Genomic DNA, 144,179 nt, shown 5'->3' with positions numbered 1-144,179 from the left:
GGATCTTCAAGACCTGAAACCTTAGTTTCATCTTCGATCTTACCTTTGCACATGTGGACTGCCATTTGAGGAAGTTCAGACAAATACATACCAAAAGGTTTCCTTTAATCGTTACTTTCCTCTGACATTTAAAGATACTACCACAGATACATTTTTATATGTTGAAAAAGCAATAGTTAAATCCAATAGTTAGATTTCAATAAGTCTCTTCATTATCATTAGACAGACTCAAGAACATACAAAAACCATAATACACCATGAAGAGGAATGTGCTAATTAATCAGAGGTGCTTCAACTTCTTATAAATGCATTTTTCATTATTTATATAATGACTTATCGATTAAAACCAATGCTAGAAAAAACAGTAGTAATTCACAGGAGAATAAAAAATTCAGGAGCTTTCCTATAAAAATGCCATTTACAATATTTCTGTTTGCCCTTCAACAAATGATTCAAACTACTCATTTTCCTAAATCCTTCAGGATACAGTATAGAATATGAGGTTACCAAGAGATATACTGGTTAAGGAAGCAATGTGCCTCTCATACACTAAGAAGGGGGAAAAAAAAGCAAAGCTGTATTTGGTTTTCTCATTTCCTATCTGTCATGAACCATAACAAACATAACAGACACTAGTGACTTTTAAGAATGAGATGTCTCTGTTTAGATATGAAAGCTAGATTTTTAAGTAGCAGCTCCACAGAAACCATAGTTATTGGTTTATCTTCACTTAATGCATGATCCAATAAAACAGCCTGCACATGAAATTCAAATCGGGCTGGCAGAAACACACAGAAATCAGACAAATGTAGTAAGAGATACTAACAGTGCAAACTCTAAACTTAAATAAGAATGGAAATAATCAAGAATTGAAATAGAAAACAATTATCTATTCTCCCCCCCTCACAGGGCAAATATTATGACCAGAGAAGGATACTAAATGCTTATTTCATCACCACATATTTTCTGCACTGCTTATGACTTTGTTCTGTAGTTTTCCCTGTTGGATGAATAGTCTCAGAGCAGCCAGTCACGTCTGCAGGTGTTCTGTGTAAGGAGAACTATGAGTCAGCCAGCTACAAGGCAGAGCCAGGAGAAGTGTTTGTTTGTGAGGTCCTGGAAGGTCTGGCACTTGTCCTCTGGGCTCCTCTTAGTTTCAGGTTCTGAGTAAGCTGAAAGAGCTGAAAAAAAGTCACCTCCTTCTCTACCCCTCCTTTTCTAATCTCAAACATGCAAAATCCTGCAGTACCACAGTCCAATGACAGTCTGATGAGTGCAGAGAAAATTCACTTTGTACTGATGTTGCTGTTTTGTGCAATCAGCAGACCTTCTACAAGCAAAAAATTGATTTAGCTACTCAGGTCTAAATTACAGGATGTTGGGCAAAGAGGAACAGCTCACAGGAGACTGCAGCCAGGCTCTCAACATATATTCTCTCTAGCAATATTTAGTACAACACAACCTGATGGACTCTGACTCCTTTTTACTCCATCTATTTTCTCTGCTGATTATGGGTCTTGGTCAGACCCATTACAAAAGAAATTGCATTCATGACTTCCCCATGATGTTTCAAAACAAGAAATACTTTGAAACAGGTAATTTATTTCACTGCAGCATTAGGTGGAAAATATAACTTACCCGTGTTCCCAAGGTAAGATGCAGCTTTCTTTAGAAGTCCTAACATGCAACTCAGCAGTGACTTAAAGAACAAAGACTAAAAAACTGAAGTGAAAAAAGCAAAGGGAATAAAGAAAAGGCTTTCAGTGCTAAAATATTTATTATTTTAATTATATTCAGGGAGATAAATAATTGAACTAAGTCCTGAAATACAATAGAAACTCTTCAGGAGAAGACCCTTTTGTCCAGAAAGGGCTCTTGCAGGATGATGACTTGAAATGCTTCTTTTTTGTCATTATCTGTGTAATTTAGGGAAATTGAATGGATTTTATATAAATACATATTGTTTCAACTAAAAAAACAATGATTTTATTCTTCTTAATATATACTGACATTTCCACGGTGCAAAACATCATGACATATAATATCCACCCATACTGATATTGTCAGGTGGCAAGTCCATACACACCAAGATATTCTTGTTTAATTTTAGTACCCCAGTGAAAGTGACCAATAAACTCTTTAGGGAAAATATAGAACATTTTACTAGAAAAGACATATTAAGTTACAGAGCAGATCATCTCTTCTTCATTTTCATGTTTACCTCATTTTTACTTCCCTCTCTACTGGGCACAGATTTATACTATTTATATAGAAATCATCATTGCAATACAGCCTTAAAGACAGGATTGCTTTATTAAATTTCCAGGAAAAACATTTTAAAAACTATGTTTCATGCTTTTAGCAATTCCCAGTTCAAACAATTACATGGCAGGAAAGAGAGACAAGTACAGATGCAGGATCAGTGCCTTTCTTCATACAGAGCTAGGTGTGGGAGATGTGGGAAATAAAGAACAAGGAATAGCTACATTTTCAAAGATTCTGGAGTTAGGTATTCTTGCCCTACAACGTCTCTCACTAATCAGTCTAAAAGGGGGCAATTTTAGATATCACAGGAAGTGAACAAGCCATCTCCAGCCTTGAGGTACAGATTTCATTACATTTGACTGTAGTTGCACTATAGCTGGATGAAATATTTCAAGCCATTTCTGAACACACTCAGTCCATTTCTAAGCAGCATGATAAATTGAACTAGTAATGCTTAGTTCATTAATTCTTTATAAATACATAACAGATGTGATTTTAGGATATGAATGAAAAATTTCACAGAGGTTTCCTGTCCTATCAATCTTCTCATCAAAAAAACCTTCCATAAACCTCACAGCAAGAAAATAAGTTACAGAAGAAGTGCTTTTTTCACTTCAGTTTTTTAGTCTTTGTTCTTTAAGTTGCATTTAGTCTTTGTTCTTTAAGTTGCATTAGAAGAAATATTAGACATAAAATTCAAACTGTACTGACACAGCACATGATCATCTGTCTGTTTCAGCTATCCAACTGTCTTTTTTTCCTCTCAGATCTGCTAATATCAGTTAATTTACATACATTTTTGAAACATAAGTAATTACTTGCAGTGTTCGTTGTTATGTTGGGAACTAACTACCCAGACATTAAACATTTCACTTGTGGAATTTCCATATCATTCAATGGAAATACAAAGGCAACAATATCTACCTTCTACCTTTTTACACCACTAATATGAAGCTTAAATATATACATGACGAGGCAGACTTTGCCTTTCCCCTGGTATTTTCACTTTTTTTATACATTATGAGGATTCATGAAATGCATGTAATAACATAATCTGTATCTCTGAAATACCTGAAAGAGGAGTAATTTTCTGAGTGGAAATCTCTAATCTTTCTGACTGTCACAGTCCTAACACAAAAGAAGCTGCTTTTCCCCTCCCCCACTCAATTAAATGAATACAACGTCTTTAAAGAATGCACAAGTAGGTTTGGGAAAATTGTATTAGTTTTAACTTTTATGAACTTTAAATTCCTATTCTAGACAACACATTTTCAACCAAATAACTATTATTTTCAATCTTATTTTTAAAAAGTTCCTTTCAATTTTCCAGAGCTTGCAAAAGGAGAAGCAAAATTGAATGGTCAGAAGAGAGTCTACAGAAATTTTTCTTGAAGGAGGAAAAGAGCATCCAATGTCATAGAATTATAGAATGACCTGAGCTCAAAGAGACCTTAAAGATCATCTCGTTCCAAACCCCCTGCCATGGGCAGGTACACATTTCACCAGACCATGTTGCTCATAGCTCCATCCACCTGGCCTTAAACATTTCCAGGGGTAGGGCATTCACAATTTCTGTCCTTGGAACAGAGTTAATAATTTTAATTTTCTACTTTAAAAAAATAAATTCCAAAGCAGAAGTAATAAAGGAGCTGAACAGCAAACTGAACTGAAAGGTTTCAACACAAGTCTGCCTACATTAGTGAGGGGGTTCAGCTCACCTTTGGAAGCTCCACTTGCTACTTCCCCTGCTCCTTATAGACAAACACTAAGAACAAACTCATCCCTAAATGGATCAAAGGCAGTGGCATAATGCCATACCGAGGCTGACCCTGCCTATTCCATACAGCCAGCCAGGCTGGACTTCTCACCCCATGAACATTTTCCATTCCTTGAAGCCAGTGAGAAGCCAGGAACAGTTCAGCCACTGAAAAAGCTGTATTACTGAACCTGCAAGCCCCACATCACCCCAATATCATCTTCTGCAGTTCACCTCTCTTGCTGGCACTGGTGCCAGCCACAGCCCTTCCTCCTGCCACCACCACAGCCCATCACCTGATACAATTCCCCCACCTCAGAGGGGCCCAGCAGGGATGGTTACAGCAGAATCTCAAGATAATGGAAGAAGGATGGAGCTGCTTAGTGGGACTGGAGACAAGGAGAAAGAAAGATCAAAGAACAATTTTGAGAGTGTCAAAACCACTTCATTCTGGAAAGAAATGTACTAATAACACAAGAAAGTATTACAGATGTATTATTCCAGGTGTTCTGTTGTCAAATTAACTCCCTAGCTGACATACAATGCTTGTATAGCGCACCAAGTGAGAGCTGGGTTTTTTTTAAACCACCATGAAGTGAAAATCTAAGGTATACAAATCAAAGTGCAGCAACCATCTTAACCATTCGCATTTTCAAACACAAAGAATAGTTAAGGAGCTGTTTTCTTAAGCAGTGCTCTTGATTGATGGGCTACATGGAATAAGAGTCTATTCTCTGTCTCTGGAAATAGAAATGTTTATTTTGCAGTTACTATGATTTCTAGCCTTCACAGCTAAAGTCTACAAGAGAAGCTTGCCCAAAATGAAATGTTTCTATCCTTCTCCTGAAATCTCTCATCTCATGGGCCTGTGAAATATTATTCCCTCCTGTATTAAGAAAATACAATGACAAAATATTGATTATATATACATTTTTATATATATATATATATATATATATATCCAGCTAATAAGAAGCAGGACAAAGTGTAAACACAGGGACAAATCCAAATAATTTTTCCCTCTCTAAATCCTTTTTCTGCTACACTATAACATAGTCCACCACTCAGCAAAATATAAAATGCAATAAGCATTTTTAGTGAGTCAACATGCAATTTTACTTAGCGATCTAAACACACAGTCAGTAGTGACTTGAACTCTTCTAAGCTGCCACAAGTACATCTAGCTGCATAGAAGCCAAAACTTTCATATTCCTGGTCTTCAGCTATCCTATCCCAGCCAAAAAATTACACATATGATGTCGAATAAATATTCAGATAGAAATTTCCATTTTAGAAGGATAATTCTTTTTGGTAATTGATCCCGTGCAGAGCTATGGCTGACATACAAAATTCATTGCAAACCATTTACACACACTACCCCATTTTCATTTGGAAAAAAAAAATAGAAATATGGTGATAATGGACTATTTTAAGAAGCAGAATTGGGGGTAGGGAAGGAACACTTAGTTTAACTGGATTTAAAAAGCACTTTAAAGCTATATAACATGTAAAAACCAACCACTTTTTAATAATATCGGGTCTTTGATACAGGGTAAAGCATAAATAATATTTGTCAGAAAGATTCTCACTGCCTCCACTTTTTTCAAAATATTTTATTGTATCCGTGTTTTACAATTAACATTCCTGTGGTTGTGGGGGCACCTAGTGGCAAACTGAACACATTTATGTATAAAGTAGCTGATCATCAATTATCAGAAACCTGTTTTATTTTCAGGGAACTATTCTCTTACTTGAATAAAAAAAACACTCTTTGTGTAAGACCAACTTCAACACAAAGTGACATCAAGAAATAACAGCTGGACATAACACACTGGCAACTTCACTGACTCCCCCTCCCTTCCTTCTCCTGTCTGATATGTGTCTACAGGAGCTGAAAAATAGACTTTGAAAATAAAATCCCTTTTTATCCTGTATGCCCTGTCAGAATTCATTACTCTCTGAGCAGCTTCTTTTAGACATTTCACATGAGAAGGGCTTAATGTTTAATGCTAAACTTACTTATTTGAAGGTATTTCATGCTACACTGGATTTGGATTTAGCAGAGGGATCTGACAGAGCAGTAAAATCACAATACAAGCAGAACATAGCAATTCAACATACAGCAGGATCAAAATGCAAATATCATTTATATCACTGGTCCTTATATGGTTGTTATGATGGCACTGGGTATCCCAACACACCAGGAGGGAATATTTATATTGAATCCAGCTGAAGCCTATTTCTGTCTAAGCCCATTCTATTGCCTGTGAGTTTTTATATTCTATTAGCAACTTACACCCTTCCTCCATGCTAGTCAGGCTAGCTCAGGAAAACTCTCACATTCTCCATTAACTTGGGAAGAAAATAAAATAAAATATTCAATTACACAACCAGTTGATCCACTCAACAGGTACAGTCAGCTGATTTAAACCAAAGTTCACCCTCCAGTCCTCCTCATGCTGACCTAAAATCAACTTTCTCTGAAATAGCTGTGGTCACTCCTTGCTTTCTTCCCTGAGCTACGTGAGCCAATTGCCTGCACCCACCTCATCTGAGTAGTCTTCCACAGCAGCATGATTGTTGTTCAGTGATGCCACCATCTCTTTTTCCTTGCCTCCATTAGGAGGGGACCATGCAGGGGCAGATTGCCAATTATGTCAAAGCTGTGCTCAGATACCGTGAGGAGATCATCTGAAAAAACAGTTTTCTCTTTCATCCCAAAATGAAACATAATTTACGCAATAGGTACAAAGTTCAGGAGGAGTTTTTCATTTGCAGGAGTTTCCTAAAATTAAAAAAGAGAGATATTTAAAAATATTTCCTCATTTCAAAAATTTTATATGAACAGTGAATGCCTCTCTGGAGGTTTCAAGGTTTGTTTCATCATATTCAAATTCTACATGCAGCTTTCCAATAAGCTTCTTCAGTTGTCTTCCTTAAGGCTTTCTCCCTAATCAGTTGAGCAGATTCGTCTGTCAAATTATTTTTCCCTTCCTCGTTTCTGTCCAAAGCCCATATGAAAAAAAACCAGTCAAGTAGTCTGGCTAAGTCTTCATTCTACAGAGCAAAATCCCAGTGCTCCCAGAGATGCACCATACAAGCATGTTTTACTTGCGCCTCACAGAATCCTTAGCACTAAGTTTTGTCCTGCACTTTATTTGATGGCACATTCTGGATGCCAAAGACACTGACATTTTGATTATTAATATTTTACTACTCAGAAGCCTCATGCTCTAGCCTTATCATTACAGCACTAATTCACAAATGCCAGCTCTAACTACATTTTTTGGGTTGGTTTGGGGTTTTTTTGCTTGTTTTTTTTACCTAGATATATCCAGCAGGAAGAAACATCTTCACACCATCCCCACTGGGCTGTGCAGATCCTGAACAGAGTCTTCAAGGCTAGTAGTAGGCAGTGCAGCTCCTCTCTAGAGAATTGGAGAAACAAACAAAGAAAGCAGATTTTTCCATGGGACTACAGCACAGTTTTATGATGCTTAGGAACAGAAAAGACAAGGTAAATTTACAATCTAAATCCAAATAAAACTCTGTCTTTTGATCTTGTACTGGTGCCTCATGGGGTACACCTGCAGAAGTCAGATGCTTCCCTAGGAGTCAGTAATCACCTCCCAGCAGCCACAGAGCTCTGACCATTCAACCTGCTCCTCACAAGAAAGAAGAGACACTGATCCTACTACCCTCAATGACCTCATGTAGCTCAGTCACCAACATCATTTTGACTAACTCTTATCAGCTGGATCTCATTATCAGCTACAGAGAAAGTTCACTGAACTAATTATAGATAGCAGATAGGAATCACTTATTCATCTTTTTGTCAGGATACAGAAATGTTGTGCAACTCTGTTGCTGTAATGTAAGTTTCTCTCTCCACAGAACTGCACATTTTGACATATCTCACTTAAGCCGGCAAAATTTTTTTTATGTACGGAAATGGAATCTTTTGTTCAAATTATTCTATCAAAACTATCTCTCACCAATACAATGAAGCACTAGAAACTTTATCTAGGACTTTTCCAGAAAAACTGACTACACTCAAGTGCTAAAAATCACAAAGTCAGTCTTCTCCAGCCCACATTAGGAGACCATAAGTGAGTAAACTTATTAACATAAACAAACACAGGAAGAGATTAGTCAATTAGTCAACCTGATTTTCAGTGTTTATACAGCTGTAAGGCAGTAATTTCCATGCATGGATGAAATAACTAAGATATGCTCAGCCAGAGAGGGATGGCCATAAATGTACAAAATACAAATATTTGAGTGAAAATTTTGCTATAGTTTATATATATAAAGACACTGCATTACCTCATCTGTGGCAATTAAACTGTTTTTATTGTATCACTATTGCAGTGCTGAAAAGATAGCATTACTCTCAAAGTGACCTGAAAAATACCTGCTGTACAGTTAAAGTATTAGAATTAGCTCTTTCCCAGATTATTTGAATCAGAGGGATATCCTTTCACAATGGCAACAGAAAAGTGAAGTATTATTTTTACCTATTATGATGTACAAGTGCGGAAAACCACAGGAAATGAAAATTATAAAACAGATGAACAAACTTAGACAATTTACTGACATACCACAGAAATTTCAAATGTATCCACAGGGTCTCTATTCAGTATTACTAAAAAGTGTTTTGTCATTGTCATCTTTTCATCTTTATTTGTCCATATCTAGATCTATTTTCTCTGTTTAAGTGACGGATCTCTCTTATACCCTCTGCATTGTCCTCATGCTACAGTCTTATCATTTCAATACAGAAAGCATACAAGATAAAGTTGACTTTCATCATCCAAAACTAGGATACCATGATTTTTGAAGACCACAGATCAATAAGGCATTCTGGTAAGACTTATTTTCAGCACTGAGGAGTTATTCTGGAGCATTCATTCACACGTGGATCAGGTCATGTCCTAAAATGCCTTAAAAAAGGTTATAGAACTTCACTTTTCTCTCATGAACAGTCATCTGTATTTATTGTTACTCCAGAAAGTCCAGCTAAGTTCACCCATGTCAGAACATAATAAGTACTCTCCAGGTTCAGGGAATTTGTGCATCTAGCACAATATTCTGTCTCAGAAAACAACAACAGGAGATTTCAGGGGAGGAGACAAGCCTGAAAACTTTCTTGTGTCTGCTTCCCCTCTACTTTCCCACAACTTTCCTGCAACTACTATATTTATAATACTAGAAGGTGCACCCTTATCTAGTCTCTTATTTTCCATTAGAATAACTCTTTTCTATAAATCTGCCTAATTTTTTTTAACTCATACCTTCTGCTTCTACAGCCTTCTGTGGTAGCAACATTCAGAAACTTACTGCCTCATGTATAAAGAATTGCTTTCTTCTACCTGTTCAAATCAACCTTTTCTAGTTTAAGTGCCCTCTAATTCTTGTGTTGTGGGTCTTGAAGAATAACATCTCCAAATTCAACTTCCTCCTAAGCCTTCTCTAAACTGAGAGGTCCCTGTCTTTCCTCATTGCCTTTTTCTAAATGTTCTTGACCCCTTACAGAACTTCAACTCTGTCTTGATCTTCATGTCTTCCTTGATACTCAATATCTTGCTGACCATTTTGGTTGCTGCTGCATTTTAAGACAATGATTTCAGATAACTTTAAAAATTACTCTAAGATATTTGTTCTTAATTGTAAATCTCAATTCAAAATTTGATACTGTGTCAACCTGTATGCGTTCCTTATATTACTTACCTTAAAGTAGTTCAAAGTGAACCTCAGCTGCCACATTTTGTCCAATCTCTGTTTTGTAACATCTTACTCGAAGCCCTTGCCACTGACACAGCATTTGGCTGTCCAGCGAAGTATCTGCTGCACTTTGTACAATAAATCTAGCAGCCTTCATTCTGCTGGCAGGACTTTTAACTGCTTACTGAGCTAAAAATTTATTAGGTTTTGGAACTTCTTATAAATTTCATTTCTCTTTAGAAGTTATGCTTAGGATTGTTATGCTCTTAGCCAGCTCTACACTGACTGGGTTAGCTACTAATACATGGGACATATCTGATCATATCAAGACAACAAGGATAGGCTGATCTGAGTTGTTCTGGACCTTCACCAATACATGCTTCCAGTGCAAACTGCCCATTTTGTTGACCTTTGTTCTTACCTGGGCATGGTAAGGCTTCATCCCTTTATAAAGGTCTTTCTAAGTCTGTTCACACCCTTTTTGCACAGCCTTGAGAGGCAGGCACACAGAAAACCTTCAGATATTTGCCTCTAGCAAACCTGCCAACTGCTCTTCCAACTTGTAGCACTGTATATACTCCTTGAGTTCTCCTGTACTTCAAGGAGTTCTTCCTTCTGTCCCTGCTGAGCAAAGCTACTGTGCAGACTGCCTGGCTAGCTATGGTTTCATCATCACTCAGCTACTGCTTTTTATCATTGTCTGAACAATCTTAACATTTCCCCTTAGAGGGTTCCTTAACTCAGAGACAAGGGAGCCTAGCTGCAGCTATCACTCATCTTACCTAAACATCTGCCAAAAATCGGTCACAGCTTTGCCATTTAAATTAATTATCATTCAACAGTTAACATAATTAACAGAGATACAAGCAATCTACAGCCTGAAGATGAGCTGACATTTCAGCTTCTATACCTTCCTTCCTGGGCCGAGTTAAGCATTGCCCACAATCAGCCTGCCCCATTTTGAAATGTCTTTGAGACTAACATGGTTCACTCAGAAAGGTTTGTCTATGTGATCTTAAAATAAATGTTGACATTTTCTTCAGGATTTATGTCAACTGATGGCAAGCCATCAGTTTCCAGCTTCCCTCTCCCATTGATACAGACCTTTTCTAATCAGCAAATATCTGAAGTCCATCAGCCTACAAGTCTGTATGCCTGTGTGACACATTGTCTTCTTATAGCACCTTTTCCTTCTGGCACTGTACATGCATGGAAAAGGCCAGGATCTAAGATGCAGAAAGTGAATGTGCAAATATAAAGGAGTATTATTTCAGGGAAGAAGTAGTGAATGTGAACTAAGATCCCTTTGATTTAAGCACATTGTGGGAGAATAGGTGGAATCACAGAAAACTACTCTCAACCATGCAACCTGGGAGCAGAAAATGGAAACTCCTAGCAAAAGATGTTGTCTCAAGGAAGCTTTTGTAAATGCAGACAACTGACACAGACAGGTTTTACTAGAAGAGGATTAGAAATATCAGGTTGGCCAAAGCACATATTCATATCCAGAGGAGAAAAGTTTGCAGTCAGCCATTAAAGAGATGTGTATGTGTCAGACAGAGGAAGAACATGCTTCCAATTTCTTGCTTATAATCTGTTTCTGTCAAACACACAGATGGATCGTTACTGGGTTGCAACTGAAGACAAAAGGACAAGAGTTGCCTAAATTTGAAATCACCTGACATGTTCCTAGGGCACATTTTATAAAATTAATGTGACGTTTTCTGTTGACTAAATCCTCCAGCAAATTTTCTTGCCCCACTGAAAGGGAAATAATCTGCTACAAGAGAGTAAAGGTAAAATATTGATCCTTAGGTCCTCAACTTACTGACATTTAACTCCATCCCTATATGTTTTCCTAACTGTAGTACTGAGAGCTACCAAAAATGATAAACTTGTATGTGTGCAGGTAGTATTAGATTTTATGCCATTGTTTGAAACCTTTAAAGTCTAATTGAAATTATATTATTTGTAGATTTTAAAAGAGAACTACATAACCTTCATTTAAAACTGCCCTAGGAAAAAAGGTGTCATCTTAAGAACATATTTTTCACTAATTTAAGTAAAGAGGGAAGCAGGAAGTGAGGAAAAATAAGTGATTTTTTCCAGTAAACATTACATTTTCAAGGAAAAATAAACCAACCAGGTTTAAGTTTTTTAAAACATTAAAAAATAGATTAGTTCCTTTTGTTTTCAACTAATTTTGAAATTGATTTATTATCAAAGTCTTGTGGTTTATTTTGTTAAAATATATCATTTCATCATGAAACTTATTAACAAAGCCCTGAATCCTGCAAAGATTTATGTACATGCTTAGGGTTACAATATTTGGCTATTCTCATTGACTTTGATAAACCTTTTCAATATCCTCGATTTTCTGTGTCTACACACAATATATATTTCAGTTTGTGAATGTAAACTTTCTCTTCTTACATTTTTAAATTTTCTGCCTCTCTCCAGTGTTAATCTTTCCAATTCTGAAGCTGGATAAGTCTATGCATCACTTTTTTTCTCCCCTCTAGAACCTTCCCAGAAGAACTAATGTAAATCAGAGAAGGAGCAGACAAATAAAGGATAATTTCTCTAACACTGACAATGATCTAAGAATACTGACAGCAATACCTGTAGGATTAAACAATGCCTTTGTGAGTAAATTCAGCAGCCCAATCATTCTGTCTCAGACCTAAAGCTGCAGCCTCCTTAGTTATTTATAAAACAAACACAAAACCAAACACAAAGATTTTTGTCCTCAATTTTTGCAGTAAGATATGGATCTATGGAAGTTAAAAATACATATAATATATACCTTATATTTCAGATATATTATATCTTTCTTTAAAAATTGATTTCATGTAACTCACATGGTGTTTTTGAGTAACAAAATAACTACTGTACTATTTCCAGGGGAAAAAGTACTACTATCCCCATTTGTCCGCTTAAACAAGATTATTTCACTTGCCACCTTTTGGTAAGATTGCTTCACTCAGAAAAAAAAAAAAAAAGAGAGAGAGAAAGAGAAGATACAGTCAGGTTCATAACTTTTGCAGGGAAGTAGAGACACTGTATCTTAGTACAGTCTTCCTACATCTTTATATTACCTCTTTAGCCATTGCTGTTTTCAATTTCAGGTTTATGGTTTATACTGGTTTTATATGGTTTTTGAGGTGGTACAAATGAAAGACATACCACACATAAGTAAACAAAAGAACATGCCAACATTTGAAAAAAAGCTTCAAGTTGAGACTAAAAACATAAGATGAAATAAAATTAGTAGCTTTTAGTTCAATTTACGTCAAATCAATTAAGACTGGATTACAGGAAGATTGGATTTCCAGAAGTGTTTGAACAATGCTCTCAGGCACGTGGTGTGATTGTTGGGGTGTCCTGTGCAGGGCCAGGAGCTGGACTCGATGATCCTGATGGGTCCCTTCCATCTCAGAGTATTCTATGACTCTACATTTCTATTTTTTTCTAATTATTGGTCTGACATGCAAATTCCTTATTTTGTATGCATAGTACACAGAACTCCTCATGTGAAACAGAAAATGCAGACAAAAGATTCTCTCTTTAAATGTAGAAGATCAAAACTATAAAGGTTTAACAGCAAGAACATGAATTCTTTTTAAAGATTTCCTTAATGAAACTCTATTTAAAGACTTTTTACCATTTTTGTATTGAGAAGCCTGCTTTTGTCTAGTTTTTAAGTGGCCAACACAAAAAATACAAATATTTGAAAATAAAACCAGATTTTATAGTACAGTATCTCTTGTATTCTGTGCTATTCAAAGTATCATTCTGTAGCTTATCTTCTTAGCATTCAAACATCTTATACATAACAATAATAATGGCATCCTAAAAATCTACACAAACAGTTGGATTTGTCTTCTACTTGAAGACATTTTATTCTCTTTTTTTCATATTATATTTTATTTCATTCACACTGAGTGATTTCTGGCACACATCACCTTCTTTGAGACAGAAGGGATATCATGACTGAGTCATTTCTGCCAGTGAAAACTTTCTAAGAGAAGGTCTGTTCACTAGCCATTTGTTTTATTAACATTCTTTGTGGGTTACTTATAGATGAGGAAAGTCAGGCAGAATCGTGGATGTTATTGCAACAACCCTCAGCCACTGCAATGGATCTCATTACAGTATCAGTTAAACTAATTTTTAGGAATTTGCACAGCTGCAGTGAGTTTTGGGGGGCTACAACATAGTAACTAGATGTTTATTTCAATCACTAGCTTCACATCCACAATGTGGGACCTGAGCACAAAATTACAGCTGAGTAAGAACAGTTGAAAGTCACTCCAACGTGGTGAGCAGTCATAGTATCTGTAGTCACAGTCATATCAGTAGTTCTCCAGAGTCATGATTTATATATGTCTAATCATTTTCAGTAGATATTCAGGCCGAACGAAGTACAGCAAATTGAAATGAACTGACAGTTGTCTTGCTCTGTAAGTTGCCCTTTATATGCTTTGAACCTGGTCTCTGATGCCAATTAGAAAGTACTACTAATGCCTAAACAGGAAGACATCCAAAACAGTCAGTGTTATTTCTCAGTATCATAGTTTGGACACCTTGGACATAATGAAGAGACTTAACTGCTAAGAAATTACGATTACTACTAGCATCTCTAGGGAAGAGACAAGAGTCATAGATCTTCATTTGCTGGATGAAAAATTGAAATGGTGTAAACACTGCTAAAATAGTAAATTTTTGCTTCTCTTTTCTTTTTCAAATTGTATTGCAGTGACTTAGTGATATAAGAAATCATTCTGCTTCGGCATCCATATAACTGTCTATTTTATCTGGAGTATTGTATCTGCACAGAAACTGTAAGAGAATAAAAGAGTAATAAAGGGGTGGAGGAGGTTTGCTTTCTTTTTATTTACTTCAGTAGTATTTGACTATTCACTGGGCTGCTTTTTATGTACTAAACTTTGCAGACCATGTCAAGGCAGCTTGCAAACATCTCATTTTTTATTTAGGCAATGTATGCTTAATGACTTTTGTGTCTGAAGTTTCATCTGAATTAAATTGTGTGTAATGCCAGCCTTGGTTTCATTTCATTTGGAATCTGGCAGAAAAGAAGTCACAGAGGGGAAAACAACAACAGCTCACATTCTTGGTTTATGTCCTTTCTCCCAGCCACATTTGAGGCAGACTATGAATTAATTATGAGTCCATATGAAGCCAATAACTTTGTGACTGAGGTTTTTACATATTCTGATGTTTTATTACAGTATTATACTCTGTGATTGTATTTCCCTTGTTTTTGCTTACATTCAGAGTTGCAAAGATCTACGTGCTTGTGTTTCTCAGGGTTTTTTTTAAACAGATGAGTTATTTGAACGTAGTTAATTTTAGTGCTAAATATGTTCATTTGGTACACATTCAAGCAGTTGCTCTGAAAAAACAAAATTAATAATACCAAAGGGGAATTCTGAATAGCTTATTTAGATCTAAAAATTGCTATTCCCCTGCAGGTCCAAATGAGCTATGGGAATTAATACTTTCTTTATCTCTGGAAATAAATAAAGACCTGTGACATTAATTATGGATATCTTTATGGAAAGTATAGATCAAAAGAGAGTATATACAAATAATTATACAGCAAATATATTCAATACCATCCCAGAAACAAATGTTAATCACATTGTAACTTCACAAGACAGCAATAAAAAATTAGAAAGTTATTGTTAAAAAAGAACATGAATCATTGAATAAATTATCACAGTGTTACAATGTTTGTTACAATACAGAGAAATACTGGAGACCTGTGTCCAAAATCTCAGATGCAGGTTACGTGCTTAGTATACAAGTCTATTTACTCAGAAGGGTTTCAACCCTTAGAAGTAATTTTCTCACAGCCCACCAAAACATCTTCATCTAAAAGAGGTAGCAATATCATTATAAAATCTAACAGAAAGAATATTGAGTTTACGTGGGGTATCGCCGTGTCTCTGCAACATCAGGCCCTGCTCAGATTCTCTGCCTTGTCTCCCACAGTCAGCTCCTCCTCGGCGCACTCTGGTACCGTGACTCTCTGCGCAGGGCTTCAGCGAGAGAGCACAGCTTTGCGGCCAAGGCTTAAACCTGACAAGAATACTGTTGTTAAGATGAAAGAAAGTTAGTGAGCTGAAGTCACTTCATATAATAAAATTAAAAAAGGAGTGGACCTGTTGAGATAGTGAGTGGCTCAAGGATTCAGGAGGAAAAATACTCACATGAAAGGATATAAAGCTCCTTAGCTGTGTTTCTCCTGTTTTCATTGTGCATAGTAAAAGACCTCAAACAAAAGTGACTTAGTGAGCCGGATTACAGATAAGATCCTACCATAACCTGCGTAGGATTTCAAGACTTGGCAAGCATTTGAGTTTGACATAAGCTAAATATAACATTTGATATCCTGTCTTACTGAGGAGGTATGATTTAGACATCCTTTTTGAGCTTAGTTTCATAAATTTAAGTTCTGTCTCAAGGAAAGGATAGCTTTGATTTTTAAAGAGAAGCACTAATAACATTAGAATGCCACAATGCTAAAAACAGCATCTTGCCCAACCTGTCAAGGACCATATAGCAAAGGACAAAGAACAGCTTTGCAATAAGATGCCATGAAAACACAGGATTGTGCTTGAAGGTGGTATGGAAGAAAATTACACTGAAAAATGCCTTAACTGTCTGAAATAAAGAGGATTTTTTTATCCAAGTTTAAAATATGCCTGTATATTATTTTCCAAAAGCTGAAATAACATGCCAGAAGATTCAACTCACAACCATAACAGCCTAGACAATGTTTAGGTGGCCCCATATAGTAGGATCGAAGGGGGCAAAATATTTCATATTTTGGCCAAAAAACCCTTCCTGGTTGATGTATTTGATTTTGTCAAGAAGCTTTGAAAGTGCAAATGAGCCACTGAAAAATTCAAAATCTCAAACCTTTGAATTCAAAAAGTGACTTAGAAGTGAGCTAGAAAAAAGTTCTTATGAAGGAATTTTCAGAAGTGCAGAGATGGGCCAGCAAGGAACTCAGCGATTTATGAGGAAAATACTGAGATAAAAGGGTAAAATCTTCAAGGGGAAAAAAAATGAAAGCAGAGAATAAGACAGCAACTCAACAGCGTGAAGAATTAGCCTATGCAAAAGGGCCTCTACTTCCCCCACTTGAGAGGCAAGTGTTGGATTGGCAGACTTCTTCATTGGATGTGATGAGTATATTAATACTCAGCCTCCTAACCAATTAATCTTAGCTATCTAGCTCTCTGTCTTGCTGAACCACCAATAAGCAATTGCTGCACATCCTCTCTGTGACTGGTAAAAGATCCCAAAGTGACTCAAAGTGAGTGGAAAGAGAACTCTCAGCAGAGTGTGCTAGTGACCTGGCCAAAACTTATTTTCTCAGAAGTTATCTCTGCATTTAAAAAAATATGAGATAATAAAGCCATATTTTCCATATATATATTTTTTTGCAGCTGTTGGGAAATAATCTGAGAAAGCAGTAGCACACTGTCACTACGTTATCCTCCTACAGCAGTCAGGCTTTGAAAATTGATTGATTAGCTCTTATCAGTCCGTTCAGAGAGTGCTGAAAAATGTTAGTGGATTATTTTCCAGATAAGATTCTACTTTCTGAAATTTAAACAGAATCATGTCTTTTGCTGAAGAATGGTCTGACTTCAGCACTGAAACTCCATGGAGTAAACAGAGATTAGATGTATTTATTGTTTCCCACCAGCTCTAGATCTGGGCTCCAACTAAACTCGGAATTTTTAAATTTACTCTAAAATTCTTAAGTTCCAAGTCTCCCAACATATGGTATAAAGATACTCATCAGCCTTCATAATCTACCCCAAGACAATGCACCCTATAGTTTAGGAGTTTGAGTGTGTGAAGTTACTGACATGTGCAGATTGGCTTAATGGGGCCTTGAGGGGGAGCCATAGGAGGAGTGGCTGAGGTCACTTGGTCTGTTCAGCCTGGAGGAGAGGAGACTGAGGGGACACCTCACTACAGTCTACAGTTTCCTCATGAGGGGAAGAGCAGGGGCTGGCACTGATCTCTTCTCTGTGGTGACAGTGACAGGACCCAAGGGAATGGCCTGAAGTTGTGTCAGGGGAGGTTTAGGTTGGATATTAGAAAAAGGCTCTTTACCCAGAGGGTGGTTGGGCACTGGAACAGCCTTCCCAGGGAAGTGGTCACAGCATCAAGCCTGACAGAGTTCAAGAAGGGTTTGAACAATAGCCTTGGACACATGGTGTGAATCTCGGGGATGGTCCTGTGCAGGGTCAGGAGGTGGACTCAAGGATCCTTGTGGGTCCCTTCCGACCTGGCATATTCTGCAATTCTGTGATTCTTTCGAACACAGAACAACTGATAGGTTTTGCTAATTTCAAGGACAAGCTATCAACACAAATATATATGGTACGCATTAAAATACACATAGATAAAAATGTCTTCAGCAGTATTAAAAGTCTTCTTGCTTCAAATTACAAAATCATGAAGGTAAAATTAACAAACAAACAAAAAAAAATCCCCCGCAAACAAAAACAACAAGTCAACCCTCTTTATTTCATAGAAATCTTAAATATTTATTACAAATCAGTAGGATTGAATCACTTGGGGAATCAATAATTAATTAGTAGAAATATTTCAGATATCTTATAAATATCAAAGGCTTTTAATAATTACTTTACAAATTCAGATCAGCAGAAATCATGATGGCTTTAAACATAGTGGGAGGTGGAAACAAGCTAAGAAGTTGAGAACTATAAAAATTATCAAAAATGAAACAAATACTTTTTGATCTTATGCTGTAGTCTTGTTATGGTGGAGATTAATATTATAAGCATGATCCAGCATGGATCTTTTGATGCTCACTGCAATTAACAACAAAGCTTTTCCCAGCTTTAATGATCCAGAACCAGACCCATAGAAATGTCACAGTATCAATCATATACAATTCAAGTATCAATAAAGCACTTCAATGTGAGAGATTGGTTACGTGAAAAGGGACATATAGATTTGGGATATACAGATTCTTTGCAGCTTACTGATCTGAGAAGCTGGCTACGTGAGAACGGGCACATAGGCCCTTGCAGCTAGCTGAGCAAGGTCTCATAAGACAATGCACCACACATCCTGTGTAACAACTGAAGTTACAGAATATTACATGTATCTTGCTCAATAACTGAACCACCATTGAGCCTTACTGCTGAACTATGGGTTTATTTGCAGAGCCAGCAAGGTTAGGTTTTGGCAGTATAACAATAGACATCTGTGGTTAGAAGGCCAGGGAAAAAGGCAGAACTGCTGACCACGAAAGGGGGTCTAAGGAAGAGTTTAGAATCAGCTTAATAGACGTGAACCACTTAGAATGCGCCGTTACGAATATGCATAAAGCCTATTATTGTTAGTATATAAGGAGTTCTGGTACAATCAATAAATCGGATTCCTGCTGATCACTCATATTGAGCGTCTGGGTTTCCCCTCTATCACGACACTTCAAAGCAAGGAAGCCAGCAGTTGCCATAAGAAAGTAAACTTGCTTTTGAATCTTACAAGAAAACATATTAATGATTTCCAAAGCACCATTTTATGTGAGCAAATTAATAAAACTCTAGAGAACTAAGTTCAACTCTAAAAAACAAAACTCGCCCCACCCCATCCCAGGAGACAGAAAAAAAAAATCACAATAAGCCTCACCATGTATTCTTAAAGAAAAGGCCATTGTTTCAACTTTAGAGTCAATGTAGGCCCCTTGTAACTATGAAAAAAAAGCATTAAAAAGGCATTTAAATTAGACAATATTAATGATTCCCTAATTCTGACAGTTCTGCAAGTGCAGTGTTATCTACAAAGAGTTTAACTATATGCAAAAGTAGGAGTTTTCCTTTTAATTCGATTGCTGTATAAATGCCATGAAATTTTCTCTTACAGTTCTTGATACTGATGTTCCCATAATGAAAAATGCAAAAATCCTCAAACACTGGAGTAGAAAATCTTGTCCAAACTATAATCATTTTATTAAAAACTGAAACTTGATGATCCTTACGGTCCCCAACCCAAGCCATTCCTTGTTTCCCTGAAAAATAAGCATGTATAGTCCCATTATTCTCTCAGTGGCAGAAGACAGAGAACAAATTGCAAATAAACAGTTCATTGTCAAGTATGTGATTTCTTGTATAATATAGATATGAAAAAATTCCTGTGAAGCTGTAATGGCAGGAGTGGATAACACATTAATTTGCACCAGAACCAGAAGAAAAAAACAGATCCTGAAGAACCAAAGGCATTATCATCAACTATCCCTCAGAAGACATTAAAATCCTATGCTCCATCCCAAGTGAAACAAAACAAAAGGATAGAATTTTCCTGCATTTTTTTCAGACATCCAACAGCATAAGCTATGAGACTTCTGAAAACACAAGTATTCCTCAGATAAATCATACATGGTAGTAAGTTCAGCACTAAGTTCACCTTTGATCTGTACATACTTAGCAAACCTGAAACATCAGACATACTCAGCATGCAATAAAGAATCTCTCAGAAACTGTGTAGTATGTCTATCCCAGCCTATAAACACCTCCAGTCAGTACCACAGGCAGTAGTCAGAAGGATTAAAATAGCTGGGGGAAGAGAAAGGAGCTGGTAACAAGTGCATAATCCTGTAGTGAGGTGCAGAGAATACAGAAGTCTGGACATTTATTCTAACATGGAAAATTCAGTCTATTGTCACTTTATTCCATTGCCAAAAAACCTCTTTACTAGCAAAACATATCTTGCTACAAAAGCATGCAATTATATATTACTTCTTTGCTTGCAAGAGGAGAAGGCAAAAGCATTTTTCTCTACCACATGCCATTACACCCCAGTAGTTTCAATTTACACCTAATATTTGGAATTTATCTACATTTCTTCATGCAAAATTTGTAAGATCTTAATAAATTGACAAATAATTTAGACTGCATGCTGTAGTCTGCCATGTTTAGTTAAGAAGTGAATGCAATTAACTGTAGTATCTAGCATAGATTCATCCTGTATATTTATTAGAAAAAAGAAGAAGAGAAAATAGAGCTAAACTAAAGCAACTGTATAGAAAGAAAAATCAGTCCTGGTCATATTACAGCAGTAGTTCAGGATGGCTCTAACTTTGATTATTCAGGAAAGCCACAGTCTGTGGCCCACCCTTATTCATCATCGAAACTGATGGAGAAAAGAGCGCACTAAGATGCTCACTGCATCAATGCATTTAAGAGGCAGCATTTGACAGTAGAGTTCCTGCTGGAGTCCCCCCACAGCTACTGTTTCCTATTTCTTGGTGAGAAAACGTCACTCTGTTGTAGAGCTACGTCCTGGTTCACAGGAATATGTGGGTTGTCCCTACCTGGTATAGAGTGAACTGAATCTTTTGCCTCAACTGTCTCTGTTTCACCAAAGAGGCTGTATTGTGTTGATTACCTATTCACTAGATAGTTTTGATTTCCTTCACTCTGAACAATTTACACTTCTATTTTCTCTCCATCTGTATTTTGCAAATGATCGAACACAATCATCCTACTTTTTTCTTTCCCCATAATTCATCAATGCTAACACTTCTATTTCCAGCACATTCCTTTGCCCACTGTGGATACCATGCAATGAAAATTAGTCTTAATCTTCTTAAACTCTAAAGCTGACATTATATAACAGCATTCTGCTCATGAGTGATTCATTCATAGAGCAAAGGCTGGCTGGACAGAAAGAAATATAATTGCAATGATTGCCTGTGAGACCTCAAGAGGCAGAACCTTGCGAGACCTGAGATTTTAAACTCATGAAAGATACAGCTGAGTCTCACAGGAAAAGATCAGGCAAGGCCAGAGAGGATTGGCCACATAAGAAATCTCCTGATTGTTGTTGAACGGTTTTCTTTTGGCAAAATGAAGATTATTTCTCATTTATTAAGTTCTGATGTGATGGTGACAGCAGAAATTTGCCAAAAGTTGGGTACAATAATGCCTTCTCTACTTCAATACAGAGTATCAAGGGCAGAGGATAGTGAGAAGGAGTAAAACTTTGACCACTATTTAGCATCTCAAAGTAAGTGATTGTAATAGCAGGATTTGTTTGCATGCGATTACAAATTATAAATAAATAGTTATATTCTGTTTCATTTTATAGCTACTCTCTATGATTTGTTCTAGCTTTTAATCTTCTTTCAGAAAGAAACAGCTCCCAAAAGAAATGGACACATATAATTTTTTTGCTGCCATCTTGTGCAAAATAATGTTTTGACTGCCAAGAAACTTGTAGAACAAAGGAGGAACAAGAGTCTGAAAAAATACCAATAAATATAAATTTCCTATAAATACTAGGAAAAAGTAGGCAACCAACTACAAGGGAAAAAAGACCCAAACTCCTTTGTCTAATTCTGTGTCCTGTTCCTAAGTCACAGTAAGTATTTATTATCTTCAAAGAACCCACAGAGATCCTCAATCTCAGAATGCATTTCCAGGAAAAGCTCCTTAAAACCTCAAATTGATCAGAAAGTTGAATATAAAAGGTAATCCACAGTTCCAAAGAGAAGAATTACCAAGAAAGAGAAGATACTTCTAGCTTCTGTAATAGGTAAAGAAGCTCTGCTGCTTTCCTCACATTTCATGCCTAAGCAGATTCCCATCCAGCTGTTCCTGAGGACTTTCCCCAATATATTTTCACTGCACCTACATGACATCTCAGATGCCTATTCATGCTCGGGGTCTGTGTAAAGCAGAAATTGCCAAAGGGTCAGGTAGTACATAACTCAATACAATTTGAGTTATCCTGTGGATTTTTTCACCTAAGGTAAGTCTCCCTCAGCTATTTTGACTCCAGCACTTCCCAAATAACTTCTGTGCTTCATGCTTGGTCTCTACCTGGCCCACACCCAGCATTTTGGTTATCTTGTTTATACTTTGATTAACAGGACTATGTTGTGGTTTTGTTCCAGAAATGAGGTTGTATTTTCATGATTGCTAACTCCTCATAGTTTGTGGGAGGTTACACTGAGACCTCACTCCTTTCCCATCAGCCTGAGCAGTACTGTAGTGTACCTCCGCATCACCATCCTTGGATCATGCCTCGGAGAGTGACTGTAGGCTGCTGAAGCCTTTTTCCCTGCCCAGAGTTTTCTCTGTCTAATTTACAGCTCACACAGTAAAGAAAACTCTTAAGACCTGGATAAAATCCTCCCTGATGCCCCTGAGAGTGGTATAGCTGTTCTACAATGCTAAGGGAAATTCCTGGGGCCAGGTGAGAGAGGAGGAACCGGAGAGTAAAGTGTCACCTTACAGGGAAAGTACCATTTACCCTATCAGCTTCACATTTCTAAAGTTAAATTCCATTAGATACAGAAAACCATATGCAAAATAAGAAAGTCTTGTGCATTTCCCCCCAACACAGCAGAGAGGCTGAGCAGGATGCTGCCAGTTATCATGCTTCATTAACAAGTTTATTTTCTAAACTCTGCTAAGGTACACCTCAGCAAACCTGACTGTATGCCCTGGATTAGCCACAGTACTGCCAATAAATTAATCAGAAGAGCGGATTTTGCACAGGAGTAATAGAGAAGTTAATTTGATTCCTTCTCATTTTTGAATATTGATCATTCCTTGGGAAAGAAAAATAAAACCAAAAATTTTATATTTCTGGAGACCTGGCTGATATTTTAGTGCCAACAGCTCACAAGACAGGGGAGTGGGGATGGGGGGGAGGGCTGGGTTTGTTTTTTTAACGGGTTGACCATTTATATTACATTATTCAGAGGTAACAGTTATACTGTATTTACATCCTTTTGCAAGAGTAATCAGTAGGATGTGTAATCAGCAGGAAGAGTTTCTTGTGACACCTGCTTTTAATCATACTTATAGGGCATGACTGAGCAAGTTATGATGAGCAGGCTCTCTCCTGGACAGTACTCCTCCAGGAAGTAATTGAAAGTTAAATTGCAAATATAACTTGTGTTACTATTGAGTTATAAATGTATGCAAAGAATCATTCCTTCTTCAATGCTTTAGTAGCTGACAAATTTCTTTTATGAGCAAGCACTGGCAAGAAGTATTGAGCAGGGAACCTGACAGAAGACAGGTGCTTAATCTGCCAGAAAAAATGGATCTAGTTTAATCCTTGTTATTTGTTTTACAAGCAGCAAACTGTTACACTGCAAAAGCCCAAGAGGGTAAACTCATCTCTTAGCAGTTGCCTGCTAAAGGTAGAAAATCTTCATCCATGAAATCTAGATAATTTATCCATTTAAATATCTTTCCTTGCTGACTGTTCTAATATTAAAGTTTCTCTTCCTTTTGGTGGAAAACAAAAATTTAAAAATCTCCATGCTACCATATATTTTGCATTTTTTTTTCCCTGTGTGTTATTTGCCCTTTGTGTTGGCCTGCACCTGACAGTCTGTGTTGGTTGTTTGGTGTGCTCAACTCACAGGATATGTTGCAGACAGGAAAGCCAATTAAAAGCTCATGTTAAAGAATAACAAGATCCCAAAACACTGAGCATTTTGACAATAGCTGTGAGGCTAGATTCTCAGGAAGCCTTCAGTTCCCTTAAAAATAGACTATTTAGACAATTTTATTGGACTGAGATTAGCAACTTAAATTAAGGCAGTTATCTTACCAGTTCTCACCCTAAATCAGAGTGCTGACCTATTCAGAGTACAGCTATTTATCTGATGATTTTTAGGGTAATCTATGAAAAAAGTTCTTCATACATCATACAGTCTGCAGTAAAACCTAGGCATCTGAGGCACAATTCTTTGAGAGAACTAAGGACGTGTAACCTTCCCCTTAGTATTTTCTCCTCTGATAACCTGCAGCTGAAGTGAGTAACAGTGAGAGCAAGAAGGGGGTCACGCTGATGGTAAAGAGGACAGGTCTCTGTGGGGAAGACATTCTCTCCACACCTGTGCTGGACAGCGGCTGGTGCAGTGTGCTTGCAGAGTCCCAGACCAAATTTCAAACTCTGCTCCTTGGGGGGAAGCCTGATTGCAATACAACTGCCTGCCTGCCTTGCAGGGCTCAGAAAGAAAAGCTAATGATAGACATTGGGAAGAATAATCTGACCTACTAATGCACCTTAGAGGACTCTAAATTATCTGCAATTACAGAGGGGAAAAAAGGACTTGGATACTTCTGTGAACAAGTCAATAACAGTCTCTGCTCAATACATGGCATTGATCAAAAGAACAAATGTTAGGATGCAAATAGAGTGATGTTAAAAACAGTATTGAAAGTGAACACCATCATATAAATCAATGAGAGAGCTTCCTCTGAATCACTGTTCTGTGCTCACCACTTCATCAAAAAGGGATGGTGCAAACAGTTTACAAACAGACAACAAAGATGAAGAGATGCTTGGGTAAACATTGATTATGCGGAGAATTAAATGACTTACAGTTCAGCTTTGAGAGGTACTATTTCAGGTGCCATGAATAATACATTCACTAAATTGAACTTAGGGAGAGCTGGGAATTTTCTAACAGCCCAGTTCCAGTAGAAAATATGAATTTGTCAAAACAGAAGTATTCTGTCAGAATGTACCATTTCAAAAAATATTTCAAAGGAATAACAACCAAGGTTACTCCATGGACTTTTCTCCCTTTAGAAAACTGATTTGTTTCCTCCAAGTTGTCTCTGGGATCCCAACTTTCTGTGGCAGATGTGCATCACAGACCTCCTCAGACACAGAGCAAGTGATAATTTATCTTCAAAAGTCCAGGGCAAAGCCACTGCAGGAACAACCAAGAATGTCAAACTCAACATTTCCTGTGATCTGGGAGCTCTAGATCCAATAACACTGGGCTTGTAGAAAGGCAGAAAATCCTAAATCTCCTCAAGTTGAATTGTTCAGGATTTCACTAGTATGAGTTGATCACACAATAGCCTTCATTTTTAATTTAGCATGCTCCTCTTCATAAAGGAAATGAGACACAGAGACCTTAGACCATAATCCAAGGGGAACCAAAGTGTGCAAGCACTGGGCCACCATTCTGAACAGTTACTCCTGAAAAGCATCTCGGTTGAACAATGACAAAGTCATGGGGCTAGTTTTAGGCAGACTCCCACAGTGACATCTGTATTATTTGTTTGTCCCTTGATCCTTACCCAGAGTCTCTTAATTGTGCCACTGCCAACTGTGAGCTCCATAGATTCTATCCCTTCTATTACATACAAGGCCACCCCACACCTCTTCTGCCCTGCCTATCCCTCCTGAAGAGCCTTTAACCATCCAACAGGGCTCTTCAGTCACAGGACTTATCCCACCAGGTTTCAATTATGCCAATGATATCAAATCTCTGGGACTGGGCCAAAGCTTTGAGCTCATCCTGTTTTTTTTCTTCATGCCACCTGCATTATTGTATAAACATATCAGGTGTGCTACATTGTAGCCAACACCTCCTGAAGCAGATTGAGGCATCCCACTACAAGATGTTTCCTCAAGTTCTGACACACCATCTCATTGCTCATACCTGGAAAGAATGGCTTTCTCTTTCTCCCTTCCAAGATAGTTTAAATCTATCTCTATCAACAAATTTCAGTGGCTCCTGCATACACTTTAAAAAAATACATGCATACATATATATATATATATATACACACACCATCAGGAAGAAATATTTTCAGGATATTAGCTCTTTGCTACCACCTGCCGGAAGTTTACATAGGAAAGAGAGGGTTTTCTCAAGACCAGTTCTGTTGAGAGACACACCTCAAATTCTTCAGAGAAGAATGATATCATCTGGTAAGCAAAAACCTATTTCCACTATGTAATCTAATAAAAGTGGTTGATAGTCTATTAAAATAAATCTTAGGTACTGCTATTCCTTGGCTTTTAAATAGAGATAGTATGTACCATCCTAGGGACTTTAAGATAATGGCTTTAAAACAGCTTTTTCCAGCAAACCAAATGTTGGATCACTCATGATAGAATAAGGGAGGAGAGTCTGCTGTGAAGCCCGGAGGTGTGTCACTTTAAAATAGTGCAGTGCACTCTAGGGCAAATAAAACAATAGTAAATCAAAAGAGTTCATCTATTGTGGCTATTTATTCTACAGCAACTTCAGTTCAAGCCATGCTGGTAGTTTTTCTAGTGCCTTAAATCAAACAGCAGGTATCTGTGGCCTGAAGTTAAGAAATGCTAAACATCTGCCAGGTTCCAGACTTGAAACATATTTTACTGTTAGTGTACCAGGAACCTCAGTGCCACTGTCATGTGGCATTTTCACGATGAAATATATCATTGTCATTTCACAAAATGTTAAATAATTCCCTCTCCCAAGGATCCAGTTTTAAGTAATTTACAAAATATTTTGAGTATAATATTTTTCAATTCCTTATATTGCACACAAAAATACAGCTCCACACAATTCAGTTTTATTTTTTAACAGACCCAAGACTTCTCTTGACAGCTGGCAGTATCAGTGTGCAGTTCAGCAGTCCATTCATCCAAACTGTACTGGCACTATTCTTGCTGACATGTGTTTTGGCCTATGAGAAAGACCTACAAATGTAAACATAATGGAATAAAAATAATAATCCCTCAAAACAAGTATTTAATTTCTGAATGTTAATGGTCTGGTACTTATGAGCACAAACTATTTAAGACTTCCCTCTTCCTTCATCATCAGGTGCTCCCAATGCCAAACAGAACAAAGGTTTTGATTGGCACCGGACAACTGAAAGAGCTGGTGCAAACAATGCTTTATATAACTTTCAACTGATTGTTGCATTTCCATAATTTATTTTTCCTCCTACAATTCTCTACTATATTTGTCCAGTTTGCAAATTTTGCTTCCAAAGTTAGTCTTGAAGCATTTCACGTCCTCATCCATCTCCAAGAGCAATATCAATTTGGCAGGCTGCAACGCATATTGCAGTGAAAAGCTTGGAAGCCACTCTGTTGTGATCAATCAAAATACACTTGAATTTAAGAATATCAGTAATTGTGTGGAAGTCATAAGGATTACTGTGGGTCATGTTAGGTAATGTTGTGCTTGGTGCAGAGTGAGGCACTATAATCTTCAAAAGCTGCCCTGAAGATCATCCTGGGGCGCAGAATGAGTTGTGAAGAAGTAAGAAGCACATTCTATCCTTAGATCAGAAATTCATTAATAAAACTTGGACTCAATGATCTTGGTGGTCTTTTACAACCTTCATGATTCTACGATCATGGATGAACAGCAACAACAAGGATACCAATCTTTGAAGACATTACTTTTACCCAGGGCAAGCAAAATGTGCCAGAAAACCCCCAAATGTGTCTTTTTGTGTATGTTCTTAAACCAACTAAGGAGTCTTGGATGTTCACCTTACCTTCTCAGATGGCCCTGTCAATTTAATATTTAGTCTTACCAATAGCCTTTTCCTTAGGAAAAAAAAAAAAGAAAGAGGGAGCAGGATTTTAGTAGTTCTACTCTCAGGTACATTACATACCACAATAGCATGTTTCTATCATTATTACCACCTGTAAAAAACCCCAGAATATTAAAAGCAAAGACATTTAAAAGCATCTAAAATGTTTCCAGACTGGGAAGATTAAAGGAGACTCTCAGTCTGGGAACATCTCTTTTCAAAGACTTCTCAGTTCCCCTGATAAGAAGTTGTGGTGAGAAGTGTCCAGAACAGGAGATAATAGAAAATGCCTTCTGGAAAGCGTGTAGAATGAGAGAGAAGTAGGGTTATATCACCACACTGTTTCATGAGAAAAAAAAATTGCTATTTAGAAATTTTGACTATAGGTCATTGTACTTCTCCCCCGAGCTGGCCATAACAAGACTCTTGTGGCCTTTCGCCTGAACGCAAAGCCTTTGCGGAACACCGTGGAGAGGCTTTCGCTCCGGAGAGCGGGAATGAAGCGCGCGCGAGGGAAGGGTCCTGCTGGGCGTTGTTCAAACCCATTCCTGGGACTGCACCGCCCCCTGGTGGCAACAGGCAGTTAAATAATTGACAGACTCGGTTTCGGGGTTTTAAATAAATTTATATATTTTCAAAATGTATTGCTGTACAAGGAAGCTTTTATCAGAAAAAATATCTTTATTAGGGGAAAATTGTCAAAATCTTTCTTTTTTTAAACAATGTCTACAATTCCCAGGGACATTCTGCTGCATTTTTATTTTACAACAACCAATGTTTTTCTTGTTCAGATGCTAACTTGAGATGGAATTTCCTACCTTAATTAATAAACAGCTTATTTAAAATATCAGTTCTGCTGAGATGCTGGGAGTTAATGGTTTTAATTTAGCCATATAGGTTTGTTAAAGAACGCAGGATCTCAGACTGGAAGCTTTGCAAACTTTTGTCAAAATACAGGTGGTAGCACTGTTATTGTTTACTAAGGAATATGATTCACCTAGATGAGATGTCTGATGTGCTTTTAGAAGTACCATCTGGAAAAACATTAGCATATTTTAACATGTATAGGGTGAAAGCAACATATCACTTATTTCCCCTGGGCCTTCCAAATCAGCAGCAGATTATGGCCATGCATACTTAATTCCAGGGCAAGTTCAACTCTGCTTCAGTGGCCTTCTGCCTCTTATCTTTAGCTCATTATCTCAGGGCTTATTTTCAACTACTGTAAGTGTAAATCAGTGGGGGGGTCTGTCATGCAGTGGTTATGTGAAAGTACAGAAATGCAATCAATCTTTAGGGCCTTACTGCATGAAGGCTGCATATTCTCAGTTTCCTTGGGTCCCTCTCTGGGGCTTTAATGAGAGACACAACTAGGCAAGATAAAAAAGTGTAACAGGGAAATTGTCTGTGATCTGGAAAACAAACAGGTATTTTTATTCTTTTAAGAATCTTAGTGCCTGAAGCTGTGAAACAGAAATCTTAATTAAGGATTTGATCACATAAAGCACTTGATCCCTTTATGTTCCTCTGATTTCTGTCAAGAGCAGTTAACACCTTACAGGAACTGTAAATATCTTGTTGAGTCATATATTAATGTGCAATGTTGAGGTATGTTTTTGGTATCTGTGAATTCCTGGGTTGAGTAAGTGATGACTAAAAGAACAGTATTTGTAATTTCTCTACAAGAAGCTCCAGGGAAAAGAGATAATGTATTGAAGCTGTGATTCCACAACATTTGAGGATCAGCCCAGTATTACTCTCATGGCCACGTCCTTTTCCCCCTGCTTTCCTTGTCTTTCCCTTGAGCTGAGCCTGACACTTAGCCCAATGATCTGCTGGGATATTCTCATCTTAAGATGCTAGAAAATTATTTTCTTTTGGCTTTGGTTTGTTGGGTTGCTTCTTCAGGGTGGGGAGGTGGGTTAAATTGTATCAGGAGGTGCCTTGTTCTTCATGATCCCTGTCAAAAAGTGCTCAGATTCTATAAAGGACCTCTTAAGACTGATTTTTTGACACCACAGTAAAAGGAAGAGGAAGATAGTATGATAATCATACGACCCTTCAGATGCTGGGAGCCCCAAGCTGAATGGGCCTTTGACCACAGCCCAGCACACCCTGCAGATTCCATCCACGGGAACGCTACCCCATTTTGGTCACTGGAACTCTTGCAAGATTTTCCCAAAGAAGCCAACTATATTCCTCATTTCTACTGTCAAACAGAAAGGATGTCCACCTGAGAACTTGCTGCACTGTAAATAAAGGTGAGGCCAGGCAGGGAGTGTAATCACCTGTACCAAGCAGGAGCTGCCACTATTCCAAGGAGCTGGCTGATTTTCTCCTGTGGTAAGGGATCTGTGTGGCACAAACCAGCAGGCAGCACATACAGCACAGAACAGCCTGCACTTACACATAACGGAATGCTAGAATCAGACCAGAGTAACAGCATTTGCCCATGCCCATTTACGGTCTTATTAAATTTAATACTCTAAATTGTGGAGACATTGGACAAATAGCATATGTAAAATTTATATTTCTTTTATGGGAAAAAAAAGTGAATTAAAAGCCTTTATCAAGATATTTAAAAATAACTTGATACAACAGCCTTCTGAACTGAGATTTTAAATTGCTTCAGGCAGGCAACACGTGAAATGTTGCTGCAAGGCATCATGTGCTAGAATTTGAAACACCAATGTCTAATTAGAGCTGGGGGAATATTTCCAACACAGCTAGTCTTTGATTTTAAAATGATGCTTCTAGTTTTGTACATTTTCACTTAGCTAAACCAGATCCTCTAGGTTTCTCTATTCTTCTCTTGGTTAAGAAAAGTGATACATAATTGCAAATGTCTATAATCAGTACATCATTTTCTAACTTGAATGATTAAAAATTAAATTTCAAAAGAAAATAAAAATTACAGCACTATTGAAATCATGTCAACAAAGTAGGGCAGAGAAATGTATGACTATGTTTCTCATAGAATAATAGAGTAATTTCAGGTAGAAGTATCCTGGAATGTATCTGATCCAGCCTCATGTTATAAGCAGTCACAGAAAAAAAGGCTCCAAGGTGGAAAAATGCTCACAGTTACAGGTGTCACCAAGATAATTATTGGATCCTAATGTTACAGAAATAAGTTTGAAGGCCTCTCTTCAAAAGCTGATTATGTTGTAAGAATGACCAAAGGTCAGGTAAATGCAAAACAACTGAAAAAACATCTGAGACAAAGATATGAAGTCATGTATATGTAACACTTCAGTATGAGGTTTTTTTCCCCAGAACATAATATTGAAGTATCCTTCTTATCAGTCTTCCTCTCAGTCATTATACAACTCTTCATATTTTAGTTTAAAATGCATGTAAATACATATCTCAGCTAATTGTGAGAATTTCCTTGTGAAGTTCATTTAGTTCATAACACAGTTCTGCTGCTCTGCTAAAATTGCAAAATCTCAAGATCAAATTCAGACTGAGTCCCCAAACATCTGGCAAAACAGCTAAACCATCTAGGAATCTGGCTTTTGTACAGAAAACTACATTCTAGAATGCATTACACTATTGCTGTTTACATTAAAAGTCCTCTGAAACTGCTAAGTATAACTAATAGTATTTATTCGTATTAGGAATTATGCCTTAAACATCTGTCAAATAAAATAGGGGAAGACTCTACTTAGGGATTTTTTTCTCTATGTACTATTACTATCAGTCTTGTGGTGTAGAGCCGTAGTCTGTAAAAATAACTTCAACTGCCAAATTTTTATAGTAGATTAAATTTAGTGAATATAGATCTTTATATGTGACCACGCAGAGCATACTTTTAAGAAGTTTTAATCAGTTTTGAAACACTGTAGTGTATGTCCTTCCCGCACCTTCTTTTTGGAATGTGCAGTTTCTTTGTCTTTGGATATTCCAGTTGATAATTTTCTTATTTCCCTTTAGATGTTTCTTTTTCTCCTTTTCTATTCACTTCCGTGTCTTCTTTACTCTGCTGTCAAAATAGATACAAAATTCTGTGCATAATTTCTTAGAGTAAAACTACATGAACTTTCAGAAACATTTTAAGAAGTAAAATTTCAACATGAAACATGAGATAGAGGTTCTAATCTCAGCTTTCAAGACAGCTGTAAAATGCATGAATGGTCTTTAGAGTATCTTGCAAATGTTTTGTAGCCTGAGTCTTTTCATGAATTCAGACCTTGGCTAGTTATTGTCCAGTCTTTTCTGAAGCTTCATGAACAATACAGCAGAGAAACAAATAGATCAAACTCATATGATCTCTACTGTGTTTGTCTGGTGCTAGAAACCAAAACCTGCCTTTTGTAGCACCTTACTTTAAAGGCAGGTACACATATTGCTTTCATATAAGTATTATTGTAAAAAAATTAGAAGTCACAGGTTAGTTATGCAGGCAAAGGTACATGTCTGCAAACAAATAAAACTAATAACTGCTCTTTCAGCTACTCAGCATTAATCAGAATCTTGCAGGTTTTGACTGAGAAAGTTTTATAAGCACTTTTACATTTTTTAGGTGGGCAGAGACATGCCAATTTTCCTAAAAAGGCTGAATTGTAACCATTTCTATCAGTTACCTGAGTGGTTGTTTTAAATTTAGAGAACGATTTTGCTCGTGGATTTCTTTTCCTCCAAGTTGGTGAATTAGAAGATCCTGAAGTATATTTGCCTGTAGGAAAAACATACACATTGTTTCTTAATTTCAGCCACAATTTCAGGAAACACTCCCTTAGTCTGATATGTGAATTAAATATTACACTGGCTGAAGTTTCAATGAATGCATCAGATGAGTTAGACATCACCTCTGAAACACAAGCTAGTATTACAGGCAGACTCCCTCTAGAACTTTAGACAAAATTTGTAATACTGCAGCATTTCTGTGAGGGTCGTGGGGACTTCCGAACGAGGAGATTCTGCTATGGACATCCTTGTTTTTAACAAAGGGAATGCTCCTGGGCTGAAGACCTTTCCAAAGGCATCAATAGCTTCTGTTTTATCCCTGCTTGTGAAAGCCCTGTATACAAGGCTATATCGTGTTTTTGTCCTAGACAGTTGATTGTGCCTCAGAATATGCTGATTCATCACAAACCATTTTCTAAAAAGTTTGATTTAAAATTAATATTATTAATATTCTTCTTTTAATTCCATCTTAATGCAATTAATTCAGATAATTAATTTCATAATAATCCTAAAATTTTCAGCTTATACACAATGTGTAAATATTACCATAGTTTTCTGTTGGTGTCCAAAATCTCCTATTGGTGTCAGGCTGATTCTTTTGTTTGGAGCCTTTCTGACCATAAGACTCAGGTACTGCTGGAAAGAAAGGCAGCAAAAATGTTAATGATTGTTCTTACAACAAAAATGCTGATTCCCTTTTTTTCAAAAATGACCTACCCTTTTTTAACCTGGAAATTTAATAAAATGTATTCTTCCATAAAGAATATTCTCTCTATAATCTCTATACCAGCTTGTTCACATTTAATGAAAGCAAAAGTTCAAAGGAAAAAGAAAAAAGACACAACTCTTTGTCCTCATGACAAAGCACTGACATTGGAATTTGTTTCACTTACCTTTATTCGCTTTAAAGTAGGCATTACTATGCCTGGAATAGGTCCCTGTTATTAGAAACTAAGACAGGGAGGCGCCTCAAAATGCAGGATCAACCCATCTTAAGAGAGATGACTGAAACTGGCAAGATAAAAATCACTTTCTTAACACTTCTGATTATTTAAATTATTTACCACTAAATCTGTTGACAAAGTGACAAATGAAAAAAAAACAATTATGCAGAGAAACCATGGACACAAAAGTGAAAATTCAAATAAACTCCAAATGAGGTACTAGATTGGGTGAGGCTATATATATTAGCAAGATAAAAATAAAGCAAAAGATGCAATAAATCTGAAGCAGATTGTCAGAAAGATGCAAGACTCAGAATCCCACCTGTAGGTTTCTTGTCAAATTAATGACATAGCATGTACCATCAAGAGGACAGTAGAGTAAGATGAAGGAACACTTCATCCTTTATGAACAGCAGAAAGAATAGATTCAGTCCTCTGTCCAACATAATTAATTTGAAAAAAATAATACTAATGTTAAACACAAAGGTTTACACTGCATTTAAATTGATAACAGAAGTGTGAATAAGACCCAAACCCTTGTTTATTCAAGACAAAAACCAATTCTAAATAACAAAAATAAATACAAATCCATAACAATGAAAACTCCAGTGAAACCCCAATTATGGAAATATATCCTGCAAAAAGGTTATGAATTTTCCTAGTTCATAACCTACTAGGAAAAATGAGGTTGAACAAGAAACATTTCTTGAGACACAACTGAAATTCTACTGCAAAAAATATTTCTACTATAAGTAGTTAGAATGAAATAAGAGCTTAAAGGTGGAGTTTTCAAGGTTTATTAAATATTTGAAAATAATAAGTCACATAAGATATGCTGTAAAAAGTGGGGATCATTATATTTGTGCACATCAGCACTTCATTGCAACCATGAATTCCTGCGGTAAAGACGGCTCAACTATTGTTCATGAATATTCTGTCTGAAAAATTGTAAAGCTTTATAAAATTTTATGTTTCTGTCTATGGATACAGCTGAAATCTAATTGTGAAAACTATGCTTGATCAAATTTACCCATGCCTGTATTTAGGCATAAATAACTTATTATTCACCTGCAGGGAGCCAGTTGAATCCAGCACAATATAGACAGGCATTTTAAGAATTCTGTGTAAGTAGGAACCCACCAGTAGGTCCATTGAATTTCGGTTTTTGAGTGACAGTCCGGTAGACTACATATGCTGATCGTCGAGGTTCTGGAGAATTTAAATGAGTGTATCTTCCAGTTTCTCTCCCATACGGACTGGTAGAAGCAGTCTCATCATACTTATTTACCTTTTGTTGGTAACTTGGTTTTACTTTGGGGTCCAAAGTGTACATTCCTAAAAGTGAAAATACAACCAAAAAGGTTGTGCTATTATTCAAAATTTCACATAGTGCAGGCAACTGGATGCTGGACAACAAGGTTTTAAAAACGTTCTTTGTAAATAGTCCAATCCACGTATGGGCTGTCCGTATTTGACACTAAGAACAGAAATTTACTAGATAGTGCTAAATCATCTCACAGTTTAGTAAATAGAAATGAATAAGATTTTTTGAAAATACCTTTGCCGGTTAGTGCATTAGCTGAATTTCTTCGTTCCTCAGAAATCCTTTTATTTTTCTTAACTTCCTTACAGTGGTGGCTCTTTACCAGTTCAATGTGGTTTGTTTCTGAGGGTTTAAAATAATACATATTCACTTTTTTTGAAAGAACAAAAAATGTTCATATCCAAAAATGTTGTGGTGTTTTGAAAACATAATCTCCTACTTTATATATAGGCCCCTTTGGGTGCAACATGGTTTCACATGTTAATTATTCCAAAAGCGTCATTCCTCAGAAGGAAAGCAAAAATGTCTGTATTTCCTCCAGCAGAAGATATCTTGAAAGCCAACTAAAAAATTAACTCTAAATGCAAAAATCAGATCATCCTTTCTCTACACTGCATAGGGGTCGACCTCTGGAACACCCATGGTTGAGCCTATGGAGACCAATCTATGCACTCCAAAGGATGCCTGGCTGAACTGTGAATGACTTCTGCCTGTAGCATCTGGATACATCCTGGACATGGGCAGTGCATGAGCATAACAAAATACTACAAATGATGAAGATAAATTTGCAACAGCACTGGTTGCACAGGTAAACCCCCTTCAAACTACAAACAGAACTTCACAGGGAAAGTTGCATTGTGAAGTAACCACGGTGCTCTTCTACTGGCCCCTGCTATCTTCAGGAAGATGTGGCTTCATTCTTCCTTTTCTCCTGCTAACGTAAATAAGCATTTTTGGCTCCTCTCATTTCCAGCCAAAGTGTGGCAGAAATTCTCTACTTCTGCTTCAGTTTATGGGCTAAAGACAAAAAAATGTCCTTTCTTTCCTTTTTACTCTAAAACTGCAAAGAAATAACTGGCAATCTACTTAAAATAACATTTTCTACATTGACAAATATACTCTAGAATTCTCTTGTGAAAAGGATGAAACTTATCATCAAGGTACTTCAGTGTAGGTATTTTAATTTGCTGTATGTGACTAGTTTTTAATAAACACACTTTATCCCAAGTGTTATGTTCTTTCCTTAACTGTTTTTTTTACTGGTTTTATTAAGTCCTATGTTCTGTGAGATACCACCTACAATCAAATCTGTTTTACTTGGCGGAAGCAGAAAGTACACAGCACTCAACATGATCTGACATGTAGGCATCAAAGACTTTAGTAACTCAGGGAGTTACTAAAGCCCACATTGAATCTATCAGAGGATGTAAACTGGCAGAAAGAAGCAGAATTAAATCACAACATATAACAACTGCTGTCATCTTGCAGTGAAAGAAATCACGCTGTGAATGGAAATTTCACTTCAGATTGGTTTTAAACAAAATACATAATGTTCACCACACTTGCAGAGGAACAAAAGTAATCTAATCTAAAAATCTGGAAACAAATAATAATGAAGTACCTTTCACATTGGCATACTTTGATGTAATTCGTTCTTTTTCCCAAGGTTGTGCCTCAAATCTGTTCCTATCAACAAATATGTTCCTCTGCATCACAGAACCACCACTTCCTGTAGGAAAGGAGTCTCACAAAGTTATCTATACTCAAGAGCACCCTGAGAAAGGTGAGCAATGCAAACAGCCTGCTTTTTATATGACATCTTTTTAGCTGAAATGGGTGAAAAAATACAATGAAGACAATGAAACCAAATAGCTGACTCAACAAGGCCCACAAAAATTAGAGAAAATAGTCTGTTAAAAAGAGTTGTTAAATAGTCTGTTAAAAGCTTTGAATACATATTACTGTGAACAGAGACTTAATTATTGAATTGTGGTAACTGTTTATACAGACATAAAGAATATCTAAAAAGAAAGATACTTTTGTACATAAAGGTCACAGGAAAAGATGTAGAATGTAAGATACATTTCCACTGTGCAATACAGTTCTGGAGCTAGAAGACCCACACCAGTTTGCTCCAAGCTAGAGCAAGCAGCCCTTGCATGGTACTGCACTATTTTGCATTGACAAACTAAGGGGGAAAAGAGAATACTACAATTAATACTATTTTTATCATTCATAAATATTTATGAAGAAAAAAGGATTGAATACAACTAAGTATTAAGTAAATTCAAGGAGAATGGAGCATTCTTCAACTTTAATGACATGATTCAATACTGAACTCAATTGGTCAAAACACTGTGTCTTCATTAAGGTCAAGCAAGTTTATGCAGAGGGATCAGATCCTGTTACACAAGCTGCAGGATTGCAGTGTCGTTATATTTCTATAGCATAACTGAAAAATACAAAGCTTATTCATCTTAACTATGGATAGTCTCACAAAAGTAACAGGTTTTGAAAGCATTTTAACTTGAGTCACAGAATCACAGTCACAGAATATTCTGAGTTGGAAGGGACTCACAAGGATCATCAAGTCCAGCTCTAAAATGAATGGTCCATACAGGGATCAAACCCACGACCTCGGCATTGCTAGCACCAGGCTCTAACCAACTTGTCTGCATCTCTACACTTGCTTTTTCATAACTCCACAAATCCCTTTCTTTCCCAAAATCAACTGTAATCTGCATAAAGGATATTTTCAGTACAATCCTAAAATAAGCATAAGATATAATCATAAACAATGAGTTTGATTGCTGCAATTAATAGTTCAGCATGAGAAAGAGTGTCTAAAACATAACATATAATAACTCAAAAGCAAAATAGTGAAGTTTAATGCATGCATATTCAGTTATTTTATTTACCACATGACGTTCAGCAATGAGAAGCTGATGCTACAGTATATTACCTCCATTGTCAAAGGATTTATGATCTGTTCTGGGAGTACTCTCTATCGTTAATCTCCTTTCTGTACTCTCTTTTTCTTTTCTTGTATTAGTAAATCTTGTAGGAATTGTGTTACCGTCACCTGGAAAGGCAAAAGAAAGAACGTTTAGCTGTGTGTAAGCACAGGTAATGGCCCTGACATTCTCTTCCTCCCACCCCTATGAGCCATTAATTAGTTTAGTGCAATTTCTCTTAACCTCTCATTTCATAACCTTCTTTCTATTTTATTAGTTATTTGGATCCTGTCTAGAGTAACTGATGTCTAACTTTCATATTCTATAAGAAAATATCATAATTCATAGACTAAAGAAGATGATAGCTTCAAAGTAAAGACCCAGCTATAAATTACCTGCTTATTCACGAGCTTCTCACTATCCATGAATTATATTTATGAATCCTATCTGAATTTATGGCATTTTCAGGATGCATATCATCATAGTACCTGAAGCCTCAGAGAACTCAATTGAAAAACTGTTTTGGGGAAACATATCTATCCTTTTCTCTTAATGTATCTAATGATAAATAAAGACACTTCTTAAAAGGTATGTTCATACATTTGTCACTGATTCCCTCATCTATAGATTAATATATCTATGTATATGTTAGAAATAGTTTATCAAAACTATTTTAATAACAAACATTTCAAATTTAGAAATTAGAAGAGAATAATGAATTAAGAATCATAAGAACTGGGGTAAATATTTATAAATTTGTATTCCTTTGACCCTAATTATGTTGGATAGTCCAGAATCCAAAACAAAATTGAACTCTTTTTGAGGAGGTATTTACTTAATCTAAATTTAGTTATAGAAAAGTCTGATGTATCACTACATTTTGACATCAAGACACCCAAGACAGCCAGCAGAGATCATGGAGCACCTCTGGAAAAGTGGCTCATCTCACCCTTTGGCATTGTCTGATGATTCAATAAATAGGGGATCATTGGAGTTCCTGTCTCTTTCCACATACCTTAAAGAGCCTAGATGAGAAATTTAAACTACATTCCTAACCTTAGGATGGTTAAAATTAGACTACATAAATCTTTATCATGAAATTATATGAAATACCTATGTTGTGTATGTCAGGAAAGTACACACTGTTAATAGCCCATTTCCAGCTTTTCTGTCCACATTTGATGCACGTTGTCACCAAAAGTGTGACTAAATATATGGCAAAAAAGAATGCAGTGTTTTTGTAATATGCTGATAAATTCAAATATGTTTTCTTGTAATACTTTATTTTCACTACATTTAAAAAGTGAAGAGGAAGTGCAAACTATGTAATAGGTTCTCCCTGTTACAGCAATTTTAGAAGTGGTAAATACAGTCCAAAGAAATCAAAATACTTGCCTTTCTGCAAGTTTTGTTCAGTAGCTTCCAAGGGTAATAATTCCTCTTGCCATGGTGAAGACATGGTTTTTGTTGATTGGTGTTTGTAAGGGTTCTGAATCCCATAATACTCTCCTACACATGCCCCAGGAGGAAAAAAAAAACCCAACCCTAGAGTTTACTGTATTGGAAGCACTGCTTTTAAGGAAAGAGTGACTAATTTCATATTTACCAGATTTATAGCATATATCCCTTATTGCTCTTTCCTCTTCAATATCTGTAACAGTCTTAGGCATCCAGTTAGAAACATCTGTAGGAAATATTTGTAAAAGATTACAAGATAACTATACAAAGACCTTCAATAATTCTTAATGATCAAATATGATAATGACTTTCATTTCTGTCATTGGTTATTTTTGTTTCTGACTGCAACCTGGGCTTCTGGACTGAAAAATGATTACTTAATATTAGGTATTTTAAAGTGCAATGGAATTGCAGTTAAAACACATTTTAAGAAGCAAATGTTGGTTGATTCAAAAGGATTCAAAAACACCTCCAATATTCATTTTCAAAATAATCCATCATTTATACCCACGAGGAGATCAGATTCAACATGTCACCAGGGAGTGCTTGTCACAAAACCTCTGCCCAAAGTTACTATCTTCTGGCAGAGCTGGTGAAGTTAGTGCTCTGGATCTCTCTCGGTTAAGGCTATGGAGATTAGCAAAGCCCTACTTTCTTTATTGTTTAAGTGGCATACTCAGACTGAAACCAAGTTAGGAAGCACTAACAGGCTGCTCTACCAGCCAGCCTGGTGGGCAGGGGGAAAGTGAAAAGTGGCTTGGGGCAGCACAGTAATTGGTTGAGTGCATGCCTAAAAGTAGATCATTCTCTCCCTTTTCACTCTCCAGGAATGTGTAATTTTTTTCCATCCCTATGAATCTCTTATCTCTAAGTGAGATACAATCAATGGTTTAACTGTATTAACATAGATGTGTGTATATATATATATATATCTATATATCTATATAAAAATATAAAAACATTCAATTCAACTGATGGAGAGTTTTGCATCATTCTCTTCACTAGATTTAAGAATAACTTTCTCTAAAAAATGACTGCCTACAGAGTTTGGTAAATCAGCTGAAAAAATTACTTAAGTTAAAGTCACACAACTATCTTTTGTAAAAAAGTTGTGACTTCACCTTCACTGACAAGTGCATACAGTCCTTGTTCAAAAATGTGTTTCCCCAGAAGAAAAGTACCTCCTAAACTTGTAATTTCATCCCACAATTTTGAAGAGTTCTTGATGGCCATCTGAATTAGATTACAGGAGTTAGAAAATAACTGCCTTGCTCACATCTGGTGACTACCAGTTCCAAGATTTTAAAGATTAACTGAAAACTATTTCAAAAAACTTGTCAACAACTCTTTTCTAAAAATGCAATGGTTATTATAACAGATCAGTTGTGAAGTACATTGCAAGAGCTGGCAAACCCATTCAACTTGCTTATAAAATAAAAAAGTGTTTACAGTTGTCTTCATCATCCTCTTCATCGTCCTCTTCATCACTGAGGTTTATAATCAGTGGAGGGTGAATTGGCACTAAAACATTCTCTTGATTTCTGAGTGAGTCTTGACGATGGGCTGGATGCAGAATGCCTCCTTGGACATCCTGTTTCAATGGGACATCTGCAGACAGCATTAGATTTACTTTGTTAGGAGGAAACTAAAGTATCACATCCAGGTTTACACCAGCAGGCATACTTCTGAAACCATTATCAGGATTAGGCATTATCTTGTGCAGAGGTTGGTGAGAGAGCACCTCCCAACTCCAGAAAGTATGAGAAACACAGGTACCAGCTCCTCTGAATGGACACAGGCACTGCTGAATACAGAATTTGAAAAGAGAACATTTTCATCACTGCCCTATTTTAAAAAGCTGCAAACATGCTGTATCACTTGCTACAGCATCCATTTTGAAGAATTTAGCAATGCTAAGCACAGGATTGCTCATTTTAAATTTGAAGACTTTTTGTATATCAAACTAAATCTCAACTGCCTTAACTAGGTACAAAATGTAGATTTGTGAAAGAATATGAAGTTCATGAAAATATCATACACTTAATCAGAAAAGAAATTAGAAAATATATTATTTTCCTAAGGAACCTATCTCCACACATAATATTTTCAGCAAAATGACTTTAATACTGAGATAACATATTCCAAGAGCCAGGAAATGCAATGGACTGAAAAGAAAAATGATGAAAAATAGTGAGTCTATCTGTATTATTCAAGCTGACTGATTTGCAACCATAGTATTCTGTGAATTAATAACTAATACTAAAAATATTGAAGTTTGATATATTTTCCAGTCTAAAAGAAAGTGTGGGCATTTTTCTATTATTCCAGTTGTTTTTATTCTTGTACAACTCTTGCTTGCCTATGAGCAGCATGTATATCATGTTAAACCCTTTCTCATAACATGATTGCAGATCAGATTTGTTGCATCTCATGTAAGAGATGTGTAAGATATAACACTCTAACGTGATAGAGCCTTTTTCACTGTTCAGAACAGGCTACTTTTAGCTCCAGGTAGAATAAGCCAAATCAAACTTAAATTAGTTTAACAAGATTTTAAGTATTAGAAAAAATTGCAGGTTTAGTATTTGCAGTGCTATTGTGGAGCACAGAGACTTTGAATTTGTCCATATCGCAGGAAAAAGTGAAAGGGTTTGGTCTGTTTTCTAGTTGTGATTGCCAGACATTGCTCTTACACAGGATACCCTTGCCCACAGTGTCTCTTGGGTACAGCCTCTGACTTGCACCACAGCCAAAAGCATGCCTGTGCTGTCTGTGTATGTGGGAGCTATGCCAAAGGCAGTATGGAGCACTTGAGGTCCTGCCTTGATCCTGTGAGCTTAGTTAGGCTCCACATGCCCAGGTATGAGAGGCTACATTTTTCTGGGGCAACTTCAGGAACACCAGGTTTCATGATGACTTGCTCTCTTCACTCCTGCTTCTGACATCTGTCTTGCTTCTTTGCCCTGGACCCTTATCCTGTTCTGGGTTCCAACCGTCTACCAGGATGCCTGGCAGTCAAGAGCTCCTCTTAGAAATGGATGAGAAAAAAGATCCAACTTGTAGTGGTGGGGTTTTCCAAAATAAGAGTGCTGCCTTACACACTATTACTGTACTTCAGTAAAATGCAACCAATGTTCAAGCCCGAAATTTTTATTCAAAACAATGAACTAGAAATATATCTGCACAAACAGCACTGTAATCTGATGTTATCTCTCCAAGGGGCATCTCATCCATATATGTTGTGCTCTATCAACAGATACTGGTGTCCCTACCAACCTCCTCCTCCCACCACACATACTACTTTTGATTTCTCTTAAATTATTACCTGCATACTAACCATTTGAACTACTAGAGAGATTAAATCTATTAAAAATTCAAGTTAAGCAAGATTTTTATTCTATGGATCTCAGCAACCTAAATGTGACTTCATCTTTTATATCACTAATAGGTGTGACATTTCATAATATGACAGCTAAAACAATTTGTGTGGCAATCTTATTCAAATTCCTTTCTTGCCCTTGAACTTACTGGGATAGCACATCATACCTCATTGATTCACCATGGTGCATTTCCTGACCTTACTATATGTTACATAAGCACTGGAAGGGCATTTTTGTCTATTTCATTACTCTAATGAACAAATTGTTGAGAAAATATTTTTACTCACTGTTACTAGGTGGCAAATAAAGTCCATTTATATTACGGGGTTTTCTGTGAAAGAAGTCACAGCTTATCCTCCTACAGCCTACGGGCTCTGTCTCCCAGAAACAGGAGAACTTGCTGTAGTTTTGCTGCAGGAGAAAACAGTTTTCAAGTGTTGGAAATACAACAATCAAAATGGAATAAATGGATTAGTACATGCTGTGTGAACATAGGATTGAATATATGACAGTTCACACTGCTGTAAACATATGACCAAGACTTTGTGGGACCACATTCTTATAGTTTACAGCATCTCAAATTATCTTGAAGTTTATCATAAGCTCTAGACAGCTCTAAAGTTATCGAGTAAGGTCAATGGTGTTTGGTGATGTAAAATTGTTTCTAGATTAGAATAGGGGTAAGACAGTCTACTTAGTTTACTGCAGACTGTTCATGAGCTGATGGGAAAGGAAAAAAAAAATCTCCTAAGTCATTTAACCGACGTGGCTGAGCTTCCTTTTCTGTACAATGGGAAAATCAGATCAACCTCCAAAATGTGCTGTACAAGTGCAAATCTTGCATTAGTATTGCCTTACTATTAAAGGACGTAGATCTATGAGAAAACATGGGGTAAGAAACACCAGAAAACTGTAAGAAAACCCAGAAAGATTCCCAACAAAAACTGAAAAAAATTGGGACTTGATGTTGAGACAGCTGCTATTACACTGCTCACACCACCTGTCAGCTGTTTTTAAAGATGACAAACAAAAACCTAATGGGAATAATAGACTGTCTACATGGATTTGTTTTTGTTTCTTTACTCATATATGTACTCATACCGCTGCTCTTTCTCTATTGATCAATGTGCCACCAGCTAAAAAGCCTGCACAATACTGCAGAGATAGTACTTCCACAACGAGTCAGTTCTCTTAGACATATATAAAATTATTGTTCTGCATCTCTGTCTTATCAGAGTTCGCAGTTTTTAGCATCATCTCTGATGATGCAATTCACTTATCCTTAAAACTTGGGGTATCTTCCTCAAACATACGATAAACTTGTAATTCCAAAGAGGCAAGTGCTCATGAGCTTTACCCTCAGTGTGTAAACTCAGGTTTATATCCTGGATGTGATTCAGTTCCCACCTGAGAACTGTAAATGCCAGGGTGGGGGTTATTTCTGAATAAGTTTTTGAGTAATTTCTTAAATGAAAACAAGGCCAGACTGGAAAATATTGGAATATTTGGAAGCAAATTTCTCTCAGTTCCAGACATTAACAGCTACATCTAGGAGCAGCATCTCCAAAAACTTTTGGATTGTAGTCAGTATGCTTGGGCCACCCCCTGAGACACAAAGCCCATCTCCCAGGCATTAACACCTAACTCCCTAGCCCTTAAAAATGGATGGAATAACCAAGAGCCCTAAAACCATCCCTGGATTTTTACCAGGTGGAATGTAAGTACTTCTTTGAATTAAAGCTATCAGCAGTCAGGCAAATCATAATCTTATCCTGAAAGCAGTTTTCTTCCAAATACCAGACCTTCAGATGAAACAAAACTCAGTGGATAGTGTAGCTAAAACAAAAAATTGTTGAATGAAACATGTGGTACCTTCTCCATGTGGTTGAACTGTTGAACTGAACTGAGAGCAGTTGTTAGCCAGGATGGAATGTTACATTTTAACAGTTGCCAACTGCTCCTCCAGCTTGGGACATCAGCATGATGCTGCTGCATAACCTGCCCAGGCTGAACATCTTCCTTTCTCTCTATTGCATCCAAGTAAAATATAGAATATCAGATTGTTTCAAAGAGTCACCCATTCTGGTGCTTTTTAATGTGAAATGGAACAAACTCATTTAGTGAAGCTTAAGTAAAATCCAACTTCTTGCTGATGGAACTGTGGTCTTAAAAACAAATCTTTGATACCACAATGATACCACAGCCCGCTGGGCAACAACAGCCAGAGGGAGAAGTGAGAATATGTGTGAGAGAAAGAACCCTCGGACACCAAGGTCAGGGAAGAAGGAGGAGGAGAAGGTGTTCCAGACGCCGGGGCAGAGACTGTCTCCTGCACCCCATGGTGAAGGCCATGGTGAGGCAGCTGTGCCCCTGCAGCCCACGAAGATCCGACGGGCAGAGATGCACCTGCAGCCTGCGGAGGGCCCCACGCCAGAGCAGGTGGATGCACCCAAAGTAGCCTGTGACCCCATGAGAAGCCGGCGCTGGAGGAGGTTCCCGGCAGGACCCATAGACCCAGGAGTCTATAGGAGTCTACTCTCGATGCGCCGGCGCTGGGGAAAGCGCAGCTGCCGCCGGGCCCCGCTCGGGCCGGGCCGAGAGGAGCCACCGCGCCGCTGGGCCTGATGGCGGCCCCGCCCCGCCCCGCGCAGCAGCAGCAGCAGCAGCGCCCCCGGCAGCGGCGGACTCCATTTCCCATGGCGCAGCGCGGGCGGGCAGGCGCAGGCGCAGGCGCGGCGGCGGGCGCGGGCGGCCGGAGCCATGAGGCGGCGGGGCGCGGTGCAGCGCAAGGTGCCGTGTTTGTTCGTCACCGAGGTGAAGGACGAGCCCTCGGCCAAGCGGGAGCGACAGGTGGCCGGGGCGGCACCGGGACTGGCGGATTGGGGGCAGGCAGGTGGGGCTGGGCCCGTGCCCGAGCCCAGGGGAAATCGCTGGGCCGCGGGTTACAACAGCGCGGATCGTGTCAGAGCCCCCGGCAACAGCCGAGTGGCGAGAAGTGTGGCTGCAGATTTAAGGGAAACTCACGGGAGAGGTTTGCATAGGATTCTCCCCCTGAAATTCAGGGAAGAAGGGCCGTCTGAGTGCTGTGTCAGCTCAGCCCCACGCATTTCCTGGCAAGTGCATACAGGTGTTCACCCTGATGCTGTGTTTGCTTTTTCTAAGTGAAGGCCACTCCAGCATGACCGCACGGGGAGCCTGCGTAAAACCATGCTGCCATTCCCACCTGTGAGCCTCGTACGAAGAAAAATGAGCTTGTATCCCTTTTGGGTTTGGGTTTGTTTTTTTTTTTTTTTCTTTGTGGTTGTTTTCTTTTTGGAATATTAGGCTTATGACAGAAGAATTCATTTGAGGCTGTGAGATGTGGACAGACTGGGGCGGCAGTCATCTGTCTGGCTGCAGACCTCCAGCTTGTGTTCCCTGATTTTAGTAGCAGCTGCGTAGTGAGCTTGAATTCAGCTCTGGGTGATCTTCCCCCATTGGTGATTGGCTTCTGGATGAAACAGTTGAAATGGTTGCCAAAAGAACAGTAACATAATTGTTCAATTCAGAGTTAAACCATCTCAATAATGGTCATGTAAGAGTACATCCCTACACTGGTGATTCTTTGCACAGAAAAACCTAACAGGGTATTGGATCCGGAAAATGTGGAAGTTTTGAAGAAACAAGGGTGAATTGCAATAGTATTAGAAATCAGCTCTATAATAAGTGTAATACTTAACAAGCTGGATTTATAGAGGCCAGCTGTAAGGAGCGAGAATCTACATGAGAGCAAGGCAGTAACATAGCCACTTGTCTTCCTTTCAGCCATTTAAAGTTTTGGCAACTGACACTATAACTGGAAAGGCATTAGAGGCAGATGTACACAATGCAGTTCCTACTGAAAAAGTGGATGGAACCTGCTGTTATGTAACTACGTATAAAGGTAATAAGGAAGATCCATTTGCAGATTTCTCACGCTGACTAGAAGTCTTGTTTTACTTAGTTTTCACTTTTATTGTATGATTTATTTACAGCTGCTGTGAATTCAAGTGTCATTAAACATCCTGACCACAAAGTAATAGTTACCATAAACTTAGAAGGTGTTTCTAAAGTTCTTCTAGAATTTACTCTCTGAAATACATGAGGTGTGATTTAAGTGAATATGAACATCTAGGAACTATTCCAGTTTTTAAACTTCCTATTAGTAAGTCTTCCTTGCAAATTGGGTCATGTATAATAGAGTGTCTAATTTCCTTGGGGAAGATCAATAGAAGTACAGAGGTTGGGAGGAAATGAGAAGACTGTGGTTCATTGACTCACTGGGGTTCATGCCTTCACCTGAAATTGTAAGGAATGTATTACACTAGGCAAGACTGTCTATAGAATCTAAAATAGATTCGGAAATTCATATAGTGTAATTTGAATTTAAATTGTGGGTGGCTTTGCTTATAAAATTTCTCTAGTGGCAAATGAGAATTCCTATCTTGCCTGTTATGTAGTTGATTTTAGTACTGTGCTGGGTATGGTTACCTCAGTAAAATGATGCTTTTATCTCTGGAAACTCCTAGGACAGCCCTACCTATGGGCCAGGTTGGATCGAAAACCCACCAAACAAGGTGAAAAAAGGTTTAAACGATTCTTGTATTCATTGGAAGATTGCAAAGGTTGGTGAAGATTTCTTTCCTTCTTTTTGACAATGCAAGTTATCCAGTTGGAAAAATGACCAAGCTAACATGGGAAATATCTGATCCTGCTCCAGTTTTTTTAACATCACTCTTTACATTGAAGAGCTTTAAACTGGACTAGGTAGCTATTTTTTTAATCTTAAATTTTGAACCTTTAAACTTCTTAAAGCCTAAATGCATCTTTAAACTATGTTAATTGTAGACCACTCAAGTGTGACAAATGCTGGTGTTTGTACAAAGTAACTGGGACTACTGTCTGTAAAACAAGGTTTAGATCAATGGTATTTTGATGATTGCATTGAAAGACAACTAAAGCAAAGTTGGTTAACAGTTTGCCAAAAACTCAGTGTTGCATTTATATGTCTAGAATTTGTTTGGAATATTGAAGAGGATTTCAAGCCTGTTCCAGATACCTGGATTCCAGCAAAGGACATAGAGTTCTCTAATGGCAATCCTTTGCCTGATGAAAATGGACATATGCCAGGTACCTATGATGCAGCACAGGTAAAACTGGGGAAAGGTGTGTGTGAATTTCTGAAGTGAATCAGAATTAGTTCCAGAGTTAAAAATAGTAATTAACGTATTCAGGAAAAAAAAAAAATTGGAATGTCATTCATTCACTGTCAAGAAAGGCTTTGTTCTTCTGACACATGGAAATAATTGCAGTTTTCTGTACAAACTTACAGGCCTTCAGCTGAAGGCATAATTGTCACGTTTGAATTCTTATGAGATACAACAGTTTTTCTTTTTACTCTTTCTGTTTGTACTTAACTGTAGGTTTTTCTAATGCATGCATTTAATAACTTCAGTTATTTACTTTGGTAAAATGCAGTGTTTTCTCATAGGTTGGGTGCCTGTGGAGAAACACAGTAAGCAGTACTGCTGGCACTCATCTGTTGTAAATTATGAGGCTGGAATAGCGCTGGTATTGAAACACCATGCTGACCCGGGGCTTCTGGAAATCAGTCCCGTGCCATTATCAGAAATCTTAGAACAAACATTGGAGCTTATTGGGACTAATATCAATGCAAATCCATATGGTAAGTTTATATGGTCTGGTTTTGTTTTTTTAGTTAAATACTTTCTTAATTTCGTGGTATTTTTGAGCTAAATAAATGCATTTTTTTTGTGTAAGTATTTTTTTAAAAGTTTTCCAGTAGCTACCTTTTTAGAAAGGAGAGAAGAGGGCTGGCTGAAGGAACTCTCACCCAAAAATACTCACCTTAGAAAGCTGAGTTGTCATGGGACTAGTTGTGTCTTATTAAACCTCAGTTACTATAAAAATGCATTGCTTTAGTCTTTCAAAAAAATATTTTGACTGGAAAAGCCGTTTTAAATATTACTATTAAAATACTAATAAAATTTTTTAAGATTGTTTCTTGGTGCCTTCATTTTTTTTCCACTTGCTGTTTTGATGAGTTGAAGTAGAAAATTTTATTCAGCCATTTTTTTGGAACCCCTAAAGTTAGTCACAAGTTGCAATTTTTAAATTATTAAATAGGATTTTTTTTTAAGGAAATGTAATTTAGGCTAAATTTTGGTTGTGGCTTCTTCCTTTAAAAGCCTTATAACAAAAAAAGTAATTGGGTATGAGCACAAGTGACTTCAAACTTCTGTGCTTTGCTGTTAGGATAACTTGCAAGGATGGATAGGAAAAATAGTCCTACCCAGTCTTAAGCATTTTCTCAATATGTACAAGAATTGCAACAAAAAGTTCTAATAGCTGTATTCTTAAATTAAGGTTTATGTTAACATGAAAAGGCAATGCATTTGTTAACAGCTCATTTTTAAGTATTCAGGAGACGATATGCCAGATTTTCAGGAACTAAGGTGTTTATGCTATTAATCATGATCTGAAGCATGAAGGATTTAGCTGGTACCTTTATGGTGACTGAGGAGGTGACCACAAGAAAAAAGCAGACAACTGTATAAATCTCTGTGTCATGTTTATTTTATACAAAGGAGGAGGAGATTTTAATAAATATAAACTAAAATGTGAGGAGAGACAGCTGCCTTTGGTACGTAAAAATATAACTAACTGTTCTGTAAAAGACGAGACAATCTTGTCGTATCTAATAGAAGTTTACCTTTACAGAATGCTTTTAAGATACCTGCAGTAAAAAACGTGAGGAAACACATTAACTAGGAGGAACGTATTTGTTTCCTTAAACACAGGATTAGGAAGCAAGAAGCACCCTGTACATCTTCTAGTACCACATGGAGCATTTGAAATAAAGAATCCACCTGCTTTGAAGCAAAATGATATACTGTCTTGGTTTGAAAGCTGCACTGAGGGTAAAGTTGAAGGAATTGTGTGGCACTGCCATGATGGGTGTTTAATCAAGGTACGTATATGGATGGACAGGTCAAAAGCACTATAATACATAAAACGTGAAGTACTGTATCAATTTTTTGTCTTTTTTTCCAAATTCTTTAATAGTAAATGTTCTCCAACAAATGAGATGACAGTAGAATTAGTAAAGCCACTGAATCACTACAATGACCAATGACAACATGTTGAATTTTTTAATTCCCAACATTCTAATAACATAATTGGGAACATATTTTCTTGCCTCTCTGTATAGGGATCATTAGTTTTAAAACTTAATTCTTGTATTTAAAAAGTAAGTTCTTGTAATGTTGACTAATAGAACAAGCATTATTAATAAGAATGTGATTTTTTAGCAGTTTGTATTATTTCTGAAACTGTGGAGGACAGCTTGGTTCTGGTTTGCCTTTTGTGTTTTGTTGTTGTTCATGTTACAGAGATAACTGATTAATGGTTTTTAAGTGCTCTGATGCAGAGAATCCTAGAATCCACAAGCACCCACACACCTCCCAAGTTGGGAATTGTTGTGCTACTTTATCAAAATGGCTGAACTGATCTTGTCTTTCTTTTTCTTTTAGCTCCATCGCCATCATCTTGGTTTACCTTGGCCACTTGCAGAGACATACCTGAATTCTCAGCCTGTTGTAATTTCTTTTAATAGAACGAAATATGACTGTGACTTTGAACCAAAGAGTTTGTTTCACCATTTTTCAAAGTTGGATGGACAAAGATTTGACAGACTCAAAGATATCAAGTTTGATGCTTGAAACGATTGTTTTAAGTTAATGTATGTGCTGCATTCCTCTTACTTTTCTGTACCACAGAATTCTTCATGAATACTCTTCTAGCTTAGGCAACAGCCCAGGTACTGTATCATTTTAATTTTATTCTAAATGACTAATTTTAAATAACAGAAATCTGCCAGCTAGAGCAGAGATCTAGCTTCCAGCATGTTTATTTTCTGAAAAATCCTTAACTTTTGAACCCACTCCTGGAAACTGCTAGCATTTAGTGTAGGAAGTGTGTTGTCTACTGGCTGGTCTTAAAAGCTTTACTAATGAATGCAGTCAACTGGAAAAGTTACATAGGTTGCGCTTCTACAGATGTAATTATTATATGTACACTATTATATGTAGGTTTGAGATTTAGCATCAAGTTTCTTAACAGTAAAAGGACATATTTCACGTGGGACCAGAATTAGTCCTAAAATTTGACAATTTTTTTTACAGTTGTAACAGTTTCTTATGGGGAAAACTTCCTGGTATCATTTAACTGTTCATCTGCAGCATTATGCTATTATTTAAAAACCCAATTAACCTATATCCTACAGGGATTGCACTATTTTGGGAAAAAAGAATAAATAATAGAAAATAAGTGAGTTTTATTTTGGAGAACCTAGTAAGTGGAGAGAGAGACATGACTTGGCTTAAATCCCATTTACAACTGCATCTCAACTAGGAAACTTTGTCAAGGGCATACTAAGATAAGGTATACAAATAATAAAGTGAGACTGAATGATCATTTGAGTTGGCTTTATTTCATCTCTGCTATAAAAGTACACATCTAGCTCTATAAAATAAACAAAATGAAAAATGAATTATGTACAAAAATACCAGTGGTTTGGCTGAAACACTGTAACTTCATTTCCAGTTCTTTGCTCTTGGATTTTGTAACATAGAGGTAAAAATAACCAGGCATGTAAGAACAGACATCCGGCACACTGACCCTGAGTTCAGAGTTAAACATTATGGCCACACAAGACAAGAGCAAATTACATACTCTTACTGATCTGGGACTTAGCATACTTAGTATGCTGACAGTTTAAAAAAATTTATTAACTTTTAGGATAAGCCCAAGGTTTCAACTTCACCTGACACCTTACTACCCAAATTAACTGTTCTGAATTAAAATATATTATTGCACAGGAGCTGGGAGAGGTAAAACTTGCTTTTATTTTGACTATTGTATATAAATACTGACCATGAACTGTTGAATAATCCAATTCTGCAATCTTAGGTGTGTGCAAACTAACATAACTTTGAGAGACTTGTATAATTCTAAGATAAACACAGACAATTTTATTTTTTGTATCAATTAGGAGGATACTGAACACAAGCCTAATCAACAGAAATGTTGCCTGGACTATCCTGAATGCCAGACTCTTCATAAAGCTGCTTCAATCTCTCTTCTAAGATGATATTTTTTTTTACTTCTTCATTGTAGTTATATTTTAGATCCTCAAGTTCTTCAAAAAAAGAAGGGTTATAGGTTTCTAGTTCTCTTCTCAGCTCTTTTGTCTCTTCCTATTGAAAAGAATAAAGGAGTACCACTTTTATCCAGGACTTTGTTAATACCACGCAACAGCTTTTTTTGCCTTTTTCTTGAGAGGTTATATGATAAGAGAATAAGGATGTTGTCTAGAGGCAAAAAACGCTACCCATAAATAGCACCTTCCCAAGAAACCAAATAGGCTTTGTAAACAATATTTAGAGGTTGACTTTGTCATTTAATATTAATTTAGCTATTAAATGGCTCCTCCTAACTAACCATAATTTTGCTTATTATGTTGCCTAGGATGATCCTCACAGCTCACCTTTAATTGCTGTTTTTCGAGCTCTGAAGCTTCCAGCTGTGACTGGAGGTGAGCCATTTCTGACATTAGCTTGTCAATTTTAGCCTTCTCTACAATTTCATTATGTCCTGCAAAAACAAAGATCTTTTATGAAATTTTAAGTAGTGAAAACCCATGGCACAAATAATCTTGTTTCAGTAATTCTGCATCTCCTGAAAGCTGCAGCAGTTGAAGTGTATAAATCCAGTTGGGATCACCAAAAATTTAAGTCACCTGGGCTTCTCCGTAGTTCTTGTACAAATTAAGCAATGGTGACTAGTTCCTGTGGTTGAATGTAGAATTGCAGCCCCGTGGCCAGTCTGTTAGCACAGCTTTGACAAATACAACATGAACACTTCCTCTGAATTAAATGCAGGAAGTTTGGAACTATCATAAGGGTGTTGTTGCATATGTTCATAATTTCAATAGGGTTAGTTTTGGGGGTTTTTTCCAGTCATATGGCAATGTGCTGCTCCATAGTACTCTGCTTTTCCCATGGAACTGATGCCTGCTACATGTTAAATCATTCACAGAGCTGGTAAGTGGAAATAGACACTCATTCTCTAGCAGCTTGGAATCCAAAGCAAAATGCGTAGGAAAGAGGATTTCAATTAATGACTGACATCTTACAGTCTTTTGAGGTTAATGAATCAAGTTGGGGCAGATTTTTCCCACATACCTCATGAGCGAAAAATCATACAAAGTTTACAGCCTCTTGCTCAAAATAATTGATTAGGGAGATTTTTACTAAAAATTCTCTACAAAAAGGTTATATATGTACTCAAAAATCTGAGACTTTAATCTGCTCCAGTTTACACTACTTTGGCATTAATCTACTTCACGTAATTCTGTAGATTTATTATCACTTTGCACACACATATTAAGTAAAAGTAGTTTTAGACCCTAAGTACAAGAAGATCTTTATTTTAGGTATTGAAAATTATTACCAGCTGCCGGACCTCCACTGGTAGAGGTGTGTCTTTCATGCTTATAATCCCCCATCTGGTGCACTAGTTCTGCTTTTTCTTTCTCTAATCGATCATTAGTTAATCTAGAATATAGAACAATTTTAGAATATTTTTTAAAAATTATTAAACATTTTAAAACATAAAATATTTAACTAAAAATTGCAGTGGCCATTTCTTGATCTTCTTATTTCATGTATATTGGCTGAGGTATTTAGTTAGTTATTTAGAAGTCCATTACCTTAAAAGTTGAAGCTCCTTGATGAGGTTTTGCTCTGTCCCTGCACCTTCAGGAAGATGTTTGAGATGCTCAATCTTAAAAGAAAAATTAAGAAAGTTTTATTCTTAAAAACAGTATCCATGGCAATGCAGTTCAGGTAAGAGTTCTCTTGGATACAAGATTTAAAAAAGAATGAAAATAATACTAAGGATGTAACCAAACATTAGGCTATCAGGAAAAAAAAAGCCTTCATGTACAGTTTCCAAACACAAAGCTAGTTCTTGACAGCCTTTCTGAAGTTAGTAAAGATTATTGCTACATACTTCATGAAAGGTGAAGAAAAAAGTATTTAGAAGTTAGATTTACAAAGAAAGTTGGATGCATAGCTACGTCAATGTCATGTATACATACGCTAAAGGAATTGATATACCTAAATCATTTAAATGCTTTAAAAATATTACTGATGTGCTTATTTGCATATCAGGGTGTCCCAGTTAATTTAGAAAGATAGTATGAAAACCCTATGATTTTGCAGTGACAACCCAAATGAGGGTACACTGAACCTGCAGTTAAGTTAGAAGAGGTCCTGATGAGAGGGGGAGAGAGTAAAATTCAGAAGCACAAGAGTGGTTTAAATATGTGATTATATACAGTTAAGGAATGCAGTGACAGTTCATGAACTCACATGAGAGGTTTTTGTTCTGTTACTACCTATCATGGTAAGGATTTGGGTTATTTTTTTTTACACAATGAGGCTCTTGTCTTTGCAATGCAGTTAACTTCGATCTCATCCCTTCATCAGTACTTGAGACATGAAAGAAACTGGAAAGTGTGTCGCTCCCAGAGTAGTATCACATAATGAAAGACTTCTATCTCTGTGTTAAATTTGCTGCTGCTATATACTTCATGTTAATAGAGGAAAAACAAGGAAAAACTAACAAAATAATTGTTTTACAGGAACCAATTCCAAGTTCTATTTATTGAACATGTCTACTTGCTTACATTATATATATATATATATATATATATGACTTCCCAAATTGAAAGTTTGTATTTGGTAACTTACACTGAGAAGGGCCAGTACAAGGTGTCTGGGGAAGAGAACCATCCACATATAAATAAATGAGAAGATGGGAGCTGATGCAGAGGCGTAGTTCTAGGACTGCACCTCTGCACTTAAAAGCCAAAATGTGATACATCTTTTCAAAGGCACTTGTGTTTAAAATTTATCAACTCTTCCACGTGTACAATAGTACTTGTAAGACTACTGAAGACTGCATGTAAGAGGCCATGTAAGACTGGAAACAGAAATGAGGATCCTGTTTAGGACGGCAAACTCAATACTCCCCTGCCCCCACTGCTAAAAAACCAAAGTGGAGGGAAGAGGGAGGTCTCTGCAGCAGCCTCACTCTGCAGAACCTTTTGAAGCATCTATCTACAGGCTTTCATGTGATCACTGAAACTGTAGTAAAAAAACCCTACAGAAGAACACAGTAGAAAAATAACAGTTTTCCTCAGCCTGCAAGTCAAGAATATATCTTGATAGTATGTGGTAAACCTCATTAATTCACTAAAATATGTAAATATAGCAACTATGACCAAAAAAAAAACCCTATAGAAGAAAGGCTTAGAGAAAAAACAAGTATTCTGCCACTACAGACATTACAAAGACCTAAATTAAGCATTCTATTTTCAGAGTTATCTGGCTAAATTTAACTCACTTGTTCTTTAAGATCTTGTAAATTTTTATCAGCGTTGTGTTCACGTTCTATTGCTTCCTGAAGCAGCCGTTGAAGGTTAGCAATGCTTTGGGTTTTTTTAGCAATATCCGTTTCCATTTTCTTCAGCTTAGTTTCCTGCATTCTGGCAGTATTTTTATTTAGAGAAAAATAAGAGCAGAAGTTAATACTTTTGCAGAAATAGTGATTAAATTACCTTTAGGGGTAAAATACACCCTGAAGTATGTTTGGGGCATTAGCCTTGAAATAAGCTTTGGCCTTATAAATACAATTTGCTGAAAGAAGCATAATGAGAAATACATCTTTAATCTTGCAATAAAGGCTTTTCTAGATATTATGCTTCTGTGGGGTTTTTTTGTGTCAACACTTTATTGAAGGGGGACTGGAATCTTTTTATGCTATTGCACATGAAACCTAAGCACCTGCTGCTAAAAGGATGCATGTTACTGATGCAGTGTGTACACTAGTTGTATCTTAATTCAGTGTTATACCTTTCAAAGTATTTTTCTACTGATTTAATAATTTGTGGAAAATACTGTACTCAGAAAAGGGCGCTAATACAGATGCAGAAGATGAAAACTCCAAAGCCAAAACTATTCTGCAATCAATTGTTTACCCTGGAGGAACAGCAGTCAGACAAAGATTCCATTTTGCTTTGAGCTGTATAAGGCTACAAAAGGTTTGTGTAGAATCTGAAGTGCTGGAAGGTACCTCTGGAGATCCTGTAGCCCAGTTCTCCCATCTGAATCCATCTGGATTTTCAGATAGCAATACAATGTCCAACACCTTGCTACCTGCCAAAGAGTCTTCTGAAGGGTCACTGGGATGACACCCCTTTGCCCTATGAAACAATTTCTGTTACCACGTACATGCTTTGGTGGATGTGCTGGTGAAGTGGATTGCATGGTAAAGTTCCCCAAGCAGCTCCTCTGGGTTAGTAAGGTGTTCATGTTATTAACTTACTTAAAATTCATGTTAAAGTAAATGCAAATAGAAGGCTTTATTCACATGAGTTGAAATAGGCAAGTACAATTAAACATTGTATTTTGTATCTATATACAACTACATATATATCTCTGTCGACTAAATAGAACCAAGTATAAATGTTTTTCAAAAGAAGTGAAGAACTGAAAGAATAAATATATGAAAACTGCTGAGCCAATACACCAGCTGTTAAGCGTTACAGTGGGGATTCTATAACACAACTGTCTTCACTGTATGCTCCTATCCTCTTTCTCCTGTGGCCATCAGCCACTTTTGTCCAGTCCTGCAGTCATTTTTGCCCTCCTTCCTTAGACAAATTATGGTTGTTATCTTGCCTTGCATAGAGACATTTTACCTCACTGGATAGTTTGGGGGAAGGTTAAAAAAAACCAAATGGCTTTTTAAAGTCTCAGTGAAGTGAAATGGCTGAGCAACATGTCAGAGCAGGGGATCCTGTGGGAGTGCAAGACTGGGAATGGAGTAAAACCTTGGCCATCAACAGTGATCTGACCTAAGATGAAATCAGACAGGTCTCTCTTCTGTCCAGTGGATTTTCTGCCCTAATAAGTTTACTGTCACAGGTTCTGATTTTGTAGATACCTTCCATCTCTGTTTACCACTATTAAAGAGTACTTTTGCAACTCATTTCACCCTGAAGTCATCCAGGAGTCCAGGACTAAGTATTTCTTACCAAAAATCTGCTCTCTCCCATCCTTATGCAGGACACAGGTTATTTCTCATAATAGCATAAGCATTTGTTTCATTTTTCTGTCTTTTTATTACATTCTCAATTCCTACCTTGTTACAATGGACTTCCAGCTTCTGCTGTCAGCTCCATCAAGTTGGCTCTCTGCCATATTTAGCTTCTTAATGGTTTCTTCCAGCTGTACGTTTAACTTCTCATTTAATATCTCCAAGTTATTCTTCTCTATTCGTAGCTTCTCTCCACTGTCAGCTTCCTATTGTTCAATAAAAGCAAAGCTTTACGGAATGCTTAACCTCACATGAAGCACAGCATAATCTCAAACAATGGTGCGATAGGGTCAGCGCTGATTTAGAGGAAAACTGCATCCAAGATTACTAGCACTACAACTTCCAAATTAGATCTTGGACTAGTCCTTGGATATCTCCTCTCCACATATAGTGAAAAAAATCTGTCATAGCAACATCAGTGCTATATTAACCACTAAAAAACCTAAAAACCATATACTTACCATAACCAGTACCTAATGAAATAAAGGGATGCATTACAATGATCATACCTTTTTCAGTTCTTTACGCAGTCTCTCATTTTCAGTAATGAGCTTTTCCATTCCTTTGGTCTTAGATTCATAACGCATACTCAGCTGGCCCTCCAGATCAAGTTTCATTTTTTCCATTTCAGACTAAATATCAAATAGTTTGTTAAAACATATTTACATTGCTTTGTAGAAGATTTCAGATTTCCATTTTTAAATCACAGAAGAGTTATGGCTACTTAGCACAGTGAACATTTCATCACATAGTTAAATATATCCTTAAGGTACAAAGTACCTTAAATCATGCATTATGTTATGCTAAAATGAAGTTTTGCCTTTCTGTTCTGTATCATATCTGCCATTTTCAAAACAGTTTTGTGCCAATCAGTATCAACAGGCTTGCTACTCCATTTTGTTACTAACTTGCATATAAACTGTTATCTAAATACAGTTACTGGAGATAAATCTGTACCTTTAGCTTCTCATTTTCCTGCTCAAGACCAAGTAATTTCTCATTAGAAACCACAGCTGGAGCTTTTTTCAGTTCTTCATTTTCTCTTTGGACTCTCTCTACAACCTTTTTCATCAAGCCAATTGTTTTTTCCAGTTCTGGGATTGTCTTTCCGCTTCTACCAGCCTACAGAGAGGGGGGAAGGAAAAAGTATAAGTAAACAATAGTTCATTTTGACATTCTGAGATACTCCAAATCTTACTTTATTGCTTATTTTCCCATTTCAATTCATATTTATAAAAAAAAAAAAGATGCTTTGTTTTGATATGACTTGAACCCTAGAATTTCCTGCATACTTACCTCTGCAAAACATCTAATGATATATTAACCCCTCAAGTCAACAAATCAACTCCTTCATTTTCTATGTTACCCAAAAGAGCTGCAGTTAAGTCTCAAAATCTGCTGTACTTCATGAACTAAACTGAAACATTAGGAAAATAAATCAAAGAACTACTTAATTTATTCAGCTTTTCTTGTAGAAAAATTCCCCAATCCAACAGACTATGCAATTGGGGGCATGGGGGAAAAATGGCTGGGAACTTGAGGGAAGAAAAGAGGGCCATTTTTTAGCATCCCTTCTTCTGCCGAATCAAAGTGACAGAAGAACTATATTTTAAAGCCTAAATAGATCTCCCGTTCCAAAGGCATATATTCTTCTTGCAGAATAATAAATAAATGTATGTGAGGGTAACATTGTAATTTCTCTATTTTTCTTCTTTCACTACATTAATTAATGAGTTAGAAAATCTGTTTAAGTCTTCAAATCCATTTATTTTCTCATCATCTTTGTAACAATTTCCTCATAATTTTAAGATGCTGCTGATTCTACTTATGGGGCCATAAGGTACCTCCTTTTCTTTCTACGGAAGTAAGGAGCAAAGTAAGTGGAAAATGGGGAGGATTTTATTCCCTGGAGTTCTTCATAAATATATATAGCAACCAAATTTCAGAAGTAAAAACTACTTCTTTTTCTTCTCTAAAATAACTGGAGGGATTAGGAGGTTTGTGTTGGTACCCAGCAGAATTAAAGAAAAACCTGTCACATCTTGCTGCCTGTGAATGGAGAAAGATGCAGAATTTGCTGTCTCCTCAGAACTTTTGCATGAAACAGTTTTATAAACTGAATTTCCTTGTCCAAGAATACCACTGCATAAGAGACAGATACACAAGCAGTCCACACAAGGCATGAGTAAAGAATGAAAAATATCTGATCTTTTCCAGGTCCCCAGAAGCAGAACTCATTTACCTTGTATAGCGATCTACAAAGAGCTACAAAGGCACTTAGGAGCTTTTACTAACTCAGCTTTCTTTAGAAGGTCACACAAAGAGTTTGATAAGTGAGCAGCATGAGACATACTGGGCACTGCTGAGTACTTTCTTCCCTTAAACTTCCAAAATACTGTCCTATTAAGGTAGTTGACAGTAGCTAGGGTAAAATTTAGCTGTGTCACCTTGCATAGTACAACAAAAACTTTCACTAACAGTAAAGTACCCTTTCTACATCTGCACCAAATCATTTACATAGATACATGAATATAATTTTCATTATTATGGCTGTAACTACGATTTATTGTACAAATATGCTTCTGAAGGTAACTAATCAAAATGACAAAATAAGGCCATGATAGTGTAAATATTTAATGGTTTAGCTCTAGTCCTTCTAATGGTCCTGTTAACTTAACGTCATTAATTTATTATAGCATTTTGTCAATAAAATAAGCAAGAACAATTCATGTTTGCTTTTGGTTGATTCCAAATAATTTAGCTTCAATAATACTTTGCTTTTTTTTGTATTTAATTTTCATTTAATTATGATGGAAAGTGCTGTTAGAATACTCACCCCTCTAATGCTGCCCAGCTTTCGTTCAGCTTCTGCTTTCTCTTTTTTGAGAAGTTCACACATTTCTTTTAAGTCATCTACTTGGTCCTACAAGTAAAAAAAAAAGTAATAAGCAACTTAGATCTCAAATTGAGGTGAACAACTGGTGAACAAAATTACAGTGTAGTTTTACTTTGAAAAATTTAAGAGAAACCAATTTCCCATCTCAGTGATATTTTCCATCATTTCTACCAGCTATTCAACCCTCTCATCTTCTGTAAAATCATGGAAAATTTACAGTATGTACAGAAGAAATATCTATTTTTAAACAAATCCCTGACCTGTGTGAGGTTAAAGGGGACTAAAGTAAAAAGATGTTACCTTTAGTCTTGGCAAATCTTTATTGGCCTGCTCTAGTTGGAATCTTAGCTCAATGTTTTCAGATGACAATCTTAAATTTTCCTTCAAAACTTCTTGTTCTCTTCGATACTGATCACTTGATCCTATTCCTGATGTCTTGAGAAAAGAGGGGGAAAAACTGCTATTAAGTGGTAATGTACTAATTCAAAATTACAACTATCAGTTGTAGCTGATTAAGTGCAACAGATAACTAGTATTTCTCACAGAAATGAAACAAAACTTTATTATTACCAGTTTTGATCTAATCTGCTTTGATTTTAACACCTTCTCTTACATTACTTTAACTTGCTTAACCTTTAAGGGAAGTTTAAAAATCAGTATAAACTAGTAAAAATTTCATCAAACCAAAACTGACTCTCAAACTATTCTGTAGAAATAAATCTCAAAGACTAAAAGATAAAAAAGCTACTGAATGTAGTAAGCTGTGACACTGTACCTGGGAACAGCATCTAATTTTAAGGACATACTCTGATAGTTTTTTAAGTAGTACCATGTGTCATAAGAAATGTCATATATGTCAAATGGATCAGAAAGCAAGTCAGGAAGAGCAGTATGTAACTCTCATTTAATCTGTTAGTTCCCACAGTCTTAAGTCTTTATGCATGGAGGCTAGTAATTTATACTACACAAAGAGTGCTTTGCATACTTTATAGTGCCAATTCAAATCACAGTGATATGGTAAATTACTATGCCTGGCTAGTAAAGAGTAAAACCTTTTAATAATATAATAATCAGTGGTTTTTACTTATGTAATTTGGGAATTACTGTATGATTCATTACTTCATCACTAATTAGAGGAATCAAGTATTTGCTTCATTAAAGCATTTTTTTTTCCTAAGTGTAAATAATAACATATCATAAGTCTCTTAAAGAATGAAGGACATCAATTAGCTCCATGTATCTTTGGGGTTATTTGTAAACTCTCTGGATCAAAATTTTAGGATTGACAGTAGCTTACTTGTGAGCTGACATGCATGCCTATCATGAAAGTATAAGGTTTGCTTTATGGACCACTTGGCAAGTACTTCAATATCCCTGCAGACCATGGATAGGAAAGCAGTGCTTTATCAAGACCAAACTATTCTATTTCTATATTATTTATACTGAAGAAATGCTAGAGGGCCACTACAGTATCAAACCTCGGGCATTTCACAAAATTCTGGGGTAGTTTCAACCCCTTCTGTACAGCTTCTGTCATTTTCCTGTTTATTCTCTGCAGTGTGTGGATTCATTTCATTATTCATATTTATTTTGTCTGCTTCACAGCCATTAGCTTGATTAGGATGTTCCCCTGAATCAGACTGATTGCAGCTCATTCTGTCAGTATCAGAGTCTTCTACACATTCTTCATCCACATTTGATTGCTTGAAAATTTCTTGCTTCCTCTCTTTTTCTTCACATTTCTCATTAACTTTTCCATTTTCAGGCTGGGTTATATTTTCTTCTTTTTCACTGCAGTTCTCTTTACCTTCCCTAGAAATATCTGTGTCCTTGCATTTCTCACTATCTTCATGGTGCTGTTCAGGAGACACTTCCCTGCTTGCATCAGCAGCAGCCTCCTGCCCTTCATTATGCATGATGGATGTTTGCATGTCTGCATCCTCATCTACTTCACTGCCATCAGTAACACTATTATTAGTCTGATGTTTGATTTCATCCCTATTTGAAAGAGATTTCTTGTGAAGGAAATTCAGATACTTTTGTTTACTGACAGTGATAGGAACAGACTTGGTCAGTTCAGTCTGGTCACATGTACTCTGATTCAAGTTGAAGATAGAGTGAAGCATGAAAGAAAAGCAGAACACAGTAAAAGAAAACAGGAAATAAAGGAAAATAGAATATACTGCAAAGTCTATTCTTGAAAGATTAAGAAAACTTAATAATGCAAAATCTGCAATATAATCAACCTTGTAAAAATCAAAGCACAACAAAAACACCTAATGTAACTGAAATGCAGCTCGGTATTTCCCCAAACTCCGTGCATCTTGAATTTTTAATCAATATATAATATAAAAGTAGTCTCTCAGTTGCAGACTCATATATTTTCAAATATTTTTTCCTTATTTCTCCACATATGCTAGGATGCTGAATATTCCAACTTCTACCTGTATGATACAGTAAGTTTTGGGGATTTGGGGTTTTTTGTGTTTGTTTTGTTGGGTTTTTTTAGAACCACTAAAAGCTGAGTATTTCATCTGCTGTAGAATACTGTCATTTGAATAAAACCAGCTAAGTGACATAGAATACCAAATAGAAAACAAATACTTTTCTTAAGTAGTATTCTACGTAATATGGTTATATTATTAACTTACCAAGGGTCTCAAAAATGTCTCTCTTGAACATTGTCTCTGTAATGCATGGAGCTTTTCCTGGAGATATTGATTTTTGAGATGTAGATCTTCTACAACAGAGTCTCGTGGGATTGCTTGCAGTGTTCTACATCAAAAAATGAATCAAGCCAAAACAAACAAATGGCTATTAATGCAGAAAAACACCCTTCAAGGTAAAAGCATCATGAACTTCTGGATTTCTAGACGTGATTTTCCAGTGTTTCTAAGCTAGTTATTCTAAATCAACGATGGCCGCATTTCAACTAATCCCCATGAATGGAAGATACTCACTTTGGCAAAAGGAATCTGCTCTTTTCAGATGCGTACAGTCTATTATTCAGGTACATTATCCACTGTGGTAGTAGATACACTGGTTAAGAATGCACTTCCTATCTGCACTTAGCAGTTCCAGTAACTTTCACCAACTCTAAACTGTAGTTAAAATTTTCCACAATAGGAGTATGTTTTTCATATTCTTTAGCTTTTTAGAATCATGAACCAATGCTGCATATTCTCTGAACATGCACAACTGCTCCCCAATAGTTTTAAGTTTGCTTATATCAGAAATTATCAGAAATTTTAAAATTCCTGTTTCTTTTTTTCCTTCTTGAATTATAGTTCACCTATTAAAGTCTATCTCATTCCACAGATTTTTTACTAATTTAGATTTTTCAATTTTTATAGATTCATTTAAAAAGTCTCTCACTTCATGTGTGCAACTTCATTTTCTAATTCTAGATTCCGTTTTCTTAGTTCTTCCACTTCTTTTTCAGTTTCTGTTGCTCTTACTCCAATAACACGGTCAACAGTGACACCAGTAGTTTTCAGTTTCTTCTGCAGAGCAATTTTCTCTTTTTCAGTCCTGCAACATTCAGTAAATTTACATTTTAAAGCTTATTTGTTAACTTGCTTTCTTGAGGAGAAAATATCTTCTGTCTTAAAAGAATCCATGTTTGCATTTTATTTGCTCACTGAACCACACCCCCTTTTCTGTTTAATAAGGTTACTGTATAGACAGTAAAACCTTACCAAAATCCCAACTCAAACTCCAAAAAAAGCAATGGACAGTAAGTCATTATCATGCACATCATAAACCACTTGTTGGTCTTGCCTGTGTTCTATGTGAAATTCAGGCAAGGCTTGCTAAGAATAAATGCCATTTTGAAGCAGTTTCAAATCACAATTTAACAACGGCTACAATCAACACCACATCTTTTATCAGTAAAATCCTGCCATTACATCAACTGAAGTAAACGTAGTATCTGCAGAGAGTATGGACATATGATTGTTTGTTGAAATGGCTTCCAACTAATAATCCTAGAACTGTCATTACTGCAGTAACATTACAAGTATCCAGTCCTAGCAACCTAATTAAATAACAACACTGTGAGAAACAGCCTGTCTTCATAAAGCTGTTATTTGCTTTGTGTGAGTAACAGAATGCTAAGCCAGGAAGCATAGTAAAGGACTTAAATTTCGAAACACTTTCTTCTAATAAAGTTTGTTGGCTTCTACAAGGGAAAGGATACTAGAGGAGTTAGCAGAGTAGCCTGCTGCTTCAAAATCAACTAATCCTTTTAGTCTCAACAGCAATGTCGAATTCTCACCATCAATCTTATAAACATAACAAACTGCAGTAATTACTATATATCAAACATATCTGTATTTCCGTTATGACATCATCTTGTAGCTGAATCAATTAAAACCAACTCACTTTGTATAAAATTCCTTCAGTGTATTCAACTGTTTGGATAAAGCATCTGCTTCTTTTTCCTTTTCCCTTAGTTTGTTCCGCAATCCTTCCATTTTGATTTGCCATTTTTTACCTTCATCCCATCTAATTATTTCCTCCTTGGAGGTCTGTGAAGAGCATAAACAGATTATGTATTTCCTTTTGATTTCTTCTCTTAAAGCAAAACAAGCAAACATATTACAAAAGTAAGAATGATATATTTCTTCATTTATCAGTTCAAACCAAGAAGTATTATTTGCCATATCTAAGTAGCAGGTTCAACTGAATACACTGCTGTGACTGGTGTATAAAGCTAGTGCAGTTTAATGCTCCTACCAAATTCTTCCTTAGCTTTTAATATTCATTTTACAAAAAAATTTTATGAAATTAGAGGCTCTAGTGCAACGCGTCCTTTCACTTATGTAATCAATTTCACTGCTACCTAGAGAATCTTAGTTTTCTGAGATTTTGTAGGACAACAGATCCATTAGAAAAAGGCAGGAAAACATTAAGATAGCAGTACTAAGTAACAAGAGCAGTAACAAACAGCATGAGAAACATGAGAAGTTGCAGCCATGAAACTGCTTTTTTTCTAACCAAGTTTGGCTGGTAGGTTTTAGAAGAAATAGGGAGAGGTCAACAGCCTTGGCCTTGGCTGATGAGGTCTTTCAAAGCCATGATATAAATATCACATACCTTGTCTTCTCTTAGACCTTTTTTTTCTGTTTCTTCAGACTGTTTCTCAAGTTCACTTTCCAACTTTTTAAGTTTTTTCTGAAGCACATCTATCAGATTTTGTTCATCAGCTTTGCTCTGAAACATTACAAATTTTTACAACTTCAACTTTAGTGACTACTAAGATTTTTTTCTCCAATCAAAAAATAAGGATTTTAATTCCAAATTGGTAAACTTAGTTTAGAACCTAAATGATCTTTTAAAAGTTATCTTTAAATTAAGACAAAATACCATTTTTCCAAGAAGCTATGAAAGTGGTTATTCAACTCCTCAGACTCTTTCAAACATATTTCAAGAAGTATGTAATTATTTTTTTTTTAGCTGAGGCAAGAAAGAAAGCTAGTATCTTACATGTAACCCAGATGATGAGGAAAAAATAATTTTTTTTATCAAGTGTAAGATACTTAAATCTTTCACCCCCCCAACCAGCTCATCTATACAGAAACTTGACGAAGATCAAACATAGTTTGAAAAGTCACTTCTACCTGAATGCTACTGTTTAGCCTCCTAATCCGGTTCTTCAGTTCTTCATTTTCTTTTTCAATTTCATTTTTTTCCCTCGATATTTTAGCAAATGCTTTTTCTTTCTTCTGAAGCTCTTGGTTTAACTCATCCCTTTCATCAGACAAAGAAGTTTCCTTGTTTTTACTTATTTTAAGGTTATCTGTAAGTTTTGTAATCTGATTATTCAATTCCTCTATCTGTGTCTAGAAGAAAAGAAAAAAGCCACCAAAGGCCCCAAATCAGGTTGATCAACAATACAACAAAGCAATACAATGTTATTATCTAGTACTCACCGTAAGCCCCTTTGTTTGTCTGTCAACAATCTCCTGGACATTCATATATGCCTCTTTTTGTGATGCAGCAGAAATAATTTGCTGTTCAGCATTAGCAGTCATTTCTGCTCGGAGTTCTAGAAGTGCTTTACTCAAAGCCTGAAAATAATTAATTGAATTTTTTTTGTAAGTGAAGATGCTGCTACAAAACAGGCAAAAGCAATAATTGTGTTTTACTTTGGCATGTTACACAATTATATTGTACCTCCTAGTCAGCTATATAAAGAATTCTTAAGCATTAAGAAACATTTAAGTGACGTAGAGATTAGTATTTGTTGACTAACTTTGTGCTGGTTCTCTTTTATGGCTAACTGGCCCTTCAGCTGTTCCACCAGGTTTTTCAGTGCTGCTGTGGGTGCTCTATTATTTGCTTCTTTTTGGACCTCTAGTTCAGCTTTTACATTTGCTAATTCCTTCTCCTTCTGAGATAAGGTGTTCCTCAATTCATTTGCTTCTTGTTTTATTTGTGCCACATCAACTGTGTGCTTTGCTTGAAGCCTAATACAAAATAAGCATTAATAGGGTACAGTGTAATAATCAAGTTAGCAAACTCCAAATAAATCACAAAGGACACAATGGTTTATTTTTTATTGTTATTAAAGAAAATGACACTTAGATTTGGAAACAGCAAAGAAAGACTGGCTCAAAAAAGGCAGTTTAGTAAGAGAATAACTCATGAAGGCCAGCAAAATGAGATTAGAGCATTATTCATTTTCATTCCTGGTCCTCACAGGCAAAGAAAGCATCATATTTTTTCCTTTTAAACATGGGTTAAACTTTCATGAATTTAAACTCGTTCAGCAACAAACCCAAATGAATGTATCGTGGGGAGAAAAATGACAAAGCACAAGCCAGCAAATAATACAGTAACTTAAAAACAACTTTCTTTTTCACTAAATGGCATAAAGCTAACAACTAAAAAGCATTTTTCCAAGCCACCATTTTTCAGTATTAGCCCCAGTGAAGGGCTACAGATTAAAAATAACTTGGAATTGCCAACTATACCAATGGTTTTGAGATTTTTTTTTCCAGCTGCATCTTAAATTCAGCAAAAACATGTCCAATTTGATAGATCAGTCCTGTAGCAGCAATACATAATTGACTTGAACCACTCTAATTGTGACTTATGTTAATAGTCTAAAAACTTACTGGGCTCTGATAGTCTCAAACTCATTGATTTTTGTTAGAGTAATTTGCTTCTGTTTCTCCAAATCAGATGATGTTTTCTTTAATTTTCCAACAAGTGAAGCAAGAGAATTATCCTGCTCTGCTACAGTTTTCTCTAAGTGGTGAAAATATTTCCTGTTGGACAGGGATATAGCGGTCTTTTTCCCTAACTCCTGTAAAACAGAAGAAACGCATGTGATAAACATTTTAAGTTTTAAGCAAAAGATAAGCACTACTGATGCATTTTTAACTCAATCCTAAATATAATCAAGCATTAAAAGCTACCATTTACTTACTGAGATGTGCTTCTTAGTTGACAGAGAAACCAGTCAGGCTGGTTTGAAAAGAGCTTTGTACATCTAATGATCAACAGAATACAGCTGAATAAGGGTTTCACCTTATCATAAAGTGCAGAGAGAAAGTTGGTATCAAAATGAGTTAGCTTAATATAACCATACACTGAATGAGAAGACCAGAAAGCAGTATGTAACTCTCTCCCCTAGAAGTCTCCATAAATTAGGATGATATGCAAATGTGGTAACTCTGTTTTTTACACTTGACTTCTAATCCCTCTCATGTGAATTCTCTCAACAATACAACAACTGTATATCAATCACCCAATTATTTTTCCAGTCATCAGTTATCCCTCACTTTTGACTGCAAAACTGTTATTTTCAGTAACAAAGTAAAAAATATAGGAGCAACTTCACTAATTCTACAAACACACGACTCACCAAAGCAGTCTCTTTGAATTTATTAAGGGAATTGTCAGTGTGCAAATCTAACTTCTGGTGTAGAACTCTTATGTCTTCCTCATGCTTCTTTGCTATTTCCTCTTGTTCCTGTTAGTTCAAAATAAAACTCTAGTGATGCACACTATCACAGAAAGTCATGACACTACAATGCCTTCAAGTTGTTTGTTCACTCATTGCTCAATATTACTCCCCAGATTTTCCTCTGATTCTGGAAGTTTTTAAAATTCTTTTCTTCTGGATATAATCAATGAATTTTTTTTTTCTTTTTAACACTATTGGGAAAAAAAAATCAACTCTTGCAGTTTTAAGCTATGTAGCAAGTAGTATGGTGTAACAGCACAGAAGCTGGAGAACAAAACCCTTGGTGTTGGTCCTCACCAACTGTGACTGTAAGTATGGACAGGGATATCCATACTAGGTACATTTCAAGTTTATTTACTTTGGACTATAGTGTGATCCCAGTGGGAATGCTAGCCCACAGAGAACAACAGGCTCATTTTAAGACTGCATCTTCTGTTTTCTTCCCAAACAAAACCCCTTGATTTCTCCCAAGAGAAATAGCTACACATGTTAACCAAAGCACACTACGTGAAGATGATAGAAAGTCAGCTTTGGAAATGTGCTTCTGATCCAGACACACTAAAACTGATGGATGCTTGGCCTTGAAGTATCTCTTTGACAAAAGGTTTATGTTTTAAAATACGCTTTAAGGATATAAAGAAAAAAGAATATAAATTATGCTTATAAAATATAAAGCATGCTTGGATACACTGTTTATGCTTTAAATAACGCCTTAGTTTAAAATATGCTTAGAAGAATGTTATCTATAAATGTATGTCTTTCTTGTACCTTCACTACCAGATACAAGCCAGACATCTCTGTTGCAAATACTGAAAAATCCCAAAGAAACATACGAAGTATACTGAGACCACTTTGGCAGAATTTTAGTTTTCTTCTTGTCACACTACTTTAATTCCTAGACAGAAATTAAATACGTAACCTCTTGACTAAGCAAGCCTCCTATTCTAAAAAGCTAAAATATTCTACATGAACTTTCCACATATGAAATAAATAATTGTCTCTGTTCTGTTATGTGTGAGTTCAGAAACCTGTTTTTTTTAGATTTCACTAGGAATAAGAAAACAAAGAATCAAATAAAACAACTTGAAAATGGAAGAAATTTCAGACAAAGAGTTTAAATACCTCTCTTGCTTTAGCAAGCATATGTTGGTATCTTTTTAACACTTCTTCCTTTTGATTTAATCTTGCTTGCATATTTGCAATGGTCTGATGAGCAATTTTAATGGCATGATGGTACTCTGAATCATCTTCTTGTTTGCTTAATTCAGCCATTATTTTCTCTCCTGATGTTGCAGGCAATCGAAGTCTTAATTCATTTATAACTTTGTCTCTTGATATAACATTTTGTTCAGCTTTCCACAGAGCCATTTCCTTTTCTTTTAATTTCTACAACAAAAGGCAATTTCTTTGTTTCCAGAATTCAACCACTGCAAAAAGATCTTACTTTTCAAGAAATGTACCAGAAAGTTTTGTCTAAATGGACTTAAAAACACAAAACACTTTGCACTGGTTTCAGTCTATACAGGATTACTATTAGATGAAAATGACCCAGAATATCATTACTGTGTCTTTATGTATTATTTGCTTGGCACAAGACACTTAAACAATTCATTTTGTGCTACTAAATGACGAAGCTGGTGTTTTACAAATTATTTAAGAACCACAAAGTATCTTCTGTAGCAGAGTAGCACTTTAGCAACCCAAGATAAAAGTATTTTGTAACACTTGCTAAATTTAACTACGTATAGTCAACTGAATTTTGTACAGCAAGAGCCATCTTATCCTACTGAATGGATTAATAAAAACATTAGAAAATTCTCCTCTTTGATTTGTTCCAATGAAAAAAAGATTTCATTTTATTCATGGTGTGATTATATTTTTTATTTACATTTTCTCTGTGTTAAATATGTCTAAATGACATTTTAAAAAGGATCTTTTTCATGGAAAAAGAAGTAAAAGAACGTGGAAACACAAACTTTGTCACTTTAAATTATAATTTATACATTAAATTACCTCCTCCAGTGATCTGCAGGTTGCCCTAGTTTCCAGGATTGTTCGAATATGCTCCTGAATCTTTCTTAAAGCCAACTCAAGTTGCTGTGGGATTGGCAAACTAGGGTCTGGAACTGAGCCTGTAGCCTCTTCTAACTGCACAGAAAGATTCATATTCATGTACTCTGACAGCTCTGAAAAACATGCTTATGAGTCTACTTTTAGTGCATGTACCTTTAAAGCTGTGCTAAGTATTTCAGTTTGTTGATGATCATACAGGTCTAACTGGCGCTGCAGTTCTACTTCTCTCTGATCCCAAGCCATTTGCCTTCCTTCATGAAACTGTAACAAAGGTTTGATAAAAGTAGTTTATTTATTGAAGGCAATTTGGGGAAATAAATGGGAATTTTATAGCCAACTTCAACTGAAAAAATAGTTACTGAAAAGTAAACTACTCAGAAGAGCTATTAAAAAGAATTATGAAATCAAGATGCAAACACCTATGTTACAAACTTATTAGAAAACCATTTAGGAAAGGAAGGACTAGGATATTTTTTCAATAGCATGCAGAAATACATACCTTGTTCTGCTGCACAATTTCTTCTTCCAGGTTACTGATTGTACATTCATATTCAGAAATTATATTACGCAAATACTTCACCTCTTCCTTTTGCTTGACTAATTCTCGACTAAGTTTAAGTTCCTGCAGATGGAGTTCCTCCATCTTCATGTGCCACTCAATTACCTTGCAATGAATAACACACAGTACATTATAATTTACCACAGGCCAACAAGACGCGGCTTCACTCTTTGCCCTTGAGGCAGGATGGAACTTCTCAAGCTAACTGGAAGACAGATATTCTGCCTTTTTAAGCTTCTTCACTTTTCTTGAGTGAGGAAGCATGACAAGAGTATGAAACTGCAAGGGGAGTGACTGAGAAGTGCAGCACACAACTGGAGAGGCAACAGGTTTCCCTTACACTGACAAAAGTGCATTGCAAACAATTTTCACATGACCCAAGTTATACCCTATGTATCTGTCCAGACTGAACAAAAAAAGTATGCAAAAAGTTTGGTTTGTCTTTTCTAAAAGAGCAAAAGAATTCAAAACCATTAAAAACTATAAGTATTCAAAAAAATGCACGTGTACTAAGAATAACAGAGATACTTAGATCAAAATGCTCTAGAAAAATACTAGAAAACTGACTCAAAACTAAAATGTGCCCAGAGCGTTACAACCATTGGTTGCTTACATGCAGACAACTTCAGTGATAACAGATACAATCATATTATATAATATACAGTGACCTTGAAGAGAAGTGAGAAAGCCTTCTTAAGATTTCAGGGCAACATTGCTTACAGTTGCAAAATAGCTTAAGCAGATTTACGTGAGCACAGGAACATTTCTAACCATGCTGCCAAAATTACTGCCCCTGGATTTATCTAAAAAGACATGGATCTTCAGTGAAGATTTTGCTGCAGGCTCATGGAACAGAACTTCAGAATGCTACTCTGTATTTAATTTAATTCATTATTTAATTAGATTCATAATATAATTCAATTTAATATAACTGCATTTATAGCTAGCCTCTAGTTCCTATGTGCCTTAATTGGGCACAAAAGATAATTAGTAAACATAACTGCACTGACTTTTACAGAAAACAAAATATAATTGCTGTCATATTCTACCAGTGTATTTTGAAATCAGTAAGTTTCACATTAAAACATATTTAAACCTATAAACATAAAACATATTAAAACAAAGTGAACATAATTTAAATGCAGATCAGATAAGCAAAGCTATTCAAAGCTGTAAAATCACAAACCTTTTGAGCTCCTCTTGCATCCTTCAATGCACTTAATAATTCTTCTAGATTTTTTAGTTTTAACTCCAGCTCTAATGCTCTGTTTTCTGCATTTCGACGCTCCTGCTGGGCATGCTGAACTTCTTCCAGGATCTTCAGTTTGTCATTCTGTAGCTGAATCATTGTTTTAGAGAATTTTTCTTGCTGCGCTAAAGGCAGAGCACCACTAAACTGTCGCCGCAAAGACTGAACCGTCTGTTGTAGATGTTTGGCTCTATTTCTTCCTTCGAGTCGGGCAAAATATAAGGCTTGATCTCTCTCATCAAGCTTCTGCTCTAAACGTAGATTATGGATCTCCATCTTCTGCAGTTTCAATTTGAACTTCTCCAATTTGCCTACAGCAAGAGATTCACTACCTTGAAGGGCTGTGATATCTTGATGGAGTTTTGCAATAATGGCTTTTTCATCTGACTGTGCCTAAGAACAAAATTGATAGAACAAATTTATTTTTCATTTTGATTAACACAGTTTATATGTAAATATAAACAAGCTATTTTTTTAATATATTATATATTGTATGTATTTTATTCCACAGAGAAGAGTAAGAATTAGCCTCTAACAGGCTTTTATTTTTCCACTGTTGTTTCTATGGCCACATTTTAGAAGTACACCTTTTCAGATACTGATCTTAAAAATGGTCTCTTTCTAAAATACCACAAATGGAGGAAGAAATGTATACCTAAACTTAGAAAATATGGTAACGTAAAAGCTGACACGTGTTGGATTTAAGGACTCAAACCCTTCTACAACATGAAACCAAATCCCAATAAATTGTTTTAGCTAATAACAAAACAAAATAGTAAACCTATTGCAAATCTTCAATATTTGCAAGTAATTTCTTGCCTTGTAAAAAACGATCAAATTTTCCTGAACATGAGTTTTTCCTTGACCGTGAGTTATTAATGATAAAAGAATTAATGTTATGTAAACAACATGGAAAAAGGTCAGGATCTGTAATAGTTGCACAGCTAGAAATGGAATAAATGGAGAAGGGAATAATTAATGTAATATAGAACTTTTGAAAGTGTATGGCCACTACAAGGACCAGTTTGCTAAGATCCTTCTGAAATACTTCTGCAGTTTTCTGATTCATTGCAAAATTACTTCATTTCTTCTCACTCCAGGGAAAAAAAGGATCCAAACTGCAATTTTAAGACAGGCTGAATTTTACCTGATAATGTAAAATTTGCATTCTAAGAGATTCCACTTCTTTATCTCTGTATTGTTGGCGTGCCTCCAGAGCTTCAACTTGTGTTTGTGCTACATCAGATAGTTCTCTTAACCTTCCAGGACAAACAAGAGTATTGTGTCACTTGAAAGCACTGAGTAACCTATTAAGTTTTTCTACATAGAAGATGCTAAGGAAAGATACTTAGTATGTTTCATCATATCGAAACCTTTGGACTTCATTCTTTTCAGCATATTCTTCTCTACTACTCAGAGCTCTGGTTAAGGAAATTCTTGTTCTGTATTGCCTCTCAAATTTTTCACAGGAGATTTTGCCATACATTATACAGAAGTTTGCTAGCAGTAACCTACTCCAGGAAAACAATGCCATGGTTTTTTTTACCTAAACTAAGCATCTCTGTCCTGTATTTCTCTCCCACTTTAGGATATTAATACTCAACATTTTCTAAATGCTCAAAACGTTTCATTCTCAATTCCCTTCTCTGCTTCCCCAAGTCTAATAACTTATTTGCAGTGCTGAATATCACTGCAAGTGTCCCTATAGACTTTACTGGTTTAGGAATATAACATGATTGTATTAATTACTCAAAGACAAATGTCCATATCAACATATTTAAAAAGCTCAGTTTTCCAATTTATGCAGTTAATCTCTTTTAAGTAAATGGCAAACCTCCCTCCTACTGTAACTTAATCTTTGAGATACGAGTCTTTCAAAGTAAGAACTGCTTTCCAGTTAGTTATGTGAGATTTTCATACACATAAAGAGGGGTGGCGGCACAGAAATAAAATCAACCTTAATTAGTGTAAAAATAGTACTGTAAGTATCTAATTGCACACTTACGTATCTAGCCAGGCCAGCACTCAATTCCTTGTTCAAATTAAAATGAAACAAATTGCATTCTTTATAGTCAGGAATTAAATGCTTCAATTTCAATGCCAAATTTGGCATATATAAATGCTCAAAAGAACAGGCACAGAAAATTGGATGTCAGTGATACATAAGTAGTGTATTACATAAGACTAATAGCCTAAATTTTCACACCTTTCCGAAGATACTGCATTCAAAATTTGTTACTTCAGCACTTACTTTGATACTTCAATCTTGAGCTCCATCTCACGCTTCTCTAGGTCCATAATTTGTCGTCTATCAGCATCACTTACTGCCTTACTTACACTCTTTGACAGTTCATCTCTTAATTCCTGTTCCACTTTCTGTGCCTCAAGATTGATTTTGGTGAGCTTAAAAAAATCAAAACCAGAAACAAACAAACAAAATGGTATCCTAAGCACGTAACTGCTCAAACTCTGCAATGAAAATAGCAGTGCCAAAAGTACCTTTCATTTGTCACTCATTGCAATACACAGTTCAGCTGTGATGAGGTTGTCTTCAAAAACCAGTTTCCCTTACTCTCTGCCTAAACATCTTTTTGTTTGCAGGGTTGCATGCACATAGGAATGAATACACGATTTGGCACAGAAAAGAAATCTAAACTAAACACAATTTTTATTAATGAATTTTCTTAAAAGCATTACCGCAATAACTTGCTCCTAAAATAAAATCAAAAATAAAAACACATTTAAAAAAGACTGTTAACACTTCAGGAAATGAACAGTCTTACATATTTATATACTGCCTATTATATTGGCATTGGTAACACAAATAGAGGTTATAAATGCCAAGACTGACAATAATATTGTTCTTTTGTTCTTTCTAAAAAAACCTTTCTTAATTAAGTGATATTCTTTCAAGCAGCCTGATTTCTCAAGTTGATTATCAAATATGGAGTAACCAATATTTCAATTCAAACCAAAGAGCATTAAGATAGATAATCTGAAAACCTTTAGACAACACAGAGAAGTCTCAGGACTTAACTAGTACATACAGTTGTGGCCCATTATTCTGATACCACTTCTTCTTAATAAAATAACTGATTTCCTAAACAAACAAAAAGAAGTGCAGGGCATCCTCACGTATCTGGAAAACTAAAAGTAGAATGCTGACGTTGATTTGTGAGTTAAAAAGATGTATAGAAGACTTCTGGTTATCAGTTCTTAAACTGATGTCACTTACAACTGTCATTAATTACATCTGCACACAATCTTGTTGTCTCTTTCTCAAACAAAAAAAGAGCTATTACATCAGATTAGGAGGTACTGACTACAGGAGTATATGAAACAGAAAGTGTATGTACTGGAGGTACAGAAATGAGGAAAAATGGATACAGAGGAACTAGAAAGAAAAAATTATGGCATTAGGAGTTCATCAACTCAGAATAAAGGAAGACCATCAGACCTAAAAGTAGACAAGACAAATAAAATATGCAAAAAAAGAGAATATGAAAAATGTGACACTAGGGTCCATCACCTAAAGCATTTCTTAAAGAAATAAAAGAAACTATCCCATCAAAAAAGGCTTTAACAGTACTGCTGCTGAAAAGCTTTATACAATTTCAGTTATGCCCTCTTGGAGATTAAATCAAATCAAAACAATGTAACACACATTACTAAAACATCAGAGAAACAGGGAGTCACACAATAGCAATCTAAAATAGTTAGGCTACACTAGCAAAAGACAAGGAGTGGAAATGAAATCAGCACTCCTATCAATTATTCTTTTTCTTCCTTTGTGCTTAAATAGTAGACCAGTAATGGCACGAGAACAAATCTGTACAATTCCTATTAATAAATTTATTCTAGAAACTATAATAAAGTCTCCTGCTAGTAAAAAATAAATTTCTATTAAAAATCCAGATACGAATAGTGTGGACAAAAAAACCTAACAAGGTTAAGACTAATAGAATAGGAATATTAAGGTTCATGAGCTTCAATGGCACATAACTTCTATTCCTGTACTATAGACAATGTGTGGCACAGGACATAGCCAATCTGTAACAGAATCACAACACTATCAGTAGCCCAAGGGATGTAAAGTTCTAACCTTTTTTTGAATAATTGGTAATTATAAGAAAAAAATAAATGAAAAGAGATCATACGAATTAGCCAAAAGAAATAACAGGTCTGGAAGAGACTTTTTTCTTGCAGTCTGGTGACAAAACTAGGAAACTATCTGTCAAGATGCTCATCATGTGTTTTACAGCTATTAACTAACTTTTAAAATAAACTACTGACAAATTAATTAGTTATATTTTTACCAATGTCCTGCACATGCAAAATTGCAGCTCTTAAAGGCTGCAAAACTATTTTTTGCATCATAAGCTTATTTATACACTTATTTATTGATACAAATTGATATTATTGATATAAATAATTTTTGAAAAGCTCAAAAATATGCTTTTAGGATGTATCAAATTAGGCTGTTAAATCTCAGCAGATTTACCTCAGCAAATTTTGTTTCCAATTCAAAATTACGTTCTTCTATTTGCTTTACAGTACTCCTTAAATGTTCATACATTCGTTGTGAATGTTCTGCTCTCTGTCTTTCATTTAGTTCCTTCATTTCTAACCTTGTGATTTTCTTAGAAATGGACAAAATCTCACTGTTGGTTATTGCTTTTGTGGCTTTGTCCATTGCACTGTCATCCCCTACAAGAAAAAAATACTGAATTAGGAAATACACAAGCTGATTCAACTATGAAAATTATTTCCACCATGAAACTGAACATGAGTTTTTCTTTATATATGTCACATAAACTTTATCATAACAGCTATATTATTTTTTTTAAACTGGAGGCATGGTTATCTTGCCTTATTACAGATTTGAAAGTTACGTAATTTGAATAATACTATGAATTATGAATGCCTGTATCTGCAACCATGGTTATTGACACTGATAACTATTTTCAGTGTAGCCTTTCACTTTATCCTTAATATACCTGGTCAAGCCTGGTCTGTAAAACAACCAGGGTGAGTGAGTTCTTCTTGAATAACGGGAATGTACGCTGTACGAAGAAACCCCAGCTATCAAGAAAGAATACTTTGCTACAAAGCATGAAACCAGCAAAAAGAAATCACTTTCTTGACAACCTCTGAAGCACTATGACTGAGAATCAAGTTAGAACACATTAAGAAAATCTAATTCACATGATGTTGCTTTAAAAGCTTTTAAACCCTTGACCCAGTAACCCAAAAAAAGTCAAAGTGGAAGAGTTTCCAGAGAAAAATAACAAACTTGGTTTTAGTCAAATGAAGCATACAAACAAAAATATTCAGCACAAAAATTAAGATTGTTACTGAAAGACATGAAATAGTTTTGATTTTTCTGATTTTGGTTATTTTAAGACATGTCTGTTTTAAAATATTTTCAAATATTACTTTTATACAGGATATACCATTTGGTGCTTAATGTTACAATATAACTTTCATACTTGCCCAGTTTAGTCATCTGTTCCCAAGCCTGTTCTACAGTATGAAGTTTCTCTTTTGTGATCTCCAGCTCCTTATTCAATGAATTTATCTGTGCTTTCAAGGATTCATTCTCACGCTGTAGGACAGAAAAGTTGCAACATAACAGCAAACTATTTACTTGTAGCAGATTTCATGCTTAGTATCTATGAAAATTTTCAGATTAAAACTTTATCTGTGTGTGACCCATAACCTACATATATGGCAACAGAAGAGTGTATGTTTCCTACTAAGTGTAAAAATGTAAGTCTTTGTCCTCTGTTTCTTACTATCACAGCTAGTAATACTGTGAACATTTATGACCAGCAACTGTGATTCCTACGGTGTCTAGAATTAGATTAGAAGTACTTCTGGAGGATATTTCATCCCACACAGAGTACTTCATCTTGCACATAAAAATCTATTTAAAACAGACCATACATTTCTTTTAGTTCTGCTAGTCACCTAATATGATGCCAAATGTTACCTTTGTAAATGTTCCTTCACTCCTCCAAATACAAACACGAATTTCTACATTAACCAATAAAACAAACTGAATGCTTCATATTAATTTGCAATTTTTAGTTTTCTGGACACGTTTTTAGTTGATAAATGATTCTCTAGCTCTATGAAGCTGTTGAAATAGGCAATGCAAGTTCTCATACACACAAAATTCCATAAAATAGATGTAGGCACCATTCATTCTTTACCACCCCTGAAAAGTGGGAGGTAGTAATGTATCTCTGAAGCCAACTTCACAGTGCTTGAGAAGAAACTCCCTTCTACTTCAGAAAAAGAGTTCACAGAAGGAGCTAAAAATTTGCAGTCCCTACAATATTTTGCAAACACATTATGAACAATCTTTGGGGTTTTTGGGTTCTTTTATGGAAGTAAAATTCCAAAGCTTTACTCTTTTTGGAATTAAACATTTCATTTCTGTAAAAGCTGGGAATTAGTAAGAGCACATACTTTGAGAGAAAGCCTTGGAAGTGTTTACATTCAATTTTCCTTATGACCTCCAAAACTGAAGATGACAGCAAATATTCCTTCTGCCAGCCTTGTTTCAGTAATCAATGAACTAAAAATATTTTCTGAAGGAACATATCCAAAGCTTAAAGAGCAAACAAACAAAAACCCAAAGAACCAAAACAAAATGCTTTTCTGTCTGTCCATTGAAATAAAACCTGGAATTCTGTGTATGTGTCTTAATCCACTAAGAATACCAGGATAGCAAATTAAAATTCAACAGCAACAGTCACACTGGCTCAAACATCTCATACTCACTATGAAACTGTTCTAACCAGCAATTTCAGTGCTGGAACTTCTGTTCTATCATTCTATTAAGTGAGGAAAAAAAGCAAAGCTGAATTAATATATAGTAATTTTCTTTCCCCTAGGGTTAAAAAGTAACATAAATTACCTCCATGTGTTCCATGTTTGTTGTCCGTTGGACAAGCAAATTATCTTTTTGTAACATCTCTCTGTATTTAGCAGTTAATGCATTGTACTGCTTATTGGCCACTTCTAGCTCAGACAATGGCACACTACCATCCAGCACTTTTTGCAGAGCTGCAATCTTAAAGCAAGCCATTTCCTATGAAAATAATCAACACAATAGGTTACTAAGGTCAGCTAGAAATTTAAATATAAAATTACTCCGCATAAAAAGAATAATACTTAATATAGTGCTTTAGGTAATTGGTTTGTTTTTCTAAATTACTGTTCACCTTTAAAAATCTCCTGCAAGAAACACTGACAAAACTTCTCTGATTTTCCAATTCACAGGGTAATTTTACCAATAGTTGCCTCTCAAGGCACTGTCAAAACATATTTTATAAAACTAATACAGGCCCTAGCAACCTGCAAGGCCAGAAGGTAAGATACGACGATCATAGAATCACAGAATGGTTTGGGTTGGAAGGGCACTTGGAAGATCATCTAGATCCAAAGCACCCTGCCATGGGCAGGGACAACTTCCACTAGACCATGTTGTTCAGAGCCCTGTCCTTGAACACTTCCAGGGACAGGGTATCCACAACTTCTGTGGGCAACCTGTGCCAGTGCCTCACCACCCTCATAGCAAAGAATTTCTTCCTAATATTTAATCTAAAGCTACTCTCTTTTGGTTTGAAGCCCTTCCCCCTTGTCCTGTCACTACATCCCCTTATCAAAATTCTCTCTCCATATTTCTTGTAGGCTCCCTCCAGATACTGGAAGGCCAGAATCAGGCCACCCCAAAGGCTTCCTCTTTTCCAGTCTGAGCAATCCCAGTTATCTCAACCCTTCCTCATAACAGCCACAGTGCTTTGGATGCAGCCCAGGACACGTTTGGCTTTCTGGGTTGTGAGTGCACGTGGCTGGGTCATGTCCAGCCTCTCACCCACCAGCACCCCCAGGTCCTCCTCGGCAGGGCTGCTCTCCATCTGTTCGCCCTCCAGCCTGGATTAGTACCAGGGGTTACCCTGACTCAGGTGCAGCACCTTGCACTTGGTCTTGTTAAACCATGTGAGGTTCCCACTGACCCACTTCTTGAGCTTGTCCAGGTCACAGTGCTTATTTAAACACAAAGGATATTTCTACAAAATTTATAACAGCAATTAGCAAGCTTTTGGGTAATGCATTCAAGAAACTAGTACCAACTCAATTTAAAAACAAAGGGTATTTCTTTCCAAATAGTAAAAATAAAAATGTGTGCTATTACTACTATAAACTATACCTTGAATCGTTGCAAGTTTCCAATCTTCCCTGTAACTGCAGTCTCCATATGTGTTATTTCACCCTTTAGTTTCTCATTTTCTTTTCTGAGGTGTCGTTCCATTTCAAGTAAAGTGGTACACTGCCTTGTTAGTGATTTTTCATTAACTCGTAAAACAGTTATTTTTCTATTATTTTCTGCAAGTACTTTCTTTGTTTCATCAGGATCCATCTGAAGTGCATCGAGTAAATTCTGTAAAACATTTTTTTAACAAAGAACCTTGTCCAGAAATATGGTAAAGCACAACTATATACACAAGCTTTCTTGCATACTTTTTAATCTAGGTGGAAAAATTCTATTAATTTGTCTGAAATAATTTCTTTTTGCTAATAAAATATATACACACACTCAACATATGCCCAGGTATACAATATTCTAAGAAAAAGACGAATCTTCAAAACCAGAAGCTAGTACCTTGTACTGATTAACTGGAATTTTAATTAATGCTGACATTTTCAAAATTTATAAGAATGGTTCTCTGCATTCCCTGTCATCAGTCTTCCCATTTATAGTAGAATAAAAAAAAAATGCATTGGAACAATTTTCTAAACAAAAGAGAAGTCCTGTGGCTCCAAACAAACCCTAATAACGTCCTACTTTGAAGACCAAACCTTTATTTGTAAAGTAAGCTCAGGATCCCTGCTATAGTAACATTTGTGTGTCTGTGTGCACACATGTGCTTGCATGCAAGTATAAATCCCAGGTGGGGCAGCGGTGGGGAGAGCAAACTATGGCAACTCAGGTCACAGAAGTCATGTGAGCTTTAGCTCTGCTGTCACACACATCAGCTTGCCAAGGAGACAGGTAGTAGAAATTGGAGCTGCTGTCTTCTAAACATTCCTAGTTACTTCCAACACCCTGTGATATCCTTGCTCTGTGTCTGCTTCTCTGTAAGGCCAATATGCCTTTGGTTAAATTTTGCAGTTTGGTGCCCAAAGACAACTGTAGCCATCTAAAATTGCACTATGTGATTAGACACCTGCATGAATTCCAGGAACTTCTAAATACCACCAATACTTTTCAGTTTTCTTAATGGAATATTGAATTCAAACTTGGTGGAAGTAAATCAAAATAGAAAGATGAATTCTGTTTCCTGTTTTTCTGAAACACTGATTCATTTACATTAACAGTTACTTATAATAAGATGCAATTAAAAGTAGTAACCTTAATTCTTAGTGTAAACTAATGTGTTTTCCAAGGGGTTGCTTGCATGCTCCCCCTCCCAATCAAACAGCCGGGGTAACAACTATTGTTAAGAGAGCAGTGTGAGTGTAAATAGTGTGTGTGAACAGTACACGTGAGACTGCCTTAGAAGGCATTTGCTCAAAACTGATAATCTTAAAGATCACCATTAACCAGACTGAATAGTAACCATAAAATTAGAGACTTGAAATAAAGAAGTTGTCAGCTTGAAAACTGGTATAAAAAATGCATAAAAGCTTCTAACAACAGAGGCAGAAAGGGTTACAATACAGCACTCATAACCTAGTTCAGCTTCAGAGGCTTCTCCACTGCATCTTCTGCGCATTTGTGAGCGATTCTTCCCTGCTGGACACCACTCCTCAGCACTCCAGATAATGGTCTGGAGGTACTAAGTGCAACAGTTAGGGACCCACACCCCAGGTGTGTGATGTGACCTCCTGGGGTGGCTTCTCCCCAGTGCAGGGTTAGCAGCCTGCAGGAAGGACAACGGGCACACACAATACTGGAGCACCCCCACACATACACAGCACCCTGGGGCATGCACAAGAGGTGTGTGTACACATTTTCCCATCTAACAAACCAGAGCAGTGTATTAAAATCTCTGTTCTATGTCCTAAAGTCCTTTTGAAAAATGAAAGCAACAAAAATTACTTACAGAATATGCCTTTATTTTCATAGCATCCTGTTCTTTTTGCTCTTCTAGCTTTTTCATTTCCTCTTTAATATTTTCTGATTCTTTCTGCCAGCTCTCCTTTTGACTAAAACAGTAAGGAATTTTCATTTATTATGATGAAAGACTTGATAATGTTTAAAACTGTAGCTTCAACAGCAACTCTGAAATATTGCAAACCAAGGTACTTACTTTTAGCAGTAATATAATTTGAAAAGCACATGATAAATTGTAGACGGATTACTGAAAAACAACACCCTCTCTTTAGGCTACAGCTTCTTAAATGATGAAAATAACTCTTCAGTGTCTTATCTGTTCTTATGTATATTATAATGCAGAGATATATATGCCTTACTTTCCTACTTTTTTGCCTGCAAATCTTTCCTTCCATTACATTTATTTTTATTTCAGCTGCATAAAGGACGTAACTTCCTGTTACAGAAATTAACAAGTTCCCACCCTTGTTTTGTTATTTCAGTGAAAAACACATTGAAAACATAAAAAGATTCAGCTCACACAGCTTCACTTGGCCCAAACTACTCTCCTCTACCCATTTTTATTTATTCATTTGAGAAAAAAAAAAAGACTGTGAACTTTCATACATGTCTAATAAGGAAGTTCCTATAGAGTGTATGGGATAGTTTAGGCTTGTTTAAACAACGGTAAATCAAGGGTATTTTAGAAGTGGTATTATCTCCTCAAAGAAAGTATCTTAGCTTCTTACATAATGGAGTAAAATGGAGAATGGAAGAAAATTCTTTGAAAGTGACTTTTAATGGGATGCCAAGTCAAAGAATCTCCTCAGGTAACTTCAATCTGTACCAGGTTTAGAGGAAGGAGCCTTGAATCATCATTTTTTCCCTGTCATTGGAGATATCTCACCTAGTAGTAAATGAGGCAGTATATTAGAGCCTTCAATAAAAAAGCTGTATCTTTAATGCTTTAAAAAGAGATAACATTGTCTGGGAATCTTAACTGATTCAAAGAACCAACAAAGGTTTCTGAGAGGTTAAACCCTTATTCTAGAAGCCACCTGGGTGACTGTTCGTTCCAATCCAAAGAAAGAGAGTATTCAAATAACAGTTTGTTAATTGAAAAATCCAAATCATCATATTTATCCCTATCCTCCAAACAGATGAAAACACTTTTTTAATTTTTTAACCATAAGAATAATTTTATAGAATTTAGGTTCACTGAAGCATATAAAAGAACTAAGAGCCTGAAAGAAAACCAGCCACAAAATCCTGACAACCTGAAATTTTCAGAGATCTCTGACTGTATTTGTACAGTAGTTTGCTTTTTTCCCTCTCCCCTCCTCTCCACTTCCAAAAACCTATTACAACCCATACTTGAAAGCAAAAGAAAATGAGGCTGAAGAGTCCATCACACCAGGTTCCAGTAAAATGCAAGATATCCGATGCAGAAAGCACAATGAAATCCTCATAAAATATGCAACATGAGAAGAGTCCAGCAGAAAATGGTTTTGTAGGAGTTGTCTGAATCTTTACAGGACTGAAAAAAATGTATGGAGTCCCTATCCAAACATGGCAGCACTTATGACATTAACCAAAGGACTACTTCACCACAGCAGCAAATCTTGTTTCAAGATTGTTAAATACTTAGATAATTGAACTTTCATCATTCAGAAAAGAGAGCAATACCTTTGATATTCTTTATACAGCAAGCCTTGTTGATGACGAATTACTGCAAATTTTCGCTTGTAGTCCTCTACTGCATCTTCTAATTGTTTAAGTAACTTTTCTTTGTTTTCCAGTTCCTAATTGTTATTTTCAAAATAAAAATACAGAAGTTATTAATATAGGTTTTAAACACAAAACTATTAATCTAATCAAAATGGCAGTCCTTTGTGTTTTCATGATAGATGCTTCTGTCATGAACTATGTGAACTACGGATATGAAGTATGTATTTTCTTTAGAAGCAACAGATGAAAAAAACCAGTGAGCTTCGGCATTCACATTAACAGGTGTGAAATAGAGCACAATTGCACTGCAGGTTACAGGCCTTCAAGTTCAAAACACCAGGACCCGTTGCTAGCCTACAAGGAATACTAATTGAATGTCTAACTGGGAAGTGGCATTTTCTTCTCATTTTCCCAAATACTATTCTACTTTACAAGCATATAGAGTTGAAAAAATATTCTCTAATGAAAAAAAAAATTATCAAAGACAGAAAAAGATAACGTAATAATAATAAAAAGGTAACTTTTTTTTTTTACTCCAATTCTGAAATAGTCAATTCTTCATTAATATAATCCTGTTTGCTATGCTTCCCATGGGAATCACTGGAATCTGTTTCAATGTATTTATGCCTCTATTTACAATTGCTGATGTATTTTTGACAAATAATGGAATGAAAATTCATATAATAAATTAATAGAGACCTTGGCTCTATAGGGAAAAACTGTTCAAGTAGGATTTGCACATGCAGACTCAGGTGTGGAATCCAGACAGCAGTAAGAGAGAATTTCTCATAGAAAGAGTGCAACTGTGGAAGTAGAAGGAAGAGTGGGCAAATATTTAGATCAAAATTCAGATTTAAAACAAAAAAAATCTGAACTGCTGTTCCAAAAGTTAGTTAACTATTACCTTTCAGGTTTACAGCACAGCAAAATACTTACAGCTTTAAATTACAGAAGAGCCCAAAATGCTTAGTAGATGTTAGAACACCAAAATAATTTTGGAGAGATCTCTTGTTTCCACACACGGCATACTACTGGATTTTGGAGGAATTAGATACATGTTATGAATACTCTTTATTTCAAGGAATATATGAGTTACCTGTGTAAGATGTATTAAATATTCATTCAGAGAATTAATCGTACTAACACTTGAAGGAGCCATTCCTTCTGGAAGATTCACTGTTTGGAAGACAATATTGGCACCTTCTGACTGATGTAGTAAGCAAATTTCATTTTTCATTTGTTCAATCTAAAGAAAGGACACAAAACCATAAAGCAGTAGCTCTTGCTATTAGATTTAAAAACAAATTATGAAAAGTATATTGCTACATCAGTTGTGATTAATAACTTAATTAATTTTCACTTATATTCTAAAACATTCTAATACTCCTTAAAATAACCTTTTAAAAGTGCTATGATTTCATAAATCATTAAATGCATAATAAATTCATCCAAATTTATCAAATTACCCCAGCAATCAGGGTAACTACACATACCACCACAGTTTTATTCCCAATTGTTTAAAACACAGTGCATTCTACTCCTTTAGTAAGATTAAGTTTTGGAAAGAATTATTGCAGTGGTTATTTGGCAGTTTTTTCTAAACAAAACTTTCCCTTTTCATTTAATTTAAAAGCTCTCTGGTTCTCTAACAGTATGTAAAAAACTATTCTAGAAGATTAGTTTCTGGCAAATCTTTTTGCATCACCAAAGCTGTCATAAAAAGCAAATTTAAATTTGGCTTCTTGTAAGATAATAATCCATTCCTCATTCCTTCCCTGGAAGAAGCATTCTACAGAATGAACTGTACGACTTAAAACAAGATATAGGACTTTGGAGAATGATTCATAATTTCAAACACCTAATTTCTGTTACATATTTATCAATAAAAAATGGAAGACTCCTGGCTTTTTTGAAGAAATAGATCACTGAGCTTTTTTGGGCACAGCTCTCCCCAGAAGACAGGCATGCTTGGTGTTTAACATGAGGGAATATTCCAAGGATAAAGTAACATTAAGAAGAGTAAGATCCAAAGTTAAAACGGAATTAGTAGGTCCACTACATATATTTCAGTAAGATTTGTACAATTACACTGTTTTCATAAGCTAAATTCAGTGTCTTATAGATTGTGTGGATTGTTCTATATTATCAGAACAGTCACTTTTGAAGTACAAAATAAATTATATAAAACAAATAATATACCTTTTCATTGGCACTTGCCAGCTGATTAGACAAACTTGTTGCCTCCTTCTGAGTCTCTCTTAGCTCCTGTCTCAATTCCTCATTTCGTCCTGTAAGCTGGTCAACCTGAGCTTTCAAGTGCACACTAGCATCAAAGATCCCCTCTGAATTCTTTGACTCCATTGCCTAATGCAGTAAACATTTAATTAACAAAACAAAGAAAAAGTGCAGAAAAGCTTTAACTTTTTTCAGAGTCAACTGGAGCCCTCAAGTTTAGACTACATGAAACTAGCGAAAAGCATGACATTTTAACATTGTAACATCTATTTAACAATTTCCTGACGGTATATTTGCATAGACTATGACTTATATGGTTACACTTTCCTGGAAAACGCCTTGTTTTTTGTAAGATGTTTGAATAAAGTGTTTTTTAAAAACATTTTCTGCAAGTCCCATAGAGATAAAAAGGCAAATGAACTTTTAAAAAAGCTTTATGAGTGGGACAACAAATTTGCCAAGGACAGTTTTATTATAGCCAGCTGAAACTGGGGGCTTTTTTAATTTTAATGGCAATCCCTTCTCCTGTATATTTTAATTTACCTTTTTAAAGGGGAATCACACTAAGAAAGCATATGTACAAAGAAACCACTATTAAATTTTACATTAAACTAATAACTGAGGAGGACAAAAATACCCTGTAATTCCTATAAAGCTAAATAATATTTTAAAAAGCAATCTTACATGAACTAAACGATCCAGACTAGGGATTATCAAGGCTGTTTCTCCTCCCTTCATACTAGAATCCTTCTGCATTTCCTTGATGGCTTGCAATATTTCTTTCATTCCTTGTTCAAGTTGCTTATTCTCTTCTGATAACTCTTTTACTGTAATAAAAGTTGTAAATATGTTTAAAAGCACTGAAAAAAAAAGAGTTAACGTTTCCTAGGACATTTCATCACGATACCTGTTGATTTGATTAAATTAAAAGAATGAACATACATAGGCATAACCAATTATGAAATTAAAATCAGAGCTGCTAGGAATATGTGGGAGGTGTACCTTACTGATGAAATACCAAGAAAAAACATAATTAAATGCTTCATGGGAATGCAATTGACTTCACTGAACCTTCCAGTCTTCAATGTTTACTTCACTTTAAACTTCTGTAATAGCCGGACTTTTACCGGTCCAGAAACACGGCTATCTTGGAAATGTCTGGGTGTAACAATGAAGTATCTAGGAATTGCCTGAATTCCTTCCGCAGACTGAGAAAAAAAGGGCATTTAAAATTATGTGGCTTTCAAGGACTCTCAAGACCCCTACCATCAATAGTTTCTCAATGAAACTCTGATTTCCAGCACAAAGCAAATAGTCTGAAAACTTTAAAAAACTGAAAACACCTGTCAGGACATTCTTTGCATTCAAACAATATGGCTAATCATCCTGAACACCCAGGAGTGAACTGCAACAACTTGAGCAGTTTCACCAAGTCTATTTCGAAAAGTCAGAAAGAATTTTAAGAATTCACATTCTCTGGGGAAAAAAAATAAGCTTCTTGTCCAAAGAAATTAGAATTATTTTTATTTTTGAGTTTTCAAGCAGTGTACTTCAGCTAACATACATATGTAAGTAAGCAGCAAGTGGCTCCAATTCCCCAGTACTTCCTTTGACCAGAAAAGCTCTACAATTACACAAGTTATACAATTGTTACAACTGGGATTACTCCCACACTTACAGCCCTTACTAGGCCTGAATCAAGAAGGAAAAACATGAGAAGTAATATTTTAATGTATTTAGTGTGAATAAACTATGTTTCAGCTACTATCACTGATTTAGTAACACTACATATGTATATTTACATACACATGCAAAGATATATGAACATAAGATTTTTTTTACAAGTCAGATATATATGATCAGAATTCTAGAAACAGAAAAACCAAATAAGCTAACTATCTGCAGGTAGCTCATAATATTCCCTAGTTTTAAAACAGGTTGCAACTTACATTTAGATTGAAATTTGGCCATTACAGTCCTGTTTTTCTCCAAATCTCTCTCTCTCTCACGTAATTCAGTTGCAAGATACTCATTCTAAAGAAAAAAACATAAAGTTTCTCCTAGACAAGAAAATACACAGAATCTAGTTTTAGCAATTTAATATTTTAGTCACAGACTTCTTCAAATCTGAAGTATGCATTCATGAAAATTTCTCTGTCCATGTACTGATTTCTTGCCTAAATAGGAACAGCAATGGATTCACTGGAATAATTACATGAGGTGTATCCCATATAATACTGTCCATAGCGAAGTATGTACTCTTGGGTCATGCAGCAGCTGGAATAGTGGTCTGGTACACACCAGAAGTCTGAGAGGGCGTGTAAGTTGTTGCTCTGAAACACTGAGAGCTTCAAAATTGCACTTGTGTTTTAACTAGTTGTCACTTTATCACTTGTTCAGAACCAAAATGAACTGAAAAAGTACTTCTGCTTTTTTCCAAGTGATCTGAATTCTCATGTATGCCAGAAGATCTTCTAAGTAGATTTCCCACAGCCTTTCTGTTTTCAGCTATATTCTGCTCTGATTTCAGAATTTCAACTGGTGCTACTCTATCTGCAAGTGTGTTTCTCCATTCTATATTACATGAGCTGCTAGGCTGTTATTTACAAAACATACAGAATATTCACTAGTCTTCTAGAAAGTATTACAAACTGTTCATTCTGGGATTTTTTAAAAAGCAGTTAATAAAAGCCCCTAGATAAATATTTTAACAAATATTTACAAAATAGGGGCTTTTAATTTTTGCAAGAGAAATACAAGGAATGTTCATAAACTTGCTTTATGAACCAACCTTTGCTTTTATTTCAGCAATGTCATGTCTGCTCAAGAAATCCAACTTCCTCATATTCTTTCCCTTCTCTTCGGTAAAGCTATCAGTCATCTGTATATTATCAGCATCCAATCCTAAGGTGCAAGTAGATGTACAAGTAATAAATTATTATGAAATTTTAATTGGTCTCCAAGCCAAAGAATAGATTCCATTTATTATATCTGAGTTCTAGTTTTCTACCTTTCCATCTGAGCACATTATGCTATCCTGGGTAGCACGGAATCAAAATTCTAAGAATTTCAAAACACATGAATTAAGTAGATTTACTGGAAGTTTTGGGGAGATCACCCTGCACTCATTGCAAGGCAATGACAGAAGTCTCAGTGATGCATTACAAGTCATCACATCTCAGAAAGATACTGGGCTGTAAGACTAGGAAATCCAAAACCACTCACCTCTTCCTACAGATTCAATGCAATCTACTTAGCCTTTTAATTTAAATAAATGAGTAAATATAACATAGCTACATTAAGTACAAACACAATATTTATACTTAAGTATAAACAGAATAAGTTCTGTTTATAAGTATAAACAGAATGTTTTTGAAAGGACAGTTTAGAATAAAAACATCCTACCTGTTGTCGCAACTCTTCTTCCTTTCTCCTGAACCAACTTACGAATGTGTTTTTTCAGTTCAATCCTTTCCTCTTCCAGTCTTTCAATCTGCATATTATTATTCACAGATCAGTATTCCATTTTGTTTCAATATATTTTTATTATATAGCTCTTACACAAAAATAGCATTTATCACTCACCTCTTGCAAAAGGATCTGGTTTTCAGCTCTATATTGCTGCTGCTTCAGTGCTTTGCTGTTTCTGAATTCATTTAAATCAATCATTGTCTTTGGCTCAAGACCTAAAACAAAATATATCACAGTTACTCATTAAGGAGGAACATTAATGTTAGTTAATGCAGGTAATTTATGTAAGAACATAACTAGACAGAGTTAAAAAAATAGTTTGTTGATAGTTGAATATATTTCAACTATCTATAAAAATATATAACTATCTATATAACATATACACACATCTTACACTCTATGTATTAAGACAAGAAGAAAGCTTAATTTTACCTCAGTTACTCAAAACCCAAAGTGCAATAAAGTGGCCTTATTTACATTTAAATTCTTCTATTTAAAAATAAGCCTGCTGAAGTCTTCTCTGTGTTTTTCATCTAGCATTATAACTTCAGGATGCTGTGGTTTCCAAATACCATATTAGGAATTTTATTATGCAGTGTGTGGTCAAAGAGGAATCAAAACCGAAAAAGAGTACAGAACCTATTGTCCTACTTTCTTCAGTCAAAGGAATCTGTAAGCCAAGTTCATTCATGCAGTTTTCCAAACTAATTAAAACTACTTGGAAATATTAGCAGAATATAACAAATTATTTCCAGTGACTTGGTATTATAAAAAATTTCCATAATAAAATCCTATTTCAATTTTTACCCAACAAATAATTGAACATGTACTGGATACAGCATACCTAAGCGTTCTCTGAGTTCTTCATTTTCATCAAGAAAGTCATTTATTTTAAGTTCAAGTTTATTGACTTCCTTAATTAACGTCTCGATCTCATGTTCTCGTATTTTGACTTGCTTTCTTAAATCTTTGATTTCAGCAACAGCTTCTTCCAAACCATATATTCCCTGTAAAAACCCCACATGGGAAGTAAGAACAAAACAACCAATAGAAGACTTACTAGATTATGAATCTTTCTTGCATCATTACACAGACAAGAAAAACGTTTTTCAGCCTCTATCACTTTTCTGCACTATGCTTAGTGAAAAAAGTTACTCAACAAAAAGCAGATCCTATAAATCTGTCCTTGAATACAGAGGAGTCTGCATATTTCAAAAGTGAGTCCTCCAACTACGTGATCCTTTGAAGAATCATATCTTGAGTGTTCAATTACTGTTCAAAAGGGGAGGGAAGAGAAAGGGGAATACCATCAAAGTCATTTATTTAATTTTTAATTAGAACAATTAAATAAATATGGAAGGACAAAATGCTCTCTTAAAAATATGATGAATACCCTCTGCACTCTGAAAAGCTGTTTACCAGTTCATAGTCTCTCATTCTTTTCAAAGTCTCAACAAGTTCTTTGTCCTTTTCTCTAGCATGTGCTTCTGCCAATTCCGCTGATTTTTCAGCCTCCAAAGTTCTCTCTTCCAGCATTTTTAACTTTTCTTGCATATCCCCAATTTGATTCCGTGGAGCAAGAGAGGAGTGACCTGGAAATAAAAACCTTGGTGTTTACAATTCAACTAGGAATTCTTGCTATCTGCCATTAATCAAGACAGAAACACTTCAGAAAACATTAAAAAGGACATATTCATTTCCTGCTCTTTTTAATTGGGAAATTAAAGACACTACATATAAGAGGTCGGGTTTTCTTTCCCACAACAGTTCCTTCAAACAGTATTTATCATAAGTGAGGGCACAGAAGGGAAATCAGAATTTATTTGGAATTGCGTGCTACTACTCCTTTTCAATTCTTGATGGAGCTGAGACCTGGTATGTTATGCTCTAACTTTTACAGAACAGGTATAATTTTATTACCCATAAAACCCACTGAGGTAATCTGGATAAATGTAAACTCTTCATGAATGTTTAATAAAAGAAAATGAAGAAAATAGATTAGAGACTAAAATTACTCAAATACTGCAATTATTTTTTCCTGTATTTCTAAAAAATAAAGAATGCACAGTAAATTTGTGGTTTCTGATTTTCCTAATTTTGACATGAATATAAAATAGTCATGTTACCTTTATCTTTTTGGAGATCATCTTTTAATTTCTCAATAACGAATGCATTTTTCTCCATTTCTTTGGTATACTGTTCAACTTGCTCAGTAAGCAATCTTATCTGAGCATCTCGCACTTGCACACCCTACACAAAAAAAAAAAAAGAAATTCCATTAAAGGATCCTTCTTTACTGACAGGCAAACTACCAATACAGAACACCACACGGTAAATGAAGAAATTACATGTAGCTAATACAAAACAATTTACACAACATCAAATATACTATACTTACAACGGAGAGTTCAGGTATTATCTAGAAGTTTGGTATATAAATGCAAAGTGGGAAAAATAAGATTGTAAAAATAAAGCACTCAAACAGAAAAAAAAGCAGAATTTTAGTATAATGATTTTAAATGGTAACAGTACTCTCAGAGTTTGCCAATGTTAGATGAAAAGTTCCAGATGATACAGGTTTCTTGCAGCTTCCTCATAAACAATTGCCACTGGGAACTGAGAAATACAAGTTCAAGATTGCAAGGACTAACAATCCATCCTACATGACACCTGAATTGCAGACAGCCTTTCAGCAAGCCATCTAACTTTTAAAAATTGGTATCACATCTTGTTTTGCATCCACATACATTCCGAAGTACACGCAGACTGTGGAAGTGACTTCTATTTATACTATGCTATTTCTGTACTTGCACGTGAACTTTAGAGACAACATAGAAAGCTTAACGTCACTTTTTCTGTGATGAATAAAAACGTGGTAAAAGATAAAAAAGGCTTTAAAAAAGTTACAAGCATGAATAATACTAATAAAATGTAAAATAATAATAAAATGTAATAATAAAAACATAAAAATCTCAAGGTTCTTACTCTATACCACTGTTCTGAAAAACAACTTTCAGGCTTTCTTAAAAATATAACCACATTCAGAATCTAAAAGTACAGAACTTAGCAAAGTTGTAAAGACTTAAATATAACTCTTCAGAATATAAACATACATTGAAGGATAGAAAGCTCAGTCCATTTTGAGTAAAAAACCTGAGCAGTAGCTTGATTTAGTTTTTAAATGTCTGCTTAAAATACAGCTTATTTCCACAAAACATTTCAAAATGCCATGCTAGTAATGCCCCCTCCCTCCCCTCACCCCCCCAAAAAAGCAATCTCTACAGCCATCTATTCAGATAAAACCAAGCAACTGCTTATCAAAGTTACTTTCAGCTGCTTTCCTCTTCTGATACCTAAGGCTGATTTGTATTTAAGTGTTTTTTTCTCTTGAGAAGCTATCTGTCACTAGGTCTGGAAGACTGCATAAATATATCTCACCATACTGCTCAGTCTACAAGAACGCAAAATGTTACATAAATGTCAATACACATTTACTTAAAAAACTTCCAGCAAGGCTCTAGAAAATCATCCTGGAATCAGAGTGTATGCTTTCCATAATGACTATTTCAGGATTCCTAATGGACCACATTATTTTGGGGGGACGGGGAGGGGGTTATGTTTTTTAAGAAAGTGGAGACATTCAAATTCATGAAGAACTATGTAATTTTACGTGAATATGAGAGATACACAAATTCAGCTAGCTCTATCATACAATGAACCACAGAGTTAATCAGATGAGACAAATGAACACAGAAAATTAAATACTAGGTAAGATTGTTCCTTAACTAACAAATTTAGTGCACAGAAACTAAGCTATATTTTAGAAACACTAAGTACGTGTTTCTTAGAAATATATATAGCTAGAAAAGATAAACGTGGAAGTAACAGAACCAACTACCAAGAGTTCAGGTCATACATAGATACATACATGCCTACACAGAAGTTTTCTTTGTACATTGTCTATTAAGCTAACTTTACAGTCGAATGAATCGACCTGTCTCATAATTCTCAAACTTAAGTATTTTGTATTTGCAAACTATGAAAGACTAAATACATATTTGGTCATGAGCATATTTAGTGAATGGTCATTTCTATGTGTGCAATGCCTCACATGGACTGTACCTGCTGAAGGGATAGTATACTGTTTCTGTCTACATCAAGTTGGACCATTTTCATTTTCTCTTCCAAGTTAAACAACATTTGCTGATACTCTAGGAGTTCATCATCTTTTGAAGCTAAGATTTTCTGAAAAGAAGATAAAATACCATCAGAACACCTGAAGTAATTTCTAAAAATGATTTTAAAAGTACTAAAACATACCTTCCATTCTTCAACTTTTGCATTTACAGCTGCCATGAGTGGATCATCTTCCTCGTTCTTTGCTTTCAGTTGGTCTGAAAGATCCTGAACCTAGACATGCCATTTGCATGAACATCACATTACAAAAAGGTTTGGGCTTAACCAGTATTTATGTACAAACACACTACATCGAGTACATAACATTTAATAGATTAGTATTACAGCAGCAAGGGAATGACTTTTGAGTACAGTACATGACTAACATTTTATACAAAAAAAAAGTTTGTGATCTGCAGTCAAATTTTAAAATCTGTACCACATTCAAAGATCACACCACTTTGAAAGAGTGTTACTTTAGAGAAGTATGTGGTTTTAACTGCATAGATAGAATATTTTAACTTAAGCTAAAATATGAAAACAGAGTAGAAACCTAAAAAAAAATTATACTAAATAATGAGTCAGCTCTTACTTGAAATTTGTAGCGATCTTTCTCTTTTCTTAATTCATCCATAATAATATCAGATTGCTGCACAATTAGTTTCATTTTGCTATATTCATCAGTCATCTTCTCCATTTCTTGCACTGATTCCTCAAGATTTTTCCTCATTTCTTGGTTTTGAATCTCTAACTTCTCATTAGCTTCAGTCAAATTCTGCAAAAATAAAGAAAAAAAAGCTTTTAGAAAGTGCCCATCTTAATATCTGAATAAGAACTTGAAAGTTTTACATGAAATTAGCACAGAATAACATATTTCACCTCTAAGTTACCAATATCAATGAATCCAAACAGCAAATAAAAGACATAATATGTCATAATACTAAGTTAATAACTTCATTACTTCTGCCAGATTCATAGATGCAGACCATATGCATGACAGAACCATACCATATTATGAATTCCCTTACTCCAGGTGACTTTATCTCTAAATTGACATGGTGTCATGAAAAACACTACGGTCAGTAAAACTCCAATATATACTCAATAGAGTGAATAGATTTTTACCTGAATTTCATCCAAATACTGGACAAGCTCAGAGCTTCTTTTGGACAACTGTGATGTGTAATCAGAAACCTCTCCTCTTCGTAATGGAATAGTTTCTTTTTGAGAATCTAATTGCCTCTGATAGTCAACTACATCCTGATGCAATTGTTCATTCTGCACAGAAAGCAATCCAAACTTAAATCCATTTCTAAGAGTTGAAGACAAAGTCATTGCATTTCTAACAAGCTAACACAAACAGCTAAGACACTCAAAATCCATCCAAATTCCTACAGTCTGTTTTAAAAGTCTCAGAAGCCTCACCTTTTTCTTTATGCGCTTTTTCTTCATATTAAAAAGGAGAAAACAAGACCAAGAGAACAAAGCATGAAAAATATTAGAAATAAGTTTTGCTTTAGGAAGACTAAATATTAATCAATATAGAGACAAAAAAAAATAGCTTTCTTTATACCTGTGCATGCATATACATACATACACACACCCATGTAGAGGGACATTTTGACAAATGATTCTCAAGGTTTTACCCCAGGACAATAATTAAACAAATCTACTTGGCAATAATATTTAAGAAAAATACTAAAAATTCAAAACCCAAAATCCAGGCCAAACTAATACACAGTAGGACTATGCAAATAGAAATGTAAAGAATTGCTGACCTCAAATAACCAAGTTTCATTGGAGCAGATGTACCACATATTTACTTTGCACTACTAAACAGGAAATGTTCCAAAATTAAACATCACAACAAAAATTATAAATACAGAAAGACAATAATACATCTATAAACAAATATTAAAAATACAGTAAATCAGCAATAATTTTTGCTAACCTCTCTCCTGAATCTGATGTTCTCATTTTCGGCATCTTCAACTCGAAGAGCAAGCTACAAGATAGAAAACCTTTATATGCATCACTGACACCACAAAGAACTCCAGAAACAGAAAAAAGAAAACAAATGCACAGCAATCCTGTTCCATCAATGGTTTCATTTTTTTTTTTAAATTTCAGAGGCTTTTTTCAGAACCTCAACTTTTCAAAATATTTGACAAAATAGCTTCTAGAGATGTCACGCTCAAGTCCTTCTTACCTGTTCATTCACTTTCTTCTCCTTTTCCAATTCTTTTTCTATATCTGTTAACTGTCTCTCTTTTTGTTCCAATTGTTTTTCCAGCTGGCGGATCTCATCACGCAAAAAACGAGTATCACGACCACCAGCAGATCTTTGTGCCATCTTATAAGCATAATAATAACATTATAAATACAGTAGATATTCAAAGTAGAAAGAACTAAAAACACCAAAGCAGATGCTAAGACTAAAATAAATGGGATTTTTCAAGTATAAAAAAGTCAAATAATTATTCACCCAAGACTATTCAAAAAACAATAAAAAGCATTTGCTAGAATGTAGGGCTAGTTCATCACTTTACAAGATTAAGTACTAGTCTAAAATCAAATAATTAAAAAACTCCAGCAGAGCACCCTATACACTAGCAAAATTTTAAAACATACCTCTAATTCATTCTGAAGTTTCATCAGCTTTGTTTTAAAATTATTTTCTGGTAAAACAGAACAGATACAGTGAATTACCAAACAAGGTAAAAAACACATAAAACAACAATGGTAAACCTTAGACTTTAAATATTTGGCTTCATTGAAGCAATTAACTTCAGAGCAGTTGGTATTTTGTCCAGTTCTCTAAATCCAAGAAAAGCCACAAAACAAGAACAACAAAAACCTAAAATCCACATTTAACAAATGTCAATTTGTTAGGAACAGCATAAAAAAAGGAACAGCATATAGGAACAGCATAAAAAAGCTTGCTTACCACATTTGGCTTGCTCTTCCCCAGCTTTTTCAACTTCTTCTAGTGCCAGTTCTATCTCTTGAGTTTTCATCTGAGAAAAGAAGCATAGTAAGCAAAGAAGAAATATTTACTACTAAAAGAAATTAAAAGATTTGTCCATAGACCTCATGTTTAAGACACACTTACTTTGAGAAATTTGTTTGCATTTTCCATCTATATAACTATGTTAGTTCAATTCACTTCACTTTCCACTACTAAATTCCAACAGCTACAAGCAGGTACTCTGGTGCAAGCACACTTTTAGCATATAAATTACCTTAGGAGTGAGCAGTGTTTTCAGGAACAGGGGAAAAAAAGAAAAACTATGTTTCCATTTAAACAAAAAAAAAAAAAAAGCATCTGCAGAATTGTAGAAAGTAAGCATTAGTACAAACCTTTAGAAGCGATTGAGTAATTTTAAAAAGGTGTATTAGTTTTTCTGGAATTTCAGTTTTTAAGTCTTTCCCATCAACCTAAGGAAAGAGACAAAAGTGGTTTTACACTAATATCAGTGAAATCCACAAAATAAAGCTTTCATGTATGTGAAGGACCAGAGACAGTTTAGTGAAGAAGGTATAACAAAATCCTCATGTTCCCTTTTTCTCAAGCACCTTGAACAAGATATCCAGCAACCTGTCTGCTAGTTCCTCTTGACGAGGCAGAGTATCTGGATCAATTTTCATGAGCTTCTTCCAATCTAAAATGGGTGCCATATCGAAGTAATGATTTTTTTTCCTGGAACAAAGATTAAAACAACAGTTATCAGGTATTATCAGTGCATATCAGTTTTAGGTCAAATGATTTAATGGAGGCTGGCCACTGAACCACACCATATGATTCTAACTGTATCCATTTGTAACACTGAATAACATTCTGTTCACATTTTGATCTATTGCAAACTAGCAGGCTATAATGAAACCATTTTTCTTTAAGTTAAAAATTACACCATACATAGTCAATGAATTTTTAAAACTATCAGTGAAGATCAAGACACACATGAAACCTGTATTTTAACTTCAATATCCTTGTTTTCTTCACCATCTCCTAATGTGGTATTTCTATGCCAATGAACAAACACAAAAATCATTATTTCTAATATTTAAAACACGACCAATACCTTCTTTAGTTTGATACTGTGAGCACCAACTTCTCAACATTGTATTAAACATCACTCCTTTTGGATTAGAATACTTGAATTGACAAAGTACATTAATCAACCTGGAAACTGAGAAAAATCTCATCAGAAAGTGGTGGAAAGTTTTCTTCTACTGCTTACCTTCTGGTTGCTGTGGGCCACCGTGATTTCTCACACACCTAAAAGTCAATGCAGTATCTGAAAAAGGCAGAAGGGATTGGAAATCTTGGATTATTCTGTTCTCTGGAGCTGTCTCTAGACTTTCTGATCAATATTTCAAAAAGTAAATTCTGTCAAGTTTAAACCAGAACATTTTTAACCTACTTATTGCCCTAAGTTATGGATATAGCATAAATGGTTAAGAAAAATTAAGAAAGAAATAAAGCTAACTAGAATAGTAAATGCAGTATTATTCAAGAAAACTAATGACACAACAGGGGTATGTATTTTATAGAAAAAAATCAATCTCAATTAATAACTTCAACAATGCTGTATTCTGAGCACAATATTTTGAGATCTGATCCATCACGCATCCTGTTCCTCATTCAGCAGTTTAAAGACTCAACAAGTGAAACCTCCTTCCTTAATAAAAGCCTGAAACTGGTATTACTTTCCAAAACAAATATGCCTAAGCATTCTGAAAGAAGAGCTGTAAGACTCAGAAATCCAGCTGTATGTTTAAGGGAGGATAAAAACGACCCTTTCTTCATCTTTTCTGAATATGTGAAACACTTGAGAGCTCCCCTATATTTACTATATTTCTTCAGTGTTTGCTAAACATAAACATGCATTACATTCAATCCATGACTTCACAAGGATGACACCTTATATGCATTTTTGCTTTACTGTTTTGTTGTAGATGACAAAGGATAATACAAGGAGCATACTGGCACTTCTACTTATTCAGTTAACTGAATACTACTTGATCTCAATAACATACTTGTCTGAGGATCAGAGTTCTTAAACATGTTCATTTTTTTCTTAAACAATGGGATGTAGAAGTTAGGAGTCTGAAATGCTCAACAATCAAAATTATTCTGAAAGAAAATACACAACCTTACTACTGTCAATCCTCTCCTACCTTCCAACTCTCATATATTTTTTTCCCTTAACTTACAAAATGTCGTAAGAAACTATCAGTCCTAAAATTTTATCCAAAAGGAGAGATATCCGTACATAAACAGCAGAATCTAACTTGTTGGGAGACCAGCTATAGTAAGGTATGGGGGCACAACCTATGCAGAGTATTTTCCACAGTATATACATACTGTGAGATAATTTATTTAAATGACGAGTTTTTCATCATTTTGCTCGTCCATTGTCCTCAACTAAAACCTGTGGTTTTAGTAAACAGATGATCCGTATGGTGAGACACTGAGATCATGGGTCTACAAAACGTGTGAAATAGATGGGGATTTTATATTACTTTCCACAAGATTTTCTGGACTTACTCAGGAGATCAAGCATACATAAAAGGGCCACATGTTGCAAAGTTCAGCAAACTCAGATAGAAAAGGAAGTCTGGGTAGAAGAAGAGGGTATGTTCAAGTACTACCAGAACAACAATGCCCTGGTCTGAGTACAGGAAACCACGCAGAGGCAGCCAAGCTCGCATGGTGATACCTTACTGAATCGGGGGGATGGGGAAACAGAGATTAAATTATTTACTAAGAAGTGGTTTGTTAAAAGCAATGCATACCACTTGCCCAACACTTATTGTGCCTACCAAAGCAGGATGAGAAGATACGAGACTATTGATAAAGAGAAGGAATCTTGAAGGAAGATCCTGTTTTTAACCTAAAACTAACTCAAACCAGTCTTGAAGTTTGGACTTAGCCCAGGGGCATAAAGAGCATGCGCAGGGAGGAAAGGTGAAACGTTCAGGATGAGGAAGACCCTTTACTTCATCTGAGGAAGACTCTTATCTCGGACACCCCTGCCCACGACCACCAGACAACACTGCGCAAGCGCAACACGGATGCAAATGACTGTTGGGCTCATTATAATACGAAGCGAGGCTAAGCGATGAATATGTATAGGCGTACTGGGAAACTCAATGAATATGGAACTCATAACCCGATCTATACCAAGCTGAATGCAGCTGTCGGCACGCATGACTTTGGAGGAGGTATCCCCCATGCGTCCCAGCGCTGGAATAAACATGCCTGCTTTACTACTTATTCTAGTGGTGGAGTCTTTCCCGCTCATCATTACCATCACATTGAAATCAAGCACTTGTAGGAAAACCTGTTCTTCTCCCACCAAGGTGTGTATAATGGGCAGCACAGAGTCATGTTCACTCGAGGGGGACTAAGTATCAAGAAGCACCACAGTCACGCAGGAGATGCGCTCTGCTAACTCTGTATTTGTTTACCTTGGGTAACACAGTTTAAGCTACTTTTGACTTTCAAATTGCATCTACGCGGAGTAGCTCTGCGAAGCACTAGATCTTAATTACAAAGCCCCAACCAAGACAGGATCTTTGCAGGGTTCCCATTCTCTCCTACTTGGCACATCCCAGCCCCGGGAGTGATGGAGTGGCAGCCCAGGATCCCCCCACGACGCTGCTGAGACAATTTTGTCCCCGCTTCATTCCAGCTCTGCTGAATGAACAAATTGCCTTATTTTGTGGCCGCCTTCGCAACGAGGCGCAGCACAGGCAGCAGCCGAGAGCACACACAGCGGGACGCTCCTTTCCCGGGCTCAGCCTGCGCCGCCGCCTGCGCCCGGACGCGCCCGCCCGGGACCGCGGCCGGCCCGCAGGAGCGAAGCAGCTCCGCCACTGCCCCCGGCCCGGCTGCTCCCGGGGGATAGCGCGGGCCGCTCCGGCCGGCGGCAGCTTTTGGTCTCCTCGCCCGGAGCACCCCCGCCCCGTGGCCTCACCGTTCCCGGAGGATGACGGTGGCTGCTGCCAGGCGACGCCATCAGACTCTGCCGCGGACCCGGATACTCGTGGGCGCAGGGAAAGTCAGCGCTGCCACAGCACTCACGGACAAGCCCCACGGTGCCAAGCGGGCTCTCCCAATCCCGAGGGGCAGCCGGGCGGGCAGGACGCGATGCCGCGCGGGCACGCCACTTCGCCGGGGCAACCGCCCCAGGCACCACCCCGGACCGGGCGGGCTCCCCGCGACTACAGCTCCCGGCACGCCTCCGGGCCGGCCGCACCGCCCACCTTTTCCCCGACAGCCTCTGCAGGGCGGAGAGCGGGCCGGTGCGCGTGCGCCGTGTGCGGCGGCGGCGGAGCGCGCGGTGGGTGGCGGCTCCGGTGGCGGGGCTGCGGCTCCGGTGTTTGCCCCGGCCTCAGGTAGGGCGGGCACGGCGCGCTGCGGCCGCGCCCCCGGGCTGGGTCTTGCCGGGGGGTGTTGGGGAGGGAGGCATGGGTCTGGCGTAGGTGCTGCCCGCGGTAGTTTCGGTCCGCTGGCCGTGGCTGCCGTGCCGTGCTGCGCTGTGTCGGTGAGCCCTCCGCGCCTGCCGGGCTGCGGTGCGGCCTCGATCGCTGAACACGAACACGCCGCTTGAGCGGTGTACGGAACCGCGCCCTAGCTCGGCCGGCTCCGCCGCCCAGGCTGCCCTTACCTTGCCTGCCTCGCCCCAGGGCTGCGGGCAGCATGCTGGTTCCTGCCCGGCCGGCGGGAGGGCTGCGGGACTACCCGGGTACGCGTGTGCTTTGGGGGTAGGCATGGAATAGTGGGGAGCCAGGAGACAGCTTGGGGAGTGGTGCAGGGCACGGGAAAAGTCACACCTGTAAACTACTCGGATTCACTGGGTGCTTGGGTCTATTGTTGGCCAGCAAGTCTGAGTTTTGGTGGAGGTCTGACAGCTTAGAAAGTTTGGGATCCTGTGTTTTAGTTAAATGGGTGTGAAGACATCTTTTCAAATAAAAACAGAAAACTAGTAACCATTCCAGGAGCGTTTATCTCTTTGTATTTGTTTATTCAACAGCTATGGAGAGCTGAAGTGGATTTGTTTTGTTTTGGGTTTTTTTAATGGTAAGAGAAAGGTGATCATAATCTTATCTTTGTACTTTTGCCCTTTTTTGGGTTAATAATTGTTTTCAATTTTTTGCTATCTCTTCATCAGTGTTGATATTTAATGAAGACTGACAAGATGCAAGATGCCTTGCACTCCTTATAGTTGTGCAGCTTGTTCCAGTCACAACACAAATCCAAAGACTTCTATATCTCAGCCAGGGGTTGGTTAATTGTAGTTCCATATTGGGTGCAAAAAGCAACCTGTGTAGTTAGGGAAGGGAGGGAGACTGGATTATATTTAATGAATGGATAGTGTTACTAAAAATAATGATGGTTAAATGTAAAACAATGATTTCTTAGTAGCAGAGACTTTTACTGGTGTAGGAAGTGACACAGAAAATAATGACACCTTAGCCACAAAATAAGCCTTCAGGAAATGAATCCTCCTGTGGTAGAGAAAATAATCCATTGATGTTAGAATGCTTCTGTATAGGAGCTTTTTTTTCTATCATCTTCATCATCTTTACAACCTGTTCATGGCAGTATAGCTATCTAATGTGCTCTATTTAATATGCATCAGCATTTTCGAGTGTTCTGTTGCAGAATCAACAGAAAACACACTATTATGTTTACTGGTGGTGAAACCATACCTAGACTGTAATTGCGTAGTGCAGCTAGTAAAGACCATTGGTGCAGAAGTAAAAGGTATTTGGATTTGAGGTGGGCATAAAAACTGCAAAAGTTAAAAAAGAATAAAAAGAATTGAAGTATCAATCCCACACAAAATGAGAAAACATTTAAAACACAGCATGGCTTGGACCAAGTAAATTAGTTTTTCTTCTGTTTTGCATCACCTCACATGATGAACTTTGTGTGAATGGATCTTCTTTTTAGTGGGAATAGATACTTACAGTTCTGGAGCCAAGAAATCATTTTAGCTCCATAGTGCCTGGTTTCACCTACTCTGATAAGAGTTAGGCATACATGTTAAATCACTGCTTTGATAGCAGTGTGCCATTGCAAAAACCTAGTAGAAAAACTGCACTGTGAAAAACCTAATGGAATGTTATTTAAAATACCGCAAGAAATCGTATACAGACCCAGCATACTAAGTAAGGACAGAGTAGCAGAGTCTAAAGGCTGTGTTTTCAGCTTATACCTCACATGTAGCTTTTGTTCGTTTATTCTTTGGTGTAAACAAGCATGCAGTTTCTGCTGTTGCATTTCTGGAACACTGAGAGCAGTGTTAAGTGTTATTATAGAGACATTATTTTTGCATAAGTGTCGCGTGAGGCAGCAAAAGATCTTTTACGTTTCTAAATAGAACAGGTATTATTTTGTTACTGTTTGAATGTAGCGCAAAAAAAAACCCAAAAAAAACGACCAAACCTAAAACCCCTAAAGGTTTGACATTGAAATGTGAGATTCTGTTAATGGTTTAAGTTATAAAGTACAAGTTAGACCTGTGTGGTTTGTGTTTCAACTGACTTGTACCAGTTGCATTGAACCAATTGAAGCTAAACCAGTATCTTCATCTCACCCATTTTAAATTGTGTTCCATTTTGATCCTTGTTTATACCAGAGTAACCTAAAATGTCTGGAGCATTAGTTCAGCTGCTTGGTTGCCAGCAAGCTCTTTCTGTTTGCGAGGTCTTTCATCTGGTCTGCAACATGTGTTCTGACTTTGTATCAGAACTGCCAGTCCTCTTCTAGTTAATCCTTCAGAACCATATGAAGAGAAGGCTGGAGGCCATTGCCTTCCTGGGTAGTAAAGAGTATTTCCTAGTAGTCCCCATGCCTCTTGATCTGGTAGTATTTGCAGAAGGTGGTTTTGACAATAAAACTTTTCTTCTTATATTTATCCTGTTTTAGGATCTCAGCAAGATGAAAGGGGAATCCAGGCATGTTCTGTATTATTTCTCCTTTCATCTTCCCAAATACTTCTTGCCTTCTAGATCCGATTCAAGCCTGATCATTTAAATCAGCTGTTCATTTAAGTTATTTCATATTGGAGATCTATCTTGGAGTGGCATTTTTAAGAGAAGATAAAGTTAATGGCTTTGTTGGAAAGGCACAACGTAAACAAAATTGTGATCTCTCTGTCAGTAAACACTTGTAGTAAATCAGCGGAAAGAATGTTCAGTTTAACTCAAAATAAAAATAAAGGTTAGCAAGTAGGTGGTATAGATTAGGACATTAACAGAGCCTCAGAAGATAAATTAATATCTTACTTTTAAGTGACTGTACTACTGGTTTGTATGTATCTCTGCTGATATTCATCTGTTCAGCTACAAGCTCTTAGATGAACTAGTTGCTCACCTGTTTAAAAATAAAAATAACCCTAGGAGTGGTTTTAACAGCTCTTTGTTTTCTTCCACCTTTGATACTTCGGAGGTTTTCTGTGTGAACTGTAAATATGTTCTAAAAAGTTCAGGACCTTCAGTGGTTAGTAAAGTTTATGTCTCTAGAGTAAGTAAATCTCCAGAAATGCTTGATTATTTTTTAGCAAATAGGCGTAACTCATGTTGTTATTAACACCTTTCAATCTGTAAAAATACCATTACTCAGTAGAAGAAAAAAATTTAAGTGTATGTTTAAGTTTCTAAAGTTTGATAGTTAGATGTGTCTAATGGACAAAAACATATTTGTTCCTCCAAGGGTCTTTTAATGTTAGGTGGCAGATAGCTAATTATGGGGTGCTAAATAGCTTTTGCATGTTTTGGGATTGCAGCTGTATTCTTGCCAAGATACGCACTTGCCAATTTTTTCTAAATTCTAATGGACGGAAAATGGCTTCTGGACTCTCCAATTTCCCAACTGAGGATACTCTTAGAACATAATTACGCATTTTTTATTTGCAACAGAGGTTTTTTTATGCAGTCTACCGCATCTTGCAGCATGTGGTGTGCTAAACCGTCTGTAGTGTCATGGATTTAGTAGCAATTGTTGAGAAAGATTTTGTTTTCTTACTTTCTAAAAGTGCTTTGGCTTTTGGTGGTTGTTACTTGTTTTTTTGTCAGTGTATTTTTTCAGTTTTGTGGGACTTTCTTATGCTTTGCTCCTGTCTGTAATTCTTGAAGACTGGATGAGCTATTAGAGGGATCTCAAGATGTTGGAAGAAGAAAACTATGTGCCTTATGAGCCAAACGGGCTTGAGAGTTCTGGTTCTCTTCTGTCCTTTCCACTTAATGTCTCTGTACAAATGTTAAAATGGTGCAGTGCAAAGTGCAGATTTCTGTGCCAAACAGCTTGAGAAGTTTAGTCCAATGATAGGGTGTTTTGCACAGCTTGGGTATTCTTTTTTTTACAGTGGGCTGTCATGACTACTGTGCAGTTTCTGACTATCAAGGCTTATCTTGTTGTTTATTGTTTTCAGCTGTGTATTCTTCATGATATGGTCAGATACTGTTGTAAATTAAAGCATCCAACAGAAGTCTTTGTAATAAAGTATGTGAAGTACATGTCTGTCCTGTTTTCATCCAGTCAAATGGTAGCTCTGTCTGTGGCCGTGCACTAGACCATGAGCTGGCAGTCATACAGCCCAAGGGGTAGTTAAGGTATCTGAGGGGCAGTCTTAGAAGTTGTGAAAGTAGCAGGTAGGTGGGATGAAAAAGTAACTTGAAGGATGGTCTGTCTGTTTGTATGTGTAGGACTAGGCAGTGATGTGGTTCTCCCTCGCAGCAACTCTGTGTTAATAAAGAAGTTGTTAGGCAGCATTTTGCAGGTGTTTATCAAATACATCCATTGCTGCGAGTGAAGTACTGGCACTTGCAAGACCATACTTGGGTTGATCAACATGTCAGTTGGGTAAGAAGGGAAATATATCCACTCACATGAGCAGCCCAGTCATACCAAGGTTTCAGCAGCCTCTTGCACATCTGTGATTTACGAGGTTCTCAGTCTTATATACTCCTTACATGGCTTCTTACTTTCCGACATCAAACTGATAACAGATTAGTTGGCATGAAAGTAGTTTTGGTTGCCAAGAAGCAGTTGCTGTTTTCCACTGAGTTTAATGGCAGGCATACTTTTTGCCTGGCTTACTAAGTAGAGATGATCTTTTATAAACCTCTGCTTTAGTTTTGCATTCTCAACATGTTGATGATTGTTGCAGGTTTGGAACTTGGAGTGTGAGGGTGGACCCAGCTACAGTAGCAGATAGGAAGTAGTAGTTCTGATGGTGAGCCTTCCTCGAAATCTGTGTTGTTACACTAACATAAAGGACTGCAAAAACTTTTTTTTTCCATATTTATGCTTTAATTCAGCAAGAACATTAAAAGTACCTTGTGATCAGGCCAGGTGGAAAAGAGTAATTTTCCTTACTCTGTGTATCTTTAGAGTACATTTCAGGAAAATAAGACCTTAGAAGGCTAGAATGCCATTCAGAAGTAGTAAAGTACCTGTGCTACAGTTTTTGTGTAATCTACAGGTTGTACGTGACCTTACATTCCCCATTCCTTTCTTTGTACTTAGCCTGGAAGCAGATTGCTTGAATATGGGGGCTTGCCAGATTTCCGTTATGCCTCTCTGTTTTCAAGACCTAGTGTTTTGGCACACAACAAAAATTTGAGAGGAGTATGGTATGATGCTTTAGAGGTTACCAAGTTTGGCACAGTTCAAGCAGTATGTTGTGTGACTTGCTGCTAAAACCGGAACTGCATTTTGTAGTGTGTATTTGTTGCTTACAGTAAATTTAGTAAAACTGTTCAGGATTGCCTGGAGTGTCTGTGACTCAAGTATTTGTCTTGAAAGACCAAAGTACAGCCATTGTATCTGTAATTGAAATGTGCCTGTAAAGGAGGAGGTGAATTGGAATTAAAAAATTTCAGTGTTAAATGTGAGTATTTTCTGGAATTCTCTGAAAGGTTTCTCTGATGGTGAGCTAGCCACTGAAACATGAACTTTGGATTTATCTAAAATCTGAATTTATTTATGCTTAAGAGTTCCCTTTCATTCAAATGAAAACAATATTTTCCCTACAGCTGGCATGTAGGTAAGTGGAGCTCTGTCAGGGAACAGCATAGTCAATAGTGGTGTACAGTGTGAAGTTCTGAGTAGAAGGAATACTAGAAATTCAGAGCAAAAAGAAAAGGTTGTAAAAGCATTAGAATCACCTAGGATTAACAGATAAGTAAAGTACATGTTTTGACATACTTTTTCATGTGTGGAAATGTGAAAACATACTAAAAGTTGACAGAGCTAATAATTAAGGTTGGTTAAGCTTTTCATTTTGGTAAGACGCAATACTTAAGAATCAGTTTTGGTTTTTTGCTAGTTGGGTAACAGTAGCTGTTTCTGAAGTAGTGTTAAAGGATTACAAGTCACCAAAACCCTACTGACCTTACAATGTCTTTTCTTAAAGGTTGAATTTAAATAAATCTTACAGTTGGTTCTGTGTGGCAATATTACCTTGTAACAGTCTTTAAAGTAATAAAGGCTTGTATGTTGGAAAATCCTGACGTGTTCATTGTAGGTCCTTTTCAGATGTCACTGCTTTTCAGTAGAGTTAGTGAACTTCAAGAAGTAGGAAGTGCAGTGTTCAGAAGCTGTTGCAAAAAAGGAATTTCAGATTCTGGCAGGGTAGAAGCATCCATTTCATATCTACCTTCTTTGAAGAGGGAACTAAAAAAGTGGTGAGTTGAAGTTTAAAAGTGGGCTGTCTTTCATGTGTTTCTGCAGCATGCTTTGTTTTCTTTTTTTAATAAGATTTCTCTGGCTGCCAAGAAGACCATAGATATGTTCAGTTGTAAACTTGACTTAATGTTTTAAAGTACTCTGATCAAGCCCATGGCAGGATGCTTTGGAACTAGATGATCTTTGAGGTCCATTCCAACCCAAACCATTGTATGATTCTGTGAGAAAGATGTGGCAACATCCTTTAACATTGTTGTGGGTTTTTTTAACTTATTTTTGTTAATTACAAAGGTGGTGGCAGCTTTGAAAAAAAGGCTTATTGGTTGAAGTAACATCAATAGCCAGTGCTCCAAGTACTACAAAAGTAAAAAAAGCCCTTGCCGTTGTGTGAGGAACACCAAATGGTTTGGTTTGATTTCTTTGAAATGATCTGTGTCCTGGTTTTTAGTTCAGCTGCACCTGATCTGGTTGCACATGTATTCCTTCCTGTACCCCTCTGCTCCTTTACCACTAGTTGTGGTGATGAGGGATTGCTATGCTCTCAGGTCCAGGCTGCGAACCACAACCAGGATCACCTATCTAGATCTCTGTGGCCTGGTTTTAGAGTTCAAGAAGCATTTGGACAATGCTTTCAGGCACATGGTGTGATTCTTGAGGTTGTCCTGTGCAGGGCCGGAAGTTGGACTCAGCGATCCTTGTGAGTCCATTCCAGCTCAGCATGTTTTATGATAAATGAACAATTTTTAAAAAGCCCAGGAGACCAAAGGAAAAAAAAAAATCACCAGGATTTCAGGGTTTAGGACGATAAAGCAGATTGTAGCTTTCAAATAGCTCATTAGCTTTGATGTGTGAACTGTGATAAACATAAGGCTGCAGTCTTTACATATTCATGGATCTGCATTATCTGGCTAATATTAGCTGCTCTGTGTCCTTACAAATGTTCCCCCTCTACAGTTTGGGGGAAAATACTCTTGTTCGGTCATGTCCTTTTTCTCTATAATAAAGTCAAGTGTTCAACTCTCTGTAGCTTTTCAGTATCTTTTGTCCCAGCAGTTGGCAGTGGTCTATGCTGTGTCAACCAGTGGTCAAAAGAAATGCCTTTTACCTGTAGTTACCTTCTTATTCTTCCTAGGCAGAACAGTATTTTCAAACAACTCCAATACACAGTAATTTCATGTTTTGATCAGTTCACCCATATAATATGTTGTAAATAATCATAAAACTACTGATTAATAATTTCTAGGGTTTAGGAAGTTTATGCAAGATGAGAGAAAACAATGTAAGATAAAGTTTATTTTGTCTTTTTTTGCATGCTATTTTTTAGACAGTATTCTCATGAGCAGTCAGTGACATCAGAGCAATTGGCAGAGTTGCGGAAAAAAAATGACCTTTTCATGAACTTCTACAAAGAATGCAAATGAGCCTAGTGTGACCTTCAATGGTAAGTTTAACTTTTTATTATTGTTGATGTCCTATACCTGTTCTTGAACCCCCATATTTGTGGAGTTCTACGAGTGTCCTGCTTGTTCATCAGAATGTTTGAAGTTTTGTTTTAGTTTTGATTGCTTTTGAAATATTTTGAGTAACACCTTTAAACTTAAACCCCATAAATAATTGATACACTGTCTGCCTCTTTGATAACTTAGAATTTTGTGTATGTTAAACTACTCAGGATTCCAGAGAACTTATTTTTCATAGTTTATCAGTTTGCAGCACTTGAACTGCATAGCTGTCTGCAAAAAACTACATCAAAATTTATTATCAATGCTTTTTCCACCCCTCTATCCCCCGCCCCCCTCAAGTAAAACATGAAAATTAGCAGTGTACCCACTTTATGTAAGCCTTTTTAAGGGTAAGATACTTCAATGAGAGTATTTATTTTAAACACTAAACCATGTTACATGCGTGAGACGTGAGGAAATTTTTCTATATTACTGATTTTTAGGTATGGAGTTTCATTAACTTCTAAAGTATTTGATGTCTTAATTTGACTTTCTTTATCAAGTTTAGTAAGTAAAACTACTCAAGTGTCTTTACGTATGTTTCAGCTTTTGTCCATGAGAACTCCTAGAGAAGATGGCTGATGTAAGCCTGAAGGAAGCAGCACTAATAGTTGGTGTGGTGGCAGCTTGCTACTGGAACAGTCTCTTTTGTGGGTTTGTTTTTGATGACGTTTCCGCAATTTTGGACAATAAAGATTTGCATCCTTCTACTCCGTTAAAAAATCTGTTTCAGAATGACTTTTGGGGCACTCCAATGTCTGAGGTAAATGGTTTATGAAACACTTTGAAACATTTAGGAAATTGAAAAAAAACCTTGCCGAGTGTTTTTACGCTTCTTTTCCCTAATGTGGTTTTAACAGAATAGCTTGGATTTGATGGAATTTAGTGGTGTTAGTGTTTTGTACTATAATATCAGGAACACATGTAGCTTATATTCTTTGCCTTTGTTCAATAAGAAAACTGGTAGGAAAATGAAGTTGTACCGAAAGCACATAGCTGCAAGATGCTATTTGCTGTGTAATCCCAATATCGAAATTGAACAATGCTGACCAATTTATTTTCTCCTGCAAAAGTCAGATATTGACATACAAGGGTATTTATTTCTAAATGCAGTCTGGAAGGAAAGGTAACACTTAAACAACAAAGCTTGGAATTGGGATATTGAATCCTTTAAATTAAATTAAGTGTATATGTATATAAATCCAGAGTTTCTGATTTGTAGCCCATGTAGAGTGGCTATGTTTTATCTGAAAAGCTGCATTGGCATTGAAGTTGTTGATAAACATTTTTAAATAGCAATGGCTAAAGGATTTTGATACAGTTTTTAAAGTCACACATGGTGTTATTGCTGAGAGAATGAATAAAAATTTTCTCCTATTCATACATTTTCTGCCAATCAAGGCATTCCACTTTATAATCTTTTCTTATGGTCATAATGTACCGGGTTCGTTCCTTGTGAGATGTTATTTTCTAGCTCTACAAATAGACTGATACATAATTTTCATATAACCCTGTAACCAAAGATTCCAGATGCCATTTAGTTCTGTATTCATTGAGGGTTAAGTAGGTTCCTAAACTCCCCCAGTAAAATTTCAAGTAGTACTTTTTAACATGTTTTTACTCAAAAATCGTGTCTAGTGGAAATAAGCCATTTTTTGGGGGGGGTGCTACTGATTTTCGTATCTTTATTTTGAAGGTAGGTGCCTGACAGTAGAAGGGGATTCACATTTGCCTAGGTGTTTAGAAAGGTATTTTGGAGTGAAAGTCACTTTGCAAGTTCATGGACTGATTTATTTATTTATTTTCTTTCAGGAGCGGAGTCATAAATCTTATCGTCCCCTCACAGTTCTAACATTTCGTTTAAACTACTTGTTCAGCGAGTTAAATGCAGTTTCTTACCACTTTCTAAATCTGGTCTTTCATGTGGTGGTTTGCATAGTCTTCCTCAAGGTCTGTAAGCTCTTCCTGGACAACAGGAGCAGCATAGTTGCATCCTTGCTCTTCGCAGTGCACCCAATACATACTGAAGCGGTAGGTACAGCTGTGATGTGCTTAACCTGTTTGAGCTGTGTTAATGAAACTTAAATTTCATGGCGGTTTTATCTGCTTATATGTATATAACTACAGAAAGTGTGATTTTACTCATACTGACTCTTCCCTTTGCAGTGAGTGATGGAAGTGACAAATTTTCATGCTCAGAGTTGTTTCATACTACATGCAGCCACTGGAAAGTAATTAAAGACACATTAGTTACTAAGTAACTTAAGCCTCTGCTATGCACATTGGTTTTTATGACTTCAGCTTACGTAGACATTGTGTTGTGTGATGATTCATCCAGTAGCCTATTTTGCAAATACTATGGATGCCTATTAATTAATTTCCAGAATCCCTTGTGGCTAATCACCTTGTCTATTCTGTCTACTTTCTTTTCTGTCAGTATGTGTGTCTCAGTGGGACATTCTGCTAGGATTTTTGTTGCTATGCTATAGCCAGCTTAGGCCTATTCTGTTTGAACTGTCCACTTTTTAAACATTATACTATATAAGGAAGAAGAAATACATTCCTCTCCTCTCACATTTACCTTTTCTTTGATTCTGAAGGAATTCTTCACTTCTATTAAAAAAATTTTAAAAAAGCTTTATTTGTACAAGTTTTCTGATTATATACTTTTTAGTGGCCAACCAGGCTTGCAATGTTGTGGAGGAAATGAAATCTTGTGATCACCATTCATTAGATTTGTTTCTGCCAGAAAATATGATAAAGCAGATTTGTGGCATTTTCTGCTGTTCATTGTGCACCCCTTCAATCTGCTTTCCTGGATTTCAGTACACAGGTGTTGCAAAGCCCTTTCTCCATCTCCTTTTTCTTATAGTATTAGTTTATTTTCAGAAAACTGAAAATGCTTGAATCTTTTGCTGCTTTGGAGGTGGTACCACTTTCTTGTGTGAAGGGGTTTTTTTGGGTGGGGAAGGGAGGGAGTAGAATCTTTTGATTTTAATAAAATGAAAGGGGTTTGCTCTTACTTTGTTGTAATTTTTTTGGTTCTGATTTGTTGGATAAAGAGTTTGCATCTCTCTTATTCACTAATAGTACAAATCCCTTTAGGCAGTATTTCAGAAGCCTGCATCCATGTATTTTGAGCAAATTTTACAGGAATTGAGTAGATAAAGTTGGCTGCTACTTGAGCTACTAATATGTCCTTGCTAGAAGTTAATGGAATGTTTAAAAGTGCAGAAGTTAAGCACCTAAGAAGTTCTGCTTACTCCAAAGCACAAACCCCCATAAAAACTTGGATAAAATACAGGTTAAAAAAAAATTCATTTGGTTTTCTGGTTCTTTGAAAAAATACGCTTTAAATTGCAAAATTTGGCTTTGCTTCTTTGTAGTAAATGCCATAGCATCTTTGGAGGAGTATTAGCAAGTTGCTGGTGACTTAACGTTAGTTGCTCACAGGTTAGATCAACCAGTGTAATTTGTCACTTTCATTCCAAATTTCAGTGAGTCTTTATTGTGCCTGAACGTTAAGATTCTTCCTGAACTATCAAGTAACACAGATGCTTTTATTACTGTGCATCAGAGTTAGTAAGAAGTGCTGTACAAATCCTGCCGCGCATTGTGTAACAAAAGCCAATTATGTAAGGCAATGTTGCGTAGTTCTGAAGCGGTTTGGCAAAGGGTGTGTAAGGCCTGGCATCGGCCACATGAGGGCACTGTAACACAAGGATGGTACAACTTGGTGCTGGCCTGGAAACGCTGAGAAACTGCAATTCTAGTTTAATCCCTTCGCTGCTGTACTTAGGTACTCAATGAGGAGTCAGATAAGGGCTTTTTTCCTTCCTACCCCATCTTTTTCAGTGTATGAAAAGCAGAACAACTGGTAGTTTCCTTACACAGAAAAGAGGCGATGTATGTTAGGAATGGGGATTTTTGTCTTTTTATAATTGAAAGGTATCTGGCTTTCATTCATTTACATTCATTTCCTTCAAATTAATCTCCTACTTATTAGTCACCTGCAAAAGAGTTTGAAACAGCAGGTGCAATACATAAGTATTTCAACCCTTTACCTATCTTAGGATAAACAGATTTTTCCTCTAAAAATTATCAGAGCAGGATAAACTTAAGATAATTTTCTGCTTGAGTTCAGAGAGAAGGTAGGCTCTTGCAGTGGTAATACCTGTTATTCTGAGGAAGAAGTTTTTAGGAAATGGGTTGAATAAAAGCATCATAGTTTTGTTTGTCTTTGTACAATTCCAGTTCAGCTTCCTAGCTACTTTGCTACTGTTTTGGCCAGAAGTATGTAAACCACCTTTATAACTACAGGATGTCAACTAACCTTCTGAGTGCTGGAATTTTATCTCAGAAGTCACGTTTGTATCCAGAAATAGAACCTCTCTTTTGTTGGCAGTCAACTGTGGAGGCACACCAACATGCTTTATTAATGTTCTCTTTCAACTGATCTACAGATAAAGTTCTCTTTAATGTCTTAATGCCAGACAATTTTGCAATCCAGACCAGGAATCTTTGAAACATCTTAAGATATTTTGGAAACAAATTCTTATATACTCTTCAAAATACTAACACAAACTATGGTATCTTACCAGTCATGAAACATGCTTTATCTGTGTGTGATTCACTGTCTCCTTTGGCAAACATACAGTAGTCCCAAGAGAAATACTAGAGTATGATTTCAGATTCAGATTAGAATGCTTTTCTTTATGCTGTGACCTTGGGTACTGAGTTACTTTCTCATTTTATGCTGTGCTGGATCAATCATGCTTGACCAAGAATGTACATAGCAATAAAACTTTCTAGCTGGGTCTGGTTGGTAGAAAGTCAGTTTTCAGCATCATCAAAGTTAAATCATGAGCTATGAGGTTTCCTTAGCTAAATATGACCATCTGCCTCAGGATAGCATGCCATTTTTCATCCATGTTACTTGCAAAATTGGGAAACAGTCAGAGGCATTAGAGAGGAGGACAAGTGAGGAAGAATGGTAGTCCTAGGAGGTACAGTTGTCAACACAGTGGCTACTGCAGTAACCATTAACATAATGACCGGTCTTCCACGTCTGGTTGTTGGTTTCATCTTAGCATTTTTTGAAAACAGGTCTTGAAATGGGAATGAATCTGTATTTCATTGGGGATTCTGAAACAACCTTCTGCCCTATGCATTTTAGTACTTCTCTGAATTTCATAAAATCCACTCCTCTCTGTCTCATCAAGGGGGCATTACCTGCAATTTTCATATTGCCAACCAAATTGTCATTCTGAAAATTGCCAGACCTGTAGTAAAGCCTGAGTCATTCTTTATCTGTTGCACTGAGCTTCCCATCCATTTATTTGTAACTGTTGACTGCTCACCTTAGAGCTGCCATAGCACCAATCAAAGAAGTGCTCCTTTCAGATTCAGATCTGTTCAACCAGTCAGAAAAGGTATGAACAAAACAACAATCATAGCTTCTGTGTGCTGGTGTCTGCAGAATATGTATGTGGAACAGCCCTCGTGAGTCTTCTGTTAGAACTCCTATTGCTGAAAGCTGATGTCATCCAAGTATTATGGAGACAGCAGTTGTTACCATGCCCAAATTCTGTCCCAAAGAATATTTGTGGCTAAAGAGAAAGTTCATCATTTTTCAGTTGTCTCAATGGTTAGAGCAATATCAGCCACAGTTGGGCACCAGCCGCCTGTATGATTCTTGTTTTGAATGATTGGACTGAAAGCAGCCTTTCTTGCCTGAGTCATTTTTTGCTTGGTTTATCAATCTTACTTATGCATATCCTAGTAGTGTATCAGTCATGCACTATTCTAGTACTAGAATAGTTGCTAGAATAGAAACATACAATGCTTTGGGTTGGAAGGGACCTTAAAGATCATCTAGTTCCAACCCCCCTGCCATGGGCAGGGACACCTTCCACTAGACCAGGTTACTCAAAGTCCCCTCCCACCTGGCCTTAAACACATCCAGGGATGGGGCATCCACAACTTCTCTGGCCAAGCTGTGCCAATGCCTCATCACTCTCTCACAGTAAAGAGTTTTTTCTTAATATCTAATCTAAAGCTACTCTATTTCGGTTTGAAGCCATTCCCCCTTGTCCTGTCACGTTGAAAATAGTCTCTCTCATTCCTTGTAGGCTCCTTTCAGGTAGTGGAAGGCCAAAATTAGATCACCCTGAAGCTGCCTTCTTCTCCAGGCTGAACAATCCAATTTTCTCAGCCTTTCCTTGTAGGAGAGCTGCTCCATCCCTGTGATCATCTTGGTGGCCTCCTCGGGACTCACTCTGACATGTCCATGTCCTTCCTGTGCTGGGTACCCCAGAGCTGGATGCAGCACTGCAGGTGGGGTCTCACAGGAAGAGAGGGACAGAATCCGCTCCCTGGCCCTGCTGCCCACGCTGCTTTGGATGCAGCCCAGGACACATTTGGCTCTCTGGGCTGTGAGTGCACATGGCTGAGTCATGTCCAGCCTCTCACCCACCAGCACCCCCAAGTCCTGGGCAGGGCTGCTCTCCATCTGTTCATTCCCCTGTCTGGATTGCTACCAGGGGTTGCCCCAACCCAGGTGCAGCACCAGCACTTGGTCTTGTTACACCTCATGAGATTCCCAAGGACCCACTTCTTGAACCCGTCCAGGTCCCTCTCGATGGCATCCCATCCTTCACATGGTTCAGCCATATCACTCAACTTGGTGTCATCACAAACTTGCTGAGGGTGCACTCAATCCTTTTGTCTATGATATTAATGAAGATATTAAGTAACACTGGTCCCAGTATGGATCCCTGAGGGAGCCAGTGATCACTATCGTCTGGATGCAACCATCCAACCAATTCCTTATCCATTCAGCAGTCCACCCATCTAATCAATCTCTTTCCATATTGTGGGGAACCATGTCCAACACTTTAGAGAAAACAAAATACATTTTAACTGTAGCCCTTCCCTTGTCCGCTGATGGAGTCACTCCATCAAAGAAGATCACTAGGTTGAACAGGCGGGTGTCCTTGTTGCCCTTGGTGAAGCCATACTGGCTGTCTTGAATCACTTCCCTGTTCTCCATGTGCCTTAGCATAGCTTCTAGGAGGGTCTGTTCCATGGTATTCCCAAGCACAGAGCTGAGGGTGACAGGTTGTAGGTTGCAGGGTCTTCCTGTCTACTCCTTTTAAAGATAGGTATAGTATTTCCCATTTTACAGTCACCTGGGCTTCACCTGACTGCCGTGACTTTGCAAATATGGAGATAGGCAACTACATCCCTTAGTTCCTTCAGGACTTTGGGATGCATGTCATCCAGTCCCATAGACTTAATGCATGTTCGGGTTCCTCAGGTGTTCATGAACCCTGACCCTTACTTACAGCAGGAAGCATTTTGCTCTCCCAGTCCCAATCCTACTGCCATCCACTGGAGAGATGTGGAAAGAGAGGTTACCGTTGAACACTAAGGTAGAAATGTTGTTGAGTACCTCAGCCTTGTCCTTGTCCATTTTTACTAGTTTTTCAGCTTTGTTGGTGTGGGGGGCTACACCTTTGACCTTCCTTTCCTGGTTAACATACCTGTAAGAAGCCTTTCTTGTTATTCTTTGTCCCTTGACACATTCAGTTCCAGCTTTGCCTTGGCCTTCCTCGCCCCATCTCTGCACAACTGAACTTTGTCCCTTCCCAGGTTTCCTGCCCTTGTTTCCACTGCCTGGGTGTTTGCTGCTTTCACTTTAGTTTCACCAGCAGTTCTCTACTCAGCAATGCCAACCTCTTGCTTTCCTTGCCCAATTTATTGCTGCTGGGGATTGGTAACTCCTGGAATACTTCCTTAAAGATCTGCTAGCTTTGTATAATAATAAATATCTAGTATAAATAGCGTACTTAGATTACTAATAATATCTCAACAAGTGCTATCTTAAAATGTCAAATAATAATAAATATTTCATAATAATTAAGGTTTTTTTTTTCTTTTATTTTTCAGGTGACTGGAGTTGTGGGCAGAGCAGAGCTTTTATCATCTATTTTTTTCCTAGCTGCTTTTTTGTCATACACAAAGTCTAAAGGGCCAGATAATACCATAGGTAAATGATTGGCAAAGAGAGATATAATTAAATTCCTTTATCACTGATAAAAATGCTCTTAAAACTGTAATAGAGGTGTACTAGTTATTCAGCAAGTGTGTTCCAAAACCCCTTGAGCCCCAAGATACCCATGTAATACTACATTCCATTATATAAATTGCATTTTTTTTCCCCAAGACTTAAGCATTTCTTAATTAGCTTTATAACACCTACTGCAGGGGATTCCTGCACTGACTTTTATTATTGCAATTTAAGTGGAAGTGTGCTGCAGTGCCTCAGCTGTTCAGTCACAAGTAAGCTGCAAAGTTTCAGTGAAGATGAAGGAGGCTTGCCTCTTTGCCAGATTGACATAGTGAAAAGTTATGACTCCCTATAAAGTATTCCATTTGAAAAAGTGCTTTGGTGATTTAGGAAATACTGAGATACTTTGTTTTACTTACTATAAACTAGTCTTTTACCCTTCATTTAGTTATTTTGATTTAAGGGAGGCAGTTCTAACATTGATGCTTGTGTATTATTTTCTGTAGAGGAAAACTGGTCATCTTTCATAAGAAATTACATACTAAACAAGTTTACAGAACGTAGCATATTCAAACATGAAGAGCCAAAGTCTTCACTTTTTAGGTTAATTTACTTGATTAAATGTTTGTGTTTTTTGTAAGACAGAACACTTTCAATAATGTCTTCTTTATTTGCAGTGTGGACTCCAATTGCAGTGACTGTGTTTCTAGTAGCTGTTGCAACACTATGTAAAGAACAAGGAATAACAGTGGTGGGGATATGCTGTGTGTATGAAGTATTTATTGCTCAAGGGGTAAGCTGTTGAAAAATAAAGTGAATTTCTGTTATGAGACATTAAGTACTTTAAAGCATCGTATTTCAGCAGTGATCTTTCTCAGTTCAGGTTAGCTCAATAGTTCTGTTACATTTTTCAGATTTTTTTGAGTCAGTTCATGTTTGACATAAATGGTTCATGTTGAGGGACTCGAATGACATCCAGGCTGTCCTTTACATGCCATACAGAGATGTTAGCAAATATACTCAGTAAGGACTTGACAGGTCTTAATGGAAGCCTACAGTTTTGGTTCACTGAGATTTGCAAATCCTAACATGTTAACAGTCTTGATTAAAGTATGAGGTGTATAAAGGTGAGGGATTATTTGGTTTTAATCCCTGTAGTAAAAGTAGAGAATATATCATATACAAATGCATTTCATCATTTTCTATTGAGTAACCAGACATTTTAGAGTAGTTCTATTTGAATAAGTAATATGCTTAAGAAATTTGTTGTTCTAAGAATACCGTTCTCTGATAGATTTCATTTTAAGCATTGATAAGCCTTTAAATTAATAGTGACTTTTCCTTAAAGAAACTAGATGTTCCTGCAATTAAATAATTCTTAGGTTTTTAATAATCAAAATAAATGCAATTAAAAATGTATCATTGCATATTTTAAGAAAATTTTCAAGTTATTATTCCTTAATTACTTGCAGGAATATTTTGCAAAAAATGCACCAATAAAAGCCAAAAGATTGTCTATCCTGGGGATACATAATCAAGGCCAAAATAACAAAATCACATAGATGTCTTTGTAACTATTGCCTTTGCAGGTCTAGTGAATAAACATAGAATTTTCAAGCTGCATTTTTAAGGAAATCACCAGTACATGACTTGCTTTCAGCCCACTCTTCCTTTCTTTTAGTAACTTTTTGATCTGATCTTCAATTTCATTAAAGTTTAACAAGATTGTGTGAGTCAATTGAGTAGAAAAGATAAAATGCAAACTGAGGCTTCTTCTGAAAGCACAGGTGTCACATGAACTTAGAGGTTTACCGGTCCTCAAAAACCTTTCCATTTCTGTAGTTTAGCTAACCAGTGTGTGTGAACCAATAAATCATCACCAGCAGAAGTGATGAAGACAAAGGGAAAGAGGTACAGAAAAGAAATTAGGTTATGTAATGGGAAACTGCACAATCATGATGTTCATGAGGCAAGGACTAATGACTTACTGCAGTAGAGGCATAAAATAGAAAGCCAGGGCTAATCAGGAAGCAAATAGTATTTCTATCATTCGTAAGGAATTTTGTTTATAGGGCAAGTTTTCAGAGGGGCTGATAATTCTGAAAATAGTGATTTTTCTTCTTGAAAGTTTATTTCATGGCTATGATTCATTTGTTCAAGTCTCTGAAGATGGTAGAGTTTTTTGATCTGTCAGTGCAAAATAGACAGCTAGAGGCATACAGGTTCAGCTGTGATAGTGTTAGCAAGAATACCTGAATAGTTTATTAGGATGGAGACCTTATTTTGGGGACTTGTCATGAAAGCACTAAGTAGCTGATCTAAGTAACTGTTGGGAGCAGACATTTAGAGAAAGCCAAGGAAAAAAGAACTAGGTAGCTGTTTATCTAAGGGGAGTAATGAGTACTCTGATGATAAACAATTTTTTAATTTGCAGTACACCTTGCCAGCATTGTTGGACACAGCTGTACAGATTCTTCGAGGGAAGGGCAGTATTCCTTTCTCTATGCTCCAAACACTGTTGAAGCTCATAGTCCTAATGTTCAGTACGTTGCTGCTTGTAGTTGTCAGAGTCCAGATTATCCAGTCTCAGCTTCCAGTGTTTACAAGGTAATAGTAAAGTGTTTCTTATTTACAATTGTTTATAAATAAGATGTGGCTTAATGAAGTCAAATGAAATGGCCAAAAATATATGGATTTAAGTGTTACTCACTTATTTTAATATCGGTATTCAGTGTCTGTACAATATTGCATTTTTTGTGAAATTGCTATATGATACTATTCCAGCAAGTGCTGACTAAAATGTCCAAAATATTGAGGTATCTGAGCAGACAGCCATTTAAAAAAAATTTGCAGTTTATAGTTCATCTTAGTAATTCAGAAATTAAATGTCTTATTGCTTAAGTATTTTTTATTGTCTCTGTATTTGAACCTTAGCTGAACACTCCCAACCTCTTTTAAGTTTTTTCCTCTTCTACAAACAGAATATATTTTGTATTTTAGGTATGTACTATGTGGAAAACATGGTTGTCTTCAGATAGACTACTTGAAGATAAGTGTATATGAATGACATCAGAACTGACAAACTAATTTATCTTAAGTTTGAGCAATGTAGAAATACGAGAATCTAAAACTGTCCCTGAAAAAATGAGACAAACTATTGAAACTATTACAAACATGAGCAAGGACCACTTTAGGTCCCAGCTTTAGGTGTAAATCATTCTGTTTCTTCAAACTTATGTTGATTATATCCCAAAACAGTTTCATAAACATGGAGGAGGCTCTGTGCCTCTCTACAATGTGTCATTGTGCATGGTTTCACACCTGACAAATGCAGGAAGATTAGGCTATTTTACATGTCTGTAAGTAGTAGTTCTAGCTATGACTCTAAAATTTGCCACAAAGGGAATCAAGACCATATCTTTCTTCATTAAAAGCTCCTTTTTCTCCTTTCTTTTGCTTTAGGTTTGATAACCCAGCTGCTGTTAGTCCATCCCCAGCAAGACAGCTGACTTTCAACTACCTCCTTCCTGTAAATGCTTGGCTTCTTCTCAATCCCTCAGAATTATGCTGTGACTGGACAATGGGAACTATTCCTCTTGTGGAGTCTTTGTTAGATGTTAGAAATGTTGCCACCCTTACCTTCTTTTGCTTTCTGGGATCTTTGATGGTCTTCAGTCTCCGATACCCTGGGGATTCCTCCAAGACAGTATTGATGGTATGAATGATGCATCGGTTTTGTCCTTTTGTTAAGAGTAAGTGGCCCAGGTTGGTCACATGTGTAATCTATTGTGACCTAGAGAGCATCTCTATGTGCATCTAGACCTATGTGCATCTCCTTTTGGGCTAAAATGAACACATAAGGGGAAAATTGTCTAGCAACAAAACTGCTAAATTGCAATTCAGTATGTGATTCTGTCAGAGATGAGGATAAATATGCCTCTTGTTATGTGTTTGCAAATTGTATTGCAGCCTTTCTCAGATATTCGGAGCTCAACTGGCAAATGGGGGCTTTCAGTAGAATTTAAATGTGTTTCAAGGACCAGAATGCATTTTCATCCTGCAAGCTGTCTACCTTATTTAAATGTCAGTAGTCATGATGTGTATTTAGCAAGAGACTTGATTTTCTTTCTCATAGGTATGAAAGAAAGGACATATTTTTGCATTTAGGAAAAGGGTTTCCACTTTTTCTATTGTTTTGTTGTTCTTCTCTGAGTTGTTTTCATATTGTAATGAAAAACTAATTTTGTCAAACTGTAAGATCAGTTCCTGTCTGTCTATTCACTATTATATATTATCTCAAAACTGAGATGGATTAACAGGAAAGAATATTTTGGAAGAAATGGAAAGGATCAAAGGAGCTAGTATTTTTGAAAAATAAAACAGTCATCGATTATTGATTCCATTGCAGATTTTTGTAAGGTTAATGGTAACCTGATACCATACTTTTTATTAATTCAGTGGTGCAATTCTGTGTACAACAAACCTGCATGCATTTATCTTAGTCTGCTTCAGAAATAATGGGGTTTTTTTCGTATGTTAATCAGCCAACAAAAGTTTCAGATGGGTGGGAATATTTATGCATAACCTAAGGTGTAAGTAGTTCTTTGCTAAGCAGCTGACAAATTTTGATTCACTTCTAAAAGACCTAGCATTATAGTTCTGACTCATATGGGTTTTCTTGTCTTGTCACTGGAGCAAGGCAATATATTTCACTAGAAAATCAGTGAAAATGATATCTAGTATTGCTGATGAAATCTCTTGTCCTGAGTTTGGAAACTGTGTATGAAGAGAAGAACTTTAGATACCTTATTAATATGATAAATATGCAAGGTGACATGCTTGGAAAATAAGTTTCACAGCACTTCGAATATGCAAAGGAGTAGTTTGATTTTCCTCCTTACATAAGCTGAGGCATAAGTTTTTCTCCAGTGCACTGTGAGCAGTAGAAATGTGTGTGGGGAGTGGTTCACTTTTTTTATAGGTCAGCTCTTGAATTTTAAGGCTGTTTATTTCCCTGCCTTTATGTTTATTCCCTACCTGGTGAAACTTACATAGGAAAGGGTTAGTAGGTTTCTCAGCATGTGTTGGTGTTAGTTAGTTTTTGTTTGACAGTGGTATTTTTACATGTGTTTTTATTATTCCAAGTGCCTTTTATAGGAAGGATTTTCTGAGATCATTCACTCCAGCATGCAAGCCTCAATGTCACCTGACAGTATAATCCTGGTTTAATGCAAGTTGTTTTCCTTCAATCTGTACTTATGTTGTATACGTAACTTTCAATATGATGCTGATTTTCAGACTTAATATCGAAGTGCCTGGAAGCTAACTTCTTAGGAAATGGGAGTGCAATATTTTATATTAAATATTAATTGTTATGTACTACAAAATGAAACAATATGGTAGGCCAAAGCCTATTGCTGCATTCCAGTAAGCCATTAATATCCTCAAGTAATCAATGTATTCTGTATATTGTGAGGCTCAGTTGTGTTTTTGTCTTTGTAGAGCTAAATGAAGTGCTATGAATCAGCAGCTGAGCTGTGTTAATGATCCATGTGCATATTCTTGAAATATCCTTGAAATATGCAAGAAAATCTTAGTTGAAGTTTTAAATCAGTGTTGTATTTTTATGTGTGTAATCCTAGGTTGATTTTCAAACTGGATTATTTTACAGTTTTAGCATGGAAGAGGCAGTTAATGTCATGCTTAAATCTAGACAGCCAGTTGTACTGAAAGTTTCTAGAAAATTCCTCTTTCTTCAAAGAAACATTCCATTTCTGTAGGTTTGCTTTTGTGGGCTTTTTTTTTTTTTGTAACTTGGAGGCCAGATATTTTGAAATAATTATTCATGTCTTTTCTGGAACCAGAGATTGGAAAGCCACTATTTAACAATCATCCAGGACTTAAGGCAAATGGTCACGTCCACTTTGTTTGCAGCAGATGGATTTCTTTGCCTTTTAATAAACACAGTTTTTGATAAGAAGTCTGTCCCTGACCTAAGAACTGCAATTGTGTGGTTCTTCATTGTCGTTTCAAATACTTTGGGGTACTCTTAGCGCTCTGTCCAAACACTGATGTTTATTCAGTGACTGATTCTGATTTTTGTTATTCACATTTTTTACAGAAACTCAAACCAGATTCTATTGTACTGTAAAAATAGCTGCTTTATGCCTCAAATAAGCTGATACAAATTTTTAATTATTAGATAATGTCCAAGGTTCTTACACTGTCTTGTTTCTTTATCTGGACCTCTTACTAAAACATTGTTTTGAATTTAATTAATCCTTTGATCCTATTGATTTGTCCTCTTTCTGTAGTACAGAAATGCAAACAGACTTGCAAGCCCTTAAGTAAGGAATAGAGTCATTTGCAGGTTACTACTTGCCATATTCAGAGCAGTCTCAATGTAAAACAGATCTGAGTATTTAAAAAAAAAAAAAGGCAAGACCAAATATCTACTATGTATGTCTGGTTTTATGGGATTATTTTTGTAATTTGTAAATTGTTTCTTGGATACAATTTATCACTGCCTAATCTTGATTACTAATGTTACTTGTATTTCTTTTCTAGGCACTCTGCTTAATAGTGTTACCATTCATTCCTGCGTCAAACCTGTTTTTTCCTGTTGGATTCGTAGTAGCAGAACGAGTGTTGTATGTTCCTAGCATGGGATTCTGCATTTTAGTAGCACATGGATGGAAGAAATTATCAACTAAAAGGTAAATAAATTCATACTGATAAAAACCCCTAACAGGAAAGCTTGCATAACCATAAATATGGTTATCTTCTATGAAAATAAGAGATGAGTGTAAGTCAGACTGGTTTAACTTTATTCAGAGTTGATTACTGACTGAAATTTATACAATGGATGTGTGTCAGCAAATTAAAGTTTCTGAAAATTTAATCAGTAACAGATTAAATTTTCAGAAATGACATACTACGAATGGGTATCAGAGCCATTCAGTATTTGTTAAACTAAAAAATTCTTTGGTTAACAATTTCACCTTAAAAACTGTGCTCTAAAAGCATGTTTTGAACACACTTTTGTTTTGTGATATCTTCTACATTGATCTGGACATACCTCCCACTGATGTGGATGCTTTACCCTTCTTAGCCCAGTGGCATCCTGATGCCAGTTCAGACAAATGGGAAGGCAGCAATTTGCAGTCTGTGTTGTCTGCTATTGTTAGAGATGAGGCCCTGCAGTAAAATTTACGCTAACTGGTGCTGCTGAAGCTGACAGCATCTGGATAATGACCTTGTGGGAGTATGGAGAAAAAATTCTCACAAATCCCACTACGAGGCAATAAAATAGAAGTGATGTGGAAGAAAGCAAGGAACCAGGAGAGGATGGCTGGGGAGAAAAATTAGGCACATAGTGTCATTTACTACAAAAATATTGGAAACCAGCTCTCTAAAATGAGAAAGAGAAGGCTCCTTGCTTTAGAAATATGTGGAAAGAAAAAACTTTCATATAAGCCTGATAGGCATAAAGATTACTGTATATGCCAGTTCTCATTGATTACTTTGATAGTGTTTTAGAATTACTTTCTTAATTTTACAGTTCCACTTCTTTAATATTTTAAAATCCAAGAATAGTAGTCAAAAGATGCATTTTTTATCTTAGAAGTGGAGAGGGTAAAAACCTTTCAGTTTTTAGTAAACCCCTGTGAAGCAGGTAGCAGAGTGAACAACTGTTCCATAAGTCAAGTGTAAGAAATAGCTGTTAATGGTGAACACCTGTATGTCCACTCAAGAATGAGATTTTTTTAGAAACAAAATTACATTCATAATTGTAGGAAAGGTATAGAATGTTTGACATCTTTTTATAATTGAATTAGAATTCAGAAACCAAATGATCAGCATTTTAAAGTGTATGTTTTATATCTGTCCTGTTTAAACTCCAGAAAAATAAACTGCACAAAATGAAGATTATTCCTGACAAGCTTGTCACAGAGTGTGATATTTGCCACAGTTTGCTGCTCTAAAAACAAAATTGCTGGAAAGACACTAAACCTTTCTCCTATTTAGATATTACAGTAGCACTAGGATTACATCTGCTTGTGGAAGATGGGGTAGTCTGCACAGACCTCTCCATTTGGGTGTGTTCTATAGTGTGGGAAAGATAGATGATGTGTGCAGTAAAGAATATGTGTGGAATTTTCTGGTATGAAACAAAAGTACGAGGTGATATTTAAGTTGCCTTTTGCATTTTGTAACATTTTGTGTAGCGTTTTGGAGAACCTCACTTTTGGCATCATATATTGTCTTAAATTACAGATAAGTCTTAAGAGAAGTATGATTTTTGTATACATGGTATACAAATTCTATTATGTGAATGGGCTTGTTCTTATTAAGGGAGTTGCATAGTCATAACAACAAAATCAGGTAAAAAACAAAACTAGTTTGAACATTATTTCCTTTCAAACTCTGGAGTGTGCTAGTCACAAATGTGGTCCTTTGTTTGCCTTTTAGCATATGAGATACTTATTCTAATAAAAATTAGAATTCTTGGTGTGCTTACAACAAGTCTTTGTTTGTTTTATTTAATAGCGTGCTAAGAAAAATTTCTTGGGTTTGTTTGGCTGCGGTGCTATTCACTCATGCCTTAAAAACACTGCACAGAAACTGGGATTGGGAGTCGGAGTACACTTTGTTTATGTCTGCTTTAAAGGTACTGTATTCTGTTTGGAAAGGATAATGGGAAGTTCCTGTTGCTGTTCTTAAAAAGCTGCAGGGGAACATGATAAAAATGGACAAAAATTATGCTTGTTTTGGCACATTAATTTCTATATTGACAATATTGGCATCTAATTAGTTACTTCTGGGAATGCTTTAAAAGCAGTGTGATGCACACATAGAAATTCATGTGCACAAAATAGATGATAATTCTTCTTGTGTCAAAGCAGTTGAATTTATTCTCTTGTCTGGATGAAAGCAGGATATGTTTCAGTACAAAAATCTACAAAAAGTTTGATGCATAGGATAATTTCTTCTAAGTTCATATGGCATGATAAGACAGTTTGCAAAATATCCCATATCAGTTACATTGAATTTTAAGATGTTTGTTATTTCTATGGGTAAATAACTAAAACAGATTGATGTCGCACAACAAGGTCAATGTAATCATTCTGTATGTAGTGACTTTTTATTCTTTACGTATAGAAGCTTGATGAAATCTGTCATTTGCTGTACATTTTTATGTCTTAAGATATTGTTAAGAGAAAGTCAATTGTTAAGTAATTTCAGCTTAATAACCTATGCTTTTGTATCTTTTTCTGGTTTTAGGTAAATAAGAACAATGCAAAACTATGGAACAATGTGGGGCATGCATTAGAAAATGAAAAAAATTTTGAAAGAGCCCTGCAGTTTTTCATACAGGCCACACAAGTGCAACCAGGTAAAGCTTTGACTAGTTGCCATCTCTGCACTCCTGGTAGTTCAGTATACTTAGCTTACTTAACAGCTTCTCAATGGACTGTTTTGCTTCAACTGAACATCAGTGTCATACAGTAAGTTAATTGATCCAGGGTTTTTGGAAATAAACTAAAAAAGTCCTCCAGAAAAGGCTTCTATCTATAAAAAGCTGCAAATAGTTTTAAAACTATTCCTTGCATGACATTCTTTATGAATTAACTTAAACTGTGATTTCTTATGGAGTATAAATATTACTTCATCTTTTTGTTTAAAACTAAGGAAGTGTGTAAGAAAATAAAAAAATCTAGATAATATCAAAATGCACATTTAATCCATTTTACATATTGTTGCAAAAGAAGTTCTAGGTAGTACTGGACAGCCTTTCCTTTTAGAAGATTAATAAATAACCTTCAATTTATGTGCCTCTATTATAGCAAGAAACTAAAGATAGATACATGGAAATATGATAGGACCTCAAACTTTTTACGGTTTCCCACGTAATTTTATAGTCCCTCTTTAGTTCATGGTTAAATTATTAGCTTCGTAATTAAGATGAAAAATGATAGAATTACTTTGTTCTTTTGGTGATGGGGATGTTCTATCAGAGTACCTGTACTTCATGCTACTCTGAATGCAGAGGTGTTTAATTTCATGATACTCAGTGCATGGAAATAATTTAAATTTCATTCTTTTCTTTATTAAGATGATATTGGTGCCCACATGAATGTAGGAAGAACTTACAAGAACCTAAACAAAACTAAAGAAGCTGAAGAATCATATATGATTGCTAAATCATTGATGCCACAGGTAATTAGTAACTTTATTTTACCTACCACCACAGGACAGAACCTATATTCAAGATACATTTTTTGTATTTTTCCTGTAGCTCTGTGTGGCTGTATAATTTAAAGTTTGTCAGTGTTCTTTTAAAACCTGTCTATGAACAAAATAGGCTGTATACAATAATGGCTGTTAAAAAAATGCTGACTTAGAACTCTGCTACAACTGTTTTAATTTACTTTTTATACTGCTGTGTTGTGTTTTGGGGTTTTTTTATGGAATTGAGGGTATAAAAGAAAGCAGCAGCCAAAACCTACAGTTTCTAGTCACAGTTGGTTTATTTTCAGTTACAGCTAATACATTGATGGTGACTGAGTTTCTGAGCCCTTCAGAGAAGGCTTAAATACAACATTGGAGGTTGGAGAAGATAGCCACAGCAGCAACAAAAAAATCCTTGCCTGAACATGCTTTTAACATGTGCTTTGTTACCTTTCCCATACATTAAGTTATATTTATACCTAGGAAATTTTACTTGTTCAAGCTCTTTAGAGAAAAAGAGAGTAGTATTTTGGAGAATGTATGAAGGTAATAAAAGCTGTGGTTAAAATGAGACTGGCAACAAAAATAAATGAGCAGCCCTTTGAGTAGAAGCATGGCTTCAAAAGTTTGCATTGTGAAACAGTATGAAGATTCTAAATGGATAAAGTATAAACATTACAGCAGTTGCAATGTCATAGCATTTTCATCTTTCCTGACTACTTTTCATTTGCTGTATCAGTTGGCAAATCATTGGCTTACATTAGGCTGAAGGGTAATAAAAAAGGAATGAAAATGTATGACAGAATGTCAGTTTAGGCTTTAGGAAATACTTTTGTCTAAATGGAGAAAGTTTTTCAAGGTCTGGTTGGTTTCCAGTAGCTATCTAGATAAGCCAAATTAAGTAGTAGCAGAGCTTAATTAAGTAGTATCTTAAATATTGTACAAGTTACCTATGTTTTCATAGAAATAAAGAATAAAAAATATCCTGTTTATTTTCGGATATGATTTTTCTGGAAAAGAATTACTGTTCTTTGTCATTATCAAGAGCCTGCACACTAATGTCCAATAGTACCTTAAACAAATGGGGCCAGATTGAAAAGGAGTTCTGTACTGGTCATCTCTCATATTTTTGCTCATCTGTGTTTGGTACATGTATTGTCTTTGACAGATTATTCCAGGGAAAAAGTATGCAGCAAGAGTTGCTCCTAACCATCTAAATGTTTATATCAATCTCGCAAACTTAATTCGAGCAAACGAATCTCGCCTTGAAGAAGCGGATCAGTTATATCGACAAGCAATTAGTATGAGGCCAGATTTCAAGCAGGCTTACATCAGCAGGTATGTTTTCTAATTTTAGAGATACATATTCTTGAATGAACATTTTTGTGCTTGCAGTACTCTGAACAGTATTTAGTTCGTACAGTTCAATTAGCTGCTGAAATGGTTTCATTTCCAAGTGAGAAGATGAAGATTTGGAACAATAATCAATGATTCATTACAAGTCCTGTTCTTTTAAATTCCTGCTTCAAATGGCATATCTCCATGTAGGTTCTGTATTCAAACATTGTATAGAAAGACACTTCCATTAGATTTCTTCATGAATCTCTAACTCAAATTTCTAATCTCTTAGTTTAGTCTTGAACTGAAAAGCTTTTGGTTAGTGTGAGTCATGGAGCTTTCTTTAAACTTTTTTGTTAAAGATGGTCCAGAAAATGCAAGTCTTAATTCAGTTGACATTAATTGCATTTTAGTTGAGCAATGTAGATGTGGGTATTGAGGCATCTGTCCAGTGTTTTGTTTGTTGTAATTCCCACTGGGACTTAGGGAGGTTCAAAGATGCCTGAACTATAGCTGTTGCAGTGTAATTACAGAGCCAAGTCAGGAACCCTTGATAACTTCTTTTTTTGTTCTTGTCCTACTTATGCATTTGTTGTGTATTTGTTGTGTACAGATTTTTGAGAGCTGAAAGCTTTATGTAAAAGAGGGTCTTGTATTGTTTTGTGCTTAAAACTAACAAAATTTAAAAAAAACCACTGTTAGATGACATCTACTGTCTGTAGGAAGGCAAACTTTCAAAAAACCTGTCAATTATTTTCATATGGGTAACAATAAAAGTTGAAGGTTAAATCTGGTTCTTCAACAGGGGAGAATTACTTCTAAAAATGAACAAACCTCTGAAAGCTAAGGAAGCTTACCTTAGAGCTCTAGAACTAGACAGAACCAATGCAGACCTGTGGTACAACTTGGCAATTGTTTACATTGAACTGAAAGATCCAGCAGAGGCCCTGAAAAATTTCAACCGAGCACTAGAACTCAACCCAACACATAAACTGGCATTATTCAACTCAGCACTGCTAATGCAGGAATCTGGTATGTTTATTGTCCCTTTTATACATATTGCGTATTTGCATTTATAGGATCCATACTACTTAATTATTTTTTTATTAACTGTTTTGTTTTTGGAAAGGACATAGCATCGTCAAAAAATAAACTGTTTATTTATTATAGCTTTGTAATTTGTAGTGTATGGAATTTGTGCAAAGTGTATGTACAACCTTAGCTGATCAGCATCTTTAATACAAGTGCTATTTTACAATATAGTATCTTACACGTATAAAGAATAGTGTTACACAAACATCTTCAAAACTATGCCTATATGATCTTTAAAGATAATATTTAGTAAAATATGTGTAATACCTGATTTGCATTTATAGTGATTGATTTAATTTTTGACTCAAAAATCCAGCTCAAGTCTCTGGTCTTATATCAAGCTCTAGAAATATGAATGTTTTCATAGGTTCCTCTGTCATGCTGCTAATTAGGATGAATTCAGGTGGATTTTCATGAGGTTTTTTTTTCATACGTATAGCTCTGTAGGTAAGGGTGAGCCCTTAGTGAATTAAGGCTGTTGGAAAGAATATTTGGCAAGTGAACTGCTAAGATTTGTTTCTCTTTTGTTGAGATGGTAAACTGCCCCTAAGAAAGGTAAAACAGTTGATTGAAGCTGAAGACACTTGATAATTTTCCATCTCTTCTCACATTGTAAGTTAGTAGTTCAACACATGCTCTGTTCCTTGTCTGTAGAAGTACAAGCAGCTTCAAACAAGCAGAAACATTAACTCTTTAGTATTCAGTTCCTCATGCTGGACAGTGCAACACTGTTTCAGGGGGTGAAAGAGGGCAGATGAAAGCAGCTCCCCTATCCTTCAGTAAGTCTGTGTCCGGAATTTGTTACTAAAATATGTTCACTGTACTATTCAGTAAAATAGCACAGATCACAAGCTCATCTAGATAATCCTGGTATTGGCAGATAAAATTGTTTTGCTAAATCTTTTTTAAACTTTGATGCAAATTAAAATATGGGGATTTTATTGTTTTGGTGTTCGACGGTATCTTAGTCTGGCTACAGTAGAAGTTACCTATCTCTGTTGAAACTTTTTCAGTCTATCTAAATGATATCTAAAATGAGATCTTCCACTCAAAGTTTGCCTCTGTAAGAGCTGGTTTGTCAGAACTGACGTCTTCTCTGGATTCTATTTGCTCAACTGTGCATGATAATAACTACTTTTAAGCTTGTAGAGACATCTTTTGTATCTGTTATACAAAACCTAAATATCATTCAGTAGCTAATAGAGTAATGATGCTGACTCTGGCAACAAGTCAACTGTATGTAGTTTCATTCTATAAAGAAAATAAATATCATTGACTTTTGCTGTTACACAGCTATGATAAAAAGTAGCATTTTAAACCCTTTCCCTTTTACAGTTGCATTTTAATTTGTATAAAGATTAGCATTTTAAAAATCCTTCAGAATAAATGCTTCAGGAAATACCTTGAGAATTAAATGCATTTTCTGTCATTTAGGGGATGCTCGACTTAGACCTGAAGCTAAACAAAGACTACTACATTATGTGAAAGAAGAACCACAGGATTCAAATGGGTACTTCAATTTGGGTATGCTAGCAATGGATGACAAAAAAGACATGGAAGCAGAGGCATGGATGAAGAAGGCCATAAGGTTACAGCCAAACTTCCGAAGTGCTTTGTTCAATTTGGCCCTGCTTTATTCTCAGACAGGAAAAGAATTGATGGCTTTGCCCGTCTTGGAAGACCTACTGAGATACTACCCTGATCATACCAAAGGTCTAATTTTGAAAGGAGATATCCTTATGAACCAAAAGAAGGATATTGTTGGAGCAAAAATGTGTTTTGAAAAAATTTTGGAACTGGATCCCAACAATGTACAAGGAAAACATAATCTTTGTGTGGTTTATTTTGAAGAAAGAGATTTAATAAAGGCAGAAAAATGTCTGGTTGAAACACTAGCACTGGCACCTCATGAAGAGTATATTCAGCGTCATCTAAACATAGTTAGAAGTAAAATTGCATCACTCAGTGCTATGGAACAGTCATCACTTCCATCAGATGGGAATGCAGCTACAGAAGTAAAAAAAAGTTCATTTCAGAATTTCAAAGAAGCAAAAAGTGAGAAGACAACCACCCAATCAACAGCTGATAACAAGAGCGAGCGCTCAAAAAATAAGAAACCAACAGAGAAAAGCAGTGTGGACAAAGAGACTCCCAAAAAATCTACAAAAGAAATCAAAGACATTGAGAAAAAAAGAGTTGCTGCATTGAAAAGACTAGAAGAAATTGAACGTATATTAAATGGTGAATAGTCTTTACCATGTCACAAAAGAATAAGGGGAGAATACTATTTTTAGTTATTGTTTAATTTGTGAGCCAACTGGAAAGTGTTCTCAGTGCTTTGAAAATAGAAATAATGTTGACTGCATATCACTTATCAAGCAGCAAAAGGCATTACAATGCTGTATGTGAAAAAACCACAACTTTTAAATATGATGGAGGTATGGGTGGGAACTGAAGGATAAAAGGTTGAGAAAAATCTTCTGTGCAGAATCCTAAATAGTGAGAAACTAGCACTCATAAAAATCGTTGGTAGTCAGGGATATTAATGCTACTTTCAAAGACTCAGTGGAAAAACTGAATGGTGAATTACTGGGATAAGCCAGACACTGTTTCTTTCCCCCAGCAAATCTGTATTGTCATTATCTACATTTCAGTTTACACATCAGCTGAAATTTTTCTAGACCTCTGCTATACAAGAAAAACAGTTTGTATTTGCATTATTTGTTTCCAGAACTTAACAAAGTCATCAAAATGCCACTGGATGTAGTATAGGGGGATGCAACTACACACTAAAATTTTCAGTTGCATTCTAAATATGGAATGATACTAACTTTTAGATGTTCTTTACTTACAATGCTAATGGTTTGTACTCTTTTACCTGGTAAGAAATCTTCCGGTGCTCTTAAGATCTTTAGACTCTGCTTTTTATTTTTAAGGAAATGTGTGGGGTTTCTTCAACTGTCAATCATCTGGTTGTTCTTAAAAATTGTATTAAAAAGGGTGGTTTTGTCACTTCCTCCCCAGTTCATTGAATGCTGAGAAATGCACTTTGGTACAGTAACCAGTATGCTATGCAGTAGTCTTTTTTGACTTTATGTCAACGGCTGTGGATTGACTCCTTGGTGTAGTGAATTCTTCCTTGTTTATAGCAATCTGGTTTTACTATTTCTGTCATTGAAACAGTATTTCTATTCTCGTTACTTTTTACAACACTAATATAAGCAATGTTTGCTCAAGGCAGTGCGATAATAATTAAGCCACTGAATTTAGTCATGTTTAACACAAGGCAATGTAGGTAGTATCCTTTCAAATACTAAGTTCTGTTGTTTTGATACTTTGTCTTGGGTGTGTGGTTTTTATTAAATATTTATTTTGACTACTAAAATATTCCCATTTACACTTTTTCACTAATGCATCATTTTAATTTCTTACAGGAAATGAAAATCTTTGCAATTTCAGTATTGCTTTTATCCTTGTGCAATGCATATATTTTTGTTTAAATATGCTACCAATTACCTAAACCTGATTTTTTCCTTAATTCTGAGAAAGAAAAGAAGTGTAAGAGCTGGGTTCAGTCATAATTTTCACTGATCATTAAATCTCTTACTCTTCATGTTTTGTCTTATTTCATTATGTGGAAGTATTCCTTAACAGCTCTGCCATTCAAACTTAGTCCTTTCTGTACCTGCTCAACTTGCTGTCTTAGGCAGTAATCCAGCTGTAAGATGTAATAATTATCTCTGTGGGAGAGATCTTAAATAGGTAATGGGCTTCCTTGCACAGACCTTTTCTTTATTATGTTTCATTCTTAATGTTAGCACAACAATTGCTTACATGGTAATAACTTGGTGGGGAGGGGAAGTGTGTTTTAGAAAGCATGATTTACAAGCAGCTGACAGAACAAGTATGTGGTGTGCAGCTATTCTTCATAGAAAAAATATTTAAGTGCTACTTGCAGAGAAGTGCTCACAGGAATCTGTTGACCACACCTTGAAAATCACTTGTCTGTCAATAACTCAGATACTTGTACCTAAAATAGATGGTATGTTGTCTTTTATAGAAACTTTAACTTGCATATTAAGTCTTCCTCCAAACCTTTGCTTTACAAAAGGATTAACCATTGTTCTGGGCAAGATGAAGGAACATTCATTTGAAAGTGGCAGGAGCTAGGTAGTATGAAAAGGTACTTTCTGATAGAGAAGGTCAGGATTCTCCTCTCTTCTGTATGAAGAGCTCTTTAATTGCCATTGCCACACCATTTTTATTTGGTCTGTAAATTGAAGAGGCGAGTAAAGGCGCAGTCTCGATCTCTGCATCTGAGCCTCTGTCATGTCTTATCTTGACCGTCCAAGCAGCTCTTCACGGACTACCAAGAACTGTTAGATTTATTGATGCTAAGAAGTGCCGTCTGGTTTAACTAAAATCATCAGACAAATGTAAACTGAAGGTTGCTGGATGTCTTTCAGTCTGTTCTATTCCCCTTTTGTCTCTCTTAAAGAAAATTTAGTAAAAAACAAGTATTTTGACTAACAAGTTCTATTTATCCTGTTAGGATGTGTCAGCCATTTTAACCTTTAACAAAAATGGTTTAGTAAATGGAAGTGACATAACATGTGAAAAATTATCAAAATAGCATTTGCGTATAGGAAAACTATCAAAAAGAGAATAATTTTGGTTTTGTCTGCTTGCAGATAGAACAAAATAATTGACAGGTATTTTCCCACTTCCAGTTTAACTTATCTTTTCTCTTCTTCCTGCCATCGTCATGTGCAAAACACATTAATATCCCCTTTCAGAATTCCCTAATTTCACTAACATGCAAGAACTAGGAATTTCTGAGAGTGGGACAGGCATACTAAAATAATTTTTAGCCCTCTAATCATACAGTGCAATTGCTGTGATTGCTGAAAAAATGTGAACAGATGTGTTATATCATCTTTGCATCCATACACAATTTTTTCCAGCTTACACATACAGCTGCAGAGTAAGCATTTTAAGTATGACATGTATTTGTGCATGTGATTTCAGTACAGTCTCATGCATTTGTCAGATTGTTCTTCAGATCTTTTGCAGGGGAGTATATACATAGAGAGACTCATAAACATACAGATTAATTGGATATGCATGCATATAGTTGGAACACTTGGATACCTAGAGGTAGTGCAGTTGCAGAGGGACAACATGTGCAATTGTAGACTAAACTTAGAATATACAATCTTTTTGTCTGTTTTGCACAGAAACCTAGGATTTAATTGCAAGTATTCTTTATTTTCAAAGTATTCTTTGCATTACAACCAGTTAAAAACATGATCAGTCATATCTCATTTCTTTTTTTGTCTGTTGTTTCTTACCAGCTGGCAGTGAAGTAATCTAGTATTGTGAAGGTTAGGAAAATTTTCCTACAAGTAGGCATGTATGTAGAAAATGTTGGAAATTGGAGTGGAAAGGATTAAGTGGGACAGAAATCCCTTTCAGGGTGCAGTGCAGTTTGTACCTTGATTAGTCAACACTGAAAGTCAAGCTAGAGTGAACATACAGGAAGATTGCTGTGAAGGGAGGGCCTGGGAATAGGCAACCTCATGTTTACTGGCACCTCAGAGCAAAGCACTGTCCTGTGAGAAATACCAATATTCTGGGAGAGGAGTAAGCACTCAATAAGCAACAACTCCTGAAACATTATGGCACTGTGCGTGTAGGTTGTCCAGCACATCTCAGCAGCTTTCTCTTTCTCACAGCTGTTGGGCAATCCAAGCCCAGGGGGCATTGAGGGCGGCTCTTCAAGCAGCTACCACTTTGTTGTCAGAGGAGGCTTTTGCACAACCCAGCTGTGCCTTGTAGTTCACATACCTTTTTCAGGGTCATGGACCTTTGGGCTGAAAATGCAGGCATCTGTCCCTGAAGTTTCTAATGGAAACTCTATGAAGATCAAAGCAGTTCCAGGAAGTTTTTCAGCCATCCCAGTCTCTTGCAAACTTTGCATTGCACAGAAGCTCCAGGAAGGGTCCCAGTTTTGAGTGTACATGTCTGAGCTTTTCCTTGCAAATTCTATAAATCACTTCTGCCTGACACAATGTCTGGAACTGCAGCAGAACCTGCTGCTCCAGGAAAGTCCTGCCATGTAACCAAAACTATGCTTCAACTTTGAGCCTAAGAATCCTGCTTTGCTTAGAAACCTTGAGAATGGAAAGGCTGTAAGATACCTTCCATCCATCCTTTGCCTCACTTTCTCTGTGCAGTGTTTCAACTACAGCAAGAACCTGTCCTCCAGACCTCCAACATAGCTTATGAGAACATAACACATTCCTTCTTGAAATCAACATAGCTTAGGATGTTACATACATTACACTGCTACTTTTTGTTTTAAATAATCTTAGATTATGACATTATCTTAGAATATGACATTATTTTTATAGCACTGAGTGAATGGTAGTGTAGTTAATATTCTTAGAAAAACTTAAAAAACTGCTTTCTACGGTCTATTGCCTGTCTACAAACTAGTGGTTCTGCATGTGGGATGTGTGGCCCTTGCAAACAGCCAGAAGAAATCACATACGCATATCAACGAACAAAAGGCAACAATGACAAAACCAAACCAAAACAGGAAAAGAAAAAAACAACCAAACAAATCTGAGAACTTTATGCATAATTATCCTGGTTTGGGAACAAAATAATAAACTATATAATTTTCCTGGGCTAGGAAATCATCCCAGAAAAACACATTTAACCTTCTCTCCACAGTCATAATTTAAAAGATTGCTGGAAAGAGAATTGGGCTTCATGAATACCATCTACTGTGAGCTAAGGAATTCTGTTTAGAATAAAATATTAGTATGTTATTACTCCAGCATAATGCAAACAACTATTAGCTGCTACATCTTTACTGGTGTCAGAAAGAGGCTACCAAAAAAAAAAAGCAAGTAAAAAAATCCTTGTTCACCTTGTGTCTTCACCAGTGCTTACAGAACTGTAAATGTCTTTTGCTAAATATCCATACAGAGACACTATGTTTACAGCAAATTTAGGGGTTATTTGCTTGCATGGGTGAGCTCAGTCTTTTGTGGTTACGGACAGAAACAAAGAAATGAAAAGCTTGGCTTGGTGGGGTGTTGCATGCAAGACTACACCTTGGCATTGTGGAAAAATGTATATATACTTACCAAAATTTTAGTTACTGATACATCACTGTAGCAGGCAAGTTGGTGTATTTGATACAGTTTTGGAGGGCGATCTAACATACAAGATTTATATGAGGCTATGAATAATGTGTCTCTTCTACACTGTAACTGTAGTGAATGTGAAGCTTTGAAGGACTCCACATAGAGTAGAAGAGAGCATTGGAATAAAGCACGTTCAGATACCCTACGCCTGTTTAGCATATATGTTTGTTCCTTACATGTAGTTATCAGGGTATTGTCTTTTTAAATAGGCATGGAAAGGTATTTTTAATTATATGAGTATTCATCTACACACAATGAGAGTAGGTGGAGGAGGAAAATACAACAATTACAGGATGTCTTACCAAAAGCAGAAGTCATAAATCTTGATTTTTAAAATACCGTCTAGAACATGCACTCACCTTGATTTCATTTGCAGTTGTTAACCCAGCCCTACACTTCAGTTGTACGTGAGCATCATTTGAGCACGATCTGTAGCGCCAGCTCCCCAGTACTGAGAGGTGGAAGGAGATCATGATAACGGGAGCTGACAGAATGGGGGATTAGTTATCACTCCTCAGCCTCAAGCTGAATAATCAAGGTTTACTTGTTTGTTTGGGTGCACTGCTCGTTTCATCTGCAGGAATTATGATTATCTCAGTTTGCAAGATACAGTGATTTCTCTGTTGATAAAAGAAGCTTAAAGGGAGTTTCTGAACACCCTTTCTACCCCTTGGACAGATTTTAAACAGATCTGGAATGCTGGGTTTCCTTCAACTCCATGCATGTACATTTATCAATTTTCCAGTATAAATAGCTGCAGACAAATAAATAGAATGGAAAGGTATGTGAAAGCTTAAATCTCATGAAACTCAAATACTGGGCAAAACCATAAAAGAAGCTGCATTCTGTACTACTTCTTTAGTTAGTTTTCATGAAGTTACAGTATGATCTGTAATGCTGACTCTTATTTGTATAAGTCACACTGTATTTCTACCCTTACTTGGGTGAATATAGTCAAAGTTTTAGTACAAATATTTAGGTTTAAATTTACCTTTCCAAGGATAATCCTTCAGATTAGGACCTAATTTGCATGTTCAGGAAAAGCAAAAATAAGAAACAGAATTAAGTTTTGGAACTTTTTTCCCTCTGATCAATATACATGAAAAATTATATATTTGACCAAAACCCAGATGTATTGCATAAGGATAAAAGCACCACTGAAATTACAAAGATGCATGAAGATTTTTCAAAGATGTTCCAGTAATCTTCAGTGGTTTATCTTATACTAAACTGTACTTTCTTTCCATTCATTTCCTTTATATTTTGATTATTTTTACTGACTGTAAGACCTTTTCCCCTAAATAACAGCTTTTAAAAAAAATTTGAGTATAAAATTGACTGATGATCTTTCATCTTACAAACACAAAACATACTGTGACTGTAGAAAAAGAGAAAACCACATAAAACAGAAAGCAACTGAAAAGCAAGAAAGCGAGTAGGGAGGTTTATTTTAAAAATTAATAACAAAATAGCAAACACTGTTATCTTACGTTGTTTTGTGTCTGGGTGTCCTAAGAGCCTTCTGGCTTATGAGGAAATAAAGCAAACTTTTAACTCATCAATTACTGACAATCTCAACTTCAGAGTCTAAAAGCCATGTCATATGCCTGTTTTTACTACTATGCTGTTCCTTCTTCAGCTCTAGATAAACTTACATAAAGGGATTGGGGGTGAGACTGAATTTCAGTAGCACAGTCTCTGTATTATTTTTAATATCTTTAGGTTCTCTTTCCTTTGTTCTCTTGTCTTTGTTTTTGTGGCAGTGATACTTTCTCACACTGCCAGTGTTCCAGGACAGAGGGCTGAAAAGAGGAGCTAACTGAAGGATTAAAGTCTTTATATGTAACTGATAAGCATCTTCAGTGTTCCGCTCTTTGCTTTTGATTAAATACATGTGGATACGGTATATATGTATATAAATTGCATAAGTAAGTCTTTGCTAAAAAAGTGGAGCACAGTTATTTCAACATTCACTATGAAAAGTGCTCATTTTGCTTTATTATTCAAAACTTTGGAACAGCAATGCAGAAAAATGCCTGTGGGGACCGATGACCAAGTAACTGCTGCAGGTCATTACTCATTGAGAGGCAGCTGCATAAGTCACACAAATGATCAGCTAAGAGTAGACACTTACATAAATAAATCAGTATAGTTGTATAATACATAGAGCATAACACCGTATGACTGATTTTTGCTGTTGTGTATCGTGATTGGATTTCTTTTACTCGTGATCTGGCAGGGTGTTGAGAAGGTGGGAGATTTCTGCTTCCGGGGACTACAGCTGTTCAAACTGTTGTTATCTGCTGTTCATTATCACTTCAGAGGTGAAGGCTGCTATCTTTGTCTTGACCTCTTGGTAAGTATCTCATTAAAACGTGAAGCAGAGGGTTCATTCAACAGGCTAAACTAGAACACGATTTCCGGAAGATCGTGATTGTATCAATCTACAGATGAGGACAAAATTAGCTAGAATTGTTCTGTATTTCTGTCCTGCATGCAGCTATTTACAGAATGTTTTCTGCCTAGTCCTGGTAGCAATTCTGGTGTACCTTAGGCCAGTAACTACAAATCTTAAGCAACAGTCCAACCCATGTTCTCCATGTGACAGGATAAATTGCAGTGCTCTAAATAACACCACTGGAAGATGTGGCCTCTGACCTGAGAAGCTTATCATCATGGAAGAATGTGATGATCTAAACTAGGAAATAAATAAAAATGGCATTTTTATTATATATTTGGGGCTAGCAAAATAGTGTCTAGGGTTTTACAAAGCTGCTTAATTCCACTGAAATATGACAGTCATGGTATTGTTTGGTAACCTTCCTCCAAGCCTGCGATTTTCTTCTTAAGAATTTACTGCTTTTCTGCAGCCGCATAATTAAAGAAAAAATACTAATTTGCTTTTAAATGTTACTGTCAAATCCCATATCAAATTTTTTTAGTTTTAATTCAACATAGATCCTGAAGCACATGTACATAGATTTGCACCAATAGAGAAACTACTGTGAAGACCATATTTGGAATATTGTAGGTACAACATGACTGGAAAGGCTTGAGGGGAATACTAAAAGATAAAAAAGATTTTTTACCACAAAGGTACCACGAGTGAGTCAAGACATGTTTACTCCACAGATTACTGGATGCTTGAGTATACACTAGATCAGTATCGCTTCCAACTTGCTTTACGCTTTTTCTGAGCATTCACTTTCAGATACTGAAAGATTGATTGCACAGACTGTGATTTCATTTGGTGTGGCTGCTCTGAGAAGGGATTCTGGAGTGTACCCAAGGGGGCCAGGGGCTGTAGCATATGATGTGTGAAGAGAGGCTGAAGCAACTGGTTCATTTTTGCCTGAAGAGACGGGACTAGAGGGGCTTCTTACTGCCATCTTCAACTCTGGGAAGGTATTTGCACAGAAACAAATAATGCAAAAGGTAATGAACACAACTGCAGCAAGGGAAGTTCTAAATAAATGCAAGAAAATAATTGTCCTCAGCATTCCCATATGCAGGTGATCCTGCTGTTCAGTGGTTCATCACCCACTTGGCATATTGCCTGCTTCAAGCTCTTCAGAAGTCACGGCCTGGTGAGGACAGGACTGTACTGGCCAACCACTTCAGCAGAGCCAGAATGAGACATTTTTTATGATAGGTGCCACTGGGGCTAACTCCAGGCAGATGTGTTAGAATTCAAAAATGTTCAGAAAAGGATAACAGCAACTAAATTAATGCAGAGATATCACAAAGTTACTTATGCAAGGATTTTCCAGGGAAGAATCACAGAACTTACAGTAAAGGTGAACAGGAAGTGACATTTCTTTATTTCTCTTAACACCAGGCTGAATGACTTAAGTGGATGAAAATTTTGTTGTTAAAAATAATATCTTCTTCACAGAACACATAATTAAATTTTGTTGTTCATTGCAAGGTGTTAGGGTTGCTGAGGTATAAAAGATCACAAGAAGCAAATAGCTACATTCATGAAAGTGGAGATCTGTGAAATGCCATGCAACTTTTGATTTAGGAAGGTATTTGTGTGCAAACTCCCAAAACCTCATAGGACATACCAAGAGAAGAATCTACCATGCACGGTTCCAAAACTTGTTTCTAAACTCTTCCCTAACCATTTGGCAGTAGAAACAGTCAGAGACTCCATAGCAAGCTAAATGGACTTTTGGTCTGACCCATGCCATAAAAAATATTATTGTTAACTTTAAAACCATTAGAGAAAAAAAGTAGAAAGGTTTTGCTTGGAGTAACTTAGAATAAACAATTATCTATTGCAACCCAGCTTTGACTATATAAATATAAATGAAGATCTTGTCGGTAATGTTTTTGGACGGAGAAATGTGTGGGGAACTTCAGCTTTGCAGATACAGACTGGGGAAAAATGTCAAGGATATGGTAAGATCTGGGTATTTGTATGCATACTGACCAGCCAGTGTTTAGTTAGATAGGTTGAGAACCTGCAGAAAGTAGCACTATTTAAAATGAGTTTTGATAAAGAACCTGCAGAAAGTAGCACTATTTAAAATGAGTTTTGATAAAGAGTGGAGTATTTACAAGGTTATGGCTGTAAAAAACCCAGCATACCAAAACCAGGCTTTCATGGGAAAAAAAAAAAAATTATTAAATGGAATTAAAAGGCTGTAATCCATGTCTGGTTCTGCAAAAGGGAGATTTTATGTACAGATATACTAAAACAGTTCAATGGACTACAGAAAAAGATGGAAGTAAAATACCATAAAGTTCTTACTCTATGTAAGTTGAGATGCTATTTTCTAGTTGATTTCTCACACAAATAAAACACTTGATACAGTATTTCTGAAATTCAGTGCAGGAGAAACTAATAGTTAAACTACAAATGACAAGAATTAATGGAATTATTGGAGAATGGATAAAAGCTTTCCAATGGGAAAAGAGCAACAGAGAGTTCTGCAATATCTGGTGGCACAGTAGTTACTAGCGATGTTCCTAAAATAACTTGGCACTGAGCTTCTTTAATAATGTCAGTCATGACTGTGGTAGAAATACTGTAAAAATACTGATTGTATTTATTGACAATACAAATATGTAAGCATTGTCAATGCAGGGTAGGGTATTGTATAAAAATTGCTTATTTCAACTGGATTAGTAGAAATCTGATTAAATTCAATAGTAGATAATACAAAGTGATGCACCCTTCCCCTATATGGTGGGTCATCACAATCCTGGTTAAAAGCTAGAATTTAGCAAAGAAATAAGGTGGAAATGTACTTGGCTGTCCTACATAACAGCAGGATTGCAAATTAGTGAAATCATTTAGCCAGAAAATGATATGACTCTGTTGAAAAGGCAATTCCAGTAGAAATAAAGACACTGGTGATGCTTATCTGGAATACTCGCTTAGTTTTGATTGCCTATGTGCAGGATCAATAAATTAAAACAATTACACAAAATCTCCGCTGGATGGATAAGTAAAGCAGGAGGGTTGTCTTCTGCAAAGAGCCAGAGCTTGTTATCTGAGGCTAAACAAGTCAAAAGGGCATGTCTTTGTTGCGATATTCAGGAGGAGGGTTAAAACTGGAAGAAATATTGCCATTTAGGCTGAAAGCCAATGTTTGTACAAGAACAAAAAGGGAGAAAACAATTATAAATACACTCAAGCTGGAAATGAGGCAAAAGGCCCGGTCTACTGGAACAATATATTTTGGAACTGTCTTTGAAGGAGAATGGTGAGGGGAGGAAAAAAGTTATTTTAAGCTAAGGCTATGACCGGTTTTGAAAGTGAATGCATTAAATGCTACCTGTAATAATAAATAACTAAATTTTGTGATCCAGGAAGTTTATTCTAATTTTGTGCTTCCTTAAAGCACTCTAAGCTAAGAAATTGTAGGAATTTACATCCCATCCTCTGTTTATTTTAGAGCATATGTTTGAACTGGAGGTACTCTTGTGAAAGCAACAATGCCTGTTGCAAACTGATGTATTTGACATGTGAAGTCGTTCTGCACAGAACAATACAGAAATAGATCACATTAAATGTCCTGCTTTCAGTGCTTATAATTTTACTGAAATCTTAATGGAGCAGTGAAAAGTTGTCCAAACTTGTATGTTTATTTTCTTCCTGAATTATTTTGCCATCTTACTCCTTTGTACTGAGAAGCTCCCACTATAGGTTAAATAAGCGAGCTTTTAAAGAGCCAACTCAATGATGTTAAGAAAAATCCCTTGATGTTCAAGTCCTGCATTGTGTGTGCCAAGTTACTGGTGCAGTTCATGGGGTAGTACATGAAGTTAACTGAAAGTTTGCAGTAGAATTCAGTTTTTCTGAAGATGCAAATAATTGCCTTTTTATATGTATTGGAGATGGTAGTGAAAGTCTTAAAAAACATTGGAGTGAATCAGTGCTGGGAAGGTAGAGAAGAATACGCAGTTCTCTGCCTTCCTTTGTTTTTCTTCCATGCCTGCTACCTGGTAGGCCAGTTTGCTACAAAAATTTATATAATTAAAGTTATTTATTCTAATTAATAATAATAATATGAAAATCTGGTTGTAAATTTAAAAAATTAATTGAAAATATATTATTAGTACCAGACTATATTCTTGGTTTTTTATATAATATATAATTCTGACTTTGTATATATATGAAAAGTAAGTTGTAGGCACAGAATTGTTTCCCCAAAACATTTTAACTAGTTAAGGTAATAAAGAATTACAATGCAATAGTAGACCTTACTATATTCTTTTATTCAGGAAATATGGGGAAAAAATGGTTGCTGAGGTAATTTGTTAAATTTCAAAGCCAAAAAAAAAAAAAAACAGAGGAAGAAAAAGAGCAGTGGAAACAAGTCTAAGTTCAGAAGTCAGGAATGACAATACCAAAGAACATAGAGAATGTATCCTTAAATATAAAATATTGTGCCTAATTTAAGATAATCTTCCTGAGCAGCAGAGGTTTAAACCAAAACCTAGGAATGTGTCCCAGTATTTATCCCTCAGTGCCTTCTTGGTGGATAAAAACCTCTTTTCTGGAGTTTACTTCCCTCTGGGCATAGGTAGACACTGTGTGTCTCTACCTGGTGTGCTGGTGTCCTGGTGGAGTCAAATCCTTGTGTGTCTGTATTCTAAAAAGAGGATACAGGCAGTTTGTCATCCATCCCTATTCAGCAAACTCTTAAAAGTAAATATCGATTCATTTCAGATTTATATTACGCAAAACCAGTTAACTACACAGTTAATTTAACAATCCAAAGAGATTTTTTTTCTGTTTACTATGATGTTATAGCTTTTCCCACATTTTTCCTCCCTTAAGGATCATATTCTTCCCTTACCTGCAATCTTTCCAGAAAGTCTTAGCTGCCTTCAAAACTTTTATATCCTAGAAGATGTATGGTTTCACCTGTTTCTGTACAATCTGGACATTC

The 144,179-nt window shown here is 36.3% G+C and overlaps 4 protein-coding genes across 13 annotated transcripts; 2 read left to right on the top strand and 2 right to left on the bottom strand.

The window, feature by feature from the left end:
* Window positions 1-31,616: 31,616 nt before the first annotated feature.
* CUNH12orf50 (chromosome unknown C12orf50 homolog) lies at window positions 31,617-44,761 on the bottom strand. The gene is made up of 12 exons (XM_042017563.1): window positions 44,753-44,761; window positions 43,168-43,291; window positions 40,950-41,108; window positions 39,649-39,726; window positions 39,438-39,551; window positions 38,051-38,170; window positions 36,710-36,817; window positions 35,323-35,430; window positions 34,905-35,099; window positions 33,367-33,456; window positions 32,718-32,809; window positions 31,617-32,116 (listed from the first exon to the last, which is right to left on the bottom strand). The coding sequence occupies exons 1-12, from the start codon at window positions 44,759-44,761 to the stop codon at window positions 32,054-32,056; spliced, it is 1,260 nt and encodes a 419-aa protein (XP_041873497.1). The 3' UTR covers window positions 31,617-32,053.
* Window positions 44,762-45,590: 829 nt separating this feature from the next.
* CUNH12orf29 (chromosome unknown C12orf29 homolog) lies at window positions 45,591-51,394 on the top strand. Of its 6 annotated transcripts, XM_042017611.1 has the most exons (8): window positions 45,685-45,773; window positions 46,685-46,802; window positions 46,894-47,063; window positions 47,428-47,523; window positions 47,912-48,064; window positions 48,390-48,584; window positions 49,720-49,889; window positions 50,452-51,394. In XM_042017611.1, the coding sequence occupies exons 3-8, from the start codon at window positions 47,000-47,002 to the stop codon at window positions 50,638-50,640; spliced, it is 867 nt and encodes a 288-aa protein (XP_041873545.1). In that variant the 5' UTR covers window positions 45,685-45,773; window positions 46,685-46,802; window positions 46,894-46,999; the 3' UTR covers window positions 50,641-51,394. The 6 variants fall into 6 exon arrangements, with proteins under 6 accessions (XP_041873543.1, XP_041873542.1, XP_041873540.1 ...); XM_042017609.1 differs by lacking the exon at window positions 46,894-47,063 and having other exon boundaries at window positions 45,591-45,730; window positions 47,912-48,028; XM_042017608.1 differs by lacking the exon at window positions 46,894-47,063 and having other exon boundaries at window positions 45,601-45,730.
* CEP290 (centrosomal protein 290) lies at window positions 51,389-100,852 on the bottom strand. Of its 4 annotated transcripts, XM_042017599.1 has the most exons (56): window positions 100,599-100,852; window positions 97,857-97,913; window positions 97,192-97,315; window positions 96,976-97,053; window positions 96,563-96,632; window positions 96,247-96,293; window positions 95,825-95,968; window positions 95,567-95,620; window positions 95,041-95,061; window positions 94,741-94,893; window positions 94,208-94,390; window positions 93,760-93,849; window positions 93,562-93,684; window positions 91,566-91,689; window positions 90,859-91,031; window positions 90,284-90,446; window positions 89,554-89,654; window positions 89,374-89,461; window positions 88,760-88,872; window positions 87,918-88,002; window positions 86,653-86,795; window positions 85,933-86,097; window positions 84,830-84,979; window positions 83,692-83,807; window positions 82,016-82,118; window positions 80,119-80,349; window positions 78,823-78,996; window positions 77,391-77,502; window positions 76,399-76,604; window positions 74,149-74,300; window positions 73,045-73,156; window positions 71,835-72,290; window positions 70,589-70,753; window positions 70,243-70,350; window positions 70,030-70,164; window positions 69,139-69,402; window positions 67,915-68,022; window positions 67,163-67,353; window positions 66,298-66,511; window positions 65,975-66,112; window positions 65,663-65,884; window positions 65,139-65,255; window positions 64,425-64,570; window positions 63,417-63,572; window positions 62,693-62,816; window positions 61,520-62,137; window positions 60,342-60,476; window positions 59,982-60,068; window positions 58,103-58,267; window positions 57,655-57,777; window positions 57,191-57,351; window positions 55,391-55,532; window positions 53,691-53,764; window positions 53,432-53,535; window positions 52,467-52,573; window positions 51,389-52,176 (listed from the first exon to the last, which is right to left on the bottom strand). In XM_042017599.1, the coding sequence occupies exons 3-56, from the start codon at window positions 97,291-97,293 to the stop codon at window positions 51,991-51,993; spliced, it is 8,022 nt and encodes a 2,673-aa protein (XP_041873533.1). In that variant the 5' UTR covers window positions 97,294-97,315; window positions 97,857-97,913; window positions 100,599-100,852; the 3' UTR covers window positions 51,389-51,990. The 4 variants fall into 4 exon arrangements, with proteins under 4 accessions (XP_041873533.1, XP_041873535.1, XP_041873534.1 ...); XM_042017601.1 differs by lacking the exon at window positions 61,520-62,137; XM_042017600.1 differs by lacking the exon at window positions 95,041-95,061.
* Window positions 100,853-100,911: 59 nt separating this feature from the next.
* TMTC3 (transmembrane O-mannosyltransferase targeting cadherins 3) lies at window positions 100,912-133,169 on the top strand. Of its 2 annotated transcripts, none has more exons than XM_042017603.1 (15): window positions 100,912-101,019; window positions 108,645-108,761; window positions 109,369-109,585; window positions 110,635-110,853; window positions 116,773-116,872; window positions 117,571-117,686; window positions 119,328-119,500; window positions 120,356-120,608; window positions 123,461-123,609; window positions 125,444-125,564; window positions 126,179-126,290; window positions 127,011-127,114; window positions 128,295-128,464; window positions 129,270-129,496; window positions 130,991-133,169. In XM_042017603.1, the coding sequence occupies exons 3-15, from the start codon at window positions 109,397-109,399 to the stop codon at window positions 131,803-131,805; spliced, it is 2,748 nt and encodes a 915-aa protein (XP_041873537.1). In that variant the 5' UTR covers window positions 100,912-101,019; window positions 108,645-108,761; window positions 109,369-109,396; the 3' UTR covers window positions 131,806-133,169. The 2 variants fall into 2 exon arrangements, with proteins under 2 accessions (XP_041873537.1, XP_041873538.1); XM_042017604.1 differs by having other exon boundaries at window positions 100,945-101,019; window positions 108,649-108,761.
* Window positions 133,170-144,179: the final 11,010 nt, after the last annotated feature.

The sequence above is a fragment of the Corvus kubaryi genome, unplaced genomic scaffold (assembly GCF_017639235.1).
Source record: "Corvus kubaryi isolate FWS band 111438036 unplaced genomic scaffold, C.kubaryi_AGA036_p1.0 137, whole genome shotgun sequence".
Lineage (NCBI taxonomy): Eukaryota > Metazoa > Chordata > Aves > Passeriformes > Corvidae > Corvus > Corvus kubaryi.
The sequence above is the reverse complement of the archived record's forward strand: the minus strand, read 5'-3'. Positions and strand labels throughout refer to the sequence as shown.

Coding starts and splice junctions, on each gene's coding strand:
- CUNH12orf50 (XM_042017563.1), bottom strand. Junction 35,100..35,322: donor TAATGCACTAACCGGCAAAG/GTATTTTCAAAA, acceptor TTTCACTTTTAG/GAATGTACACTTTGGACCCC. Junction 33,457..34,904: donor GAAATTCAATGGACCTACTG/GTGGGTTCCTAC, acceptor CTTTCTTTCCAG/CAGTACCTGAGTCTTATGGT.
- CUNH12orf29 (XM_042017606.1), top strand. CDS start 45,641: ATGAGGCGGCGGGGCGCGGTGCAGCGCAAGGTGCCGTGTTTGTTCGTC. Junction 47,524..47,911: donor TTCATTGGAAGATTGCAAAG/GTTGGTGAAGAT, acceptor TTATATGTCTAG/AATTTGTTTGGAATATTGAA. Junction 48,585..49,719: donor TATCAATGCAAATCCATATG/GTAAGTTTATAT, acceptor CCTTAAACACAG/GATTAGGAAGCAAGAAGCAC.
- CEP290 (XM_042017599.1), bottom strand. CDS start 97,293: ATGGCACCCATTTTAGATTGGAAGAAGCTCATGAAAATTGATCCAGAT. Junction 91,032..91,565: donor TGATCTCCAAAAAGATAAAG/GTAACATGACTA, acceptor TTTTATTTCCAG/GTCACTCCTCTCTTGCTCCA. Junction 69,403..70,029: donor CCTGCAGATCACTGGAGGAG/GTAATTTAATGT, acceptor CTTTTGTTGTAG/AAATTAAAAGAAAAGGAAAT.
- TMTC3 (XM_042017603.1), top strand. CDS start 109,397: ATGGCTGATGTAAGCCTGAAGGAAGCAGCACTAATAGTTGGTGTGGTG. Junction 116,873..117,570: donor AGGGCCAGATAATACCATAG/GTAAATGATTGG, acceptor CTTTATTTGCAG/TGTGGACTCCAATTGCAGTG. Junction 117,687..119,327: donor AAGTATTTATTGCTCAAGGG/GTAAGCTGTTGA, acceptor TTTAATTTGCAG/TACACCTTGCCAGCATTGTT.